Here is a 144,179-nt window from a genome sequence, read left to right as displayed (position 1 = left end):
CCCACAGGCAGAATAAGTTTTATTATGTGCACCGAGGCATGTCTAAATGTGCACCACCAATAGGAACATGTTGCACACTGTACGTGGCTTGGAGTGCACTGCTCATGAGTTGAGCAGCACATAAATTTCTCCTGGGCAGCCCCCAAGCGCTCAGCTCAAAGGAACATTGGTTATGAGCCCCCAGACCAGCAGTCTAGCTCTTGTTCTACAGGTATGTTGTTCGGCCACTAATGTGGCTGAATTCCAGATACAGGTAAAATTAACACAACCTCATCACGCTCTCTAATGTTACTGCCCCTAAATTACTAGGAGATATTTACTTAAAAGATACTACAGGCAAAGTATTTTTACAAGCATGTGTGTGTACACAAAGATTATCCTAAAATCTTTTTACTGCAAGTCCAAAAAGAGATGATGTTTTAAGTTAATGAAATAATGATATCCAAAAGATATCAGAGAGGTAGCTGAGTTAGTCAGTATCTTCGAGAACAACAAGAAGTCCTGTAGAACCTCATAGACTAACAGATATTTTGGAGCATAAGCTTTCATGGGCAAAGACCTTTTTTGTCAGATGCATGAGTTGGGGGGTCCCAGTAAAGGGCAGGCCAGAGCTGACAAGGTCTGTTCAGTCAGGGTGGACATGGACCATTATCAGCAGTTAATGTGGAGTTGTGAACATCAAGAGAGGAGAAATCAAGTCAGTTCAATCGGGGGGGGGGGGGGGGGATGTGGCCCATTGTCAGTTACCAATGTGGAGGTGTGAACATCAAGAGCAGAGAAACTGCTTTTGTAATGGGCCAACCACTCCCAGTCTCTGTTCAGTCCTTGGTTGATGGAGTCAAATTTGCAAATGAATTGCACCTCTGAAATCTCTCCTTGCATTTTATTTTTGAACTTTTCTTTTTGCAGGACTGCTACTTTTAAAGTTGTTACTGAGTGTCCAGGGAGACCGACGTGTTCTCCTACAGGTTTTGTTTATTACTGTTCCTGGTGTCTGATTTGTGTCCATTTATTCTAGTTGACAAGCACTAAGATACAACTGCATTTGCTCCAATCCCTGAGACAGAGAAACATCTACAAGATCTTTGGCCAAGCTTCCCTGAAACTACAATACCCACCTAAGGAAGTGAAGAAACAGACTGACAGAGCCAGACATGTACCCAGAAGCCACCTGCTACAAAAACAGGCCTCACAAGGAAACCACTGGCCATCACATACAGCTCCCAGCTAAAGCCTCTCCAGTGCATCATCAGTGATCCGCAACCCATCCTAGATAACGATCCTTCACTCTCACAGACCTTGGGAGGCAGGCCTGTCCTTGCCTACAGACAGCTTGCCAACCTTGAACAAATTCTCACCAGCAACTATAAACCACACCACAGTAACTCTAAACCTGGAACCAACCCCTGCAACAAACCTCAGTGCCAACTCTACTCACACATCTACACCAGCGATATCACAGGACCTAACCACATCAACCACACCATCACGGGCTCTTTCACCTGCATGTCTACGAATATAATACATGCCATCATGTGCCAGCAATGCCCCACTGCAATTTACATTGGCCAAACTCGACAGTGTCTACATAACAGAATAAATGGACATGAATCAGACATCAGGGCTATGTCCACACTAGCCCCCCGTCTTTTGAAAGGGGTGTGCTAATGAGACACTTTGGGATATGCAGCACCTCATTAGCATAATGGCGATCATGGCACTTCAGAAGTGCCGCTTTCAATTGCACATGGCTCACCTACACAGGGTCCTTTTCGAAAGGACTCCACACACTTCGAAATCCCCTTAAATCCCAAATAGGAATTAGGGGATTTCAAGGTGTGCTGGATCCTTTCAAAAAGGACCCCCATGTAGATGAGCCCGCACGATCAAAAAACAGCACTTCCGAAGTGCTGCGGCTGCCATTATGCTAACGAGGAGCTGCATATTCATTGCAGTGCCTCATTAGCATCCCCCTTTCAAAAGAGCAGGGCTAGTGTAGCTATAGCCCAGGAACAGTAACGTACAAAAACCTGTGGGAGAACACTTCAATCTCCCTGGACATTCAGTAACAGCTTTAAAAGTATCAGTCCTACAACAAAAAAAAAATTCAAAAATAAAATGCAAAGAAATTTCAGAGCTGCAATTCATTTGCAAATTTGACTCCACCAACCAAGGATTGAACAGAGTGGTTGGCCCATTACAAAAGCTGTGTCTCTGCTCTGGATGTTCACAACTCCACATTAACTGCCGATAATGGGACATATCCACCCTGACTGAACAGACCTTGTCAGTTCTGGCCCTCCCCTTTCCTGAGATCCCTCCCCCCTCTTTAAATCCTCCTCTGAAACACCCGTCACTCACGCATCTCACAAAGTGGGTCTTTGCCCACGAAAGCTTGTGCTCCAAAATATCTGTTAATCTATAAGGTTCCACAGGACTTCTTGTTTCCAAAAGATACCATCATTTTATATTTTTTCTGCAAATAAAAGCAGTATTATTTCACTTTAAAAATAATTGTGAAGTATTTGTTTATGTCAGTCAACTGAATATAGTCTAAGTGATTGAAAGACTATTGGGCAGTCACAGCCTGTCAAATAATTAATAATACTTGCCACTTACAAAACCTGCTTGGCAGTTAACAATAATGTGTACATTACCAATAATGGTAAGTGAAGGTTTGAACTGCACTGATATACTTAGATTAGCTTACCAGGCTTCTGTTTCCACAAACCTCAGCAGCTCAGGTTCTCTAATGCATTTTTAACATGTCAATTAATACATTGTTTATAGACGGTGATGTCAGTTTCAGCTAATACACCAGAATTGTCACAGTTCCATGCAGAATGTGTAACATCTGTGTTAAAACTGTATGCTATCATATTTTAGAGATTAAAAAGAATTAGGAGAAAAATATGATGAGCAAACATCTAAAATTAATGGATATATTTCATTCATCTTTCACATATTTCATTGTCTAATACGCTATGATGCATTGCAGGGCACAGAAATATTTGTGAGCAGAGCAAGACCATTAAAACTTCCTAGCATTAAACAGCCTAAAATATTCAGTTTTGTGTGACCATATAAAATGGTTAAACAACATCATCAACATTCTTGATAAATAAGCATCCAATATACAACATACCTTGCATACATATATGCATTGTAATGTTAAACATTATTTTAAGCCCTTTTGGCAGTAAGGAAAGAAACAGTGTGGTTATATGATTAGGTTGTATCTTTATACTTTGGAAAACATACATTACCCAGTATTTTGCTAAATACCTTATCACGATCTCTTTTATGTTAAGACTTTATAAGCAAACCAATTATTTTCTGTTAAAGAGATGTTTCTCAAGAGTCCAAATACTGAGGACTTTATTTTTAAGGGAATGTCTTGTGTTGATACTGTTAAATATTTACCATGATGTTTTCAAAATAGAACCAAACTCATATTGAGACCCTATTCCATTTAGTTTAAACCAAGCCTGTCTCAAAAAGGAAAAAAAAAGCCAACATTACACAGATCAAGGCAATCTTTGTGCATTTTTCATTGGCAGATAAAATAAGAATAGAAAACTGTGGGTCATTTTGCAAATATTTGGTTTACATTCACAAGTTTAAGAAAGCAAAGCCTGTGGTCAAAACCTACTTATGTGTACAGCTGGTGGTATACTAGCTTTATGACTGCACACATGAACAAATGTATTATAATTCTTTCAACCTTCTGTGCATTCTGACAACACAGTGGGAACACTAACTCAATAGTCATGGATGAAACTGATAATCATAGATATAAGATGAACTTTAGCTATTATACATTTAATATTTTGCTGGTAAAATATTTGCTCCCAGTAGTTTTCTGCATGACTCGGGTCAAGTAAAATCTCTCTGTGCCTCAGTTTACGAAACAGGAATAACACTCATAGCATTATGGGTAAATTGTTGTTTAAATGCTTTGATCCTCTTGAATAAAGTGCAAAGTATGTGTTTCCATTGTAACTTTCACCACTGCTGGTTCAAAAGTCTTTATATTTAAACCCCCAATATTACATTAAAAAAAGTATGGCAAAGGTAATAAAGAGCAATCAGAATCAGACTGAGAAACCATCTTTTCTCCTGAATAAATATGAACTCTGATCTTTGCAACTTAAAGTATATCCTTCCAGTGAACATCAATTATACAGGCTGACAAGTTCTTCAGGATTCAGAACTCAGTTCCAACTGACTATATGTAAAAGGCATTAATATTACTTATTTCACAAGTCCTCCAACTCTGCAGGCAGCAATGCTCTAACTGAATGGCTCAAACCACTGGCAGCCCACAGCACTGCTTCTCTTACAATGGTCTGACAGATCATAGAATCCTAGGGCTGGAAGTGAACTTAGGAGGTCATCTAGACCAGCTGCCTGCCTAAAGCAGGATCAAACCTAACTAAATCATCCCAGCCAGGACTTTGTCAAGCAGGGACTTAAAAACCTCTAGGGATGGAGATTCCACCACCTCTCTATGTAATTCATTCCAGTGCTTCATTACCCCACCCTGGTGAAATAGTTTTTCCTAACATCCAAACTACACCTCTCCCACTGTAACTTCAGACCATTGCGCCTTGGTTCTGCCATCCGTCACTCCTGACAGCATCCTGTCTCCATCCTCTTTAGAGCCCCCCAAAAATTTAACATGCCCCAGAGTGTTCAAAAGGCCCCTTAAGGACTGAACTCACAACCCTGGATTTACAAGGACAATCCTGTAACCACTGAGCTATTACTGCTGCAACATGTGACTAACTGTAGCTCAGCCTTGGACTGACCATTTCAACAAGCATTTTAAAAACCTAAAACAAATTAAACTCACTAAAACAAGCTTCTTTGTGTGGCTGCTTCAGAACTGCAGTTCTGTCTTTGGCAGAAATTCAGCTGTGATTAAATCTGAGGATGCCACCAAAACCAGAGAGGTAACACCTGCAACAGAAAAATAAAGGGAAGCAGCCCATTGAAAAGCTCAAAGCATTCACCACTCACAGTAAACAGAACGCAGTGGTGTGGCGAACCTGGCTCGGGAGCTGCATGCAGTTCTTGGAGCGTTTAAACGCAGCTTCTCCATGAGCCACATGCAAGGAGCGCCATCTGCCTGCTCCATGCATGCACCCTGATGCTTAGTGGGAGAAGTGCATGGTGGCAGCAGCAGTAGTGGCCCCATCGGAGTCTCTGGTGAGTCACTGGCATTTAAACAGAACGGGTGGGCAGGGGGAGCTAGAGGAGCCTGGCTCTGGGGGGAGGGGGAAGGCACTTTAGAGTGGGGGGCGCTATGCTGAACATTGAAGGACGACTACCACAACTGTGGCAATCTTGGAATTCCTACTGGACACCACTGCATTGGGGCCTGCACAAGTTCTTCCATTCTGACGGAGAAAGCACAGCAGACACAACAGGACAGAATCAAGCAGCTACCACCATCACATTAGACAGTTTGTTATTTTGCTTCTTAAATACTACCCTATTTCTAATGTTACTTTTCCATTTACCAGCTATCGTTTGCCACAGAAAAAGTGTAGGGAGAGCATTGAGAAATACAATTTAAGGTAGTTCCCAAAAGGGTAGTTATATTAAATAGCCCATGATATTCAAAGAGTTAAACAAGAAGTTAAAAAAGCAACACAAGAATGAAGCTGATAATATACTATTGACCACCACAATTCCAGAATCCTGCAGACAGAAGTAAAATTAACAATAGCTCAGTGGGTTGAGCATTGGCCTGCTAAACCCAGGGTTATGAGTTTAATCTTCGTGGAGGCCATTTAGGGACTAGGGAAAACAGATGTCAGAGATGGTGCTTGGTCCTGCCAAGAGGGCAGGGGACTGGGCTAGATGACCTCCCAAGGTCCCTTCCAGTTCTAGGAGGGGTGGGTGTGTGTGTGTGTGTGTGTGTGTGTCACAGATCTCATACTGCAGATGTTGAGCAGATTAACCAGCATTATGTACCAGAGCAATTCATGGGGGAAAGGAGTCACCAAGGCGCCAAACGGACATGGGGCAGAGAGGCAGAAATCCTCTTTACCTCACACCATAGCATAACCATCTTCCTCAGTAACCAACAGACTTGGTGAGGGGGAAAACAGAAAATACACTTCCTTTCCAAAGAGCAGCGTAATAGCCAGGAGACTGAAGAAGCAATAAGATAGTTGAAGGAGCAGTAATATAGTAGACACCCCTTCCTCCAAAAGCCCTGTGGTACATGAGAGAGAGAGAGAGAGGGAACTTTTTCTATCTTTCAGCAGTCAGAGTTGAGCGAGGGAAGAGCTATAACTGCACACTCACTAGAAGAGACTCCCTCGAACAGCAGGAACCCCAAATAGGGATCTAGGGGCTGCACCCTTTATCTTCTGAGAAATGTGTATTCCTCATCAGGATGCTGCTCTTCCTTCTTTGCATAACTGATGCTGGGATGTCAGTCCACCACACATTGACAGGCGGTGGTTCATACACATCTCTTATGGTTAAAGTTTCTTTGTTGACCATTAATTTTAACTAAAAGGTAGATCACTTTTCATACTGTTATTCAATCTGGTACTAAAATATGTATGGTCTTTTTAATGTTAGAGCACTTATTTTGATCCACCTTTTGCTATTTGTAGAACTAAACCACTGATGCAGCATCAAAAAATAATAATAAGACAGACATCTATTAGATTTTTTAGTAGGAACATACACTTCTAAAATTATCCACTGGGTATTTTTAAACAAGTTCCTCACTAAATACTACAAATAGATTACCAGAATAAGACTCATCACACAAGGCAATTTCCACCTTCCCACCTGTAATACAGTAAGTAGCTGTATTAGTTTTGAAGTCCTTTTATACAATTTTGGCTGCTTCCACATTTTTGAAGAATAGTATTCTTTAATACAGACAAGCTTTTCTACTGAAGCATGATTTTCAAGAGCTAACAGCTTGCACATTCAAGAAACATCTCACCAGTGTGACAGTAAGCAAGGTTTCTTTTCCCAAAATGGGAGCCGTCAACATTAAAAACATTTTTCATGTTGCTCAGACACTGATGCACAGAGTAACTATGAAAACAAAAAGCAGTCAAGTAGCACTTTAAAGACTAGCAAAATAGTTTATTAGGTGACCTTTCGTGAGACAGACCCGCAGAAGCTCACCTAATAAACTATTTTGCTAGTCTTTAAAGTGCTACTTGACTGCTTTTTGTTTTCATAGTGTATAGACTAGCACGGCTCACTCTCTGTTACTAGAGTAACTATGGTTATGCATACACATATGAACATATACCTATAGACAGGTCACAGAGAAACTACTGCCAAGTATATTACACACATCTACAAATTAAGTAATCAATTGTAAATGCAAGTGCTAGACTTTGCGACTAGTGGCTTTATAGTCTTAGCTTTCAAAGTTTATGTTCTGGCTACTTTGTGATTTTCAGCTCCGGGGTTGCAGGCAAAGAGAGAAATAGCTTGACAAGCTTTGTAAACCTAAGAACATAAAACCCCCAGAATTCCAAATGGAGCATTTTCCATCGGCCATCATTTGGCAATCATACCTACAGTATTTGAAGCCTTGTCCTCAAACAGCCTGCAACGCCAAGTATTTACATCTATGCCGTGCAATTAGATCATCATGGATGAGTCCTTAAAGTAGGTTAATGCCTCTTCGGCTTGGGCGATTTGCCTTTCCAAAACCCTCCAGGCTCCATAGAGACAGCCAAGCTGGGCTGGTGGCACTAGACCGAACTCCCACCCAAAACGCAGGGGAAGAGAACTAACCGCCAAGCAAAGCGAAGGGCTAAGAAATAACAAGCCCCCCGGCGCCTCCCTTGAGGAGCCTAGAAACACTATGCTGCAAACCTCGCTCCTGACTAGAGACTGACCTAGTTAGCGACGCGGGTTATACTTTCTAGCAACCCACCGGCGGCTGCCGCACGAACGGAAAGCCCCGGCCCCGGGGAAGCAGCGCGGTTACAGCACACGGGACCGGCCAGCTAGCCGGCCGGAGGGCAGGGACCGGACCGGACCGGACCGCACCGCGCCGCTAGGCGCTGGAACCCGAGCAGCGCCCCGCCGGCAGCGCCACGAGCCAGGCACTCAAAGCCGGGCGCGCGCCGGGGCGGTGTTCCCAGCCCACCCCCGGCACAGGCCCGCCCGCAGGTCAGCTCCGCTCTCACCCTGCCCGCGCGCCGGGCTGCAGCTCCTCCAGCGCGCGCGGAGCTCAGCGGCAGCCCCATCAAGCGGCGCGTCCCACTTGCTCCGCGCTGGAGCGGCTACCGGCTATCGCCGGCGCATGCGTCGAGGCTGCCCCGAGGCGGGCGGGCGAGCGGCCACCCCACCCCCGCCCAGGTGAGACGGGCGTGGGCGCGCAAGTGCTCCCCGCAGGTGAACGGGCGCGAGGGCGCGCCCCGACTCAGTGGGACCTACCTGTGGAGAGGGTGTGGCTGCCCCGGCCCCTCGCGCGCTCACACGTGTGCCGTACCCCGCCCGTGGGCGCGCGCGGGAAGGGGCACCGGGGTGTCTGCAGCGACTTTGCGCTTGTGCACGTGGCGCCACTGGCCTAATCTATCGAGTTTTAGCGCCCTGCAAGTGGTGGCGTTTGCCCCCGAGGACAACTTCCCTAAGGCAGAGGAGCTGCGGGGCTGCCCTGCCTGCAGGCTCTCGGTGCAAGGGCACGCTGCAGCTGTCAGCTCCTTTCTCAAGGAGGCGGATGAAACTGGCGGGAATGGTCAGTTTCATGGTTGTGTTTAGAGTCCTCTAGGCCAGAAGCCGATCAGACTTCTCATAATTTTGCTGCCCTCGGTAACTGCAGCTGTTGGCCTGTAGCGCTTTAGAAGACGGATAAAGTAGTTTATCAGGCTATGAGGTTCCTGGGACAGACCGACTTCTTCAGACCGATAGGATTTCCAGTGCAGACTGACAGTTATATAGCACAGAGGTAAAAAAGAAGAGAGAGGCAAACTGACAACTCAGATACATGGAACTGAAGGGGTAGGGGAACGTCAAGAGATACCAATTGTCTTGCCTGTGATCATTACAAATACCAAAGGAAGGGAAACAGTCCTTGTAATCAAAACAAAAAAGCAGTAAAGTAGCACTTTAAAGACCAACAAAATAAGACCAACAAAACTAGCAGGGCTTTCTCTCTGTTACTATTCAACATGCAAGGCACTACATTTAGCCGTTTGGATTATTATTTTGTTAGTCTTTAAAGTGCTACTTTACTGCTTTTTTGTTTTGATAGTATATAGACTAGCAGGGCTTTCTCTCTTACTGTTCCATCCTTGTAACGTGCAAGGTAACTGCTATGTCTATTGAGACCAAGTGTTAATGTATCGAATTTGAGCATGAACTCCAGTTCACACATCTTCCTTTGTAATCTGCTGTTAAAGTCTCTTTGTTGTAGGACACATAGTCTCAGATCTTTAACAGAATGGTCCATGCCATTGAAATGCTCATTGACAGGTTTATGTATATGCAGATTCCTAATGTCTGCTCTGTGCCTATTCATTCTTTGCAAAGTGTTTGCCCAGTGTACGTAGTAGAGGGGCATTGCTGGTGTATGATGGCATATATAACATTGGTTGAGGTACAGGAGCAAGAGCTCCTGATCTTGTAATTAACTTGGTTAGATCCAGTGATGATATCTCCGGAATAAATATGTGGACAAAGTTGGCAGCAGGTTTGCTTCAAGGAAAAATTCCAAGATTAGTAATACTGCAGTATGGCCTGTGGTTGCTAGTGAGAATTTTCATTAGGAGGTTGTCTATAGGACAGAATAGGCCTCTCACCTATGGCCTTTCAGACTTTAGCATCCTGTTCTAGTATACAGTATGCTAGTATAGTATAGTTTTGTTAGACTACAGACTAACATGGCTACCGCTCTGTTACTCAAGTGAAAAAATGACAATTATGTGCCTAAATATACCAGTTAGTCTCTCTCAGGCCCTGACCATATTTCCTTAGAGCAAGTATTCAGACTCATTGGGCAATTCACACTTCTTGGAGCTTCTGTTTCGGACTGTCCATGGATTCAGGGAGGCATCAGGCACAGGTAAATAATATTTCAAGGGTTTTCTCTGTTTTGAATCCCTGAAGACTAAAAAAAAGAATGAGAGAGGGAGATTGACTTTTGCATCAGGTGACTCCAGCAGCTGTAGACTTAGTTACAGCCCTATAGGGCCTAGTCTTTGGGTTCGCCTAGGGTAGCATTGCTGAGATGCTCTGTTTTGCCTGGTAGTGGGAAACACTATCTCTTCTCCCTCCCTGTCCTTCTATAAACCAGAGAAGTTTTGGGTGGGTTTTAAAAAGAAAAAGCTATTGCTGATTTTATCCCATATATGTGGCTATTCCAGCTGGACTAATAAGGAAGACACCTGTTAGCTGGAGGCTGATATGAAAAATGGAGCCATTCATTAAGTACAGTGAGCATAGCTTAGTAGAAATCAAACAATTCAGAGGAAGAGAAAGGTGGGCTTCTCATCCAGGTGGGCCCCCTTAATTTTTCATATTAGATTCCAGCTATGATAGATTCAGTCTTCTATTTCATAAACCCTACAATTGCAGAGAGGAAAAGGGTGTGTGTGGTGTGCAGATATATGAGTTTAAATTCTTTTCCTTCCTGGCTCAAGTGAGAGTAGCTGGGAAATCTATATAGATCAGCCTCAGTTACCTACACACAAAGCAAGTCACAATTTGAATGGATTAGTTTTGCAGGGTCTCAGTCCTCCGTTGCAAACTCAAAGTACTGCCATAAAACTAACACAAAAAGAACATGAGTGGCTGATCTGCCAAAGCATCCAAAAACATCCATGGTAGTGGCAAAGAGTTTCTAAAGGTATAGCAAAGTGGCCCACATACAAGACAAATGATGCAGCAGATGCTTCAAAGATTACTCAAACAGAGGAAGAGGAAAATCTACATAGGAAATAATCCGTTGCAGTATATTTTTTCCTTGGTAGTTTGAGAGGTTACAGACCCAGTGCCTAACATTTCCACGCCAAAAAGCACTGGAACTCTGTCACAGAAATAAAAGAGCTCTGAAAAGACACAAATTGAAATACCACATTTCCTTTTCCCTCACCTTCTATTTTCAGATTGGTGGTGGTTTTTTTTTTTTTTTTCATTGCATTAGGTGTTCAGGAGCTCACTAGTTTCTGGCTTGAGAAAACTACTGTGAATTGTGCAAAATAATAAGGTTCTCCATTCCACTGTTAGAGAGAGAAAAGGTGGATGACAAGTCCCAGAAAACAGCAATTTTACAAGTATTTCATACAAGTCAGGGTGTTATAAATGACACCAAAGTGTTAGACTTTGAATACAAATTAAACAGCAAATATTTAGGCTACCTGCCTTGTGGAGAACATGATTTTAAATGATGGAGGAAGCATTGCAATGCTTACTCCATTTGTTTGCTACTCAGTAGAAAAGAAAAAACAATTCAACACTGATTGAATAACACCTCATCAGTCTGAGCTCTTGGAAAATTGTAATTCTAGTTCTAGAAAATCAAACTTTACACCATACCTTGTTTACAGCTCACTTTGTGAGAAGGATTGACAGGTTCACTTACAGTTTCTGGCAGGCCTTTTTCAAGATTTGGACTAATCTGCCCTTTTAAGTATGGAGTCTAAAGTCACTTCCTCTTCAAGAGCTTGAAGGGATGATCTAGATGGTGCTTGTTCCTGCCAAGAGGGCATGGAACCGGATGTGATGACCTCTCGAGGTCCCTTCTAGCACTAGTATTCTATGAAACCACAAAGTCTCATCTAAATATTTTAGACCAGGGGTGTCTAATAGGCAGCCCGCAGGCCTGAATCCAGCCCATTGAGCCTTTTTATCCAGCCTGCAGAGCCATCGGCAGTGCCATTTTTAAAAAGGCTGGCTGCCATGGGACTGGCTGCTGGAGCACAGGGCCTGCAGCAGAGCCCCAGCAGCTGCTGGCCCTGGGGCAAGAGCCCCAGCTGGGGTGCAGGGCCTGAGGCAGAGCTCCGGCAGCCAGAGCGTGGAGCCTCCCCAGCATGCAGATCTCCTGGGTAAATTAATCCTGAGTTTGAGGTGGGGGTTGGGGCTGGCAGTGGGGATAAGCCTGGGTGTGGGTGAGGGATGGTTTGGCATGCAGGGCGGGTCTAAGGCTGTGGGTAGATTGGGGCTGCAGAGGGTTTAAGGCTCAGGTGGGGGTAGTTTGGGGCTGCAGGGGGTTTAAGGCTCAGGCAGGAGGTAGTTTGCGGCTGCAAGGAGTTTAAAGATGGGGCAGCGGTGGTTTGGAGCTATGGGGGTCTAAGGCTGGTTTGGAGCTGCAGGGGAAGTTTAAGGCTGGGGCCGGAGGACTGTTTGGTGCTGTGAGATTTAAGGCTGGGGGCAAGGCTGCCAGGGGGTGGTTGAGGCTGCAGGGGGGTCTGAGCCTGGGGCCAGGGAAGGTGGTTTGGTGCTGCAAGGGGTTTAAGCTGTGGGGTTGGAGCTATTTTGTGTTTGGCCCCCAAAACATGTAAAAAATTGTGGCTTCTGATGAAAAAAGGTTAGACACCCTTGTTTTAGACAAACAATAACTGTGTTTTCTTAAATAAAATCTGTGTTCTGCAGACAGGGAGAGAGAGGTGGTATAAATTAAGACACAATTTCATCAGAATTTCTAGTCTCTGCTCATTCTTAATCCAGGTTGGGGCGTTCAGAACCTAATATAAACTACTGCTTCCAATGGTAACAGGTCAATAATTATAGACCAATAGTAAGAAAAATGCTAGAGAACTATCTTCACTACCTCACCATACAAAAGAGAAGAACTGATTTCATGGCAGAATGCAGAATTAGCTCTCTTGAAAAGGTGCATTCCACATGGCACTGGACTAATTTTAAGTTGAAAATGTCTAAAGTCTGGTTATTTGAGGGTCTTTCACCTTAAAAGAAATTAATTTCACCAACAGCTCTTCCAGGGACAAATATTTGCTGAAATATAGAATATTAGTTTCCAAACTGATTCACAGATCTTCCCTGGAAGATCAGTCATTCTTTTCATTTTCACATGTTAAATTACATTAAAAGGACCTAAAATGCATTATATATTTTCTCAACAATACTTTTCCATGTAAGCAATTGTTGTATGTATCATGTTATTAAATCTCCAAACTGATAGTAGATGGTCCCTAATAAGCATGAATGGGAGGAGGAGTAGTTCATGAGAAATTCTCAATGTCTGGAATGTTACCATATTCTTCAGAACAAATATATCTGTGTTTTGTAGAATCATCAGTCTAGAAATGGTAGATTAGGTGTCTAAATTAGGATCTCAAATTGGAGTAGTTTGTTTAAGACAGACCCAAGAAATGGCTTTGAGCTTTTATTTCACTTGTTTAATGCATATGAGTTATTCAGAGCCATACACAACTATCCACCTGCCATGACATCCCTCTATAGTAGGTTAATGGTCAAAATCCATTGAAGGATCAAGAGACTTGGCCTCTAGTCCTGACTATATTTCTTGCCTGCTGCTCATTGCACCTCTTTGTGATTCAGTTTTGCCATCTGAAAATAAGAATGAAAATCTCCTTTGTAAAGCACATTTAGTTCTACAGGTGAAACATGATGCTTTTTGATGCTAAAAACTAGGTCGTATTATTCCTGTGTTTGTCACTGATATCCCATTAATCTTAGTTCACAAATATTTTCCTGGGCTGCTGTCTCAATGCAATCTGGCCAAGGTGCTCTGCCAGTCCCATTTACAGGATGTACAAGCTTTAGGTTCCTGCTAACAGGATCCCTGGTCATTTGACTCAGCACAGACCAGAGCTTTGTGCTTTTCTGTTGACAGGTCTACTTCACCCTAGGACAGGCACAACTGCATGTAGGTTCATCCAAGTGGGCTCAAGTGTTTATTTTATCTCCCTGAAACAAAGGATTTGAAGTTGCTATGCCTGAACCACCTAGAATCTTACAGGCTTGGCTCCCACTTTATTCAATTTGGGTAGCAGGCAGAAGGCTTACACTGGGAATACATTTTATTATAAATTATAACAGTATAAAGTAGTCCTGAAAAATTTCTGATTGCCATCCTTTTTCATCATGCTGGAATAAGATGATCCACAGGAGACCATCTTCTCCAGGTTCTCTTCCCAGAACTGCTTGAGCTCCTACCAAGACTTTATTTCCTTGGAGTGATTAAATATTAGACTTCTGCTGAACTCTCTGGTCTCAGAAAGCAGGCAAAAGCTTTCTGCTTTTGAACTCCTAGCAAAGGTTTCTAGTATTTTTATTTACCCACATCTGAATATCTCTAGTTCTCTCTGGAAGGGTATACCTAACAAGCTGCCTAACTCTGCAGGGTGGCTTCTAGCCCTATGGATTAGACATTGTGGGACCAAGAAAACATCTTCCTGATTAACGTGCCTTGATTTTCTAGCTGTTGAAATACAACCCATTTTCCCATATTTCACTGGCAGAAAAATGTTGATGTTTCTATTACTCATTCACACTGTTATTTAGCTTCTTTCTCCACTAATTAATACCTTTGTTTCCGCCCCCCCCAAAGAAATGCTGCAGCTAAGAGTAGTAGTAGTAGGCATCCTTCAGTCTGCATAGACTATGGATCATGCCCTTTAAAGTTTCAATTGAGAACTTCATTTACAGCGTCTACTGTGACTATAAAGACCCACACGAGAGTGACAGTCCTTGCTGCATCTCTTGCAGATGTAGTGGGTGTCTGGCAAGTCCTTATTGTGCTTTCTGTGCACTCGCTTCTCCTCTGCTAGCTGTCTGATCTTCAACTCGCCCTTCTGAAGGCACTTGTGTAACCCCTGCCTCCATCTGCTGCGGTCGTCTGCTAGTTCTTCCCAGTTGTCCAGCTCGATGTCTACCTCTCTGAGGTCTCTCTTGCAGACATCTTTGTAATGCAACTGGGGGCGTCCGGGAGGTCTTTTGCCAGAGGCTAGCTCACCATACAGGATGTCTTTTGGAATCCTTCCATCGTTCATCTTGTGGACGTGGCCAAGCCAGCGGAGTCGACGCTGCCTGAGGAGGGTGTGCATGGTTGGGATTCCAGCTTGCTCGAGGACAGCAGTGTTGGTCACTCTGTCCTTCCATGATATTCCAAGGATGCGCCTGAGGCAGCACAAGTGGAAGACGTTCAGCCTCTTTTCCTGGCGGGCATATAGGGTCCAAGTCTCGCTGCCATAAAGGAGGGTGCTGAGGATGCAGGCTCTGTAGACTTGCATTTTGGTGTGAGTGTACAGCTTGTTGTTATTCCACACTCTCTTGCTGAGTCTGGACAGAGTTGTGGCCGCTTTTCCGATCCTCCTATTTAGCTCAGTGTCCAACGACAGGGTGTCAGTGATGGTGGACCCGAGATAAACGAACTCGTGGAGGACCTCTAACGTATAGTTGTCAATGCTGATTGATGGGGATTCAGCAACATCCTGACAGAGTGCATTCGTCTTCTTTAGGCTGATGGTAAGCCCAAAGTCCTTGTACGCTTTGGAGAACCGATCCAGCAGTTTTTGAAGCTGGTCTTCTGTGTGAGACACTACAGCAGCATCGTCTGCGAACAGCATGTCTCTGATGAGGACTTCTCACACCTTAGACTTAGCTTTCAGCCTTGCAAAGTTAAACAGTTTCCCATCAGATCTTGTGTGCAGCAAGATGCCCTCTGTTGAAGATCCAACAGCATGCTTCAGGAGGAGTGCGAAGAAGATCCCAAACAATGTCGGAGCAAGCACGCATCCTTGTTTGATGCCGCTCCTGATTCTGAAAGCATCCGATAATGCGCCATCATATTGGATGGTTCCTGTCATGTTTTCGTGGAACGACTGGATCATCTTGAGTAACCGTGGAGGACAGCCTATCTTGTGGAGCAGTTTGAACAGACCATCCCTGCTGACCAAGTCAAAAGCCTTGGTCAAGTTGATGAAGGCTATGTAGAGTGGCTTTCTCTGCTCCCTGCACTTCTCCTGCAGCTGTCTTAGAGAGAAGACCATGTCTACGGTAGACCTCTCTGTGCGGAATCCGCACTGCGATTCGGGGTACACCCTCTCAGCAATCTTCTGGAGTCTACCAAGGATGACGCGAGCGAACAGTTTACCAGTGACGCTTAGGAGGGAGATTCCACGGTAGGTGTTGCAGTCGCTTCTGTCTCCTTTGTTCTTATACAACGTTACAATGTTAGTGTCACGCATATCCTGTGGAACCTCACCCTCTTTCCAGCACAGGCACAGTAGCTCATGCAGGGGTTCCAGGAGTGTGTCCGCGGCACATTTGATTACCTCTGGTGGTATACCATCCTGACCAGGGGCCTCTCCTGCTGCAATGCTGTCGATGGCTGTCTTCAGTTCATCCACAGTCGGTTCTTGATCCGGTTCGTCCATTACTGGTAGGAGCTCGACGGCATCGAGGGCTGCGTCAACCACAACGTTCTCACGTGAGTACAGCTCGGAGTAGTGCTCAACCCAGCACTCCATCTGTTTGGCTTTGTCAGCGATGACTTCACCAGATTTGGATTTCAGAGGTGCCATCTTGTTCTGGGTGGGTCCTAATGCCTTCTTCATACCCTCGTACATTCCTCTGAGATTACCAAAGTCGGCACAGGTCTGGATGCTGCTGCATAGCTGGAGCCAGTGGTTGTTGGCACAGCGCCTGGCTGTCTGCTGTACTGTTCTTCTGGCCTCTCTAAGTGCTTGCTGAGTACTCTGGCTCGGTGAGTGTTTGTACTCCAGGAGTGCAGCACGCTTCTTTTCAATGACTGGAATCATCTCATCGGAGTTAGCTTCAAACCAGTTGTTCGTGTTTCTAGCTCTTCTTCCAAACACCGACAGGGCCGTGTTGTAAACTGTATCCCTCAGATGTTGCCATTTGGATGTCACATTGACGCCCCCAGGGCCGCTGCGCAGATTTTCCAGGAGGGTCTCTCTGAACTTTTCAGCTTTCTCTGAGTTTGCCGTCTTTCTGGCGTCAATGCGGGGCCTTCCAGCAGGTTTAGAGCGGTACAGCTTCTTGGGTCTCAGCTTGAGCTTGGAGCAAACTAGCGAGTGATCTGTATCACAGTCAGCACTATGATAGCTGCATGTCAGAAGGACGTTTTTGAGGTTATTACGCCTAGTGATGACCACATCTAGTTGATGCCAGTGCTTCGAGTGTGGGTGTCTCCAGGACACTCTGTGCTGTGGCTTCGTTTGGAAGAATGTGTTTGTGATGCACAGATTGTGGTACGCGCACAGTTCAAGGAGACGCTGTCCATTGTCATTAATTTTTCCCACACTGAAGTGTCCTAAGCAGGAAGGCCATGAGGCCCAATCAGCTCCAACTCTTGCATTGAAGTCACCCAAGATGTACAGTTGTTCACGAGCAGGTATTTGTGCTACAGCAGCACTAAGCACGTCGTAGAATTTGTCTTTTACTTCTGGTGTGGCGTACAGGGTTGGGGCATAAGCGCTGATCAGGTGGACGGGACCAGCGCAAGTTTGAAGCGTGATCCGAAGAAGTCTTTCTGATCCGCCCATGACTAAATCCACCATTTGTAGAAGGGTGTTTCTGACAGCAAAGACAACACCATGCTTTCTGGGTTCTTCTTGGGCTTTACCCTGCCAGAAAAAGGTGTAGTCCTTTTCCTTTAGAGATCCTGAATCTGCGAGTCGCGTCTCTTGCAGTGCAGCAATATCAACTCAGAGCCTCTTCAGTTCCTCGTTGATGACAGCGGTCTTTCGCGTGTCACTGATGGCCTGAAGATCTTCAGTCAAGCCGGTCAGCATGGTCCGCACATTCCAGCAAGCAAGCTTGAATTGTTGATGCTTCTCCTTTCTTGTTGATTTTCTTATTGGTTTGCCTGGTGCCCAAATTTCAGTCACTTGTCAGGTTCAGGAACCTTAAGCCTCATGCACCCAGTGAGGCAGGTGAACTGTGGCAGGACAGTACCCTATTGGCTGGGGGCTGCCCAGCTTGAGGCGGGCGGTGACTGTCCAGTGAGATGTGAGGATCCCTCCCACTGTCGAAGGCAACCCCTGGCGCTCGTTCTCTACGCCAATCGAGCAAGAGCTTATAACTGGTAACTGTTGCCTCCCGTGTTGATGCAACGCTGTTCAGCGATGCCGGAGTACCTCTCCGGGCGCGAGCCTGGGCATTTGTTATGGAGACTCTGGGCTGCCCAGACACCAGTGTCCCCCTCTCGGCTTTACTGATATAGTCCAAAGGAGAGAATAACCTCCACGTCTGGTACCAGCTCAGCTGCAGGAGTTGCCGGGACAGTGCCAGAAGTTGACACCGAACCGCCTTCGGACTCCACTCCGGATTTTCTGTCAGGGTTTACTCCCTTAGCCTTTCTCCTTCCCAGGATAACCCACAAGGCAGTGGGGTGTGGAGAATACATTCTACAGCTAAGAGGGAGTTATAAAACTCAAGGATCATCAAAATTGAGAAGACAAATGGATGGAGAGCAGAAGCAGAAATAGCATTGCTATTAACTATCAATGCCCCTCAACTCTAAGTGTTTCTAAGAGTTCACTTTGAAGTTTCCTCTTTTCCAGATCGAATTTGCTTAGATTCCATAATCTCATGTTCATTCCACTTTACAATTTGACAAGCTTCCTTATGTGTGTGCATGTGATTACACAAACATCAGGTGCTGGGGGGTTTGTTTTGTTTTGTTTTAATGTGGCAACCTATTTCGACTCATCTGTTAGAAATGGAAAAAATTCTTCAGTCTCTTTCTCACAGTTTTTCCCGCTTTTCACTGTAGAAGAAAGTTTGACTGAAATATTCTGACCACCATCACCTTAATCTATATATCTTAGTGATTAATATCTGCTATAGAGTGCTATAAAAAAACTTAAGAAACCACAGACTTTCCCTTGTGGAAGCAGTAGGGTTAAACTGATTAATTACATATGATCTATGATCTCCTGCATCTGAAACCATGCCTTCTTAATCAAACTGAGAATTTCCAGGTGTTTTACTACATCTCTTCCAAACAGTTTCCAAGTTTTCCCCACAAACAAATGCTAAATAGACTGGTGGCTAATTTTCTAATTTCTGTCTTTCATCTTTTTTAAATAATAAAGTTATTTTTGCTACATTTCAATCAACTAACATTTCTTCTGAATCTAGTAATTTTGTTTCAAATCTGTTGAAAATTCATTAATGTTACTTATGTCATTAACAGTCCCAGCCGTCTGTCAGCTAAATCAAGATTTTTGGATCCTTTAAGTGAATTTAATTTCTTCTAATCAGTTATATGATGTCTTTATTGTGTCTAGCTTTCCCTTTGCAGCCTCTGGGGAAACAATTTCTGATTTAATGTTAAAACAGGCAAAATAACTTATCTGTTATGCTATTTACTGAAAAATCTACCCTTATTGTGTTAGGCAGATATTATTTATTACATCTTATTTTCCTATTGCCTTTATATTTGAATGGCTACTTGTTACGAGATATATTCTTCAATTTGTTGTCTCTTTTTATTGCTCTAATTTTTTTTATTCATTCCTCAACCCTCCAATGTCCTTGTGCTTAAAAATAGGTTTAAATGTCCCATTTAGTTCTTTAACATCTCAAAGATCTCTCTCTCTAATGCCTTTGAGTCTGCTAACTAGAGCTGGATTAACTACTCACAGTAAAGAATTAATCTGATAAAATTCAATTCCTTTTCTATGTGTAAATTATCTACAATTTCTGTTTTAATAGTGTGTTCATTATTCAGACATTTTAGACAAATGGTTTACATTAATATACTTAGTCTTTGGACTTCTGGCAAATTATTCAATTTACTACCAGTATACTGTTTGTACTGGGTAATGGGCCACTGTATCCCCATACTATTGTTTCCATTTCTTCATTGGCTACATGCATGTTTGTGACTGGGTTTAGATTGCAATTTCTCTTGGGCCCAGAAAGGTATTATTACATTTTTATAAGAGAATCCTGATCTACCCCTCAATATGCATCTGCAGTATACATAATAATAAAAATAACACCCCAAAAATTGCCAAGATGATGAAGTGACCTCTTCCAACACAAGTATGTATTCACTGGGGCACTTTATGAGCTTTCCCATGAACAAGCAGTTGTTAGCATGAATGTTCCTGAAAAATAAATTTAAATAAGTTGAAAAGATGTTCCAAACAAATTCACTGCTTTTATAAAACAAAATATTCACAAGTCTATGCCACCTATGCCTTTTTCTGCTGCTATTCCTAACCTTATTATTCTACTTCCTCTGGGGTTGCTAAATTTATTTACCTTTATGCCTGAATTGTGTTCCATTAAAAGACTGAATAATATGAAGAAGCAGGAAAAAAAAAATGGTTATCACACAAATTTTTGCTCTACTGGTAAGCAAAAGGGAAATTAGAACAAGCCTTTCCTTTTCACTAGAACAGAAATTAGTCTCAATTTTTCCTAAAGAATGAGAATGTACAGATATTCAGAGGCTCATCCATTCTCCTGAGAAATCAGCTTTCCAGCCTTCTTTTTCAGTCCAAACACTGGAAGCACTTGAATTCCATAGTTTAAAGGAAAACTGGCTGTAGTAATAAATGGAAAAACTCTCCCCAAAAAAAGACTAGCCTTATCTCATTAGGCGGACACTGAGGAACAGGGTGATTCCTATACAGCTGTACTAGAAAACTACCAGGCAGAGACAGCACTTCACTAAAAATCGCAAAAACACCTGAAAGCTGGAAAACTGGTTGAACGACCATATGAAAATCTTTTGCTGTAATATCTAGGTAGGCTAGGGCAGTGGCATAATATTTGTGTCAGCTAATTTGAACATGGAAACTAACTCTTCTGCTGTTGAAGAAGAAGAATTCTGCACAGTCTCTTTCACTAACGGAAGTTGCTCCAATAAAAGATATTACCTCACCCATATTGTATCGCTGGTGTTCAGGGACCAGCACAGCAACACGACTGCAAACACTGAAGAATAAGAATAATTAGGATGTGTCTTGCTCTTCAGTGGCCTTGCAGTAGTGTCTGTTTCAAAGCATCAGGGATTTATGAAGGGATAAAACAAAGCACAGGCACTCCCCTGGCCATGTCTACACTGCAGCGATCTGCTGAGAGAAGTGTCTGTCAGAAGACATTTCACAACAAAACTTCTGCCAACAGATTGTGTCTACACACAAAAGCAGATCAAACGAGCATTCCAATCTGTTGACAGAAAGCAGCCAAACACCCCAGCCACCTTCTCAACAGAACAGGCCCCGTAGCCCCAGAAGACAGGGTCTCATGGATGCCAAGCCCTTTCGGGAGCCCTGGCCAGGCACGCCCTTAAAGGGACTCCATCCATCCACCCACCTAGGTTGAGGCTAGCTGTGAGGGACAGCAAAGCTACTGCAGGACTCCCACACATGCTGTGAGAGAGTTTGACTAGAGCAGCCCCTGGGCTCACACTGGACCCACTTCCACATGGTCAAGCTGCTGATCACCCTGATCGCAGCCACCCTCCACCTTCTCCAGTGTGACAGACCTGCCACTGGGATCAAAGCATGGCACCTCAGTGCCCCTTGGCCCTACCCGCTCCAGAGGGTTGTCTACCTCACAGGCCTGGACATGGTCATGGGCAGCTTCGCTGACCTGGGGTTCCTCAACTGCTTTGGAGCCATTGATGGGATACTCAGCCCCCTCCATGCCCCAGACCACAATCCGCCCACTACATAAACTGAAAGGGCTGTTACTCCATCGTGCTGCAGGTCCTGGGCTACCACCAGGGATGGTTCGTGGACATTTATATATAGTGGTTGGTGGGGTTGGCAAAAGACATGCGAGTGTTCTGCAACTCTGGCCTGTGGACACTGCCTACCCCACACCTGCCCTGGCTCATGAGGCCCTACGCCAACCACCTGGACTCCACACAGGAACTCTTCAATGCCTGCCTCAACCAGGCCCAGCTGCAGGCGGAGTGTGTCTTCGGCCATCTGAAGTCATGATTTAGGTGCCTCCTCACCCACCTGGAATTCAGGGAGCACAATGTCCCCCAAGTTATGAGGGTGTGCTGTGCCCACCACACCATTGTGGAAGTGAAAGGGGAGGCCTTCCTCCTGTGGTGGTGGTGGTGGGGTGTTGATGCCACACATGGCTACTGCTGCTTGCAGCTCCCATTTGCCAAGCCCACATGGATGGGGTGCAGATCCATGAGGATCTACGGGAGACCTTCCCTGGTGGGCCACAGTGACCCTCACCTGGGCACCCCCAGTGGGGAGGATGTGCCCACATCCCAACACCGTCCCCACCTGACCCCTGCCGCCCACTCCTCCCCAGTAATGAGAGATGTGGGGGTGGTGGAAACATAAACCATTTACTACCAAACAGGATAAACTTGCAAAATAAATGTTGGTAAGAAAAACTATTTACAAGCTGGAACATAACATATATACATTGAGGGGTGCTTGAAACAGGAGGGCATTCCAACTTGGAGGGGGCTTAAGATGGGGGGGCCTTCAGTCTTGGAAGGGGGTGGGGGGACCAGGACACCAGGGTGGAGCAGGACCCTTAGTGGCACCAGCCAGGAGATCCCCATCAGGGCTGGGATTTGGACCGGGAGCACAGGGAGGTATGGATGGGGAGGGAGCCTCAGCAGGAGAGGAGGAAGGGGAAGCCTTGGGGACGAGGGGCTGGCAGAGCAGGAAGAGCCTGGGGAACAGAGTGGCGACCATAGACATTAACCAGTGAGCAAAGTCCATGAAGCCTGGGGGGTATGTCAGGTAGGGGCAGGGAGGAAGTGGCAGTGGTGGATGCCTGGGCCAAATGGTCCTGCAAGATGCCAGTGATGGCAGCCAGGTGGGACAGCAGTTCGACCCAGGCCTGCATCTGCCATGTCCCGTCCTCCTGCAGCTGCTGCTCCAGAAGGTCATTCTGCCTCCTCATGGCAGCTGTGTAGGCCTGCACAGTGTTGTCCTCTTGGTGGCATTGGGCCCTCTGACTGAGGGCTCACTCTGGCAGTGGTGGTGTGCTGGTCCTCCTGGGTGCCATGCCCAGACTGTCAGCCTCTGGTCCCTGCAGAGTGCTGGCTGGCCCTCGCGAGGCTGGCTCAGCCCTCAGATGGTGCAGCTGTAAGGAAGAGAGGAGGGAGAGATGGTGAGTCATGGGGATGACAAGGGTCCTATCACTGCACTCCAGCTTTGAGGGCAGCTATTGCTTGAATCCAGCTGCAGTGCATGGGTGCGACAGCATAGGTGTCAGCAGCTCATCATCTTTCTGCTGCCATGCACTCAACTTCCTGCCATGGGGTTTCTGGGGCTCCCTACACCTTTAAATGTGGCCAGCGGCGGGGAGCAGATCTGTGATTGCAGTGGACAGAACGTCTCCCACCTCCAGCTGGCTGACACTATGGAGGACCTCTCCATCAACAAAAGAGGCCTCTAGCACATCCACACAGCTTTTTTGTTGACAGAATCTGTTGACACATGTATTTTGCCTCCTCTGGGAGAGGCAGAAGGTTGTCAGTGGAAGTGCTGAATTTTGTCAACACACTGTTGACAAAACACATTCTGCGTGTGGCTGTGCCACGAGTTTTGTTGATAAACCCCCTGTTTTGTTAGAAAAACTCACTAATGTAGACACAGGCCCTGAATGACAAACATCCAACTTATGAATGTTTGCGTGTACAAACAGAAGCTCACCTGCAGCCTCAGTGAAGCAGGAAAGACACAGGTGGTGGAGAGCAGTGCCAAGTGCTGGGAGGAGAACTCTGGATGAACAGGGGATGGTGGCACAGCCAAGGGCTGAAGTGAAGTGGCGCTTTGATAGGGGAACCGCTGCTTGTCTCCAACCTCTACTGTTCTGCTGGAGTCCTCCTGTCCACACTCATACCGCTTGCTGCCTCAAGGGGAGAGCAGCCAGGGTGTGGGCACTGGGCACAGAGCCTTCGGGGGGTGGGGAAGCTGTGATTACAGAAGATTACAGATAGTGGGACTAAAGCTTCATTCCTTGCATCTCCCAAACTTCTATCAGACCTAAGGGCTAATGGTTAAAACAGGAGACCTAGTGCTGGGAGATCTAATATCTAAAACACTTCCATCTTTGGTAAAGTCCTTTGAGATCTTTGAATGAGAATGGGAAGTATTGATAATTATTATTATGCTTTCAATGGGATTTTTGGGTGCACAAGGCCCAGAGGGTGTGAATCCGACTGTGGACCAGGCACTAAAAATACTGTGAATTAAGTCTGTCTTGTTAGTATCCATCACACAATGCAAATAGCCTACTGCACTGCTCTTAAGAGACTTCTTGCAATGAATATCTTCCCTTATGGACCTTCATGCCAGTATTTATACTGTTTCATTCCATTATTGTTAACGGAAAATTTTTATGAGCCTGGCAATCTGTTTTGCTAGATGCACAGTACCCAGCACATCCAAGTAGGGCAAAATGGATAAGGACCTGGAGCTCAGGCTGGAAATAAAATTGAACTGTAAATTGTATGAGACATTTCTAAATGGTGCAGTGGAATTGTCTTAATTAGCCTTACTTGTGCCCTGGCTTATTCCAAGACGGTGGGTTATAGCCCTTAAATATTCAGGGTTTGATCTGCTGTGAGCTTGATACCTAAGGGTTCCTAAGTATGGGATAAGGGAAGATATGGACCTCGAGGTTAAATGGTAATCCTACCAAGCACATGTGCAATCACTCACTTAGTCTGACTTGCATTTGTATATATCCAGGAATGATGAATTCTCAATTAACCTAAGGGCTCATCTACACACTATGTTTGATCAATGCCCTGCTGTAGACACCAATATATGTACATAAAAGATATTGGTATAGCTTATTTCAGTAAATTGTGCATGGAGAAGCCCCAAGACTGGCTTGTCAGGGGATCGTATGCTCACTCTTTGCTCCATGGAATGATGCCTAAGGCACGGGAAAAAAGGAGAACAAAGAAAACCACATTTTCTACCACATACATTTTAACACAGATGTTCAATGCTTAGCAGTCCTGAGAATGGCAGAAATTCAAACAGACATAAACAATAGTGTGATGTTTTCAAAACTGAACTAGAATTAATTATAAAAAACGAATAAAGCAGTCCTGTAGCACCTGAAAAGAGAAGTTACTCACCTGTAGTAACGATGGTTCTTCGAGATGCGTCCCCGTGGGTGCTCCACAATAGGTGTCGGGCTCGCCCGGCACCGCAGATCGGAACTCTTCCAGCAGTTTCTCCTGAATTGCGCATGCGCTGGTGCGCGCCACTCCCCATGCACCCCCAGCCACAGGCGCGATCCGGTCCCCACCAGTTCCTTGACCAACCGCTTCAAATGCTCCTGAAAAACACCAGACAGAGAGCCGAAGTGGGGAGGATGGGTGGGTGGTGGAGCACCCATGGGGACACATCTCGAAGAACCATCGTTACTACAGGTGAGTAACTTCTCTTTCTTCTTCGAGTGGTCCCCGTGGGTGCTCCACAATAGGTGACTACCCAGCAGTAACCCAAGTAAGGAGGTGGGTAATCGGTTCATGTGCAGCTTGCCCCCGAGAGGACTGCTGTTGACAGACAGTATCCTCTTCGAATACCCAAGGCAGGGCATAATGCTTGGCGAAGGTGTCATAGGATGACCAGGTCGCCGCTCTACAGATGTCTTTTAACGTGATGCCCTTGAAGAAGGCTGTTGATGCCGCCACCGCCCTGGTGGAGTGAGCCCTAGGCGGGGCCAGCAAAGGAGTCTTTCGAAGCTCGTAGCACCTTTTTATACAGGACACAATGTGCTTTGAGATTCTCTGTGAAGAGAGACCTTCTCCTTTTGACCTGGGAGCAAGAGAGAGACTAGAAGCCTGTCTGTTTTCCGGAAGGACTTAGTTCTGCCTATGTAGAAGGCCAACGCCCTCCTCACATCCAGGAGATGCAGGCGTGCCTCCTTGATGGAGCTGTGAGGCTTCGGGTAAAACGAGGGTAAAACTGTTGGTTCGTTCAGATGGAACTCCTAAGAAACTTTTGGAACAAAGGCTGGGTGCAACCTTAAGGTTACCGCCTCCTTTGAGAATACTGTGCAGGGCGGCATTGGCATCACTGCTGCGAGCTCGCTCACCCTGCGGGCTGACGTAATCGCAAGAAGGAAGGTTGTTTTCATCGTAAGGAGATGGAGGGGAACTGTGGCTAATGGTTAGAAAGGTGGACCCGATAGCATGCTGAGCACCAAGTCCAGACTCCACGATGGTGGAAGCAGTTTCCGAGGGGGGTACAGGTTTACCAGCCCCTTCAAGAACCTTGTGACGATAGGATGGGCGAATACAGTGGGCCCTTCCTCTGTATGCCGAAAGGCTGATGTAGCGGCGAGGTGGACCTTTAGTGAGGATAGAGAAAGCCCACCTCTTTTGAGGTCCAATAAGTATTCTAGTATTACAGATATAGGCACGTCAAGGGGAGCTAACTGCTTGGTGGAACACCAGGCTGTGAATCGAGTCCATTTCTGCTTGTAAGTCCTCCTGGTGGAGGTCCCTCGGCTACATTCCAGGACTTGTTGTACTCCCTCCGTACACATGCTCTCTAAGGAGCTGAGCCATGGATTAACCATGCTTGCAGACGCAGACCCTGAGGGTGCGGGTGCACTATGGACCCCTGAGCCTGCGTGAGTAAGTCCAGCGCCACCAGTAGAGGAAACGGTGGGTGCTCCGACATGCGCAGAAGCAAGGGAAACCATTGCTGCCGATCCCAAGTTGGGACTATGAGTATCATGCGAGCTCTGTCCCTTCTGGCTTTCTGCAGAACCTTGTGGATAAGCACTGTGGGGGGGGAAATGCGTAAAGTAGAGGGCCCCTCCATGAAATCATGAATGCGTCCCCCAGGGACCCCCATCCCACTCCTGCCCTGGAGCAGTATTGGGGACACTTCTTGTTGTACTGGGTGGCAAACAGATCGATCTGGGGAAACCCCCCCATGTACGAAAAATGAGCCGTAGCAGATGGGAGCGGATCTGCCATTTGTGCATGAGTGCGAAGCGCCTGCTTAGCTGATCTGCTTTCGCGTTATGAGCGCCCGGCAAGTACGAGGCTTTCAACGTTATGTTGTTGGCGATGCACCAGTTCCACAATCGGACTGCTTCCGCACATAGAGCATGGGATCGTGCTCCTCCTTGTTGATTGATGTAAAACATAGTGGAGGTATTGTCGGTATTGATCCCGACTACTTTGCTGTGCAGGTATTTCTGAAAATGTCTGCACGCATTGAACACTGCTCTGAGCTCCAGTATGTTTATGTGCAGTGTCTGTTCCGCAGGGGACCATAGACCTTGCGTCACCTTGTCGCCGATGTGCTCTCCCCATCCTATGCGGGAGGCGTCGGTAGTAAGAAAAATAGAAATTTGTGGTTGGTGAAAGGGCACCCCCACTAGCAGATTCTTGGGATTTTCCCACCATGCCAGGGATATGCGCACCTCTGTCGTGGATGACACCGCCCTGCGGACAGTATGGGATGCCGGTTTGTAAACGCTCGCCAGCCAATGCTGCAGGCTTCGCATGTGTAACCTGGCATTCTGTACCACAAACGTCGCTGCCGCCATGTGGCCCAACAGCTGTAGGCACGTTAAGACTGGCACCGTGGGGCTGTATGTGATGACCTGCACCAGCGCACTGATGGCGCGGAAGCGGGCATCGGGCGGGTATACTCTGGCTGTGAAAGAGTTTAGGCGTGCCCCTATGAACTCTATATCTTGTGTGGGTTCGGTCTTTGACTTTGCGAGGTTGATAACTAGGCCCAGCAAAGAAAACGTGTCTGCTGTGACGCGTATCATGCATAAGACCTCTGCCTTCGAGGCCCCCTTCAGCAGGCAGTCGTCCAGATATGGGAAAATAAACACCCCCTGTCTGTGCAGGTAGGCTGACAGCACTGCCAGGGTTTTGGTAAAGACTGGGAGCTGAAAAAAGGCTGAACGGAAGAACCCTGTACTGGAAGTGCTCCTTGCCGACCGTGAAGCGGAGGAAGCGTCTGTGTGCCGGGTGGATTGTTATAGGAAAGTAAGCATCTTGTAAGTCGAGGGCTGCAAACCAGTCTCCATCGTCCAGTGCCGTGAGTATAGAGGCAACTGTGATCATCCGAAAACGTTGCTTGCGCAAGCAATGGTTGAGGCCCCGAAGATCTAAGATGGGCCTCCAGCCTCCTGTTTTCTTCTCTGTTAGGAAGTAGCGTGAATAAAAACCTTTCCCCTGGAATTTTCCCAGCACTCTTTCCGCCGCCCCTATGAACATAAGGTGATCCACCTCCTGCTTGAGCCTTGCCTCGTGGGCAGCATCTCTGAGGTGAGGCCTGGCAGAAGGTTTCATCGGTGGGAGTGACTGGAAGGGGATCGTGTAAGCCGTGGCTATGATCTCCAGCACCCATTTGTCTGTGGTGATCTTTTGCCATTGGGAGTGGAACGGTCTGAGGCAATGATGGAACGAGATGAGAGTGGCATTGAGCGATGGTATTGATAGTGCAGCCCCCGACATACCCGTCAAACTTGTTGCCTTTGGGTCTGCCCCGAAGGTGTACGGCTTTGTTGAGAACGTCGCCTGGGAGTTCTGTACTGCTGCTGCTGTTGATGGCGCCCCTGGTCGAAGCCTCGTTGATATTGAGCATGCTGTGGTTGGTAAGTGTGGCGTCTTTGCTGAGGGTAAATTTTTTTTTTTTTCCTGTATGAGGGAGTATAAATGCCCAAGGTTCTAAGCGTGGCTCTTGAGTCCTTACTGGAATGGAGGACCAAGTCGGTGGAGTCTGCAAACAGCTTTTGTGTATCAAAGGGAAGATCCACGATCTTCGCCTGCAGGTCTCTGGGGCTACCAGACGTCTGGAGCCAGGATTCTCTACGCATGACCACTGCTGTAGCTGCTGAACGTGCCGCCGTGTCCGCCACGTCCAGGGCAATCTGTACTCCTGTCCGCGATTCTGCGTACCCCTCTTGAACAGTCGCCTTTAACACTGGCTTCTTGTCTTCCGGGAGTGAATCCATGAGGGGAGTAAGCCTGGAGTAATTATCAAAGTTGTGGTTTGCTAGGTGTACCGCATAATTTGCCATTCTCAATAGCAAGGTAGAGGAGGAATATACCTTCCTACCAAACAGCTCTAACTTCTTAGCATCTTTGTGTGATCCCCCCGATTTGTACTGAGAGGCTTTCGTCCTCTGCTGGGACGATTTGACCACCAAAGAATTTGGTTGTGGGTGACTAAAAAGGAACTCCATGCTCTTTGCCGGGACGAAATACTTCTTATCCACTCTCTTGTTCGTAGGCGGGATAGAGGCCGGAGTCTGCCATATGGTAGTGGCTGACTCCAGAATGGCTTCGTCCAGCGGAATAGCAATTTTGGATGAAGCCGGGGGTCTCAAATTTTTCAGGAGTTTGTGATGTTTCTCCTGCACCTCTGCCATTTGAATATCTTGCGTGAAAGCCACTCTGTTGAATAGTTCTTGAAATTGTTTAAGGTCATCTCGGGGGGGGAGACATCCCCGGGGACCATGGCCTCATCTGGGGAGGATGAGGAGGAACCACTGGGGTGAACCTCCCTCAAACTCTCAGGCTCCTGTGGTCGATGATACACTTGCTCGCTGGAGGATTGTGAAGGAAAGTCCCGGGGTTCTAAAACTAACTCCCCTTGAGACAACTGTGTTTCCGTCCCAGATCGAGAGTGTACACGGGGGTATTGAGCAGCGGGGGGGACCTGTCCGTGGATGTAGGCCTGCGGTGTCTGTGTTCAGCATGATGAGGACAACCATAGCAGCATGGGCAAGGGCCCGGGGTGACATTGGTTGGAGGAACAGAGAGGGAGGTTCTGGGTAAGCCGGTGGAATCACAGGCCTTCGGTGCGGCATGTGTATCACGGGGGGAGGGCTTGGTGCTAAAGGCAGCGCAGCCCTGTCTGGAGATGGGCTGCGGTGCCGGGTTTTTGCTTTAGCCTTGCCCTTCCCCTGCAGGGGATCTCAGCCCTGCTGTCGGCGCCGCGCTTCCCGCACTCGGCTGCAGTGCCGCGCGGGTAGTTTCCTCCAGCACCTGCAGGCTCCGTGCCTGGTGTCCCTGCGCCGTTGGTGCCGCGGGGGCCAGTGCCACCGATTCCGGCGCTTGCCTCTCTGGCGCTCTCGGCGCCCTGCGTGCTGGCTGTTGTGTAATCGGAGGCTCAGCCTCTGCCACGTGCGCTGCCGCGCCGCCACTTCCCTGAGCTCGCAGTTGGGGGCTCTGCGTGCCGCTCGTCCTGCTCGCTGAACTCGCCGGCAAGGATCAAGCCCTTCCTCTTATGCAACCCAGAGGGCCCTTCTGGGTGAGGCTTCTACGGCAACTTCCGCTGGAGAGCCTTATGAAACAAGAGCATTTTAAGCCTCATCTCTCTGTCTTTCCTGGCCCTGGCTGTGAGCTTAGCACAGTGAGAACACTTCTGGGTAACGTGTGATTCCCCCAAGCAGCGGATGCATTCACTATGCCCATCGGAGGCTGGCATAGCTTCGCGGCATGACTCTCACTTTTTAAAACCTGAGGAGGCCATCGCGGTGAGTCCTTTACTGTTAATAGGGTACTTAGCATGTAATCAGGGCCTTTTCGCCCCAAATAGCGATCACCGGCCTGCGGGGCAGCGGGTGGCCTTAGTGGCCTTCTCGTCCGCTCCTCTCTCCTTCACTCCTCTCTGTTTCTTTTTTTTTTTTGCTGATATTCTCTTTGTCCTTGTTTTCTTTTCCTTTTTTTTTTTTTTTTTTTTTTAAAGAAAAACAACAAATTACACGAAAAACAGCTATCTTATCTGACTCTGGCCTTAGCCTGAGCGGATTCCGTCTGCAGCCAATGGCAGCTGAGAAGGAACTGGCAGGGACCTGATTGCGCACGTGGCCAGGGGCGCGTGGGGAGCAGCACACGCCGGCGCATGCGCGATCCAGGAGAAACTGCTGAAAGAATTCCGATCTGCAGCGCCGGGAGAGCCTGACACCTATTGTGGAGCACCCATGGGGACCACTCAAAGAAGATTAACAATGTTATTTATTAGGTGATGAGCTTTCGTGGGACAGACATACTGCTGGAGAAGTAGTCTCCAGAAGTGGGTCTGTCCCAAAAAAGCATATCACCTAATAAATAATATTGTTAATCTTTAAGGTGCTACAGGACTGCCTTTTTTTTTTTTTGGTGAAGATACAGAGTAAACACAGCTACCTCTCTGAGGCTAGCATTAATTATGTTTCTTAACCTTTCTATGTTGCAGCTATTTCCATTTCATCTAATAAAACAGCCCAGTGACAATTTACATCATTTCAATACAATTCCGAAGTGTGTTTTCTGGAGAGAGATTATAATGCATTCAGTGAATGCTATTGTTAAAGATCTTTGGTTGTCTATTATTTAAAGGTGGGTGCTCTCCTTGTGTCTTTCAAAAACACAAAGGAAACCAGAATACTGCTCAATAAGGATATTTCTACACGGCAGCCTAATTTCAAAATAAGCTATTCCAGAAGAGCTATTTTGAGATAACACAGCTACACACAAAATGCATTTGGAAAAAGCCCTCAGCTCTTTCGAAATACAGCATCTACCCCCATAGATCCTTTTTTGAAACAGAGCAATTAGATATACTATGACTTATTTTGAAATAGGCTCTATTCCCTCAATACAGCCATTTTGGAATAATTTGAAATAGGCACTATTCCTTGTGGAATGAGGCTTACCTATTTCGAAATAAGCTAACTGTTGCATTGTGGAGATACTAAAAAAGTTATTTTGAAATAAGGGCTGTTATTTCAAAACAACTTTGCTGTTTAGACATTTGTTCCCACTCAGTAGGACTAGGATTTGTCCCTAAGCGTCGATGGGACTAGTAGATGAATTCAGGATACAGCAAGGTTTTGTCTATGTACATTAGTCCTGCTTTAACTATACATACCAGCAGTTATGTAGCACTTTAAAGCCTAACAAAATAATTTATTAGAAGATGAGCTTTCATGGGACAGATCCACTTCTAATAAATTCACCTAATAATTTATTTTGTTAGTCTTCAAAGTGCTACATGACTGCTGATTTTTGTTAGAATACAGACTAACACAGCTCTCTCTCTGTTACTGCTTTAACTATGTTTAAAATGGTATTAGCTCTTTAGTGTCAGTGGATTTATATCAGTACAAAGGTGCTTTACACTAAAATAGCTGTTTCCATATATAGGGCAATAAGCTGTAATTTTATAAGGTACCATTAGCTGGACATATGTGTGTCCACACTATGAGCTGTGAGTATAACTACTGACAAAAAAACCTCACTTCTAAGTGAAAAGAAGTTATAGCGGTACAAAAACTGGTTTGTAGACCTGGCCTAAAGCTGGGGTGACTGCATCATGAGGGTGGTGTCCATGAGAGAGTCAGGCTGAGTCTTATGAACCAGATCATCTGGGGCATGATAACTGGACGCATGAGAGAAGTTTGTAACATAGAGAACATAGAGAACTAAGAACACTGCACTATATGCAGCATGAAAATAAATTGAAGAGCAAGTTTTATAGACACCTGATTCTCTTCAGTTTCACTAGTTTTACTTACACCTGCATAAACTCACTAAGTTTAGTAATTTCTGATGTATACCAGTGAGAGAAGTTCTCGGACATTATATTATGCAGTATCAGAGAGGGAGCTATGCTAGTCTATCAAAACAAAAAAGAAGTCAAGTAGCACTTTAAAGACTAACAAAATAATTTATTAGGTGAGCTTTTGTGGGACAGACCCACTTCTTCAGACCATAGCCATACCATAACAGATACAATATTTAAGGCAGAGAGAACCAAAAACAGTAATCAAGGAGGACAAATTAGAAAAAAAATGATCAAGGTGAGCAAATCAGAGAGTAGAGGGGTAGAAGGCGGGGGGAAGGTCAAGAATTAGATTAAGCCAAGTATGCAAATGAGCCCCTATAGTGACTCAGAAAATTCCCATCCCAGTTCAAACCACGTGTTAATGTGCCAAATTTGAATATAAAAGACAGCTCGGCTGTCTCCCTTTCAATAGTGGTGCGAAAGTTTTTCTGCAGTAACACGCAAACTATTAAGTCACTAACAGAATGGCCCACCCCATTAAAATGTTGACTAACTGGTTTGTGGATCTGGAGTGTTTTGATGTCTGTTTTGTGTCCATTAACTCTTTGTCTAAGGGAGTTAGAAGTCTGCCCAATGTACAAAGCATCTGGGCATTGTTAGCACATGATGGCATATATGATGTTAGTTGAGGAACACGAGAATGTGCCCGTGATTCTGTGAATAACCTGGTTAGGTCCAGGGATACTACTTCCAGAAAAGATATGTGGACAAAGCTGGCAGCGGGCTTTGTTGCAAGGAAAGGTTCCAGGACTGATATTCCTGGGATATAGACTGTGGCTGTTGGTGAGGATCCTCATAAGGTTGGGAGGTTGTCTGTAGGAGAGAACAGGACTATCACCTAGGGCCTTCTGGAGTGTGGCATCCTGATTAAGGATAGGTTGTAGGTCTTTAATAATTTGTTGCAGTGGTTTGAGTTGGGGGCTGTAAGTGATGACCAGTGGTGTTCTGTTCTTGGCTTTTTTGGGCCGATCTTGGAGTAGTTGGTCTCTGGGCATTCATCTGGCCCTATCAATTTGTTTTTTTTATTTCTCCTGGTGGGTAGTTCAGGTTCATGAATATTTGGTAAATATCTTGTAGTTTTTGGTCTCTGTCTGTTGGATCAGAGCAAATGCGATTGTACCTAAGGGCTTAACTGTAAACAATGGATCTAGTTATGTGTGCAGGAGGGAAGCTAGAAGTGTGTAGGTAAGTATAGTGATCAGTGGGTTTCTGGTAGAGTGTGGTACTGACCAGGCCATCCTTGATTCATACTGTAGTGTCCAGGAAGTGTATCTCTCACGTGGAGTAGTCGAGGCGTAAGTTGATGGTGGAGTGCAGATTGTTAAAGTCTCTGTGGAATTCTTCTAGAATCTCTATAGCATGGGTCCAAATCATAAAGATGTCATCAATATATCAAGTAGAGGAGGGGCAATAGGGGACAAGAGCTGAGGAATCATTGTTCCAGGTCAGCCATAAATATATTAGCATATTGTGGGGCCATCACTACACTGACTACAGCGAGCATCTATGCAACACGCTCTGTAAGAAAGTGAGGAATCACTTGATCAAAATCCTTAACAATAAACAAAAGATGGTCAGAAATGAACTCTCTGAACTTGAAATTACCATCAACAAACAGGCATCCATGCAAGAACCCACAGCACGAGGCTTTACCTGTGCTAGAAAAGAAATTTATAAAACACCCTTCCACTTTCTACAAAAAAGAAAAGAGAATAAATTTTCTACATTACTTCATACCTCAGGATACTTCAACCACAATAGTGACAGCTCAACTAACAATATTGTTAACCTTTCCAGCTACCAACTCAGCCTAGCAGAAGAGTCTCTCCTATCCCAGGGTCTTTCCTTCTGCCCTACTTCCTCCACGAACTTAATACAATTCTGTGGTGACCTTGAAGTCTTCTTTCGCCATCTCCGTCTAAAGGAATTTTTCTAGCACACATATGAACAACAGTCTGACTCTCTCGACCCCATCTACCAACAACAAAAGAAGAACTCTATGTGGACTCCCCCTGAAGGTTGTAGTGAAAGTCTGGATTTCTATGTACAATGCTTCCGCAACTGTGCTCAGGTTGACATTATACACAAACAATGCCAAATGAGACACAATCTCAACTATGCTGAACGCAATTGTCCACAGTCTCAAAAATAACCCAGACATTATAATCAAGCCAGCTGATAAAGGGGATGCTGTTGTCATCCTGAATAAGTCAGACTATGAACAGGAGGCATCCAGACAACTCTCCAACACCACATTTTACAGACCTCTCTCCACTGATCCCACTTTGGAATTCCAAAGGAAATGACAACAACTACTTAAGAAACTCCCTGTTGGTACTCGGGACCTTATTCACTCAGACACACCATCTGAGCCCTAGCCTGGATTATTCTATTTACTTCCCAAAATCCACAAACCTGGAAACCCCAGACACCTTATCCTTTGAAAGGGAGACAGCCAAGCTGTTTTTTATATTCAAATTCGGCACATTAACACATGGTTTGAACCAGGATGGGAATTTTCTGAGTCACTATAACCCAAGTATGCAAATGAGCCCCTAATCTAATTCTTTCCCCCAGCCCTTCTACCCCTCTTCTCTCTGATTTGCTTACCTTAGCCGTTTCTACACAGGCCACTTTCTTCGAAAGTGGCATGGTAATAAATGGCCCAAAATATGCTAATGAGGCATGGATGCAAATTCCCCACACCTCATAAGCATACAGTCACGTGATTTGGAGTCCGGAAGACCATTCTTGCAGACTCCAAAACGCCCTTTAGGAGTGTGGTTCCCGGGGGGGGTCTTCCAGAACGAAGTCCTTCTTCCAGAGGCCCCTTCTTTGGGAAGAAGGGCTTCCTTTCAGAAGCTCCCCGGGGGCTGCTCTTCTCAATGGCATTTTGGCTTCTGGAATAAGGGTCTTCCAGACTCCAAATCACATGACTGTATGCTAATGAGGCACAGGGAATTTGCCTCCGCACTTCATTAGCATATTTCGGGCTGTGTATTACCATGCCACTTTCAAAGAAAGTGGTCTGTGTAGAAACGGCCCTTGATCATTTTTTTCTGATTTGTCCTCGATTACTGTGTTTGGTTCTCTGTGCCTTAAATATTGAGTCTGTTCTGGGCTGGCTATGGTCTGAAGAAGTGGGTCTGTTCCACGAAAGCTCACCTAATAAACTATTTTGTTAGTCTTTAAAGTGCTACTTGACTGCTTTTTTGTTTTGATATTATACAGTCTGTCTGTCTGTCTTTCAGTGCTATGTTTGTTCAAAAATGCCTCTTAAACCATAAGGACTACAACCACAAAATTTGGTATACAGCTTCTCTTCTTATTCTACCTTAAACCAAGGTTGGGGTTTAGTTGTGCCTGGAAATTGGGAAATGCCTGAAATCCCAGGCTACCCTAGAACATGGAAATGGCAGAGCACCAACAGGATGGACAACATAATACAGACTCACCAAAGTGCAGCAAGCACAGGAACAGTGATTCTGCAGATTGACCACTGCGAGCAGCTGCAGCAGCAAAACTGTGGCCATGTGGGGCCCCAAACCCTGCCCCCACTGCTACTGTGCTGGGCTCTTTTCTGGGGAAAAAAATCTGTGGTCCCACCCTCTGACCCCCACTTGTGCTGAGCTGGGGCTGGAAAAGAGCTGTGGCCCCAGGCCTAGCTGTGGCCCCCCAGTGCTGCTGTCCCAGTTTTGGCTCTGACCTCCCCACCCTCCCAAACCCACTGCTGCTGGGCTGGGGGAAAAAACCACGGCCCCAGCCCTGTTTCTCCCTTCATGCCCATTCCTTCTGGCTACTGTGTCAAGGCCCAGGAAAAGAGCCCTGGCCCTGGCTCTGCCTGCCCCGCCCCGTTCATGCTGAAAGGGTGAAGCCTCCCCCCCACCGCAAGCCAGGAGCCCAGCCCTAGCCTCCCCTGGAGTGTGGGAAGATACCTCTCTCTCTTCCCACCCAGAAGCTACGGTTGGGGCTGCAAAAGCCAGCACAATTCAAACCTCTCTCCTGGAGACATTGGGGTCGGACCTCCATGAAGAGATGCCATGGCTGGGCAGTGCAGCCCTGCGCCGCCCCCCACTGAATATGGACCAGCTCCACTTTTGCCACTGTGACTGTCCCTGAGGTGCCCCCTGCTCTGTGACTCCCCAGACCATCCCCTCTGAACTGGAATTAATTTACAAGTTTGATACATATCTCCATGGACTCAAAGATCTCAATTATTTTACACGTTACAAGGACAATGTCCCCACCTTCGCCATTCGCAGGGATGGCAGACATCCCACTTAACTTAATTGACACTTCCCAGAGTTTTTTTCTTTTCTCTATTTTTTTCTCTTCCCCTCCTTCCTCTCCCCACCTTCTTTCTAAATTTTATATTTAGCTGATTCCTCAGTTTTCTCTCAGTTCTGCTCCAGATCTGACGAAGTGGGTCTTTCCCATGAAAGCTTATTATCTAATAAATAATACTGTTAATAAACAATGCTGTTAGTCTTTAAGGTGCTACAGGACTGCTTGCTTTGGTTAATAAGAGCTATGTAATCTTTGAGTCAGGTCTCAGACTATCATCTTTTTTCCTTCATTTTCCATAAATACAATCATTTGGCTAAACCATATATATTTTTCTTGTATTTTCCAAACAGGAGAAAAAAAAACAAACAAACCCTTACTTCACTTAAATACTGAGGCTCCACAAAGTCAATTTGTTATTGTGTGTACACACACACACACACACACACACACACACACACACCCCCCTCTGCGTACAGGTTGAACCTCTCTAGTATGGCACTGTTGGGACCTGACCGGTGCCAGACGAGAGAATTTGATGGACTTCGGGAGGTCAGTAGTGTCTAGCTGCATTACCAACATTTCTACAGCTTACTGGGCTCTTAGAAGCCATTTAGAAGTAAATTACAGCACAGAACACTGTGAGCCAGGACTGGTGGCTGCAAACAAACTTTATGGGACTGCAGGAAACTTGGCCACACCCATGTAAGTGGTCACCCAAGTGGCTAAATCATGCCGGACTATGGAAGTTGCTGGACAAGAGAGTTCTGGATTAGAGAGATTCAACCTGTATTACTCTGATCAGATTTTAATATTAACTAAGGGCATTGAGTTAGAGTGGGGGGAGGGAGAGGAAATTGGGTTATATACATTGGGTGTGCTGTGAAATTATAGTGAGTGCTGAAGTGTGCCACAAAGGTTGCTGAGCACTGGACTAGAAGACCACTGCATTACTATTTGCACAGATAAGATTAAAAATTATGCCAGCACTTCAATTTTAGAGCTCGTTTTCCTAAGCTTGTTTTATAACTTGGTCAGGAAAGTACATTTTGAATGCAAGTGTGCAAGCTAAGGCTCTCCAAGCAAATTTTTTATGCTTTCATTCAGTTTTCGTGTAATTAATGTAGTTTATTTCATTTTTGTAACTAAGGCCGGTGAAAGACACAACTTAAGCACACACCTGAGGATTTAATCAAAAATTCCAACATATGATGGCACTTTAGGAAAATAGTAATTGCCACCAAAATGGTTCAAGAGGAACCAAACACCTTCTGGTGTGATCACAGAGAAAAAAAGCAAGTATCACATAGAAGAGCTGTAACATGAGCACCACGGAGAGGCACACTGCACCCAGGAGAATTTTACCAAAAATGACAAAAGCAAGAAGAGAGTATGAGGCTCTGAAGCAGCGGGGAGGAAGCCAGAACTGGTGCTCATGCTAACATGCAGCCAATTTTCCGCTTTCCCCAGGAGAGTGGAGTAGGTGCATGTATGGGGATTCCTAGCTTGGGGGTACTCACGTGTGGACAAAAAAGCTGTGGGAGCCAGAAGGAATGCTATCTTTGTGACACCCCAGCCCTTCTGCTGCCCTGGACTACTGCTGAGCCTTCCTTGGGATCAGGGCACTCTGCGTGGGAGGTAGAGAGGCCAGAAGCCCTTGGGTGCCACATGCATAATTAGTGGGGAATCAACTGGGATGTTACCACCACCTGAAACTGAGTTCAGTTTGAGTAAAGCCTCATGAGCTATGGAACAAGTCCGTCTCATGGGCTATGGTTACACTACAGCACTCTGTCAACACAAAAGTCATTGTCAGAAGAGATTTCCTGAAAAAGCTTCTGTTGAAACAGTGTGGCCACACACAAAAGCCAAACAGCCAGATCACAAGTCTGATGATTCCTTTCCCCTGCCCACCCCATCCCCAGGCCTAAACCCCTCACAGCCCCCTTCTATCCTCCCTCCTGCCCCCAGCCTTAACTCCTCACAGCTCCAAACCACCCCCAGCCCCCAGGCTTAAGCCCTTGCAGCTCCAAACTGCCCCTCCTACCCCCCAGACTTAACCTCTTGGAGCCCCAACCCCCGCCCAACCCAGGATTAACTTACCTTACCCAGAAGCTCCACATGCTGCCGCCCTCCACTGCTCATTTGTGGGGTGGCTGTCTCCTCTTCACCACAGCTGTGCAGCTCCCCCCCAATCCTCCTACTCCCCCAATGTACAGCATGGCAGAGTCAGCTCCCAGCACCCTGCCACACTGAAATAATGGACTCAATTTAATTGATTTAACAGCTGGATCCCTCCTGCTGGCAGTTAAACCAATTAAATTGACTCCTAGTCTTTCAGCTTAGCAGGCTGAAAGCCAGAGGCATGAGCAGTGGCAGCAGTGGGAGCTGCAAATGGCTCCTTAAAGAGCCACATACGGCTTGGAGCTGGCCAGCCAGTTTACAAAATGGTGGCGCTGCCAGTTCCACAAGCCAGAGGCATAGGAAAAATGATGCTGGAACACCATGCCGGTGCATTCCTCCAGAAAAAAAAAAAGCCCTGATTTGGCCCACTACTTTTCTTATGGGGTTATGGATAGATGTCCCGGAGTTAAACACAAACAATATCCCTCAGATTCCAGGCTGCTTAAATTATATAGTATTCTCTTATTTGGTGCAGTAAAATACAAGCCAGTTTATGATCCCATAGGAAGAGATTAGCTCAGGGCCTATTTTATGAAAAAAATGTAAATATACCCAATGAGAAATACCTGCTGTCTATTGCAAGGAAAGGGGTGAGAAAAAATCCCAGAGCTAGCCCATCACTATGCCATCTGCTCTGATTGAAAGGCAGCACCTGGAACAGGATGTGCTATTCAAAGTGTGGACAGAAAAAAGTTTGCCTCCATGATGCAGGAGCAGGCCATGAGTGAGACTGCATCTGCATCATCACTCATCATCATCTAAGCTCTCATTTCCCCTGCTACTTCAAGGAGGGTGCAAATGGTGGGGATGTTGGGTCTACAATACACTGCAAAGTGTGCTGGCAGGGTGACAGCACTGTTTTCTCTCCCAGCTGTACAGTGGCTTTGTAGAGCCTGTTTCTTCTCCCCACACTTCTACTCAAGGTTTGAGTAGCTCACTCAAGAAAGTAAGATTGCATCTTGGGCCCTCAGAAAGCCCTGGGCCATTATGCCACAGTTTGGCCCTCTATGAGCACAATATTTTACTCTGATTTTTATTCTGCCTCTTGGTATGAAACAAAACTGTTTCTCAAATAGTTTTAAGGGATGGTTTAGAAACAAAGGAGCTGGAGAAAGTGAGGAGATACTTATGGAGCCAATTTATTTAATTTATTTTTTACTCCCACAGTGTTCGGAATTTTTTTTAAAAATCCATCTGAATTTAAAGTCCTTGAATTAACCCCTTGAAAACCAAATACCTATGTTTCCAATCTCTTAATCCTTTTAATTCAAGTTCTCAGTAGTTTAGATTTCATTCAGTGTCTTTTGGGGGATTATTATAATGCTCATTCCTATTTCTACCATACATGCATTTTATCATCCAATACCAATTTAATTGTAATTAAGATACAAGATCCTTCAAAAAATGTATCAGTACAAACTGTTGTGAATCTGGATAATATAATTTTGTGGACTTTGTCAAAGGCTTTTTGAAAGTCCCTCACAAAAGGCTGTTAGGAAACTAGTCATAGTATGAGAGCAAAAGTACTGTTGTAGATCAGAAACAGAGGCAGAAAAACAGAGTAGGAATATAGGCTCAATTTTCAGCTTGGCAAAGGGTTAACTGGGATGTTCCCAGGCTGAATCTATATTAGTCCAGTACTTATTAACAGATTATTAATGATCTGGAAAAGGGTGAAGCATGAAGTGCAAACATTTGTAGATAATTAAATCATTTAGGTTACCAAAACCTGAAAATCAGAAAAGATTGGGAGGAAATTTCAAATCAACTAACTGAGTTAACAGGCAACACAAAGATATAAAATTCACTATTAACAAGTGCAATGGAATGCTCATTTGGAGAAATAATATAAACCCTTGAGACACACTGCAGGGCTTTAAATTCATGGTAAGCACGGCAGAAAAAGACATATCATTGTGGACAGCTCAGTGTAAACTTCTGCTCACTATTCCATGACAGCCAAAAAAGTAAACGAATTATGAAGAAGGGAAGAGAGAATACAGAAAATATTATGCTAGCCTACAAATCAATGGTATGCCACTAACTGAAAAATTGTGTAGGTTCTTGTTATCATACATCTTAAAAAAATACAGTAGAAATCAAAAAGCCAGAGAGAGGGATGGGATGGGGGTGGGCAATAAAATTTATTAGAGGTATGGAAAGATTTTTCTCTGATGTGGAATTGAAAAGAATGCAATAGTTTAGAGACGAGATGAATAAGGAGGAACATGACGGGTGTAAGCAACAATGAATGGTATAAAGCAAGCATTCCTGTTGATCCTCTTTCATAATACAAGGAGACGTCAAATAAAATTGAAAGGCAACACATTTAATACTGATCTTTATTTTTTAAAAAATCCTCGCTGTGCAGTTTATACCATAATTGTCTACAAGATTTCTTGCACCTTCTTCCAAATGTTTGGCTTTTAAAAACTGATTATTTAAAGCTACTGTGGCTTTAAGAACAGAAACAGAAGAGGATGTATTTGCCAGAAACATGAGACGAGACAGATTTAAAAATCAAGACCCAGGTTAAAGCGTAAATTAAATGCGTCATCCAGACTGATAATTTCACAGATTGGTGAGTATCATCTTCCAGTTGACCTTGAAAGCTACCCTTTTTCAATTGGACTGCAACTTACAGGACATTCAAATGTTTGTTCTTTGTATTATATTTTCCATATAAACTACAGTAACAGCAATTATGGAAAAAAGCCTTTCCAGAAATAGAGTGAAGGTTTTTTTCATTACGTATGCAGCAAAAAAGAAGTAGACCTCAAGTTATGGGTTTTCTGCTCTATACGCCAAAAATAAGCCATTAACTCCCAGTGACCAAAGAACAATGGACCACACAGTGCGGCATCAGCATACCAATGGTCTCATCATGATTTGTATTTTCAATTAATGTTAATTCTAAATTATTCCTGGACAGCAAGTTACAATTGCACAACAAAAACATCAGACTATAAAACCAAAACACTGTGGTGCTAATGAACATTTCTCACCATGTTGATATGTTATTCCACCTTTATAATATATTTCCCATTAACATTTACAAAATGGATAATTTTCCATTTCCATGGTACATGTATTATACCATAAAATACATCACAAAATGCATTGTCTTATCTTCCATGTACATATTTGATTTACAACTTGTTATCCCAATGTAGGAATGTAATGACTATTGTACTGCCCGAGTGATGGGAGAAAAAGTTGTGTTTGAGATATTGTGCTCAGATGGTGATGAGCATCACAGAAAAGCTTGTACATAAATGAAATATTTTAATATTGTAAAAAAATCTGTTCCAATAAAGTATCTGTAAGCTCTCTAGCATCCAGCCCTAAATGATCAGATACAAAGAGAATGACAACTGAAGATTATATGTATACATAAGAAATTAAATTGAAAAAACAGAAACAAGATCTACACTGGAAAACACAAGGACAAAATGAATCTTTGATGTAAACTTGGCCCCATGTTTTTAGGCCTTCATTTGTGCAAGGAAAGTGGCAGTTAATCTCACTAAATTAATCTCACTAAACTTAAGATACGGCAGTCTAAAATATTTAAACTAATTTAGGTGTTTTTATACAGATAGCTTGATTAGGTTAAAGCAGGTTAGTTAAACCAGTGTAACATTAGAATAGAAACAAGACCCTCACTAGAGGAAGTAGGTGTTATATAAAGTCTCCACTGAGTCCTGTACAATGCAGATGCTAAGATCTGTAACTTTCAGTCATTGCTGGTTTTATGTCCTGTAACTTTCTATAAGCTTTATTTTGCAGTGGCTAGTTCTATATTAAGTTTTATAAATTAGTAAGTAATTATTTATAGATACTTTAAGTCTGTAAGATACCCTGGCTATTTCTCCTTTGTAAAAGAAATTGCTTTCGCTGACCTCAGCTTTCCTTTGTGTGAGTGAGGAAAGAATGAAGGTGGGTATGTGTGCAATGGAATCAGTCCCTGAAGCCAGCCCATCTGGATGAATAGCTGTCAGCAGCACCTTGATGGCCAGAGAATAATAGGAGCTGAGCCCAGCAAAAGAACCCACTCAAGAAAGAGAAAGAAGACCCATCAAGAGAAGATCAAAGTCCCATCTGCTGTTAGCTGATGACTCAGTCATATAACGTTCTGGGGCAGTGGGACAGGACAAGAGCTATGGATTAAAACAAACAAAAAGATGGGTGGTTCTTACCATCACCACTCTATAGGAGAGCTTTCATGAGACAGACCCACTTCTTCAGACCACAGCCAGACCAGAACAGACTCAATATTTAAGGCACAGAGAACCAAAAACAGTAAGCAAGGAGGACAAATCAGAAAAAGATAATCAAGGTGAGCAAATCAGAGAGTGGAGGGGTTTGGGGGAAGGTCAAGAATTAGATTGAGCCAAGTATGCAGACGAGCCCCTATAGTGACTCAGAAAGTTCCCATCACAATTTAAACCATGTGTTAATGTACCAAATTTGAATATAAAAGCCAGCTCAGATGTTTCTCTTTCCAAAATGGAGCGATAATTTCTCTTCAGTAACACACATACCTTTAGGTCATTGACAGAATGCCCCATTCCATTAAAATGTTGACAAACTGGTTTGTGGATCTGGAGTGTTTTGATGTCTGTTTTGTGCCCATTGACCCTTTGTCTAAGGGAGTTAGAAGTCTGTCCAATATACAAAGCACCTGGGCATTGTTGGCACATGATGGCATATATGATGTTAGTAGAGGAACATAAGAAAGTGCCTGTGATTCTGTGAGTAACCCGGTTAGGTCCAGTGATGGTATTTCCAGACAAGATATGTGGACAAAGCTGGCAGCGGGCTTTGTTGCAAGGAAAGGTTCCAGGACTGGTATTCCTGGGGTATAGACTGTGGCTGTTAGTGAGGATCCTCATGAGGTTGGGAGGTTGTCTGTAGGAGAGAACAGGCATGTCACCCAGGGCCTCCTGGAGTGTAGCATCCTGATTAAGGATAGGTTGTAGGTCTTTAATAATTCGTTGCAGTGGTCTGAATTGGGGCTGTAGGTGTTGAGCAGTGGTGTTCTGTTCTTGGCTTTTTTGGGCCGTTCTTGGAGTAGCTGGTCTCTGGGTATTCATCTGGCCCTGTTGATTCGTTTTTTTACTTCTCCTGGTGGGTAATTCAGGTTTATGAAGATTTGGTAAAGTTCTTGTAGTTTTTGGTCTCTGTCAGTTGGATCAGAGCAAATGCGATTGTACCCAAGAGCCTGACTGTAAACAATGGATCTAGTCACGTGTGCAGGATGGAAACTAGAAGGGTGTAGATAAGTATAGCAATCAGTAGGTTTTCGGTATTTGTTTTGATAGTGTATAGCCTAGCACAGCTTCCTCTTTGTTACCACTCTATAGGAGTTGGTCTCAGCTGGATGGGAAGGATGGAGGCCTTGGACCCCTCCCTCTCTCCCCAGGATGGATGGTACTGACTGCTTCTGAGTACTGCACAAGACAGCAAACCGACAAGGGTGTCGCACAATCAGCTCGCTGCCCTGGATTCACGACTGCAACCAGACACACTGGACCTGCTATGCCTTGGCTTCCTCTGCTGTCCCTATGCAACCCTTCACCTGTGTGAGTTCACCTGTGCAAGTGTGTGAGTGCAAGAGGGCGTGGATGTGTACTTGAAAGCTGTGTCACCTTTCTTCCTTTAATCCACTAGTGGCATTTAATTAAAATAACCCTGGGATGGTCTTTAGTGGAAATTAAAGAAGGTGGGTGGCAGCCAGGCTGCTGCATGAATCCAGCTCCTGGCTACCCTCCAACTGGGGAAAGTCGGGCGGTAGCTGCACAGATGCATGGGTCTGGCTCCCGCTTCCCCCCGCTTTGGGGGAAGTTGGGCAGGAGCTGTGCTGCTGTGCAGGTCCAGTTCCTGGCTTCCCCCAGCTGGGGGAAATCAGGTGGCAGCCACCTGCATTAGTAAAAAAAGAAGTGTAATATGGGGCAATTAGCCACTTTTGCAAAATGAATCGGGATGCCAGGATGGCACCTGAAATACAGGGCTGTGCTGCCCAAAGTGGGACAGATGGTCACCCTATCTACTGGGCTAGTAGACAGGAGGGGCTACATAGGGGAAGCATAAAACCAGACTATTTTATAGAAGTCACCATATATTCCAATTAACACATATGGAAATTAAAGCAGAAAATCCAAAGCCTGCTATACCATCATTAACTTGGCTCTTCCTTCTTGTAAACTAAGGGCCCAATCCTGCAGTTTGTTTCAGGAGGCCAGAGCTCTATGTTCATTGGAATGCCACCAATTCGAACAATGTTCTATGGGGTGTGCTCACAGTGAACAAAGTACAGGACTGGGGCCACTATCTAGTTCAACTGCTACTCCTCCCCACTTCTGCTCCACAGTGCTCTGCTGACAGGCGCCCCATGTGATCCACATCTCAGACAACGATGATGACTGCCCTGCATCCCCACAATAATTTCAAGCACTGGTGATACTCCACAGTTCTTACACTGGGTGATAACATAAGCTGTGACTTTACAACAAGTTATTTATAATAGGTGAAACACCACTGCTTCATATGCTACCCAGCAGGTCTTGCAAACAAAACAACTATTTATTTCCATAGACACCGTGAAACTCTTTCCTTTCCATGTAAGTGAACTGTAAAGAACACATTTCTTAAATTTCTGCTTCCACATCCCTTACACTTGGAAATGAGACTTTGGAAATACAGCTCTGGCCTGCATGGAGACAAGACCAACCCTATAAAAACTATTCATTGCATTAATGTGAGGCCTTTTTTGTTGTTGTTGTTGTTTGTTCACTAACAGGCCCAGTCACAACAGGTGGAACACAGGAGATTGAAACTGTTCCACACATCTTCTCATGACCTGCCCTTGATGAGCCAATTAGTGACCTGGACTCTGTGAGGCAGTTGGTCAGCAGCTATTGGGGCCATGTGTTTTTTAAATATGTGCATGGCCAAGGAGAAGCTAAAAGTAGCACTGTGAATTAGAAGTGGTGCTGATCCACCAGAAAACAGAGGAACTGTCTGTGTCCTTGAAAGATGGAAATAAGAAAAATCTGAGAGTCAGGCAGTAGTCTCCTGGAGCTACGGAGGGAATGATAAAGGTCAGTGAAGCCATGTAGAACTTTTGGGATCAGAAAATAGCAGGTATAGAATCTGTTCTCCCTCATTTCCTGAGGGACATCCCCTACTGTCCCCAGTTGCAGGAGGCTGTCTACCTCCTGAAGGAGGAAGGTCCCTGAACAAGGATGGAGATGACGGATGATTTGAAGAGGGGATGGCAGAGAACTGGAGGGTGTAGCCCAATGACTCAATTTCTGGTGCCCAAGATAACAAGCAACCAGGCTGAACAATACAGAGATGGCTGAGGAAAGGATGAGGGGGTTCTGAGAAGTTGACTGGGGCATTGCTTTCAAACACACCCTGAAAAACACATGCTGCTGGATTCTGTGGTGTTTTGCCAGGCCAGGTTGCACTGATGAACAGGAGGAGAAAGGTAACAGTACTAAAACTAGTGTTCCCATTCTTTCTCCTTATAGACGCCTCTAAAGATTGCCAAAGCCTTGGCTGCTCCTCATCTTCTGAGGTGTATGCAATCCCAGCGAACAGTGGTTTGGCTTGAGTAGCGTTCAATTTGTGCCGCCTTACATCTATTTGTTCTGCAAAGAGTTCAATCCCATAAAATGGTAGATCCCAGATAAAGGACTGCATCTCCTGGGACAGGATTGTGGTCTGAAGCCAAAAACTGCCCCTTATCACCATTGCTGAGTCAACCACCCTGGCTGCCGAGCTGGCCACATCTCAGGACATTTGAAGGGAACACTGAACTGCTGTTGTACCCTCCTCAACAAGGATCTGGAATACTTGGGCCATAGCCTGGAGCATGGTGTCTTTAAACTTGTGGAGATAGGCCCATAAGTTAAAGTTGTTTCTCTCCAAAAGCACATAAAGGTTTGCAACTCTGAACTAGACACTGGTCACATAGTACATTTCTCTCCCAAACAGGTCCCATCTCTTGGCCTCTTTGTTTTTGGTGGTGGAACTAGATTGTTCATCTTTCTTGGCTGCAGAAACAACCAGCGAGCCTGGGAGGGGGAGGGGAAGGGGAAGGGTAGGTTGTGAGTGTACAAGTATTTGAAATCTCTGGCTGGGATGAAATACCTCTTTCAGCCCTCCTGGAAGTAGGCTTTGGCAGTCGTTAGCATTCCTTCACGAACCAGGACTGCTACATGGGTGGAGTGGATGGAGAGACTACGTTCAACAAAGCATCTGATTGCTTTGCCAGCTCTTCCACTTCTAGGCCTAAGTTTCTGGCCACCTTTTGGGGCAGGGTTTGATGCTTCTTAAAGTTGTCTCTTGGGCTAGCATGAGAGGGCTCCACCACAGCCTCCTTTGGAGAGGATGAGCATGATTAGGCCACCAGAGGAGGCCCCGGATCATCATCCCCTCTGGGTGAGGAGGGTTGGGTGCACACCTGCCCTTATACTCCAGCATCCACTTGCACAATGTGCACCACGCCCAGTGCTTTGTTACTGTCCGTTGCTTGTCCTGTGTGGTGACTGACAATTGACGTGCAGGGGGTCTCAATATAAACAGCATGATCCAGGCATTCTAGTAAGGCCATTGTGTTGGCCTCTGTCCCTGCTGCAAGGATGGCAAACACATTCTCAGGAACCCAGTCATAATGATGCTGTCTCAGCGAGGGGCTGAATTCCCACTCCTTGCCACATGAATCCAATGTTTCCTCTGTTCTTTCCCATACATGTGCAGAATAAATTTATGTGCAGATGTATGTGCACTACCAGTAGACAAATATGCACAACCAAAAGACACATATCCAACTATGGATGCTCTGCTAATCAGCTAGGCATATGCAAATCTCTCCTGGGTGGCCACACATGCACACAGCTTACAGGAAATGCTGGAGGAATCCTCTTTCAGTGACCCTGGTGGGGCTGTTGACAACTGATTCTCTCAGCTAACTATAGCTGTGTGGGAATGTTGCCTTCAGTAGGGAGACTGGTACCAGGAGTTGGGACCTGGCATCCCTGGGGTCTAGGTGTTGGTGATCATTAGCATGGAAAGGGTTGGCATGAAGATGGCTGGTGCTGACCCATGCTTTCCTCTGAGCAAATCTCAACAAGGAGGCTCTATGGCAGCAAACCAGCAACTTGGGCTGCTACAAAGACAAGAGATGCAGCAACAAAGAGCTCTGCCTCAACTCTGGAGAACTGTGGTGTGCATTCACTTGCTGGGAGGTTCTCCTGGGTGGCCTGCCTTCAGAGGCAGCCTTTGCTGGGGCCATTGCTGCCTGCTCTCTTGGTTCCTGGCACTGGGAAAATGCTGACTGCCCAAAGTCTGAGTCTTTTACTACTCCCCAGAATCCACTGGAACATTAGAAGGTCCCTTAGGGCATATGCACCCCCATGGCTCTGGCATGAAATCAGATTGTGACCGTCTATGATCTCCAGGACTTCTGCGGTGGCTAGTGTGGCTGACCCCAGGGCCATCCCAGCAGCTTTCTCTCAGGCGGCTGCTCAGGTGGCCACAGGAACAGCTACACTCGCTGCTATGGCAGAGGCTTCAGTGCAAGTTGCACTGGCTGCTGCTTGGGCGGTCCTGAACAAATGGCTCCAGGTCTGACCAAACAACGAGCCCCAGGTGGTCATAGCAGCCACTGCTCAGCAGTTCCTGGAAGCTTATGGTCAGGGGTAATTACAGTATGGACTGTAAATTTTTGTTCATTGTCCATGACTTTTATTAAAAACACGTGACTAAATTGTAGCCTTATTCATGGCCTATATGTACCTACCTGGAGAGAAGATTTTTGATAATAGGGGGCTCTATAATTTAGTGGAGAAAGTCATAATCAGATCCAAGGGTAGGAAGCTGAAGTGAAACTAATTTAGATGAAAAGTGAGGCACAATTTAAGTTACCATAATTAACCACTGGAACAACTTACTGAAGGATCTGAGTGTTACATTCTCTCTGTTGCCTGAAGTCTTTAAAACAAAACTGGATGTCTTTTTAGAAAAGATGTTCTAAGCTCAGCCAGAAGTTACGGAATTGGTGTAGGAATCACTTGATAAAATATTATATTGTAACAGCTATGCATTGGTTTCTTTTGTGTTTAAACAATAATATCCTTCCAACTGTGAAACAAAGGTTGATTTGAACAGCAAGACTGATATTCTGCTTAAAGCTGCAAATAATGCAATTCCATAGCTAGGGAAATAAAAACAACCATCTTTTGATTCATGGCCAGCAACAAAATGGTGACAAAGAGCTGACGCATCAGATATGCTCCAGCTCTCTTGTGTAACAACTGCATTTCTCCACAAATTGGGAACGCATTTTTGTTTAATAAAAGCAGCTTATTTATTTTAAAAAGAGAGAAATGATTAATGAAAAACAATGCCATAAAAAGAAACTGGAGCAAAACTGGGTCTTCTTTAAAACAAACAAAACAAAACAAACATTTTTTGCAAAGGAGACTGTAAAATATTCACATTTATGCTGAACAGTAATGAATTTCTCTGTGTAAAAACCGTCGTCGTTTCAGATACAGTGTATGTAATCACGATAGCTAATGTTGCTCTAGCAAATTATTTTGCAGACAGTAAAGTATTTTTATTAAATAGTAAAAGCAATCAAAATTATAGCAATACCACAGTTTAGGCTGTCACTACTTGATTAATATGCCAGGTATTCCTTTAAAGAATAATTTTGTTTTATGTATTAGTCTTTATTCAAGTACTTTTTTCAAGGTTATATAAACTGACACTCTATGTAAAAATAAGGATTTCTAATGTGAATTTTAGCAGGGCCTTAATGTAGTGGAGTATGAGTTACTGCAAAATTTGGAAAAATATGTTGTAAAAATGGTTATTCACCATTTTAACTTGTTTTTTGAGCTATCTTGCTCATATTTATTCAAGTTAGGGGATTCACAAACTAAACCTGGGATAAGGGTTGGGACTCAACACGCGGCTGACTAAAGAACAGAGATCCTGAAGACTGTATCCCATCTAGATTGCTGCACAACAGCATAGTGAGACGTGACTGTGCAGAAGACCACCTCACAGCTCGACAGATTTCCTGGAGAAGCACATAGTCCAGGAAGCATGTTGAAGAGGCCTGAGCACACAGTGTGCCGTGACAGGCAGCTGGGAGACTTTAATGAGGTCACAGCACACCTGTATACAGGAGGTAATCCAGGAACAGACAAGCTGTGACAAAAACTGGAGTCCCTTCATGCACTCGGCAACGGCCACAAAGAGCTTCTAGGTCTTATGGAAGGGCTTGGTCTGGTCAACACAGAAGGCAAGCACCTGCCTTACATTGAGAGAGTGCAGCTGCTGCTTCCAAAGGGAGCTATGAGGTTTGGGGTAGAAGACAGGCAGGAAGATATCCCAGCTAGTAGAAGTGCCAGGTGAAAGCAGAGTTTGACTGTGTCCTTGTAGAACACTACGTACGGAGGCTCAGACATGAAAGCCCAGAGGCTAGATACCATTCTGGTCAAGGTGATAGCCACCAGGAAGGCTACTTTCCAGGAGAGGTAGAGTTGCAAGAGGTTCAAAGTGGGGTCCCCTAAGCACCCGGAGCACCAGGTTAAGGTTCCAGGATGAGAGAGACATGTGGACCAGTGCGTTAACAGTCCATGCCCTTGAGGAAACAACCCACCATATGGTGTGCAAAAAGAGTGTGCCCGCCCTTCCCAGGATGAAAGGCCAAGATGACCACCAGGTGAACTTTCAGAGAGGAAGAAGCAAGGTCTTGCTGCTTCAGGGAAATGAAATAGTCAAGCACTTTGTGGTACAGAGGAGACACAGGAGGAAAGTTATGCTGACTGCACCAGCAGGAGAAGTGTGCCCACTTGGGCACGTAGGGCTGTCACACAGATTGCTTGCAGGTGCTATGGAGGACCCACTACACTGGCTCTAAGCAAGCCTGCTTGGCAACATTCAACCACGAAGCCACCAAGCCATGAAATGAAAGGATCAGATGTCTAACTGGCAAAGGCAGCTGTGGTTTTGCTTGATGAGATCCAGAACAGGAGAAGCTGAATGGGTGGAAGCACAAAGAGCTCCATCACCATGTGCTGGCAAGTCCATGATGGGGCTATGAAGATTTTTGTCCTCCCCGTCCCTGCGAAGCACCTTGAGGAGCACCATGTGCACAATGGAAGCTGAGAAAAGGTGTAGAGGAGCCCCAAGGTTCATGGGAGGAGGAATCCATCTACTATGGAGCCTGGCTGAGGCCCCCTGAAGGAGAATGCAAGGCACTAGCAGTTGCTCCATGACACGAAGAGGTGCAGCCAGGGCAAGACCCAATTTCTGAAGACTGAATGGAGGAAGACCACTTGTGGGAACGGAATCGCTGACTGAGATAGTTCACCAGCTGGTTCGGGACCCCGGGAGATGGGATGCTTCCAGGTAAATGGAGTGGACTATGCAGAGCTCCCACAGATGTAGAACTTTGGCGCAGAGCAGGGAGGAGTAACCCCTGCTCCCCTGCTAGTTGATGTAATACATGTCTGTGGCACTGTCTATCAGAACTGCCACACAGCAGCCACAGACATGAGGTGGAAATGCCAGACATCTGAGGTGAATGGCCCAGAGCTCATGAATGTTGATGTGGAGAGACAACTCCTCTGCAGTCCACATCACCTGAGTGGTCAGACATCCAAGATGGGCTCAGCAAACCAAAACAAACCTGTCCGAGTCTAGGTACTACGGTAGATTTAGGGCAGCGGTGGACAAAGTATCCAAAAAGTTAATTAAATAAAAGTACTGCTACTTTGAAAAAACATAGAATTAAGTAAAAGTGTAATGGCATTCCATGTTAATTGTACTCAAGTATCCAGAAGTAAAAAGTAGCCATCCTATTATGATTAACCATCCCACAGTTATTGATGATGATGATCCGAGTTATCGTAGGGAACCATTATTTTTCACACACATACATATATGTATACACTTACGTAAAATGTGCATGTATACATATAAGATATATATGTGTGTGTGTCAGTATCAGAGAATCATAGAACACTAGAAATGGGAGGAACATCAAGAGGACAAGCATCATCTGTCAACACTGTTAGATATTTATTCAATGTGTTCTTAAATATCTCCAATGATAGAGATTCCACAATCACCCTAAGCAATTTTGTCAGTATTCAAATCACACTGACAAGAAATTTTTTCTAATGTCCAACCCAAATTTTCTTTGCTCACAATGCCCATTGCTGCTTGTCCTATCATCAGAGACTAAGGAGAATAATTTTTCTTCCTCCTTGCAATACCATTTTAGGTACTTGAAAGCTGATGTGTCCTCTCAGCCATCTTTTCTAAACTAAACTAAAACCACATCTTTTAGTTCTCCCTCATAGGTCATATTTTCTACACCTTTAAGCATTTTAGCTGCTCTTTTCTGGACCTTCCGCAATTTCTCCACATCTTTCCTAAAATGTGGTGCTCAGAACTGGACACAGCACTCCAGCTGAGGTTAATTAGTGCAGGATAAAGTGGAAGAATTACTTCTTGCGTCTTGCTCTCTACATTCCTGTTAGTGCATCTGCAAAACTGTTGTGTACTCTCTATGCCATTATCCAAATCATTGATGAAGATATTGAACTGGCCCCAAACGGACCCTGATGGAACCCCACTTGTTATTCTCTTCCAGCATCACTGTGATTTGTTCTGTGAAGTTATCCAACCATTTATTCAACCACATATATTTGTGTGTATTACATACTATAAATACACACATACACAGTAGTCCCTCAATTTACATGAGGGTTCTGTTCCCATGCACTCACGCACCTTGAATTCTGCATAAGTTGGGGGCGTGTTTTTCCCCCAGCGGAACACACATCTGCAGCTGGGGAAGCAGCAGGAGCACCTGGAGCTCCTTTTGAAAGGCAAGTCCTAGGGTGAGGTGGCAGCTGGGCCATGGGAGGAGGGCAAGGGGCTTAAGCCTGGGGTGAGTTGGGATGCGGGGTGCGGGGGGGTGTTGAGCTAGAGCCATGCGCAGAGGTGGGGATGAATTGGAGCCCTGCTTGGGTGGTGACCTGGGCCACAGAGGATTTGAACTGGGGCCAAGGGGGCTGAGCAAGAGCCGCACAAGTCATTTGAACTGGGCTGGTGGGAGTTGAGCCAGAACTGCGTGAGGGGTGGTGAGTCTGAGCCAGAGCAGGGCGAGGGAGTGGGGGGTGAGCAGGGCTGGGGGGGTTGAGCCGGAGTGAGGGGGGGGAATGGGATTTTGAGTTGCGCTTAACTCACATTAATGCAAGTTAAGTGTAACTCCAAATCGCGCATTGAGGGTTTACTGTACTATACATTTATATTTCAAATCTGGAATTTAAGTACAGTCTCAGCCTTTGTTTATAAAGTTTAAGAGTGACCACGTTAAATATGAGTCAGATTACAAAATTACCAGGAGGTGTGCTGGGCCTGGGGCTGCTTCAGCCTAAATGGAGCACTCCCACCCATAGTGCGCTCAGGACTGCCACGGATGAGGATTGATCTGGCCTAGCTGGAGCGCCCCTCCCTGCAGCATGCCAGTGCCAGCTATGGACAGGGGCTGCTGTGGACAGGCTGGGAGCACTCCTGAACCAGGCTGCTGTGGATAGGTGTTACTCTGGGTGCACTGGACTGTCTTCCACATGCAGTGGTGCTGCAGGCAGGACACTCCAGCCAGACCAGAAAAGCACCAGTCCCCAGTGTGATGCAAGCAGGGGAACCCCACCTGTCCCCCACCCATTTAATCAGTTAATTGGTTAAACTTAGCATTTAACTGGTTAACCAATTAAATGGGATTTTACTTCACTATTCTGGGTGGGAGGTGGGGTGCTGGAGCATGCTGGGAGTGGAAGCCTGGCGAGTAGGGAGGCACAGGAGCAGACTGATGGATGTCTGGAAATTGGGAGGATGTGGGTGGGGTGTCTGCCTGGCAGAAGGGTGCAGGAACAAGGGAGAAGCAAGAGTGAACTTGGAGTGGGAATTTGGCAGGAGTGGAGTGCAGGAACTGATGGGCTGGGAGATATGGGAGCTGGGTGGCAGGACCGACACAGGAGAGGGATCAGGGGGCTGGCATGCGCTGGGGGGACCTGCACAGCTCCACACTCCCTGCCACTCCCAGGTACCCCTCTCTGCTGCTCCTATTGGCCAAAATCTGCCCAATATTTGCAGGGGGGAAACCTTCCTATGAGCAGTTTCCAGCACCACCTTCCCCAGCTGGCGGGCGGGTGATCAGCAGGGCACAGTGCCATACTTCCTCTCTCCCATGTGTGGAGGAGACCCACAAGACTTGAGATTCCACACCCATGTGTAGCTACTCTTTTTGAATGAAAACATGTTGATGTAGCTTTGAAAAGGCTTCTTCGTTGGCCAAGTCCTTATGCTCATTGAGGTTTGTTTTTTTTTTTAAATCATCACTGCATGATCATTGAATGCTTTGCACATGTGCTTTAGCCAATCAGATTGCTGGCTCATGCAAATGTGTACGTTAGGAAAGCAGTGAGTAACTAAATCCTTCTGGTGGGCCTGGAGCATGTGGAAGTCCAGCGTCAGGGCCTCCACCACAAAGCACTTGCTATCGCCTCATCTGCCGAGGAGCTGGAAGATGCCATTGGAGGTGCCAGCAGCGTCAGATCCTCTGGCTGATGAGACAGAGTACAAGGTGCTGCCTCCAGAGGAGTAGGATAATAAGACCCTGGATGGGGGCGGCTAACTCTAGCCTCAGGAACTCCTGAAGTAGCCGATGTATGCGACAGAGCACGAGGCAGAGTGCCTTCTGCATTGTGGCACGCCTGTGGCATCCAGAACAGCCACTGGTAAGGAGGCCAGTGAGAGGCACCCAAGGCCAGAGGGGTCAGATACTACAGAGCTCTCTTGGAATGAAGCAGGACAGGCTGAATGGGAAGGTCATGGAGGAGCTAACCCAGCTGGAGGCACTGGAGGAGCACAGCCAGCATCAAGCTTGGAGCACACAAGCAGTGAGGAGAGCGAGAGGAGCTGAGGTGGTGCTGAGCACTCAATTAGTGCAACAGAGCGGTACCACAACGAGGCAGGACAAGAAGCCGACCGGCATCAGGAGAGGGACCGGTGCCAGGAATGAGATCAGCACCCAGAATGGCATCAGGAGTGGGACTGGTACTGTCTCTACCTGTGTCAAGAATGAGATCAGCACAAGGAGTGGGAATGCTGAGAAGTCAAAGCCTTGCACACTGCAGAGGGTAGACACCAAGACCCTGATCTGCAAAGGTCCTGATGATTGGAGCTGGACTGGAGCAGGGAACAGGACTGAGTTCCAGACTGGTAGCAATGTTGGGACATAAAAATCATAGAATAATAGAGCTGGAAGAGACCTAAAAAAGGCCATCGAGTCCAGCCCCCTGCTCTAAGTAGGACCAACCCATCAGATCAGCCCAGCCAGGGCTTTGTTGAGCCGAGACTTAAAACACCTCCAGGGATGGAGACTCCACTATTTCCCTGGGTAGACCATTCCAATGCTTCACCACCCTCCTAGTGAAAAAGTTTTTCCTAATGTTCAACCTGGACCTTTCCAACTGAAACTTGAGACCATTGTTCCGTGTTCTGCCATCCGTGACCACTGTGAACAGCCTCTTTGCAGCCTCCCTTCAGTAAGCTGAAGGCTGTTATCAAGTGCCCCCTCAGTCTTCTCTTCTGCAGACTAAACAGACCCAATTCCCTCAAACTTTCTTCGTGAGTCATATGCTCCAGACCCCTAATTATTTTGGTCGCCCTCTGCTGGACCCTCTCCAGTGTATCCACATCCTTCCTAAAATTGGGGGCCCAGAACTGGACACAGCACTCCAGATGCGGCCTCATCAAAGCTGAATAAAGAGAAGAGGAATAATCACTTATCTGGATCTACTGGCAATGCTCCTCTTGATGCAACCTAATATGCCATTAGCTACAACGGCACACTGTTGACTCATGTCCATCTTCTTGTCCACGACAACTCCCAGGTCCTTTTCTGCAAAAGTACTACTGAACCAGTCAGACCCCAGCCTGGAACAATGCTTGGATTCTTCTGGCCCAAGTGCAGGACTCTGCACTTGCCCTTATTGAATCTCATCAGATTTCTTGCAGCCCAGTCTTCCAATTTGTCTAAGTCACTCTGGACCCTGTCCTTACCCTCCAGTGTATCTACCTCTCCCCCTAGCTTAGTGTCCGCAGGACAAGGTTGAGATGAATGGATTTCAGGGCCCAAAGTCAAACACTCAGGAGATGGAAGTGGGCCTGGAGAGGCAACGTATCGATTGGTGTGGGAGAAAGAGTGCGCCAAGGAGCCAGAATCAGATTTACCCACGACAGAGGCCCTGGAGTGAGAACAGGAGATCAAAGTGGGATGGAGACTGAAGCCATGAGTCAGACCGATGCCACGAGTCAGACTACCACCATCACAAACAGCTGTGCTGGGACTCTGAGTGGTCAGATGCTGGTGCCTGAACAGGTGTGTCTGGAAGAGCAGGCTTATCTCTGGAGACTCACCAAGGGTAGGAGCCTCAGCATTCACTGGGGTAGCTCATCACCTTGACAAGTCCATATGCTGCCCAGTATATATCAGGCATAAATGAAGGACCAGCTGGCACCAGATCATGCGAGTCCAAGAGGATGGGGCTCGATGAACTGGGTCATCAGGAGCTTGGGCTCCAGAAGCGTTTGGTGCTTTCTGCACTGATGGGGCCAATGCTGACAACTTAAGTGTCTTCAAAGTACACTCCAGAGAGTGGTATCGGTGCCATGCCAGAGGCTTTGGGTGAGTCTAATCCTTTTTCGGGGCTGAGCCCAGAGCCAAATACTGTGTAGAGGAAGGAGGTGCAGAGTCTTGCCACAGAAGATGAAGTGCTGACTCCATGAGGAGCTGTTGGAGCAGAAAGTCATACTCCATATGAATCCGGGGCTTGAGACCCCTGCAGATATGGCAATTACATGTTTGACGAGTTTCACCCAAACAATGAAGGCAGGAATCATGAGGGTCACTAGTCACTTACTTGCTTAAAGCCCCTTTTCCTTCCCTTAACCCCCATAGGTTAAATGGCAAAAGGAGACACCTTCGCTACCCAAACACTACTTAATACTGACTAAGACAATGGTTATGCTAACTACAATTATTTACAATTTATTTACACAAGATGACTGTGGCATAGCAACAGGTAGCTAAGCCATAAAAACACCCTCATGGAGGGTAAGAAAGAAACTGAGGGGGTGCCAGGTTGGCTAGGTCACATATAAGTTCCACAGAGGCACCACTCCAGGGGGCTCCCCAACCAACCCAAATGGTAATTACTAGGGGGAAAAAAAGCTTCTGACAGCCATGCATACATGCATGTGCATAAACCTAACTCAAATAGATATGAGCAAGCACTCAAAGACAAAATAAGCATATACAACACAACTATAATGAAAAGGTCATTATGACTCAGCACACTGTGGAACAATATTAAAAAAACAACAATGACAACCACCAGCTGGAATTCTTCTGTTACAAGCATTCTTTCAAAATTAACTTTTTCACTGAGATTATAAATTCGAGGCATAACAGGCAATAAAATGGAAAGATGTGAGACTGAATGCTGAAAAAAATGGAAATTTTCATATTCACAGCAACTTGCATTTTAGCTCATTCCGTAAAAAAGTTCAGGGAGACAAGTCAGTCATATGTAGCAGCAAAGGCAAGCAATAGAGCAGACTCCACTCTTACTTTTGTAAAACTCTCCTACCTGCACTATTTCTTTATATACCTTATACCAAAAGGACCCTCAGTTTCTTTATGTACTACTCATTACACAACATTTATGAGGTTATTTTGATTTCTCAGATGATAAAAATATATTTGCCTAATTACCTGAGTTATTTTGGGTCTTTTGGATTTGTACTACCTGTTGCTGCAAGTACTTTGTTTGGCTGGATATTACATTTTGTGAGATTAATTGGGAGTGGAGGATAGCCTTATTAAGCAAGGTAGGACAGTTTGGTCCAGGAATCTAAAATCTTCCAGAAATAAAAATGTTAAGGACAGAAAATAAATTTCTAGAACTTTGAACTATGATGTTTAGTAATGAAATGTTTTAAGTCTTAAGAAAAAAATCAAATATATCAGATTACTCAGAGGCCTCTGCTCACATCTGTCTCAGAATTTAAGTGAGAATCTAAATTAAAGAACATTCACTATGGGTCTCTGGAAATGAATGTAGTTTACACTGCCTGTGCTGATATAAGACGACTGAAGACAGAGGATAAATTACATAGAAGCCTTACTACTTAGGTCTGAAGTTCATCAAGAAGATGCATCATTGAAACAGGTAGACATCAGTTATTGTTCCAGTTGACTGTTTTTTGAACTCTAATCATAAAGTAACATTTTACAGTATATCAGATCAGCTCATTGAAAGTGTTTGTTATTATACTGAATGGTAATATGCAATTTTACTTGACACTCCTTAATTTGTTGAGTTTATTTTCAGTTTAAGACCATAAAACCATAAGGAGGGTTTTATTTATAAAGGAATATGAAATTTCTCATCTGTGTACAATAATCTGCTCTACTTAACTACTAAAACTAAAAAGTACTATTTTCAGATACTACAACTGAAACACAGTATTTACAGCATCAAAATCTAAGTTGATTAAAAACAAGATCTTGCTGAAATGAATATTTTATTCACAAAATATAAGCAAGTTTCTGCTTCTCTCTCTCTCTCTCTCTCGCAAATGGAAACACTCTTCCAAGGAAGATTTTTAACAGAAGGGTTCTTTCAAATACGGTGATTATAACACGAGGAGGTACAGAAAATCTTAAATCATCCAATGAACTTTACAAACTGCACTTTGTACAAAATCTCTTTTTTTCTAAAGAAAGTTCAGTAACAGATTTAAAAATACACATTTTTAGCTGCACAGAAAAAAATTTATTTCAAATTCAGTGGTGGTATCTTATTTTCGCCTATGTGGAGAGTTGTTCCTTCGTCGGTCCTCATTTTTCCTGGATTCTCTAGATTGGTCAGAATATCGGCTATACCTCTCTGGGCACTTCTCTGCACCATTCCGATATCGATTCTCCTGCTCCTCATCTTCTTTGGGACTTGAATTATTATGGTTTCTTTCTCTAGATTTTGACCTCTCTTTTCTCCTACCATGATATACATTGTCTTTTGACCAGTGTTTCTCCTTTTCATCATCTGAAAAAGAAGTTCTTCTCTCTGCTTTCTTCTTTTTGGAATTAGTGTGTTTGTTTTCTAAATCCGTATTTCTTTCATGATACCTGTCTCTTCCACTCCGATAACTGTTCCTGTCAGTGGCATCATCTCTGTCATAGGGATATTTAGGTAAATCACCTCTCCTGTTTGGATCTCTCAAATTTCTGTCAGCATTTCTTTCCGAATTTCTCTCATCATATGTCTCTTCCTGCTGTCTTCTTTCCATTTTCTTTTCCAGTAGTTTTTTTTTACTCCCTTGTTTTTTTCTGGCAACTTTTTCCACTGCTTTATTTTTCCTTTTTATCTTCTTCCTTTTCGCTCTAGCAGCATCTGAAATTATAGCACACATGAGTTAACTATTTTAAAATCTATTAGTGTTACTGATTATACATAATGAGAACAGTAGATAGAAATTTAATAACATGTTTTGACAAAATTTTGTATTCTTAAATACCTGTGTTGCCACAGAGTTCAAAATAATAAGTTTAAGAGCTTAATATTCCTTTTCCCCCATGAGAATCTCTCCAGAACATGCTCTGTGAATCTACTCCACTTCTGTTAATTGAAGAGAAGGGGCTTATTTAAGTGTAGTCTAACACTGTTTTTTAATGTAAATAATAAAGAAAGCTTAAGGGAAAAAATTGTTAAACTGCTTATCATTCCCAAGATTTCGCCACAGCCCCGACCAGCACCGCACCTGCAGATCCTCCACCCATCATCCCTCCCTGAAGAGCACAGCACAAGGGGGTTATGGTAAATAAACATTTATCAACAATTGCATGATATTTGCAACATGGTTTGGAGGCGGGTGGGGAGGCACCTAACCGGGAGGTGGGGCTGGGGAGCCCTGAACCTGGAGGGGAGCAGAGGGCTCATTCCAGGGCCGGGATGGTGGGCTGTGAGCCCTGTTGGCCCCAGGATCCCCTGCATCCCTGGGTGCAGGGTTCCCTGGTGTGGCAGGGAGCAACAGCAGGTAAGGGCAGTGAGGGGCTCAGCCGGGGGGGGCAGGAGCAGGCTTGGCACGGTGGCCACTGGGGCTGGGGGGAGGTGGGCAACATTGGTTGCATGCTCCTGGTGTGATGTGCCAATGCCTCCAAGATGTTCAGCATCCTCTCCCACGCCACCCTCTATCACTTCAGCTCAGCCTCCATGAGCTGCAGGTGCTGCTCAGCCACCTCAGCCTGGCAAAGGCTGGCTAGGTCCTCCTTGGCTCAGTAAGGAGTCCTCCAGCTGCGGCCCCAACGGTGTGGGGTGTGAGGTGGGGTGGGGCCTGGACGCCCTCGACATCCGCCAGTGGACTTCTGGGGACCAGGGATGGTGCTGGGCTCTCCCTGCCCATGGATAGTTCAGCTGTATGGAGAGGGTGATGGCATGTCGATAACGTACTATGGCATGGGCGGTTTGGCTGTGGGCGCCGCATACATACTGGAGGGTCCCTCAGCAATGTCTGGGGAAGCCCGGCTCCTGGTCGCTCAGCTGGATGAGCAGGAGGTGGTGTCGATCGACCACTTGGTGGTCACAATGGCCTTCTGGTTCCCTGATCTGGGCTGCTCCTCTGACTCTGTCTGTGGCTCGTCCACCCATGTGTCCAAGACTGCCAGGGGAGCAGGGGTAGAGGCAAGTAGCTGGGGCTGCCCTGGAGCAGCTGGCCAGATCCTGGTCCTGGGCGTAGCCCTGCTGCAGTTCCTTCACTTTACTGCGTACCTGTTCTGCAGTATGCTCAGGGTGGCCCCTTGTGAGGGGGCCTCAGGCAAGGTGGGCGAATGCAGCAGCATTTTGCTGCTTGATGCCCATCTCGTGGAGGTCCTGCAGCTCCCGCTCTGTCTCAAAGGGGGGGGCCTTTTTTTTTTTTCTCCTCCCCAGAACACTGCAAGGGCTCGGGAGGGGGGCTGGGACTCACGTGTGGAATGCGTGCTGGCCATTGTACCCTCCTGCTGCTCCCAGGTGTTGCTCAGAGTGTGCAGCTGGAGCTTGTGCTGGGGCTGCTCCTGCCACAGGGTTCCTGAGTTTGTGCTGCTTTACAGTGGCCAGAAACAGGGACCATAGAACCCTGCTGCTGATGGCTGGAGTGGCCCCATGCTCCAGATGACAGGTGCCATAGCGCACCCCTCTGTCGAAAAAGTGGGATGTAGAGCATCTACACATGTACTCTTTCGATCTAGTTTTTTGAAAGGGGACAATCTTCCTGATATGGGATCGGAGTTCTGATTTCGATGTGTGCGCTCTGTTCTTTCAAAAGAAGGCATTGCATGTGCAGACTCTCTTCCCGTTCTTTCAAAAGAGGGCCACATATTTTGATGTTTTGTAGACGTGTAGACACACCTAAGGTGTGTTACTGACAGCACCGAGGCAATATGAAGGTAGCAAGGAAGACTGGAAACTTATTTTCATGCTTTCAAGATTCTGAGTTACTATGTCTTGACGCATTCTTAACAGTCACTAGGCAAAGTTTTTGGTAGTAGTAGTAGTAGGCATCCTTCAGTCTATGTAGACTATAGATCGTGCCCTTCGTGTAGTAGTAGGCAATAATCAGGTGATTAATCAAAGGACTGCCGGAGTCCGCATGGTTGCAGGACTTGGTGCCCCAGCCAGCTCCCAACTACATGGCTGCCAGGGTGCTCTAAATATTGCTCACCCCAGATGGGTTTTTAGTTTTGCTATGATTACTTAAGGACAACAATGACAACACAGCTAAAAATGTAAATTTTGTTGCCAACTTGGGGTAGTTTTTCCTCTGCATCCCACTGAAAAAAAATAGGTATCTTTGTTTTACATTTATGTCACAGGGAAGTTTCAAATAACATCTAGATTTCCACAGAAACTAGTATCCATTTCCATTGTGGAACAAGTTTTATTTTCCCAACCTGCCAATATCCTTTAGTAAAGAGCCTATTTAAAAAAATAGAATACCTATCTCATAGGACTGAAAGGGTATTAGTGTTGATATTTAGTATTAAAGGGAATGAACAGACATGGAAGTGTTTTCCAAAAATCACTGTTAGAGTCATTATGTTGATTGGACACTAAAGGAGGCACTTAAAGGACGACCTGCAACAACCTTACATCAGGTGAATATCCCCCATAAGTGAAAAACAAACTTTGTTTCTATTTACTCTAAGCATTGCAATGTCACACTGGGCAGCTTTGTCTCTGCTTAATCACTTACTGAAAGCATCACAGCTAATACTTATTATTTTAGATCAAATTTCTTGAATTTTACATCAGCTGACCAATCTTCCATGTAAAGGCAGAGGTTGCTGGTGTCTCTTTACTGAGATGTTTAAAACCAGTCACTTCAGTCAGATTGTACGTTTATTTTTAAGTAGTTTATTTCAAATTATTATAGCTCTCATGGAATGTGAAAAATAAAGCAGAGGCTTTGTACAGTAGTGTAACGGATTATTTGACTATGAGCAAGTTTAGTGCTCCATTAGACAAGAGTCCTAGCTGAACTGGCAGGATAGACATTGGGTGACACAGTAAGAGAAGAAGTTCAGTATGGCTGCACCTACACAAGCAAGTTCATTCAAAAGATTTTTTGAAATGGTGCTCTTTCGAAAGATCCCACAGAGCATCTATGCACAACAAGTGTTCTTTCAAAAGTAAGTCAAAAAAATGTGGCGCTTCTTTAGAAATCACTCTTCCTTTCCCGTTTCAGGAAGAGCGCCCCCTTTCAAAAGCTTCTTTCGAAAGCAAACGTGTGTAGAGGCTCTGCAAGGCCCATTCCACGCCCCCAAAAGAGCAGCCCAAATGGAGCCTGATTTTTGATCCCTGGCCTGCTCTGTCAAAAGAGGGGGGGCTGCGTGGATGCTCTCTTTTGAAAGAGCAGATAGCTCTTTTTAGCCACTTTTTTGTGTGTGGACACACTTTTTCAAAAGAGGATCTTTTGGAAGAGATCTTCTGGAAAAAGCTTCTTTCAAAAGATCTCTGTAGTGTAGACGAAGCCTATATGTTATGTGCAAAATGTCTCCTTTGTCCGTTCAGCATATTCTGCTGAAGAAATTTTCAATTGTTCTTAAAGTTTACCCTGGAAATTTACCTGAAGACCAAGAATAACCTTTCCACAATAAGTATTTTAAAATCTAGTTCACTTCCTTTCTATTGTAAAAAGCATGGAATTTCATTAGTTCCTGGCTCAGTGCCCATCACATATGCAGAGTATCCACCAGCACAAGGAATCACAAATTCTTAGATTCTTGCTAAGGAACAGATTTGTGCTTGGGAACATTTATGCGCTAGGTCTAATCACAAGACCATTACTAAGACAACTGACAAGTACATTCTTTTAGGAATTGCTGTTTAGAATACTACTAGGAGGTCCTCATCATAGTCTATGGAAAGATGTGAAAACATGAAGAATCTAGTTGTCACCAACAACCAGCCTTTGCTTTTTAGCAAGGCTGTGAAGTTTAAACCACTAGGAAATACAAAATGACAAAAAAATAAATCCAATTATCTCACAAAAATTAAAATGTATTTTTTGACATATTGCTGCTTCTAGCATACATAAATCAAAGCACACTGAAGAGATCATCAAAATGCATGTATTAATCTGTTCTGAATGGAAAAAGGACAAAGTCTTAGAAGAAAGTGTTGTTTTACCAGAACACCCACACTGACAGACTGCAGAATCAGTTGGTCTGTCAGAAAGAACTTACCTCTTTGTGCTATCAAGCAGTCAGCTTAACTACAGCTGTCTTATGGCGGAAGCCATCTGGCTCTTTGCTGAACTGACACCTCTCTGACCCGGTTAAACTGTGCCTGCCACTAGTGCTTTGTTGTCATTAGTGCAAGAGCTTTACAGTGATACGCAAACAAGTCAGACTTTGTAAAGTAAACATGCAACTGAAAACAAATGCATTTGTAATGCATAAGTAATTAATTCTGCTTGTGCACTTGTTTTATTAACCATATTTTTCACTACTAAAATCATACTAAATCAAATTATCTTTGAATCAGCAAGCTTCCTAACTACAGAAGTTCATGCTGTGCTATCATCTGCTCTCTCAGCATGCTATGTAAGACTAAGTGCTCTAAAGTAAATTTGCAGATATATTTTAGGTTATCAATATTTTTTATGCTTCATGTCAAGCAGATTTTAAATCGGCAAGACAATCTTTTAAAAATATTATTTATCATGCATGAAATTCTTGCATAACAAATTATCAGCAGAAGTCTGATCTTTCCAGTCCCTTGGAAATTCTTCAGGAGTCTTGTTTATTGCAACAGCACACCATATTGCTTCTGAGGAATGGGAAGTGGATTCAGAAATCTCAAACTGCAACAAGCTAAATGAATTGCAAAGAACTGAGCAATTCTTTGTTTGACGCATAAAATACCACAACTGAGAAGGGAGCAAAAGTGACAGAACAAGAGGAGCCACTAGACAGGCCTGACCAGTGTTGTATGAGAGAAGATGATGGACCGTGGAAGGTCAATATTTTCTAGCAGCTTTACCAATATTTCCACTGCTCACTGGGCTCTCAGAAGACATTCAGAAGTAAACTAGAGCTAAACAACAATACAAAATGTTGAGAGCCAGGACTAATGGCTGTAAACAAACTTTATGGAACCACAAGAAATTCGGCCACACACCGTAAGTGGTCGTCCGGCTAACTAAAATCACGCTGGACTACGGATGTTGCCAGATGACAGAGGTTCAACTTGTAGTAGTAGTAGCAACAATAATCATAAAAATAGAAATCAGGTGTGTTAACCTTTACAGTTAAATGACAATCTTGCCAAAAGGATGCTGGTAACAGGCCATTATTTATAAACAAATACTAGGAAGACACATTAAATTGGAATATTCACTTTATGCTATGGATGCATACATTTAAGTAAATAGCCTCCAATGTTATATGCTCCTCAAAAATATGTCTTTCAGTCTCTGGGAACAAGACTCAACATTTATAACTTCTACAATTAAAATTACTACGGATTGGAAGTGGTTATTTTCATCTAAGATTTCCAGAATTTTATCAGAATAACTGACAGGAATTTTTAGAACACAAATTTAGCAATAAATATTTACATACCAACTATAACCATTTCCTTATGGCAAGTATATCAGTGCACTCAGTAAAAAGAGAAGGAGATAAAAGATAGATGTTATTTAATACCTGAGTCACTGCTATGGCCACTACTAGAAGAGTCACTGTCAGTAGATGACCCTGAGCTACTACTGCTGCTGTCAGAATCAGAATCTGAGGAGGAATCAGACTCTGAGGAAGATGACGAGCTATCTGATGACTCAACATCTTGTTTCTGTGTCATGATCATCTTTGGCGCATTTTTCAGATGTTCCCGTAATTCGTCCCTAATTAGCCGCAAAAAACAAACAATCGATCAATCTCACCTCTTATATATAAATCAAGCAATATCAAATCTGGATTAAGACAAAAAAAATAAAGATTTCTTACGTTAGTCCTCCAAGACCAATAGAAGTGAAAAAATTGATGGCAAATCGAGTGTTTCTTGGGTTGTCCCGAGGCAATAATCCTTCAAAGAATGGCTGCAGAGTTCTGACAAAAACAAATATTTAAGTTAAACCTCAAACAGCATGCTATTTTATTTTTACATGCATTTGTTGAAAAATGCATTTTTACAGGAATCCCAGAGGGCAAAACCAGGTTTTGTTCACCCACTGCTTTCTGTGGACACTCCAAGGGATGAAAAAAATAACGCTTTTGAGAGTTAGGCAAAGCAAGCGTTCCGTAAGTAAAATTTTAAAAATTCTTCATAAACCTGTGGTGATTTATATACAGAGTGTTTCTTTGTCAGACTACGACTAATGGCCTGATTCTGTAGCAACTTTCCATGTATGCATTCCAATGAATTGGGCCATACAGTAGATAAAAGTCTGGGATTCGATGAGTTCTGAGTGTCAGTATAATTTACCATCATACAGGAGAATAGCTCCTGAAAAGGAGTAAACCTCATATCCTCAAGAGATAAGCTGAACAACTACATGGAAGCATGTTTTGCAAGTACTTGAGCCACATGCAAGAGAATGTTTTCATTTTGTTGTGCTTAAAATTAAGCAGTTAATTTTATAAAATTAATATTTTTGAGGTCTCCTGAAGGCTCTGCCAAAAATAGGATAACCTATCCCATGACCTTCAGGAATGAGTCTAATGTACACAAGTAAGTATGTTTCACCTGCGGAACCTACTATTCAAGCTGAAACAGCAGTGAAAGTCTAGAAAACACAGACCCTGATCCTGCAAATGTATATGCATGTTTAACTTTACACACTATGACTAGCCACACTGACATCAATGTGCACGCGCACATACACCTTTGCAGAATCAGAACCATAATTTATTTATTTTTGTTTAATTAATTTTCATTTCAAGTGGAGCATATATGCACTCTTACATAATCAAAACATTCAAAGGACAACAGGTAAAATTTCATCTTACTCATCCTTTAATCTTGCATTAAGATTGGGAAGTCCCATATATTCACTAAGTTCTTGGAAGAATATTTTAACAAAAATTCTACTGGATGATGTAGTAGTTTCTTCACTCAATACTATACATTCAAGGACCTGAAAATATTAAGAAAAGCCACAGTTTAAATACATACATTCAGTTCTATTTTTACTTTTAGAAGATGACGCTTATCCTTTGGCCTACATATAGAAGTAGCATCATTCACTTCAACACTGTAGCAATGTAGCTTACAAGAATGTCAAATTAAAACAACACAGATATTTTTTAAATGAGTCTTAGTAGTTTAAATCTCAGACTTTAAAAATTTAGATTTAAAAGTGTATCCCTGACACCAAATATGATGCATTGTAATTTATTTCTGAGCACTAAAGACTAGGCACTGAAAAAAGAAGCAGGGACAAAAGACCTTTTCTACTTACACTCCACGGAAGTGAATCTGTGTACAGAAGATGAGCAAACATTTTGGCTACATTTCTCAATTTGTTTGTTTCTAAACGGTGGATGGTATCATACTGTTCTTTGAAAATAGCTTCAAAAGATTCCATGTATTCTTTTCTTAACATGCAGAAACGCTGAAATAAGATTGTAGAGTTTAAACAACTAGATTAAATAAAACAGAACTTTAAACAAAAATGCATTTAGAACTAGACATTTATATACAAGTCTTTCCTTTGAACTGAATGTAAAGATCAATTTATTACCTTCAGCAGTTTCTCAGAAAAAAACCTAATCTTGCATTAAGAAACCACTACTGACATGTTACTAGATAAAGTAATTTGTTTTACCTCACATCTCATTTCTAGTATTCTCACCTAATGGGACCATTAATACATCTATTCTCCAACTGTGAGTTGGAACCTCAACATCGGTCACAACTTTAGAATGGGATCACCAGAGCTGACTTAGACTTCCTGGGGTCCAGGGTCAAAAGGCTTCAGCTTTGGCTGCCTCATCTGAAGTTGTGGGACTCAGGTTTAGGTGCCCCATTCAGGGATCACAAAGTAGCTTTTGTTATTAGAGGAGGTTGCAGTGCAATGACATTTGAGAACTCCTGCCTTAATATACCACCAGAGGACATAATACTTTCATTAGGTAATTGCAAATTTATTTGAAACTTGAGAAGTAAAGGAAACAATGTCAGGACCGATGGGCTTTCAGCTGCCCTTCATGCTCTGGGCTGTAGGTCCCAGCAGCTATGATGCTTCGAGAGCAAGTTTGCCATAGGCTGCTAATGGGGACCAACCAGATAATTTTTGGTTCATTCTCCCAACAGCTCTGTGAGACACGAATTATTATTAAACCTATTTCACAGATGGGGCAATTAAGGCCGCAAGAGAGACAGGCCTCACAAAAGTGTTGCAAACCTGTGTCTGAAAAACAGGCCTTGGTGAACTCTGTTTTGCTGCCAGTGTGCTTTGAAAGCTACGCTCAATCTTGGTGTGCCATTTATGGACTTCTGCTTAAGTTGAACCAATGAAACGCTGGAAAGAGAATTCACCTCCAGATGCCTCAACTTCTGTTCTAAGCACTAGGCAGGGGGCATGGAATTTCATAATGGGTGCACAGTGCAATCAGCCACCCCTCTGCAGCCTCTGCTGGCTACCCTCATTGCCCCTGCCATTACCAAAGGAGCGTGACGCACAATTTATGGAAGACCGACACTCACTTCCGGGGCACTGGACAAGCTGCAAGAGGGACCCTGCTAATTGCAGGGAGAAAAAGTGGTGCCCAACATAAAAAAGTTTGCTGACCCCTGCTGTACTGTATGCTCCTAAACTGACCCCCTTTGGGTCGCCAGTTAAGTTCTGGTATTCATTGCCAATAGATGGGACTGATCTTGGAGTCCACGAGGACTCAGAAGAGGGTTAAGTATTCACATGGACTGCATTACAAATTATTGTGTGCACTGTTCTTAAAATAGGGGTTACAAAAAGTACGGTTTGACATCATTTATTAAGGACATATATTGATTCTGTAATCAAACTGGAAAAAATGGCTCTTCTCTTTATTTCGGTTGCAGACTCCTGGTCTAGACTGTCCCTGATAGATGTCTATCTAACCTGCTCTAACATCTCCAGTGATGGAGATTCCACAACCTCCCTAGGCAATTTATTCCAATGTTTAACCACTCTGACGGTTAGGAATCTTATCTTAATGCCTAACCTAAATCTCCCTTGATTCAGTTTAAGCCCATTGCTTCTTGTCCTCTCCTCAGAGGCCAAAGAGAACAATTTTTCTCCCTCCTATTTGTAACATCTTTTAGGTACTTGAAAACCGCTATCATGTTCCCCCCCTCAGTCTTCTTTTTCCTAAACTAAACTAAGCCCAATTCTTTTGGTCTTCCCCCACAGCTCATGTTCTCTAGAACTTCAGTCATTTTTGTTGCTCTTCTCTGGACCTTCTCCAATTTCTTCACATCTTGCTTGAAATGTGGTGCCCATAACTGGACACAATACTCCAACTGAGGCCTAATCAGTACAACAAAATCAATACTTCAAGAGCTGCAATGTACACGAATATGAGAGTCCTTAATAAATTATGTCAAAACCATACTTTTTGTAATCCCTATTTTAAGAACAGTGCACACACAGTAATTTGTAATGCAATCCACGTAAATAGTTAACCCTTGTCTGAGTCCTAGTATTCCAAGATCAGTCCTATCTAGTGGCAATGAATACCAGAAATTAATTGGTGACCCAAAGGGGGTCAATTTAAGAGCACACAGTATAGGAGGGGTCAGCACATTTTTTAAGACTTCTCATGTCTTGCTCAGAACACTCCCGTGAATGCACCCCAGAATAATGGTTGCTTTTTTTTTTTTTTTGGCAACAGCATCACATTGCTGACTCATATTTAGCTTGCAATTCACTATGACCCCTAGAACAACAAAAAGCCCTGTGGCACCTTACAGACTAACAGATACTTTGGAGCATAAGACCCACTTCATCAGATGCATGAGTGGGGGGGGAGGGAGGGGGTTCAGAGTAGTATTTAAAGAGGGCTTTGTGACTTTGTCCTCACCCGCAACTATTTCAGATTTGAGGACAATTTATACCTTCAAATCAGTGGCACTGCTATGGGCACCCACATGGCCCCACAGTATGCCAAAATTCTTATGGCTGACCTGGAAAAATGCTTCCTCAGTTCTCGGCCCCTAGTGCCCCTCCTCTACCTGCACTATATTGATGACATCTTCATCATCTGGATCCACAGAAAGGAAGCTCTTGAAGAGTTCCACTGTGATTTCAACAGTTTCCACGCCACCATCAACCTTAGCCTGGAGCAGTCCACACAAGAGATCCACCTTCCTGGACACTACCGTGCAGAGAAGCATAGCGGCCTGTGGGTTTTCAGTGTAGGGTGGTATTTATGTGGCCATTGCTTATCTACACACCTCCAGCTTCCATCCAGAGCACACTACATGATCCATTGTATACAGCCAGGCACTAAGGTACAACCGTATTTGCACCGATCCGTCAAACAGTGACAAACATCTATAAGACCTTTACCAAGCTTTCCTGAAACTACAATACCCACCTAAGGAAGTGAAGAAACAGATTGACAGAGCCAGACAGGTAACCCACAAGCCACCTGCTACAAGACAGGCCTTGCGAGGAAAACAAAAGAACACCACTGGCCATCACATACAGCCCCCCAGCTAAAGCCTCTCCAGCTCATTATTAGTGACGTGCAACCCATCCTGGACAATGATCCTTCACTCTCACGGACCTTGGGAGGCAGGCCTGTCCTTGCCTACAGACAGCCTGCCAACCTTCAATTCTCACCAGCAACTATAGACCACAACACAGTCACTCTAAACCTGGAACCAATCACTGCAACAAACCTCGCTACCAACTCTGCTCACATACCTACACAAGCGATATCATCGCAGGATCCAATAACAATCATACCACCAGGGGCTCCTTTACCTGCACATCTACTAATCTATGTCATCATGTGCCAGCAATACTCCACTGAAATTTACATTGGCCAAACTGGGCAGTCTCTATATAAAAGAATAAATGGACACAAATCAGACATCAGGAATGGTAACATACATAAAGCTGTGGGAGAACACTTCAATCTCTCCCTGGACACTCAGTAACAGATTTAAACGTAGCAGTCCTATAACAAAAACATTTCAAAAATAAAATGGAGAGAGAAATCTTTGAGCTGCAATTCATTTGCAAATTTGACTCCATCAACCAAGGATTAAACAGAGACTGGGAGTGGTTGACCCATTATAAAATCAGTTTCTCTGCTATGGAAGTTCACACCTTCATATTAGAAACTGACAAAGGGCCACATCCCCCCGACTGATCTGACTTGTTTTTTCTCCTCTCTTGATGTATACTACTGATAATGGGCCATTTCCACCCTGATTGAATAGACCTTGTCAGCTCTGGCCCTCCCTTTTACTGGGACCCCCCACTTTAAATACTCTTCTGAATCCTGCCCACCCGCCGTAACTCATACATCTGACGAAGAGGGTCTTTGCCCATGAAAGCTTATGCTCCAAAATATCTGTTAGTCTATAAGGTGCCACAGGACTTGTTGCTCTTGAAGATACAGACTAACATGGCTACCTCTCTGATACTTATGACCCCTAGATCTCTCTCTGGAGTACTCCTTGCTAGTCAGTCGAGTCTCACTCTGTATACACAAAACTAATTATTCCTTCCTAAGTGGAGTAGTTTGCATTTGTCCTTACTAAGCTTCATCTTGTTTACCTCAGACCATTTCTCCAGTATGTCTAGATCATTTTTGAAGTATGACCCTATCCTCCAAAGTAGTTGCAATCCCTCCCATCTTGGTATCATCTGCAAACTAAGCATTCTCTATGCCAATATCTAAATCGTCGATGAAGATATTGAACAGAACTGGTCCCAAAACAGACTCCTCAGGAACCCTACTTCTTATGACCTTCCTGCATGATTGTGACTACTCTCTCAGAATGGTTATCCAGTCAGTTATGCACCCACCTTGATAGTAGCCACATCTAAATTTTATTTGCCCAATTTATTGATAAGAAGATCATACAAGACTGTATCAAAATGCCTTACTAAAGTCTAGGTGCCACATCCACCACTTCCCCTTTATGAGCAAGGCTTGTTATCCTAGCAAAGAAAGCTATCAGATTGGTTTGGCATGATTTGTTCCTTACAAATGCATACTGGCTGTTAGCTATCGCCTTATTTTCATCCAGATGTCTGCAGATGAATTCCTTAATTACTTGCACCATTATCTTTCCTGGCACAGAAGTTAAACTGATTGGTCTGTAATTTCCTGGGTTTCTCCTATTCCCCTTTTTATAGATGGGCGCTATATTTGCCCTTTTCTTGTCTTCTGGAATCTCAGACTTTCAGGACTTTTCAAAGATGACTGTTAAAGGCTCAGATACCTCCTCTATCAGCTCCTTGAGTATTCTAGGATGCATTCAATCAGGACCTGTGGTGATTTGCAGACATTAACTTTTTAAAGTAATTTTTAACTTGTTCTTTTCTTAATTTTGTCTTCTAAACCTACCCTGTTCCCACTAGCATTCACTATGTCAGGCACTCCTTCATCAGACTTCTTGGAGAAGACCAAAACAAAGAAGTCATTAAGTACCTCTGCCATTTCTAAATTTTTTGATATTGTTTCTCCCTTCTCACCGAGCAGTGGATCTACCCTGTCCTCCTTTCCATAATAATCCTGGATATGGTAATATTTTCCAGTGGCAATGTGTAATAAAGTACTGTAAATTTAATTTAAACATCCTGGATTATTATGGAACTAAGCCTTATACTTTACCAACAACAGGTTATAAGATAATTGTTAGTACTAGCTAATAACAGAAAATGGAAATATGCTTGTGCACAGTACATCAGCAGTAACATTTTCTGAAACTTGAATATCTAGACAGTAATGAAACTTCTGTAATTGTATGTAACATTTTAAGGACATCAAAATTTTATTTATGTAAAACTTTATCAAAGTCACCTATAATGAGATTATAGGTGGAGAAAAGGAAAACTGCTATTTAATAAGTAATAGTAACAAAAGTTGTAACTAATTTTATACAGACATAGACAAGAAGAAAACTAGATTTCTTTATTTTAGAGATAGAATGGTGCAAGAATGAACCAAGTCATCCTAAAAGCTAAATAAACCGACTCAGCAACTTTAATGTAGTACAAAAACAACGGAGAATGGCAACTCCTGCAATAAATTTGTAACAAAGCACACTGCACTAATACAGTGCTGTCACTGTTAGTGATATGCATTAGCCATTGGACCATTCCTTTACAAGATGGTAACAAAAACACCAGGGAAAATGTGTGCTCTCATGCTGTGCTCGCTGTGAATACTCATTACCATTAATGGATAATCCAGTCACTTCAGCTCATATAACCAACTTCAGAACAAAAAAGCCACACACAATTAGGACTTATATCAGATGCTTATATGGAAACATTTAGTGCCATATTACACTAATTATATGTTAGTTGCTGTAAAATTTTAAGTCTGAAAATAGAACTTACCCCTGCCAGTAAACCAAAGAATTTCTCGTATGTCCTTTGTTGAGCACAGCAGTCAAGGATCATGTTGCAGAGTTCTTTCTGTTTTAAGGTAACACAAAAATTCCTCAACACACACCTCTATAGTAGTAGAGATCTACCCCATAAATGCCAAAATATTAAAGACGGATTTTTGCATGGATGCCATCTTTGAAACAAGAACTCTTCTCTAAGAATGTGGAAGTGGGCAATTTTAGTAGCTTTCTGCATTTCTATTATTTTGGATGGTATTTGGAGTTGGAGAAGTTTCAGATAGAGAAAGTTAATAGCCATCTGCCCAGACCTGCAGGGAAGTTATAACCCTGTAGCTTTACTAAAGAACTGTCATCACAAAGTCAACTTTATAATTTAACAGCAAGATTAGGAAAAAAAAAAAAAGGCGGTAAAAAAGGAAATTACTTCTAAAGCACTGATACCTTCATTCAATGAGAAAAGGGTCACAGAAAATGAACGATGAAGTCAAAAGTGTGAAGTTCTCTGAGTAATGGCAATTGAGAATGATCAGTGGTCTCAAGGCTACATAAAGCTACACTACATAAAGCTTTGATCCCGCAGACTTATGCATGTGCTTAACTTTACATCTGTGAGTAGGAACTTTTTTAGGACTATTCATGTGTCCACAGGTAAGCATGTGTGAACTGATACATTTACACTGCAGAGACTACACTGGCATAGTTATGCTGACATAACCTCATAACCGAGATGCTACCTAACAAAAGGAGTTTCTCTGGTAGTGTAAGAAGCCCATCTCTACACATCATGTTAGCTACACTTGCAGAAGCACTGTTGTATTCATGCAGCTAGATTTATGTCAAAAGGGGAAGAGGGTCATACCAGCACAGCTATGTTAGCCAGGCTGCCCTGACTGATGCTGATATAATTTCAAATTTAGATCGTGCCAAAAACCTCTGCAGGATTGTGACCTAAAATCATTCACTAATTTACATTCATGTCTACTCTGAACTACTGCAGTCTAAACAAACAAATGCCTAAAATTATTTTTGTGTAAGAATGGAAGGACTGCACGATGTTAGGTATCAAGTTGAGGTTTTAGTAAAGCCCAATAGAAACTTAAGAAAAAAAAAAACTAACTTCCACCCCCAACATTAAAGCAGGCTAAGTGTATGTTTGCTTTTGTTTTAAGTTTCTTTGCCATGCCAGAAACTCAAGTTTAAGATCGGGCTAGTTTCATTAAAGTTGAAAAGACAACACACAAAAGAACATATGCTTCTCTAATTCTTCTGTTTGTCAAAATAAGATTTTTAAAATGACACTTTATTGGACAGTTCACGCTTTGCATTTTTATGAAGCATACTATCCTGCGGCGTAGAGAATTTTCTGGCATCACTTATGATAATGATGAAGGAGTTCTTGAAAAATTTTATATGAAAATTATTTAAAATAATGGATTAACAAGAGTAAATTACTTCACAGGTAAAATCAGTCTGATACATACATTTTTGATACCTGAACTTCCTTCACCCCAAATCCTAAATTTCTGTATAATTTAAATTAATGTACACTTGTAAAAGTTATATAAAAAGAATAAGGATCAATCACGAATTTGTCACAGGCCCTAACAAGGGGAGTGCTTCATTGCACTGCCAGGCTATGAGATTATGTTTTCACTAGAGAGCTTGCAGCTGGACAGCTCTAAGATCTCTGTGGTAACTCCTGTCAACATAATTAGTCCATTGCCAATGAGCGGCAGTAGCTCTGCCACAGACATATAGCTGTCCATTCCAATGCTTATGCCAGCAGGATCTGGTTCTTTCACACCCATAAGCGACAAAGTATATTGACAAAAGAGGCTGTGTAGACATAGCCTGAGTCACAATCTGCTTTTCCAGTTTCCCCCTGTTCCACTGGGGAAGGCACACTTGGTGCAGAAGAGAGATGAAGGAAATGGGATACAGCTTCTTTCCCCTTTGCACCACTACCTCGGTAGCTGTCATACAGGCATATGGGGGCAACTTACACTCCTAACTCCTTTGCACAGGTCCACAATCTGCCTCTGTGGCAGCAACTTAAAACCATTTAAAAAGAATTAAGACAAAAGAAGCAAACATTTTCATATAAATGGACAGTCTATTAACAGCACTGAACTTTATTCAATGTAATTAACATTATTTGTCCACTATATCAAGTTCATTAACATAAAACAATTTATGACAATAGTTCCCAAATACACTGTGTTTTAAAATTCCAAATTTGTTGATTTTTGCAGATGTCTGATTTATGTCTTGTTATGAAGGATCTGGTTAGCAGTTTAGATCACATCATAGTTTTTTAATAAGATCACTTGTCAGACTTTATAAATCACAAAAAAGAGACTGGACACTAAAAAGTAAAAATTGGATGGTCAGTATCCCTCTTTACCAATTAATTTAAATATGTTTGCTTCTTTAGACTAATTAGAAATCAAGGAAAAAAGAACAAATACATTTATAGTCACATTCTGAAAACTGAAGTCGCAACAGAATTTCCCCAAACAAATAGAGAGTAAATATATTTAATTATCACTGAAATGTTAAAACACAGAAGTCTGAACACATGTATGCTTTACATTTGGTATGCCTTATATTAAATCAGTAATAATATACTCCCATTTGACCATTATGAAATCCTACAAGAAACATTTTCACCTATTATATAGGTGAACCAAGCAACAAAACAAACAAAATTATATTAAAGGAGGCATCTATTTTTTGTTAAACAGGAGAAAAACAAAGTAACATTCAGCAAGTATTATATGAAAGATAAATGTACAAATCCGGTTAAGGCTATTCTTTTCAATATAGTCACATGGTGTTAGTTTGATATATTAAAATGCATATTAAACTTTTTTATATTACCCTCCTGTTTTACAGTAATGCTGTAATCAGTTTTCAAACAATAAAATAGGGCAAAGTGCTGATGCCATTGCTAATGAAGTCAACCCAACTTGCAAAACCAATTACTCTTCCCTCATATTAAATGCAATTACAACATTGATATCCCTTGTGGTTTATAATAATTAAATATTTTAACATTTTAATTAAATATTACAATGATTTCTAGGAGAGTATCTTGAATAACCATATGCATGAAATAGATTTATCCACAAAGACATTCTTGCTAGCGTTATCAAAACAAGTTGAGGTTAGGTCTAGAGTAACTGTCTTCTAGATTAAAAATTAACAAACTTTGAAATGATTTAATTAATTTTTAGAGAGATGTGACAAGTTCACATAGCAATTTTAACTTCAATTATAGCTTTAAAGGTTACGTCAACAGTTTCTTTGCTCATAACAATACTTCTGATAATGCCTATGTCACCAGCAGTCTGCATTTTAAATCCATCATTTGCTTTAAAAAAAAAGATAGTGAATTTTAAAGACAATTTATATACCATATAGCTCAAAGATTTTTACACACTAATGCACAAATAGCATACAAAAGTGGCTAACTTAGGGTGACCAGAGAGCAAACGTGAAACATCTCGATGGGGGCAGTGGGGCAGCAATGGGCACATCATCATCAATAAGCAGGCACATATGTAAGACAAAGATGTAACTATTGGGACTGTCAGATAAAATCTTGACAGCCAGTCACCTTAGCAGTATGAAGCTCTTTATTTTGCAAGAGAAAAAGCGTGTCAAGTTAATTATAACAATGCCCAATAAACACCACTCAGTGTCGGCTTCCGAACAGGCAGACAGCTGAGGTCCACTCTCCCTGTCAGGATCACAGCCAGCCATACAAAGTTCACACCCAGTTTCACATAACTTTGCCCCAAAAAGCATAAGGCCAGATTCTGCTCTAAGTTACACCAGTGTCAACCCACTGAAGTTACTTAGGATTCACACACTGTAACTGGGATCAGAATCCAGCTCTGAGCAGCTAGGGAGTGTCCTAGGCAGCCATGGAATGAGACAGCACTTTAACCACAGCTCAGAGACATATCAACGCCTAGCACAGCCCTTTCCTGCTTCCTGAGCTATGGAGAGATTTGCAAAACCCCTCCAACTCCAGCAACTTATTATTTGTTTCAAAGCAAATGACTCTCTGAAGTTGAGAAATTCCCTGGTGAGGGAATAAAGAGGGACATATTGCTATGCAATAGAGAGAGACTGACAGACCCATACCTAAAAAACATGCATTTATGTTGTGTCTAATGTGCTTCTCCTTTGACATATACACTGCTTTTCCACATAACTTTTCAAACAGCCAAATGACAGGAGCTATAATAGAACTTGTGATGGCTGCGGAGTTCCAGATTTGGAGTTAGGAAATTTAGAGATAATATACTTAGGTTTACACTTTCTCAAGTACTTTTTCAAACAACAAGCACTCCTGTAGCACCTTAAAGGGTTTGTTAGTAAATCTGTTAGTCATTATGGTGCTACAGCACTGCTTGTTACTTCTGAAGCTATAGAGTAACATGGCCAATCAGAGCAACAGAAGAGTGGGTCCGGAAGAGATGGGGAGAAAAGCCTCTCTAGGGAGCACCTCTCCATGCTCCCATTCCCCCAGGAAGAGGGAGGGAGCAGCAGCAGTGACGTGTGGAGGTTAGGGTCCCCCATTGCCCAGATTTCACTTTTTTTTTCGCTTCTCAACTTTGTGGCCCCGACTGATTTCTCTGTGGGTCAGTGGGCCTCAACCCAAAAAAGTTTCCCCACCCCTGACTCAGAGCTTCAGAAAGGGAAATACATAACCACATCCCCCAGTGTCTGAAGTCCCCTATTTATCTGCAAATAACCTTAATAAGAAAAATATAGTAAAAAGTCAAAATTCACTGTAATTATAATACTTCTTGACAGTTCCCAAAAGGGTGTCAACTGTTCCCTTTGGCAAGACAAAAGATGTCTACATCATATTGACTTCACCTGCACTATTGTTGCATTGATAAAAAAATGAACTTCTTGAGCCTCTGGATCATATTTTGTTTTAAATAAAAAACTGTCAATCAACAGACAAGTGAGCACTATCCTATGTATCTGAATTGTGATTTTGTTCCTCTTTTATGCATTGATATTCAATCTCACCATTGACTAAATACTTGTGTTAGAAATGACATGGCTATTTCGATCCTGAAGACTGCTTCAGGAACTGGTTTAAGTTATAGTAAAACAGCAATTTCCTTTTCAGAAAACATGGCAGTCAAATGGATTTTATATGTACTTCAGGTTGAACCTCTCTAATTCGGCACTTTCTAATTCGGCAACATCCATGGTCCAGTGCAATTTTAATTAGCTGAACGCCCACTTACCAAGGCAAAGTTTCCGGGGGTCCCATAAAGTTTGTATGTAGCTATCAATCCTAGCTTTCAGTTTTCTTTGCTGTTATTTAGCTTTAATTTACCCCTAAACATCTAAGAGCCCAGTAAGCAGTGGACACATTGGTCATGCTGCTAGACAATACCGACCTCCTGTAGTTTGGCAAATTCTCTCTTTCGGCACATATCAAGTCCTGAGGGTGCCGGACTAGAGAAGTTTAATCTGTATCTTCAAACAAATGATCCACAAGCTTACACCAAAACAGCTATACTTGGAGATAATTGTAGCATATAGCACAAATTGTTCAAGTCAGTCTGTGAAAGTAGCACAAACCTTTTTTAAGGCATCCCCATAAAAACAAAGTGCAATTCTAACTTTTGAAGCAGATTTGGTCAATTTCTAGCTGAACAGAAAGTCAAAAGGTATCCATAAATGTACAAAAATCTTCCTTCAGAGACATTTTTCTAGCCTCTAAATTGAAGCTGTTCTATCGTAGTAGTTTTGTCATCTGTGGCAAATAGCATGACTTCCATTTTATTAATAACGTGATTCCATTGTAAGTGCATATACCATGTAAATATTAATTTTGTCAAAATGCTAATGATCATATTATATACCTGCCCTTGCCCCATCCTCAAGAAACAGAAATGGAATGAAAAGCAAGGCTTACGGTTTGGCTGTCAGGAAAGTCCATCTTTAGCAATTTGTGAGCACATTCTTCAAAGTCTAAGCTGCAAAGACAAAAAAACAGTTTTGTATTCCCCTTGCAGTATAAATTACACTAAAAACATTTACAGAACTATGTTGATATCAGTGGTGTTAAGCATACAAACCAAAGTGTTTATGTTTTACAAAAGTATTATATAAGTCAACTTGTTACTATTAAAAATATCCTAGCAAATGCTAAGTTTCAACTCCTTCCAAACATAAGGGTGATTGAGGAAATAAGTATGGTGACAAATGAAACAATAGGAGAAAAGCAGTCTAAATCAAGACCATGATGGCATTTCAAAGACAACTGAATAAATTCTCTTTCCACCACACTTAAATTGTTCATCAAAAGCATCAAGTCTTTAATGCCTTTCCTTAAAAACTTCTCAAGGTTAAACAAAAATATTTTTAAACAGCATTCTGTTATTTAACAATTTTATATCTGGAAGTGAAGTCAAAGCCAATAAACCTGCAGACAGACTAAAAACAAGATAACTCCATTTATGAGTCACTGATATTACATCATACTAAATGAAAACAAACAAAATCCAATAACAAATATTAGTATGAACTCACTCCTGTAAAATATGAGTAAGTAACCTCTGTACCCATGACCATATACTCTTCTGAAGTTGCTATCTTGATCGCTACAATCTCCATTTTCACTTAAAAAATTCTGTTACGTTATGCTGTTATGGTGGTAGATGTTGTGAGGAAATTCTAAAAACATCAACACAGACCAGGTCTATACTAAAGGGGAAGGTCAAACTAAGATACACAACTCTAGCTACATTAAATATGTTGTTGGGAGGCAAGATACTTTAATTCGAGCTTCTGTGCCATCTCTACTGCAGGAGGTTGTTAAGAGCAAATGCTCCCCTCAACTATTTCTCACAAGGGGCAGGAGAACCAGCACTGATGAGGGCACCCTGAGAGTTTGATTTAGTGAACCCCATCAGGTGTGCTACATCAAACTCTGGGAGATAAACCTTGGCAGGGTTGATATTCCCTGGAGTAAAGATATGCCCAACATAAAACCTAGATAAGAGAGAGTCACAGAGATAGCCATCGCTATAGAAGAGGCAACTGAGCAGACTGTTCCAGAAGAAAAGATCAATAAGAAGTGGATTACCCAGAAGACACTCAAGTTGGTTCAAGAGAAAAGAGCACTGAAGATCAGAAGAGATGTTTCTGAGATGGCAGAACAGCAATGTAGGATGAAATGCAATGAGGTAAGGAAAGCAGCCAGAAAGGATAAGGAGAAATGGTTAGAGGAGCAATGTGAAGATATTGAGAGGTATTATGGTGAATGTAAGACCAGGGAGGTATATAAGACTATTAGGAATATTAATAGGAAATGCCAATCGAGGCAGATGGCAATCAAAGATGAGAATGAAGAAGTGCTCATTAATCAGGAAAAGACTGGTGCAATATCTTGTCCATCGCTGCACAAATCTACACAAAACACAGTTGGACCCGAGTGTCTCAGAGAGACTGATTGAATAACTGAAAGAGATATCTCCCCCGAGCACTGAGAGTGAGACCAATATTTTGAAAGAGGAAGTAGAAAAAGCAGTGAAATGACTAAAGAACAACAAGAGCCCTGGAAATGATAAGATCATGGGAGAGATGATCAAATACGGCGGAGAAAGCATGATTAGGAAATACACCGACTACATAATATAGCATGGAAAGAAGGGAAGGCACCTAAGAAATGGACAAGATCTGTGCTTGTGACAATACCCAAAAAAGGAAGTACACTGGAGATCAAAAACTACAGAACGATTGCCCTAACGAGTCATCTAGGTAAGGTGCTGATGATGATACTGACTGAGAGATTAAGACTGCACATAGAAGAACATATAGCAGATGAGCAAGCAGGGTTCAGAAAAGATAAAAGTACCATACAGCAGATATTGGCACTAAGTCTGATAGCAGAGAAAGCTCGACGAAAGAACAAAAACATAGAATCATGGAACACTAGGACTGGAAGGGACCTCGAGAGGCCATCGAGTCCAGCTCCCTGCCCCAATGGCAGGACCACTTGCTTCATTGATTTTCAAAAGGCATTTGACAGTATAGATCAGAAAGTGACTTAAGCAGTGTTGGAGTCATACGGAGTGGATAGCAGACTGATACGGTTGTTGAAAGATATCAGTGATAATGCGGAGGCAGCGGTGAGAACACGCGGGGAGTTGGGAAGTTGGTTTAAAGCAAATAGAGGTACAACACAAGGAGATCCAATATTGCCAAGTATCTTCATTGCACATCTGGAAAGACCAATGGACAAGATCAAGGAAGGAGGTAGAAGGGATATCTGTGCACGGGAAAAGCATTAACAACTTGAGGTTCGCGGATGATATAGTTATAATTGAGGAAGATGAGGAGAAGCTAGAGAAAACAGCATGGGTGTTAAACTAAGAAGGGAAGTGGTACGGACTGATTATGAACATCGATAAAACAAAACCAATGGTATTTGGAGATAAGGAAATAGGAAGGAAGATAGGTGTTGATGATATTGAACTAGAAAATGTAGAGAAGTTCACATATCTGGGGAGCAACATAACGTATGATCTAGACTGTAAGAAGGAAATAGCGACCAGAATAGCGAAAGAAAGAGCAAGTTTGAAGGTGATGGATAATATCTGGAAAAGCAAAGCAATTAACTTAAGAACAAAGCTGGGCATCTCAAAAATGTGTGTATTCAGCAGCATGTTGTATGGATGTGAGACATGGGTGATAACAAAAGATTTGAAAAGAAGAATATTGGCATTCGAAAGGAGTTGTTATAGAAAGATTCTAAGAATAGGATGGATGCAGAAGGTCACCAATGAGGAATTATATAGGAAGATACAGCCAAAAGAGAATCTGCTACAGAAGGTTATAAAACGGAAGCTGCAACTATTTGGACATATTTGCAGAATGAACGACGAACGAAAAATCAAGACCCTAGTATTCAGTGTAATGGATGGTTTGAATAAGAGAGAAGGACCCCCCCCACCCCACTCCCGCCAACCCCGGGAGAATGGATAGATGATGTAGTAGACTGGTGTGGAGCTAGTCTACAGAAACTAAGCCACTCTGCGCTGGATAGGGAAAGATGGAAGGAAATAGTGAGAGAGGCATCAGACACCAGCAGGAGCTGAGCCCATGGTTATTGATGATGATGCTACATCTACACTACAATAAGTTGATGTATGTTACAGTCACCACATTAGTTATGGCCATGGCTTATGTCCACCCTACCCTCTTTCTGACAGTGATATGCATCCTCAGGAGGGGAAAAAGTGACAATGTGGGAGACAAAAGCCAAGCCTCTCAACTCCACACAGCTCCCTGCTGGGAGTCCAGCTGCCTCTCCTCCCCTGGGCCTTCTTGTCTTCCTGTGCCCAGATGGGAGTTGGGGAGAGGGGGAGGGAGTCACTCATGGCCTTCTTGCCTCTGATGGGGAGACCAACAATCTACCAGACTTCAAGTGCTGCACTCCCAACAGGAAGCTGGAATCCCAGGAGGCATCAGGAGAATCCAGGCAATAGCTCAAGTCAAGAGTCTGGGTGCCAGCCCAGCTTGGTGACAAGACCAGGCAGAAGTGTAGCGCCAGAACCAGCTATGTTGTCAATTTTGCAGCTTTGCAGACTTTTGTCAAAGTGTGTATAGTAGACAAGGCCTGAGAAGAGTCTGAAGTCATCTTGATACAACAGCTCTGAAAGGTATGAACTTTCTCCATTCATCCCCATAAGGTGTTAAGTTAGTTGCTCAGCAATAAATTAAATATGAACATTTACGTATTTCACTCCTTGAGTATAAAAGAAGAGAGAGATTACACCTCTGTACAATTTACTGAGAGTGATCACTCATTTTGGTACCACAAGAGGCAAGCATCTGGTAAATATTAACACTTATTTTTTAACCCTCACGAAAAAAAACCAAGACTAAGGAGTCTAACAGAGCTCATGGCACATTCAAGAAACAACGAATGGGAGTCAAGCAACACACTACCATATTTTGCATAACTACACAATTAGCTGTCACATGGTAAGCTTATTTTGTGCTTAGGATCTGGAAAAGTACTATTTTCCTTTACCCCCATCTGCCCTAACTGTACCAGTGCTCCACAAAACACAAGCATGATCTAGTGTAACATTTTAGAAGTATTCAACCTAATGTACTATATCGTCTCTTAATAACTTAGGTTGAGCTAATAAAATCAGTATTCCTTCTGTTTAGGGAAACCACACTCACTGACGCACATATGATGGATTACTATAAACATCTACTTGCATAAATCCAGGGCACTACACTCTCCTTTACACACTATGGGCTTTTGAGCAAACCACCTGCTGTAACTCCCCCCTGCCCTTTCCTCCCACCTCCTACCAGAATTTATATATATTTCTCACTAGCCATATATGGGGCACAAGTTGTATTCTGGGTGATGTGGGCTTATGGTATGTGTGGGTCATCCCCATGGAGTACACAGTGTAGTGTGGCATAGAGGAAGGCAACCCGCACACTCTGCAGCAGTCCCCCACTAACGTAATATAAAATGCATACCCACCTTCACCCCAACGCAAAAATCTGTCCCCAGAAACTTTCTTTAAACTTCTTTGCAAGCATTTGCTTAATAAATTTGTCTATCTTGTCTAAATCAATAACATAAGAATGGATATTCTCATTCATCTAGCCAAAAATCCTGTCTTCCAACAACGGCCGATAGCCATGCTTCAGAGATAGTAAACAGATCATGATTACTTTGAGAAATGCACCCTGTCATCCAGTCTCAGCTTCTGACAGTAGGTGTTTAGTAACATCCAGAGCATTGGACTGCACTCCCGATCATCCTGGCTAGCAGCTAAGGATGGACCTATCCTCCTTGAACTTCTCATTCTTTTTTGAGCCCAATTATACTCTTGGCGGTCACAATTCCCCATGACTACAAGTTCCACAGGCTGACTCTTGTGTGACATAGCACTTCCTTATGTTTGCTTTAAAAATGCTGCCTGTTTTATTATAGTGGGTGCTCTCTGCTTAGTGATGTCTGAACAAGTAAACTCCACTTCCTTATTCACTTTCTCCACAACCATTCATGATTTTATAGACTGCTGTCTAGAGTGGTCTCTTCTCAAAGCTGAAAGGCAGCAGCCTTTCTAATCCCTCCCCCACATGGATGTTTTCCCATATCATTTTGTTGTTCCATACCATCTGAATCATTTTCGTTGCCTTCCTCTCTACTTTTTTCAGTTCTAGTATCTGGTTTTGAGATGGGATGACCAGAGCTGCAGGTGCTATTCAAAGTGTGGGCATAAAATGGATTTACATAGTGAAGTTATATATTTTTATCTTATTACCTATGCATTTCTTCATCATTCTCGACACTTAAGCTTCCCCCCGCCACTAACTACTGCTGCCCACTAACCAGAAAAATACCCATGTTAAAAATAAGCCTTCCCAGGTGGGGTCCTCAAAGCCCCTGGCTGCCCTCAACATCATGCATTATAATTTCATACCACTCCTTACTTTCAGTCTCCTCAGAGACAAAAGCAGTGTGCTGCTTTTACAGCTCTGTCATGTACAAAGAATTTAGTTTAGAACCAGAAATTAGAGCCCCCATTCAGCAGACTTCCTTGCCTCTGGACCCCTTAAAACATCTCTTCAGTTTGTTCATAAGACTGTAAGGTAACAACAAAGCTATTAAACAACTCTTTATGCAATAGAGTCAATATAAATGGATTAATTTTTACAGAAGACCACACTTTTCAGCATAAATTATATTGAACTTTACCTTGACTGAATAGCAAGATAAATTGTACGACGAAAGGAGACTAAGTTAATTTCTGTTTTGTCGTGGATAGTCACTTTTTGTCCTTGAAAAGAAATAAATTGGATATTTAGAAATTGAAACACACACTCTAAGAAAGTAGATATGTGCACATTCAGAAAGTCTTCAACCCACTACCTAAAACTGTGTATAAATACGTCTAGTGACGTATGTCTAGTAACATTTGTTAGGTACTGTAAACTTTTACAAAACCTCAGCATCTAACATGATGTGGGATAACAACTTAAAAAAAAAATCAAATTCACAAGTTATTCACAATTTTCAATGACATATGCATTAAGGTTCTGATTTTGCAAAGAGCAGAACCTTATGCCTGTGCAGAATACCATTACCTTTGTGGGCAGGCATCTGCTTATGACCTGGGGCTAAGTTCTCCTTTTGCATGTAGGCTGACATTTAGCCATCTTAAAACTGGAAAGAAAGGTTACTCACCGTAGTAAGGGTGGTTCTTCGAGATGTGTCCCCGTGGGTGCTCCACATTAGGTGTCGGGCTCGCCCGGCGCCGCAGATCGGATCTTCCAAGCAGTTTCTGCCGGACCGCGCATGCGCCAGTGCGCACCGCTCCCTTGCGCGCTCCTGGCCACGTGCGCGATCCGGTCCCCGCCAATTCCTTGACCAACCGCCTCGGATGCTCCTGCAAAACACTAAACAGAGATCCGAAGCGGGGAGGATGGGCGGGTAGTAGAGCACCCACGGGGACACATCTCGAAGAACCACCGTTATTACGGTGAGTAACCTTTCTTTCTTCTTCAAGCGTCCCCGTGGGTGCTCCACATTAGGTGACTACCCAGCAGTAACCCAAGATAGGAGATGGGTAACTGGATCATGTACAGCTTGTCCCCAAGAGGACCGCTGTCGAGAGCTGGGTATCCTCTTGGAACACCCTGTGAAGGGCGCAGTGCTTGGCGAAGGTGTCATAGGATGACCAGGTCACCGCTCTGCAAATGTCCTTTAGTGCAACGCCCTTGAAAAAGGCTGTTGATGCCGCCACCGCCCTAGTGGAGTGAGCCCTGGGCGGGGCCAGTAAAGAAGTCTTCTTGAGTTCGTAGCACATTTTTATGCAGGATACGATGTGCTTCGAGATTCTCTGCGAAGAGAGACCTTCTCCTTTCGATTTGGGAGCGAGAGAGACCAGGAGTCTATCCGTTTTCCGGATGGGCTTGGTCCTGTCTATATAGAAGGCCAGCGCCCTCCCCACGTCCAGGAGGTGTAGGCGCGCCTCTTCGTTAGAGTTATGAGGCTTTGGGTAAAACGAGGGTAAAACAATAGGTTCGTTAATATGAAACTCAGAAGAAAACTGAGGAAAAAAGGCTGGATGCAGCCGTAGAGTCACCGCCTCCTTGGAAAAGACAGTGCAGGGTAGCGTTGCCATAACTGCCGCAAGCTCGCTCACCCTGCGAGCTGACGTGATTGCGAGAAGGAAGGTCGTCTTTATCGTAAGGAGGCGGAGGGAAACCATGGCTAAAGGCTCGAATGGTGGTCCCGTTAGCGCATTAAGCACCAGGTCCAAGTTCCACGAAGGTGGAAGCGGTTTCCGAGGGGGGTATAGGTTTACCAACCCTTTGAGGAACCTGGTAACCATGGGATGGGCGAACACCGTGTGCCCTTCCTCTTCGTGTCTGAACGCCAAAATGGCGGCAAGGTGGACCTTTAACGAGGATAGTGAGAGTCCTCCTCTCTTGAGGTCCAGTAAATACTCTAATATTACAGGTATAGGCACCGAAAGGGGGGCTAGCTGTTTGGTAGAACACCATGCCGTGAAGCGAGTCCATTTCTGCTTGTAGGTCTTCCTGGTGGAAGTCCTCCTGCTACTTTCTAGGACTTGTTGCACTTCCTCCGTACATGTGCTCTCTAGGGAGCTGAGCCATGAATTAACCACGCTTGTAGTCGCAGGCCTTGGGGGTGCGGATGCACTATGGACCCCTGGGCTTGCAGGAGCAGATCCAGCGCCACCGGAAGGGGCATCGGTGGATGGTCCGACATGCGCAGGAGTAGGGGGAACCATTGCTGTCGATCCCACGTTGGGACTATCAGGATCATTCAGGCTCCTTCCCTCCTGGCTTTCTGCAAGACTTTGTGGATCAGCACTGTGGGAGGAAAAGCGTAAAGCAGGGGGCCCCTCCAGGAGATCGCGAATGCATCCCCCAGGGACCCCCGTCCCAGTCCTGCCCTGGAGCAGAATCGTGGGCATTTCTTGTTGTGTTGAGTGGCAAACAGGTCTATCTGGGGAAAGCCGCATGCATGAAAAATCGGTCGTAGCAGATCGGGACGGATCTGCCACTCATGCGTGAGTGTGAAACGCCTGCTCAGCTGGTCTGCCTTCACATTGTGAGTGCCTGGTAAGTATGAGGCTTTCAAGGTTATATTGTTGGCGATGCACCAGTTCCACAACCGGACTGCTTCCGCACATAAGGCACGGGACCGAGCTCCTCCTTGCCGATTTATATAAAACATGGTGGAGGTATTGTCTGTGCTGATCCCGACTACTTTGCCTTGTATATGGTCTCGAAAGTGTCTGCAGGCATTGAACACTGCTCTAAGCTCCAGTATATTTATGTGCAGTGACTGTTCCGTGGAGGACCACAGTCCTTGCGTCACCTCTTTGCCCATGTATGCTCCCCACCCTATGTGGGAGGCATCTGTAGTAAGAAAAACCGATATTTGTGGTTGGTGGAAGGGTACCCCTGTTAGCATGTTCTTGGGGTTTACCCACCATTGCAGGGATTTGCGCACCTCTGTCGTGGGCGACACCACCCTGTGAACGTTGTGTGCTGCCGGTTTGTATACGCTCACCAGCCAGTGCTGCATGCTGCGCATGTGTAACCTGGCGTTCTGTACTATGAACGTCGCTGCTGCCATGTGGCCCAGCAGCTGTAAGCACGTCAGAACCGGCACCGTAGGGCTGAAGGTGATGACTTGCACGAGGGAGATGATGGCCCGAAAGCGTGTCTCTGGTAGATACACTCTCGCTGTAATAGAATTTATGCGTGCCCCTATGAACTCTATGTCCTGTGTGGGGGTCTATCTTTGATTTTGCCAGATTGATAACCAGGCCGAGCGAAGAGAATGTGCCTGCTGCGACGCGTATCATGCGTAGTACCTATTCCTTCGAGGCCCCTTTGAGTAGGCAGTCGTCCAGATACGGAAATATAAATACCCTCTGTCTGTGCAGGTAGGCTGATGCCACTGCCAAGGTCTTGGTGAAGACTCTGGGGGCCGAGGAGAGGCCAAATGGTAGGACGTTGTATTGAAAATGTTCTTTGCCTACCATGAACCGGAGGAATCGTCGGTGAGCCAGACGGACCGTTATGTGAAAATACGCGTCTTGTAAGTCGAGGGCTGCGAACCAATCTCCATCGTCCAGTGCCGTAAGGATGGAGGCGATTGTGATCATCCAAAAGCGTTGCTTGCGCAGGTACCGGTTGAGGCCTCGAAGATCTAAGATAGGCCTCCAGCCTCCTGTCTTTTTCTCCGTGAGGAAGTACCTCGAGTAGAACCCTTTCCCTTGCAGTTGCTCCGGCACTCTTTCCACTGCCCCTATGAGCATGAGATGGTCTACCTCCTGCTTGAGCCTCGCTACGTGGGAGGCCTCCTGGAGGTGGGGCCTGGGTGGAGGTAGTGGCAGTGGGAGCGACTGGAAGGGGATGGTGTACCCTGTGGCTATGATCTCCAGCACCCATTTGTCTGTGGTGATCCTTTGCCACTGGTCGTAGAATGGTCGGAGGTGATGGTGGAATAACCGCTTCGGATGACCTTGTGCGATGGTAGTGATGGCGCAGCCCTGGATCTGTGTGTCAAACTTGTGGCCTTTGGCCCTGCCCCGAGGATGCACGGCTCTGTTGGGAACGTCGCCTGGGAGTTCTGTACTGCTGGTGCTGTTGATGTTGCCCTTGCTCGTAACCCCCGTGGTACTGGGGACGCTGTGGCTGGTACTGGTACCGTCTTTGTTGAGGGTAGTACTTTTTCTTTCTGTATGGAGGGGTGTAAATCCCCAGGGTCCTAAGCGTGGCTCTTGAATCTTTACTGGAATGAAGGACCGGGTCAGTTGATTCAGCAAACAGCTTCTGCATGTCGAAGGGAAGATCGACGATCTTTGCCTGCAGATCCCTCGGTATACCCGAAGTCTGGAGCCAGGACTCCCTTCGCATCACCACTGCCGTAGCTGTGGAGCATGCTGCTGTGTCCGCAACATCCAAGGCGATCTGAACTCCCGTCCTCGAGGCCGCGTAGCCTTCTTGCACGATGGCCTTGACCACCGGTTTCTTGTCCTCTGCAAGTGAGTCCATGAGGGAGGTTAACCTAGTGTAGTTGTCAAAATTGTGGTTCGCTAGACGTGCTGCGTAATTTGCCATTCGCAACAGTAGTGTGGAGGAGGAGTAGACCTTTCTGCCGAACAGCTCTAGCTTCTTGGCATCTTTGTCTGTTCCCCCTGTCTTGAATTGAGATGTCTTTGATCTTTGTTGTGACGACTCTACCACCAAGGAATTTGGTTGTGGGTGGCTGAACAGGAACTCCATGCCCTTCGCCGGCACGAAGTATTTCTTGTCCGCTCTCTTGTGGACAGGCAGAATAGTCGCAGGGATCTGCCATATCGTAGTGGCGGACTCCAAGATTGCTTCGTCAAGCGGTATTGCTATTTTGGAGGAGGCCGGAGGTCTCAGATTTTTGAGGAGCTTATGGTGTTTCTCTTGCACCTCTGCTATCTGGATGCCTTGCGTGAAGGCCACCCTTTTAAACAGCTCTTGAAACTGTTTGAGATCGTCCGGAGGATGGACGTCCCCCGGGGCCGTAGCCTCGTCCGGGGAGGAGAGCGAGGAACCACTAGGATACGCCTCTCTGGACCCTTCCAGTTCTTGTTGGCGATGGTACGTCCACTCGCTGGAAGCTTGCGAGGGAAAATCTCGGGGTTCCATAACCAGTTCCCCCTGAGATACTTGAGTCTCTGTCCCCATTCGCGATTGCCCTTGGGGATACGGGACCGTCTGTGGGAATCTTTCCCTGGTAGAATGCCGGTGGCCGCGTGATAGGGACGACCATGGCAGCATGGGCACTGTTCTTGGGAAGGTGACCTGGACCACTCCCTTGGTGCGTACCCCCTGCGTCTGGGGGAGCGAGATCGTTGAGAGACATGGGACACTGGAGAGAGCGACTTGTGATAGTACTCCAGAGGCTCAAACCCCAAGAAGGGTGAGGGTGGTCCCAGCCAGGGCGAGGCTGGTTGTAAAAATGGAGACGGGGGCTCCGGGTAGGCTGGGGGGACCCCTGCCTTCTAGTTGGAGTCCGCAGCATGAGTGGAGGGCTGAGAGAAAGCAACTCTGTAGCCCTGTCTGGAGAGGGGCTCCGGTGCCTTGTTTTCTGTGCAGCTTTCCCCCTCCCCTGAGGGGGTGGCTCCGCCCCCTGACGTGCAGGGGATCTCGGCCCCGTCTGCGCCATGCTCGGCACGCTCTTGGGCGGTGCCGCGCGGGTGGTGTCCTCCGGTGCCTGCAGGCTGCGTGCCTGCACGCTCTGCACCGCCGGTTCCCCGGGGGTCGGTGCTGCTGCCTGCAGTGCCGGCGGTACCGGCGCTTGGTTAGCCGCCGCGCTGCCTGCGGTGCGGGGCGGCTGTTTGATCATCGGAGGCTGAGCCGCCTCCACGTGGCTCTCCATGCCGCTGCCGATCAGCTGTTGCTGCGGCTGGGGGCTGTGTGCTCCTCCCGTCCTGCTCACTGTTGCTGCCGGCAGACATCGGGTTAGGGAGACTTTTCTCCGTTTTTGCGCTGATGGGGTGAGGGAGAAAACTTTCCTTTTATGGGCCCCGGACGGTCCCTCCTGCTGCGGCTGCTCCGGCATGTCTGGCTGGAGGGCCTTGTCGAATAGCAGCATTTTAAGCTGCATCTCCCTGTCCTTCCTTGCTCTGGCTGTTAATTTTGCACAGAAGGAGCATTTCTGCGTGACATGGGACTCCCCAAGGCACCTTATACAGTGACTGTGCCAATCAGACGCTGGCATTGCCTCTCGGCAAGACTCACATTTCTTGAATCCTGAAGAGGACATTGTTGGTGAGTCTTTTAGTTGTTAATGGGGTACTTAGCACCTTCTCTGTGCTGTTTTCCCCCTCTCAGATAGCCTGCCGCGGCAGGAGGGCTAATGGCCCTAGGCTCCTGGCCTCCGGTGCTCCGCTTGTTACTAGGACCGGACTGAATTCCGTCCCGCTTGTTGTTTCTTGTTATTTTCAAAAAAAAAAAAAACCAAAAAAACAACTGGCTAACTTAACAATAGACTAAGAACTTGAAAACTTTAAAGAAAACAGCTAAAAACCATTGAATACGCTAACTTGGCCGTAGCCTAGTCGGATTCCGTCTGCAGCCGACGGCGGTTAAGAGGAACTGGCGGGGACCGGATCGCGCACGTGGCCAGGAGCGTGCAAAGGAGCAGCATGCACCGGCGCATGCGCGGTGCGGCAGCAACTGCTTGGAAGATCCGATCTGCGGCGCCGGGCGAGCCCAACACCTAATGTGGAGCACCCACGGGGACACTCGAAGAAGAACAGGAATTACAAAATTCTAGACTGACTTGAAACATTTTCTTCACAGTTTAATAAAAAATAAAACTTCGTACACAATTATGGCTGTTCAGCTCCAGGGCTGGCTCCTAAGGACATAAACAGGAATCTTTCCATTAATGATGGCTGGATCTGGCCCATAGTGGCCCACCAAAGGACATTTGATGTCATGCACCAGAACAGAATTAAACTGACTAAAATATTTAAACAGCTGCTCTGCAGGAAATTAACATCCTACTTCATATGGGAGTTTTCAAATAAGCAGCACAAGTGACAACCAGCTTCTGTGAATCACCAACTTTTTCCTCAGCCTGCTACACAAGTAAATTTCTGAGTTTATTTTTCTCTACAGTAGTGAAAAAACTGATTCCCACTACTCTAAAGCAGAGTAGAACTTTTCCTTCTAGTTTTTGCTAACCTAGAAAAGTGAACATTCAAACTTATTCTCATCCATCTCAGTAATTATATAAGCCTTTCTACAAAGTGCAGACACCTGTATCACTTTTTCTTTGGGGGCAAATAACTCGTAACAGTAGTCCATACAATATATTATACTGCCTTGAAACGCCTTTAAAAAAAAAATCAGCTGAAAGGTAATTGCAAACTTGGGCCACATCTACAGCCCAGGTCACCAGCTCCGCTACCAGCGGAGCTACGCTAGGCAGGTTTCTGGAACTCATGTGGCTAACTAGTTTAACTGTGTGAGATTTCACTCCCGGCAGAGTGGTCTGCCGGCAGGAAAGAGGTCACGTAGCTGTGCCTCTGATGTCTAACTGCGCGCCCCCTACCCCCGTCCCTTATGCCTGGAGGCCTCTCTCCTGCCAGCAGACCCCTCTGCCAAGGGCAAAATGTTGTGTGGTTATGCTAATTAGCCACATGGGTATGCAAATGAAAACCATTTGCAATATTTGGAAACTTGCTTAGCATAGCTCTGCCGGCAGTGGAGCTGATGACCCAGGCCATGTAGATGTGGCCTTGGATTTTGAAACTGACCTCACAGAGAGAACAGTTCTGAACTATTCTTAACTCCTTTAGAAAAATTATAATTTTTCTCTCCCCTTTCTCCCCTGTTTTGCATTTATAGGGTTCTTTTGGGCATGCAACCAACACCAACATACAAAACCACAAATTCCTCCCTACTCCCATTTCTTTTTCACTGGCCCCTTGCCTTCTTCCTCCCACCTCTTCAGTTTTAGTCCCTGCTGTTAATTGGTAAAACACTCTCTTGCAGGGTCAGTGGATGGACAAAAGTGAAACTGAATATATGAAAAATGCTGTCAAAGTCAACAAATTGAAAAAAGAAGAATAAGCACATTTAACCTTGTAACAGTAAAATACATTTAAAACAAATGTAATTTTTAAGTTGACTGCACACTTTGTCAATTTCTTCAGACAGTAAATCACACTGTTATTGTATCTTCCTGATCTATCACAAAAGAGATTGATAGCAAATATATTTAATCACACTCCTACCTTCATCCTCTTCACCCTCTTCTTCATCCTCTTCACTGCTTCCAGCATCTTGATCTGTTTCTGAGTCACTATCACCTTCATCAAGAATTTCTAGAAGCAAAATTTCAAAGTATAACTGGGGTGCACTATATACCTAGTGACACAGAGATGATGCCACAAACACTTGGGAGTATATCTAGTTCTAAAGGATGGAAAGCCTGAAAAAGCTGGATCATGAAGATATGCTGCAACCAGAATTCAGCAGAAGGAAAGTACCCTGACAGAGAGCATAAAAAACATGGGACTCCTGAGGGCCTAGACACCATATAGTAACAGGCATATTAAAATATATGGCAGATAAACAACTAAAAAGATCCCCCACAAAATTAGAGGCGCCAAACTCAATTCAGGCATAACAACAACAACAACAACAACAACAATAAATTGTGAAGAGGGAAAGTGGTTGGTACTGTTCTAAAAATCCATTTTAAAAACATTCCTTTCACAGAACAGTTTGGCATAAGAAAATGATGGAATGCTCTGTGTTGAAACTCAACTCTGGGTCAGACGAAAAAAAAAATCACTGCGACAAAGGCTCAGGAAGTAAAAGAAATGTACTAGGTGCTCTCACATACGTCAATCCCGGTTCTTGGGGAGAAAAAACCTCCTTGGATTTACTTATCAATATTACTTTTAAAATATTTAATATCTGAAAGCAGGATTGTTATTTTGAAACAAAGAAGCCACTGTGGAAACACAAAGTGAAAAAATCTTCATGATGTGTGTACAAACGTATTACTATATAGATCTTTGTGGTATAAAGTACAGATTACAATGGTGTAATTACAATTGTGTAAGTAACCGACAATATTTTTGGTGCACTATAACAAAAAAGTAGTATATATATCTATTGTGCACATGTGCAGTTTACATTATTTAAGAAAATTCAGCTAAAACTAAAACCGACCTTTACTTCAACAATATTGCTGGCAATCTTTTCCACCAGTATCTATAAACTCAAGAGAATGCTATCATATGCTTCCTGGTTTTATATCCCATTTGATTTCTTAAGTTTACCTCATTTACATACCCTTTTTAAGGGTTTTGTACTTCTCTTCATTTTCCATGAAGTCAGGATCCATTTTGAAAACATCTTTAAAATAAAAGAAAACCTTATTTAAACCAAGAAGAAATATTGTATGATTCATCTTAAATTTCTTGAAACTGTAAAGTTAAAATTTTGCTTCTCACTTACTAAGAACATCTTCTGGGTTATACTCATCTTCTAAAGGTAGCATATGAGTAAACTGATCCTCTTCTTCTACTAGGTCTAGTCCCTCTGGAATGATTGGGTGATCCTTGAATCCATCCTTACGTACAGCAAACATAACTTCTATCATGTACTGAACACGCACATCAATTTTAGATTCGTGAAGAATGTGGCGAAGGCGATCAAAGATTGCTTTAGAGTAAAGAGAAAAACTAATTCTAATCTGAAGTGATCAGATAGTAATAAAAAAAGACTACATATTTAAGGGAAAATATACCAACTAAATATACTCACCATTAATACCTCTAGGAGAAACTTCTGTTAATTTGAGTCCACATTCCTTTAGAAATCCAATTGCTACTTCAATACTATCATCTGTTGGTCTTTCAAGAAGTAATGTGAGCATTTCCAAACATAAAACTTCATGAGCCTAGAGAGGGGGAAAAAGGTGTGGGAGGAGGCTATAAAAGCAGAAACCTCTCACTTTCAAAATTACAATCTATTTTATTTCACTAGTGTTATTTCACTAGCTTTTTGTGACCTACATCTTGTTTCAGTGAGGGAAGCCATTTTCACATAAACTAAAGTCACCATTTTAGACAGGAGTTCTGAGTCTCATATTTGCATCTTCTTTGTCCTGGACTCCACTCTACTAATCAAACATGACTGATTTCCTTCAATCAATCAATGTAAGAAAAGCTTTGCCATCACGAAGGGTATGGAACACATTTTGCAAGACCATCACTGTCAAACATAATTTAGAAAAATAAAGCTTGTGTCCCTTTCATGCTCCTCCCGCTTATGTTTACTGCTAAAGCTTATTCAGGAAGGGAGAAAAGGAAACAACCCCTAGAGGCCGATCTGTTTTGGGGTAGAAATAAAGTTCATTCTGATCGAAATAGCCCATTGTTGGTGATGAATATTTTAGGTAATGATCCTGCAACTACATTTGTATAAACTGACTCCTATACCTGTACAAATCTCCAATGCAAACCCTTTGGCTCTTTTTAGGCACCAGGAGCTGCTTGCGTAAGTCTTAAGTGCACAGCTAGACCCTAGGGGATCTCTCCCCAAGCAAATATTATGCCTTTGTGCTCTTAATTCCCGTTGTTTATAAAAAGTAATAAATTAAGCAGATTGCTCAAAGATTGCTGTAAGTGTAACCTGTAGTACATACAACACGTGAAACCATACTAAATACAAAATAACATACCACATTCTGATTGATCAGATGTGCAACAAACTTTGAAGCTGTCAGACAAAGTTGCTGAAAAATAAAGAACATTTAAACATACTTCAATTTCTCTTTACATACAGAAAGAACTCTAAAATAAAAACCAGACCCTGTAAACACTGTATCTGTTTCCATCACAGTATTAAATTAATCAGGGAAGTACTATAGCCTGTGCTACACAGGAGGTCAGACTAGATGATCACAATGACACAGTCTAGCCCTGCAGTCTGTGATTCTGTGAAGTACTGCTGCAGGATTCTGAAGCATTTATTTTAAGATTACACTTTAGAATAAATGCTACTGTTGCTGCATTACTGAAGTTAAAAAGATCTTCAATCTTTAAGCTGCAGAGCATAAGATGTTCTTTTCATACAAAGTTCATCATGATGTACTACCACTACTACTAAAACAATTAATATAGAGCATTATGCCAGTTGAAACTTTCATTATTGACAACTTGGTAACAGGATAACACACAAGTGAGATCACTGGTTACAGTGTGGTACTGTTTAAGTTCCTACACAAGCTTTTCTTACATACCTTATCATTTCTGCGATATCCTTTGCGAAAATTTAGAATTAGCCTCTTGAGAATCAGTTCTCCAATATTTGGAAACTTTGAATTGATAATTGCTACAAGTGCTGCATAAACATGTGTAAAGATTGGAGAGGCACTTTGTGCTTGCAAAATTGATCTAGACAGCAATCCCCTGTAAGTAAAAATTCACATACAAGTGTAAATGTCAATCATGAAAAGACAAAGTGGTTTCACACACCATATACACTGCAACAGTAGCACAATCCACATATGAGATATTTAAAAGTCGCTCCAAACAGTGGTTATTTTCATACTAAAACCACCATGCCAACTATGCAAAAAAATTAATTCTAAATCTGTTATCAGGATTACAATTAAGATTTTAAAATCAGTCTGCTCTGAGAAGCAGAATAGTTTTGAAAAAAAAATTAAGTTTTCTAGTTCTCTCTTTCTGAACCATTAACTTTCTCTTAATATATACCTAAATTACAAAAGCCATTCACTTGCAGTTAGGCCACTTTAAAAATAGGCAAATGTAAATACAGAACATAATGGTTACTGTATTTCAAGCCCTCAACTGTTGATTAAACTAATTTAAATTTCTTACCCATTAGTCAAATCATATTTCCACTATGTACTAAACAACTTTTTACTAAAGATCAGCAGTTTATTTACACTTCCAACCGGTTTAAAAAATAAAATTAAAAAATAAGTAAAATGAAGATTAAAGGTGAAATCTTTTCAGAAGTCCCTTTTGATGACATTCTGGGGAGGAAAAAGAAAAAAACATTTCAAAAAGAAAAAGCTCAGCTTTTAATTTCAACTTTTTTTAGAAAATAACATATTGAGAAGCAAGAAACTTTAACAACAGTATTAAAAAGTGAAAGATGAAACATGGTTTGGGAAAATTGGGGGGGGGGGGAAATCTATAATTAAAAAAAATATAAACAATTATCCCAAATACAAACTTTAGCTACCAACATGATCCGTGGTAGGTTCATGATGTAATTGAAAAAGTAGGAGAGTACACACATAAAATTAGATGAGAATTACTTAATCATTTCCTTTTATCTCACCATACATTCTTTCCTTATTTTACATGCTGTAATGGTGAATATTCAAAAAGTCACAGAGAGAAAGCCCTGCTAGTCTATCTACTATCAAAACAAATAAGCAGTAAAGTAGTACTTTAAAGACTAACAAAATAATGTATTAGGTGATGAGCTTTCGTGGGACAGACCCACTTCTTCAGACCATAGCCACACCAGAACAGACTCAATGTTTAAGGCATAGAGAACCAAAAATAGTAATCAAGGTTGACAAACCTCAAAAAAATTATCAAGGTGCGCAAATCAGAGAGCAGAGGGGCAGGTGTGTGCGTGTGTGTCAAGAATTAGATTAAGCCAAGTATGCAAAAGAGCCCTCATAGTGTTCAGTTGCTCCTCTACTTTCTAATTACAGTAAATAGGAAAAGTGTGAAAACAGCACCTTTGTAGCTTAAGAATTCATCTGGTCTTGCTCCGTACTCTACTAATTTAATATTTGTTACAGAATAATCACCACCACTGCAACTTATTACAATAAAAACCAAAATGACTTTTTCAATAATGAGTACTCTCAAAAGCAAATGACTCAGGAACAGAAATCTGATTCCCATGCAATATCACACCTTCCCTTCCCTTCCTCCCTCCCCCGAAAAAACCCAACACACACAAACCACGAATCTCCAACCCAGTGTAAAACAAATAAAGAAAACAATGTTTCAGCAAGACCATGACAGTCTTCAAACTGTAATGCTATGAACTTTCCCCAGATGCACCAGACAACTGTTATACACCATAACTATGATTTGGAGAGACAGCTGGGGATAGAAACATTGCTTTTGAGAACCTAAACAGTGAAAAGGGGAGGAGATAATCAAAAGGTGGTTATTTAACTGTTTTCATAACCAACACAGGCTGCTCCTGGTAACAACTTGGCTCAGTTGTTAACTGGCAGATTTAGATTGAAAAAAAATGCAACTCATTAATTGAATACTGTTGTTGTGAGTCAGGATTTAAGTGCAGTGGCAGTGTTACGAGGAACCTAGCAAGATGCCTGCCCCGACCAGTCTTCCTCAATTTCAGGGATTCCAACTTCACCCAATTCAATAAATGGCTCAATTAATGTTTTGAGATGAATCTAAACAACTAAGTAAGGCACCGTATTCCTTACCACTTAACTAATTATGTCATATATATAGCTATAACAGCACAGGCACATCATCAGGTAAACATATTTACCACACGCAGCACATTAGTAGCATATGTTACTCAACAGAATATATTAGTGTCACGATTCATATATGCTGGACTCTAATAAGAGAGTTAATTTCTCTCACATGACATATGGTGAGTAAAATACAATCTGTTTCCACCCAAAGAATGCAACATCATTTTCAGGCTAAAATTATGCATGTCAACTTTTATCCTAAATCTGCAGTTTTGTTGGAGCTTTGTTGCTCTCAGAATAGTAGACAGATATTTGTTCTGGAATCGGTCTAAATTATAAACCACCAAAGAGCAGGAGTATTTGATTCAATCTAAATTAAAATATCTCTGGCATGTTAGAATTATCATGATATTATCAAATTTAAATATTTACATAAAACTGGGCTACATGTACCAAATTTTCATTTTAACATCTCCTCCAGGTAGAAATGGCTGAGCATTATCTAATTTAACCTTTTTTTCCCCTACTGGAAAATGTCAGTTCAGCAAAACTGAAACATTACAGCGGAAAGGGGAGAATTTGCTGATTTTATTAATACTGTGTCCAAAAAGCGTGAAATTATCTAATTGGAATAGAATGTTCACATTCTTAGTTTCAAAATGACTGTTTAGAAATTTATTAAACCAATACTAAGTTTTAAAGCTGAAAGCAAAATTAAACATTTTGGCAGAACCCAGAAAAGATTTTTTTTTCCCCTGAAATTTCACATTACGGGAAATTTCAAAAAATATGTTTTTATTCCAATTCAGAAGGAAAACAAAGGTCAAAATTAAAGAAGTTTGCATGAAACTGAAATTCTGGTTGCCACACAGTTTTAGTTCCAGAAGATTAATAAAGTGGGAGAAGACTGCATTTTATTCTTCTAGCAACCTTATGTGGCTCAGAAACAGAAGAGTTCTTATTAGTATATTCATCCCTCGCTATACAAGCGCAATTGCTTCCCAAATTTCTGCTCGTAGGGGAAAACTCATTAAGAGCAACACTGAATTCCCATTAAAATACATATAAAAGTCACCAATTCGTTCCAAGTGCTTGGAACTTGACATAAACCAGTTGAGTTTAGGTACTTTTCTGATGTATTTGAATAGTTTGGCACTACAAATAGGATGCAGAGTATGTATATAGAGCAGGGATTCCCAACCTGTGGGTCAAAACCGAAACATGCGTCCCATTAGATGTGTCAAAAGTCACCAGCTGGGCAGTTCCCAGTTGCATGTGGCTTTTAAAGAAGCCATTTGCAGTTTCGTAACACTGCTACCTCAGGCAGATATCTATCAATAGAGATTATAAAAAAAGCAGCTATGTAGCACTTTAAAAACTAACAGAAAGAGAAGTTACTCACCATAGTAACGGTGGTTCTTCCAGATGTGTCCCCATGGGTGCTCCACAATAGGTGTCGGACTCACCCGGTGCCGCAGATCGGAAATCTTCCAGCAGTTTCTCCTGGATCGCGCATGCGCTGGCGCGCGCTGCCCCCCTACACACCCCCAGCCGTGTGCACGATCCGGTCCCCGCCAGTTCCTTGACCAACCGCCTCGGATGCTCCTGAAAAACACTAGACAGAGATCCAAAGCCGGGAGGATGGGCAGGCGGTGGAGCACCCACGGGGACATATCTCGAAGAACCACCATTACTACGGTGAGTAACTTCTCTTTCTTCTTCGAGTGTCCCCGTGGGTGCTCCACAATAGGTGACTACCCAGCAGTAACCCAAATAAGGAGGTGGGTAATCGGTTTATGTGCAGCTTGCCCCCGAGAGGACTGCTGTCGACAGACGGGTATCCTCTTAGAATACCCGAGGCAGGGCATAATGCTTGGCGAAGGTGTCATAGAATGACCAGGTCGCCGCTCTACATACGTCTGTTAACACGATGCCCCTGAAGAAGGCTGTTGACGCCGCCACCGCCCTAGTGGAGTGAGCCCTGGGCGGGGCCAGCAAAGGAGTCTTTCGAAGTTTGAAGCACATTTTTATACAGGACACAATGTGCTTTGAGATTCTCCGGGAAGAGAGACCTTCTCCTTTTGACCCGGGAGCAAGAGAGACTAGAAGCCTGTCCGTTTTCTGGAAGGACTTAGTTCTGTCTGTGTAGAAGGCCAACGCCCTCCTCACATCTAGGAGATGCAGGCGTGCCTCCTTGCCGGAGCTGTGAGGCTTCAGGTAAAACGAGGGTAAAACTACTGGCTCGTTAAGATTGGACTCCGAAGAGACTTTTGGAACAAAGGCTGGGCGCAGCCTTAAGGTTACCGCCTCCTTTGAGAATACTGTGCAGTACGGCATTGCCATCACTGCTGCGAGCTCGCTCACCCTGCGGGCTGACGTACTTGCAAGGAGGAAGGTTGTTTTTATTGTAAGGAGACGTATGGGAACTGTGGTTAATGGGTCAAAAAGGTGGACCCGATAGCGTGCTGAGCACCAAGTCCAAATTCCACGATAGTGGAAGCGGTTTCCGAGGGGGGGTACAGGTTTACCAGCCCCTTCAAGAACCTGGTAACGATAGGATGGGCGAATACCGTGGGCCCTTCCTCTGTATGCCGAAAGGCTGATGTAGCGGCGAGGTGGACCTTTAGCGAGGATACAGAAAGCCCGCCTCTCTTGAGGTCCAATAAGTATTCTAGTATTACAGATATAGGCACGTCAAGGGGAGCTAACTGCTTGGCGGAACACCAGGCTGTGAATCGAGTCCATTTCTGCTTGTAAGTCCTCCTGGTGGAGGTCCTTCGGCTACATTCCAGGACTTGTTGTGCTCCCTCTGTACATGTGCTCTTTAAGGAGCTGAGCCATGGATTAGCCATGCTTGTAGGTGCAGATCCTGAGGGTGCGGGTGCACTATAGACCCTTGAGCCCGCGTGAGTAAGTCCGGCGCCACTGGTAGAGGGAGCAGTGGGCGGTCCGACATGCGCAGAAGCAAGGGAAACCACTGCTGCCGATCCCAAGCGGGACTATGAGTATCATGCGAGCTCTCTCCTTTCTGGCTTTGTGCAAGACCTTGCGGATAAGCGCTGCAGGGGAAACGCGTAAAGTAGGGAGCCCTTCCATGAAAACATGACCAGGGACCCCTGCCCGACTCCTGCCCTGGAGCAGTACTGGGGACACGTTTTTTTTTTTTTTTGTTGTTGTACTGGGTGGCAAACAGATCGATCTGGGGAAAACTCCCATGTACGAAAAATGCGCTGTAGCAGATCGGAGTGGATCTGCCATTCGTGCGTGATTGCGACGCGCCTGCTCAGCTGATCTGCATTCACGTTGTGAGCGCCCGGCAAGTACGAGGCTTTCAACGTTATGTTATTGGCAATGCACCGATTCCACAATCGGAGTGCTTCCGCACATAGGGCATGGGATTGTGCTCCTCCTTGTCGATTGATGTAGAAACATAGTGGAGGTATTGTCGGTACTGAATCCCGACTACTTTGCCATGTAAGTAATCTCGAAAATGTTTGCAGGCATTGAACGCTGCTCTGAGCTCCAGTATGGATATGTGCAGTGTCTGTTCCGCAGGGGACCGTAGCCCTTGTGTTACCTTGTTGCCGATGTGCACTCCCCATCCCATGTGGGAGGCGTCGGTAGTAAGAAAAATAGAAATTTGTGGTTGGTGAAAAGGCACCCCCACTAGAAGATTCTCGGGGTTTTCCCACCACGCCAGGGATCTGTGCACCTCTGTTGTGGGCGATACCACCCTGTGGACAGTGTGGGATGCCGGTTTGTAAACGCTCGCCAGCCAATGCTACAGGCTTGACATGTGCAACCTGGCATTCTGTACCACAAATGTCGCTGCCGCCATGTGGCCCAGCAGCCGTAGGCACGTTAAGACCGGCACCGTGGGGCTGTATGTAATGACTTGCACCAGCGAACTGAATGCGCAGAAGCGGGCGTCGGGTAGGTACACCCTTGCTGTGATAGAGTTTATGCATGCCCCTATGAACTCTATATGTCGTGTGGGTTCGGACTTTGACTTTGCGAGGTTGATGACTAGGCCCAGCGAAGAAACGTGTCCGTTGTGACGCATATCATGCGTGAGACCTCTGCCTTCGAGGTCCCTTTCAGCAGGCAGTTGCCCAGATATGGGAAAAATAAACACCCCCTGTCTGTGCAGGTAGGCTGACACCACTGCCAGGGTTTTGGTAAAGACTCTGGGGGCCGAGGAGAGGCCAAACAGAAGAACCCTGTGCTGGAAGCGCTCTTGGCCGACTGTGAAGCGGAGGAAGCGTCTGTGTGCTGGATGGAGTGTTATATGAAAGTAAGCACCTCGTAAGTCGAGTGCTGCAACCCAGTCTCCATCGTCCAGTGCCGTGAGTATCAAGGCAACTGTGATCATCCAAAACCGTTGCTTGCACAAGTAACGGTTGAGGCCCCGAAGATCTAAGATGGGCCTCCAGTGTCCTGTTTTCTTCCCTGGCAGGAAGTAGTGTGAATAAAAACCTTCCCCTGGAATTATTCCAGCACTCTTTCCACCGCCCTTATGAACATAAGGTGAGTCACCTTGTGCTTGAGCCTCGCCTAGTGGCAGCATCCCTGAGGTGAGGCGTGGTGGGAGGCTTCGTCGCTGGAAGCGACTGGAAGGGGATCGCGTAACCCATGGCTATGATCTCCAGCACCCATATATCTGTGGTGATCTTTTGCCATTGGGAGTGGAACGGTCTGAGGCGATGATGGAACATGAGATGAGAGTGGCATTGAGCGAGGGTATTGAGAGTGCAGCCCCCGACATACCCATCAAACTTGTTGCCTTTGGGCCTGACCCGAGGTCGTACAGCTTTGTTGAGAACGTCGCCTAGGAGTTCTGTACTGTTGCCGCTATTGATAGTGCCCTTGGCCGTAGCCCCGTTGATATTGAGCACGCTGTGGTTGTAAGTGTAGCGTCTTTGCTGAGGATAAAATTTTTCCCTCCTGTATGGGGGAGTATAAATGCCCGAGGTTCTAAGCGTAGCTCTTGAGTCCTTACTGGAGTGAGGGACTGAGTCGGTTGAGTCTGCGAACAGCTTTTGTGCATCAAAGGGAAGGTCCACGATCTTTGCCTGTAGGTCCCTCAAGATACCTGACGTCTGGGGCCAGGATTCTCTACGCGTGACCACTGCTGTAGCCATTGAATGTGTTGCTGTGTCCGCCACGTCCACGGCAATCTGGACTCCCGTCCGTGATGCTGCATAGCCCTCTTGAACAATCGCCTTTAACACTGGCTTTTTATCTTCCGGAAGCGGATCCATGAGGGGAGTAAGCCCAGAGTAATTATTAAAATTATGGTTTGCTAGGTGTGCCCATAATTTGTCATTCTCAATAGCAGGATAGGAAAGGAATATACCTTCCTGCCAAACAGCTCTAGCTTCTTAGCATCTTTGTCCGATCCCCCAATTTGTACTGAGAAGCCTTTGAGCTCTGCTGGGACGACCCGACCACCAAAGAATTTGGTTGTGGGTGACTGAAGAGGAACTCCATGCCCTTTGCCGGGACGAAGTATTTCTTATCTGCGCTCTTGGTCGTAGGCGGAACAGAGGCCGGAGTCTGCCATATAGTAGTGGCTGACTCCAGAATGGCTTCGTCCAGCGGAATAGCAATTTTGGATGAAGCCGGGGGTCTCAAATTTTTCAGGAGTTTGTGATGTTTCTCCTGCACTTCTGCCATTTGAATGCCTTGCGTGAAAGCCACCCTTTTAAACAGCTCCTGAAACTGTTTAAGGTCATCCGGGGGAGAGACATCCCCGGGGGCCATGGTCTCATCTGGGGAGGATGAGGAAGAACCACTAAGGTAAACCTCCGTCGAACCCTCGGGTTCCTGTGGTCGATGATACACTTGCTCGCTGGAGGATTGTGAAGGAAAGTCTCGGGGTTCTAAAATTAACTCCCCTTGAGACAACTGTGTTTCCGTCCCCGATCGGGAGTGCCCACGGGGGCATTGAGAGGCCAGGGGGGGGACCTGCCCCTGGGTGTAGGCCTGTGGTTTGTCTGTGTCCAGCATGATAAGGATGACCATGGCAGCATGGGCAAGGGTCCGGGGATAGAGACCTGGACCACTCACGGGGTGTGTGCCCCTGATGTCCGGGAGAGCGAGACCTCCGCGATGACACAGAGAGAGGTGAAACTGGCTTGTGATAGTACTCCAGGGGATCCAATCCCAGAGGTGGCCCAAGCCATGGTGACATTGGTTGGAGGAACGGAGAAGGAGGTTTTTTTTTTTTTTCTTTTTCTTTTTTCCGGATGGGCCGGTGGAGACACAGGCCTTCGGTGCGGTGTGTGTATCACAGGGGGAGGGCTTGGTGCTAACAGCAGCGCAGCCCTGTCCAGAGATGGACTGCGGTGCCGGGTTTTTGATGTTGCCTTGCCCCTCCGTTGAGGGGCCGGCACCGCCCCCTCCCGTGCCAGGGATCTAGGCGCTGCGCGTGCCGGCTGTTGTATAACCGGAGGCTCAGCCTCTGCCACGTGCGCTGCCGCGCTGCCGCTTGCCTGAGTATGCGGCTGGTGGCTGTGTGCTCCGCTCATCCTGCTCGCTGCAAACGCACGGCAAGGATCGAGCCAGGGAGAGTTTCCTCCGTTTCTGCACTGAGGGGGTCAGAGAGAAACTACCCTCCTCTTATGCAACCCAGAGGGCCCTTCTGGGTGAGGCTTCTCTGGCAAGTCTGGCTGGAGAGCCTTATCAACATGAGCATTTTACGCCTCATCGCTCTGTCCTTCCTGGCCCTGGCTGTGAGCTTAGCACAGTGAGAACGTGTCTGGGTAGCCTGTAAGTCCCCCAGGCATTGGATGCCTTCGCTATGCCCCACGGAGGCCAGCATAACTTCACGGCATGACTCCCGCTTTGTAAAACCTGAAGAGGCCATTGCGGCGAGTCCTTTATTGTTAATAGGGTACTTAGCACTTAATCTGTGCCTTTCCACCCCGATAGTGATCACCGGCCTGCAGCAGCGGGCGACCTAAATGGCCTTCACGTCCGCTCTTCTCTTCTCCCCTCCTCTCTTTTTTCTTTTTTTTTGCTGATATTCTCTTTGTCTTTGCTTTCTCTCTTTTTTTTTTTTGTTTAATAACCGAAAACAACAAATTACACATGGAAAAAAAACACTAAGTAATCTGACTCTGGCCTTAGCCTGAGCGGATTCCATCTGCAGCCGATGGCGGTTGAGAAGGAACTGGCGGGGACTGGATCGTGCACACGGCCAGGGGCATACAGGGGGGGCGGTGCGCGCCGGCGCATGCGCAATCCAGGAGAAACTGCTGGAAGATTTCCGATCTGCGGCGCCGGGCGAGCCTGACACCTATTGTGGAGCACCCACGGGGACACTTGAAGAAGAAGAATTTATTACATGATGAGCTTTTGTGGGACAGGAGGGCTGGGGGAGCCACTCAGCCTAGCAGCCCCAGTGAAGAGGCTGCGGGGGAAGGAGGAGGAATGTCTAAGGCTGCGGCCATTTAGGGATGCGGGGGTGGGGGTAAGCCTGGGGGCTGTCTGTGGCTGCTGGGGAGGTGTAAGCCTGGGGCTGGTGTGGAGCTGCTGGGGGAGTCTAAGGATGAAGGCAGTTTGGGGCTGCTGCGGGCAGGGTGTCTAAGGCTGGGGGTAGTTTGAGGCTGCTGGGGGCGGAATCTAAGGCGGGGGGGGGGCAGTTTGGGACCGGGGGGTGGGGGGAAGGTTGGTTTAAAACCTGGCCAAGGGTGAGGTCTGTGAGGCAGGCAGCGGGGACTAATACAGTAAATTCTCAAGGTTACCCAGGGGTTGTTCCTGTAACCCCTGCCTAGCTCGAATTTTCCTGCAAGGGGAGGGGAGCCAGGAACCACCAGGGCTGGTCAGTTTCCTGGCTCCCGGAGTGGCAGGAGCTGGGAACCAGGGGCAGGCTGGTTCCAGTCTCCACATGGCATGTGGGATCCGGAAACTGATCTGCTCATGGTTGGTCAGTTTCACATTCCCGCCAGCGCAGGGTAGGGAACCATGCTAAGAGCCTTCTCCATCTCTACCCCCAGGCACAGGGCTGTCAGACAGCTGCATGTCTGAGGGAATGGAGGGAGAAGGCTCCAGCTAGAGAGCTGTAGGTCTCCCCTCCCCTCCGGCCAGGGACCCTGCAGCTGGAGCACAGCCAGCTGTGGGGCTGCGGGTCTCCCCGCCCCTCTGACCAGGGACCCCATGGCTGGCTCATATAAGCCGGGGAAGTTCACTCATTTAGTGAGCAAAGGTAGGTGTGTCCCCCCTCTTGTTTTAGCGACTACTCATAAGTATTCGTTAAAGGAGGAATGAATGTATTTACTCATTCTTGGTAGCATGCGGGACATTGAACCATAAAGTTTTAAAGATTCCTTTACCTATATTACTTTATTACAAATGGAATATAAAACGGATTTGCCCTCCAAAATCACAGAATCCTTGGGCTGGAAGGGACCTCGGGAGGTCACCGAGCCCAGCCATTTTGAAATCTCATATACATACCCTCATGGAGCTCTCCTCCACTCAGCTGAGCCCAAAGGCTCTGTCTCCACAATGAGAGGTTTTCAAAATAATTTATGCAATTTGCTCTACATAAATTTAGTAAATTATTTCAGAGGTTTTCAAAATAATTTACGCAATTTGCTCTACATAAATTTAGTAAATTATTTCAAATAGCTTATTCCAAACTTGGTGCTGTTCAGAATAAGGTGCCATTCCAAACATTCTGTTACTCTTCATAGGACAAGAGGTACCAGAACCGGAATAGCATGCCCGAAATAACAGCCAGTGAAAAGCCGAGGTGCTGCTATTTCAGGATACCTTTGTATCCTGAAATTAGACCTTCCGTGTAGCTGGATTGGCTGACTTTCAACAGAGCTGACTTGGCATAAATATTTATGTTAAAATAGACTCAAACAACATAATCATAATAGTTAACAGGGGAAAACCCCCCATCCCCCGCCTTTCCAACAGTGCATTCACCTTTAAAAACGTGTGGGGTAAATTTAGGCAATTTAAAAACGTGTGGGGGACTGGTAAATTTAGGCATGGCAATTTAGTTAATGAGATAAAGTCAAAGATTGCTGTTCTCATAGCTAAAATTTTTGCATGCCAGTTAATAAGAACAGACCATTAATCATTCTTAATCACGAGCCCAGAACTCCCAGAGAAGAGATAATTATAATTATTTCAGTAACAGGTAACTCATGTTTAACAAATAATCACTTTCTGTAAGAAACATAGTTTTTCCAAAGATGTAAAATTCATAGAGAATGACACAATAAAAATGATTCTACTACAGACTGTCAAAGACTTCATTGTCACCTTCTTCTAGAAATGATACTTGGGAGCTAATTATTTCTTGTTTTTAAGATTCTTTGCAATAGATTGATCCCTTCCCCCATAACATTAAAAATTAGCATACTTCATCAAGTGTTAGTACTTGAATGTATGGAAACATCCCTCTCCTCCAAGTGTACATCTACATCGAGATAAAATTTACAGCCTCATGAAACCAAGATTTCTGACCGAACCTAGCTGCAGATTTTTATTTCTGTGTAGATGTAGCCTAACAGCACCCACATTGTTACAGTATGCCAAGGGCAACAACAAGATATGTATTTCTTGGTATTTCTAAAATTATTTGTTATAGATATAAAATAATGTCCTTTGCTCACAGCAGATGATGTTGATCTTGGTTTTTCTGCTCTTTTCTTGCCTATCTTAGAAGAAAACCAAAAGCTTTTTTAATTCTCATATTTAAAACAAAGATAACAGCTCTATTTTTCTGATTTAGCTGTTCTGATATCTATGTATTGTGACAAAGTCCCTTGCAAACCCCTGTGGGTCCCTGCACTTCCTGGCGGTTTTCTCTATTGTGCTTCAGAGACTCATGGAGACCCCTTATCTGCCCAGGCCTTTCCAGAGGCAGGGGTCTCTGCTTAGCGAGCCATCCTTATCATAGGCAAGTCCAACTGGGGACAGAATAAAGCCAATCCCCATGCAGGCCTGCGCCTGGGCTAGTGGAATAGCCCTCAGGGAAGGGTTGGGGGGAGTCCAGACCCACCCTCTACCCTGGACTCCGGCCCAGGGTCCCTACATGATCAGGTGGCTGCTGGCAGGGCCTTCTCCCCTGCCCCAATGTAGCAACCTACTCCTGGTCCACTTCTCCCACCGCTTCCCTGTTTTACCTCTTGCTCTTGCTGTGCACCTTCCAAAACCTTCTCCCCTGCAACCAGCTAGAGGGAACCTTTTATAGGGAGTGCAGGGCCCTAGCTGACCAATGAGGGCCGATACCTAATAAGGCCCCAGCTGCCTGTCCTAATTGGGCCTATTCAGGGAACAAGAATGCACTAGCCCACCAGCCGGCATATGTTCCTCCTAGAAGGCTCCTGCAGCTACCAGGCAGCAGTCTGCCACAGTATATTTATTAATTTTAAAACTGCCGACTGTAATTTAGTATCTAATGTTCACATCCATCTGCAATAACTACTGAATGAGATTTATAATATAAAACTGAGATTAACATAATTTTTCTCCTTCTCAAAGGCTGTGTCTATACTATAAAAATAACTTCGAAAGAACCAACTTCGAAGTAGAGTGTCTACATACAACCCTGCTTCGAAGTAGGGCACCACTCCATTCCTAGGACTGAAGTAAGGACTTTGAGGTTGGGCGCTCTACTTCAAAGTAAGGGAAAACGTGTGTAGACTCTCTGCTCGGTACTTGGATGTGGTGCCTAACTTTGAAGTTAACGTCGAAGTTAGTTCCTAGTGTAGACGCACCCAAAATGTTTTGAGGACTTATTTTTCTAGACCAAGCACCATAGGTTTGCAACCTTATGTAAACTCTTCAAGTTAATGGTTGTTTGGAAATAAGATGTAAAGGAAGATAAGAGGAAAAAACTGCGTAGCACTCATACAAAATAACTTTACACGTTGCAGAATACAAGCAACAGGAATCAAAAGTATCTGTTCAAAGTATCAAACACAGTTCTAAGTGGAAAACATAGGCCATTTCATAAGAGACACTATAAACAGAAAACCTAAAGAATTATTTATTATGAAACAATCATTTGACACTTACCTTCCTCGGACAATATTTTCTTGAAGAAGTTCATGGATGATATTTTCAATATTAGAAACATTCACCTTATTGACAAGACCATTGATTGACTTCTTCAAGGCTTCCCAACTCATCCTTTGATATGCTAGGCTATTACAAAAATTACATTGCATTACTAATACAGACATTTCTAGGGACTCTATAAATACACTTTAATGTAACAAAAATGGTCAATTAGTTTGTGGTCAATAAAAGCCACAAGGTGCAGTACTTACAATAGATTTTATTTCCTTTTCCAATTTTGGTTTTATGATTACAGTGACACTAACTCATTACTACTACACCAACTTGATTTACAAAATCTCTCTCTATACCCAGTAAAAACTGTACAGTTAATGCTGAATTATGATTTTCTATAGAGAAGAAAAAAAATCCCTTAATAGTAAGAACAGGAAATAAACAATATTCAGGAATGTTTAACAGTATTATACTGAAATATTATCGTTCAAAAAATTGCCAGAACACAAGTTAAGGTTTATCTGCAATATTCAATGACAGATTTCTGAATTAATTCCTAGAAAATTCTGAGTAGGCACTAATTTTGTTTAGGAAAAAAGACATTTGATTTTGGCACACTTATAGTTCCTATGCAAATTACTCTATAAAAAAGAATAATCTCAGAAAAGATTTGTATCCTTTTCCATATGATCATGATCCTTATTTATGAACATGCGATTAACATTTAGTGAGTGTACATATGGATTCCTCCCTCAGTCTTAAAGTGACTAAAAATTTCCAGTATAGTTGTTTTTATAAATGAACAGAAACCTTTTTTAAAAACAAAATTGGAAAATATATTTAATGCTACTATTTTTTGCTGTGTACCCCATTCCCAGAGCAGTGCTGCTGTCAAGCTGACAGGGGCACTGCTCTGGGAAAGCTAGGGGGGCTAAAAACCCATTGTCCCCACCCCAGCATCAGCCGCCCCCACCACAGCCCCAACTCAGACCCGGTGCACTACAACCCCACACAGGGCTCAGGCTCCAGCCCCTGGCACGTCACACAGGGCGCTGGTGCCAGGCCCCCTGCATACCACCCACGCGGACCCTGCTCCAACCTCTGCAGACCCGGCTCAGCTCCACTCTCTCGCCCTCCCTGCAGCCCTAACCCACCCCCCGGTCCCCTGCCGCCCCAACTTACCTGAAATTTGGGATACGCAAGGGTTGTGTTCCATGCAACCCTTGCATATCCTGAGCAACTACTGTAGATAATATCAGTCTCTCTGCTGGGGTCTGAACAATGTTCATGTTTGATCAGCCAAAGACATTTTGCACTTATTTTATAAAACCCTACTATGCCAGTAAATGCTGTCAACTGTGACTTTTCTTTAACTCTGACTTACCTGTTTTTATCAGTAATTTGCTCCTGCATCATCCGGAGCTTTGCTGGAGGAATGTATGCACCACCTGTGCGGGTAAGGATTGGATCCAGCTCTTCCTTTCTTTTCTTTGAAGGGGGATCATCATGAGCAAGTGAGCTCCGGGGTACTGATCTTTCTGGAGTTTTTCTATCAGGTGAAGGAATTTTTTTCTGCTTTCTTTGATCAGATTCCCTCTCCCCCACCTTCTCTTGGGGAGTCGCTCTTCCCCACCTTCTGTGAGAGAAAAGTTTGAAAAGTAAACATGTTAAAGAATTCTCGTCTTATGGAGATGCAGGCTAAACAGCTTGTCAAGAATTCAAACCAAAGTCAGTGTAGTACTTTCACTTTTAATCAAAATATTTAAGTATCGAAAATATTAAGCAGAATAAACACTATTTTTCCATTTTAAAATACTTCAATACTTGCCTGCCTTCCACAGTTTTGTCATCATGCCCCTTTCCCGAATATTCTTGATCAGATTTGCTATGATCAGAGTAACCTCTGTCTCTTGGGGACCGAGACCTCTCATTTTCTGCATACCTAGTCCAATCCCAAAACAAAGTATAGTTTTGAGTATAGTTTTATTAAACTTTTTGTTTATATGAACCGTAGTCTCCAGGAATTTATTTTTCAGTCATAGGTTGCACACATCCCAATCACGGATGTAAAATACATTTAGCACTTGTCTACCCTTGCTCCCAACTTCGAAGGGGGAAAGTTAATCAGGGCGATGGGAGATGACCAATGAAGAGCTGTGGTGAATATGCAGAACTTCATTAGCCTAATTCTTCCCCACGGCAACTTCTAAGTGTTAAACTTTGAAGTCACAGAATCATGGAACAATAGAGCTGGCAGAGACCTAAAAAAGCCACCAAGTCCAGCCCCCCTACCCTAGGCAGGACCAAACCCATCAGATCAGCCCAGCAAGGGCTTTGTCAAGGCAAGACTTAAATGCCTCCAGGGATGAAGACTACACTACTTCTCTGGGTAGACCATTCCAATGCTTCACCACCCTCCTAGTGAAAAAGTTTTTCCTAACGTTCAACCTGGACCTTCCTAACCACAGCTTGAGACCATTGTTCCATGTTCTGCCATCCGTGACCACTGTGAACAGCCTCTCTCCAGCCTCTTTGCAACCTCCCTTCAGTGAGTTGAAGGTTTTTATCAAGTCCCCCCTCAGTCTTTTCTGCAGACTAATCAGCCCCAATTCCCTCAACCTTTCTTCTTAAGTCATATGCTCCAGACCCCTAATTATGTTGGTCGCCCTCCGTAGGACCCTCTCCAGTGTATCCACATCCTTCCTATAATTGGGGGCCCAGAACTGGACAAAATACTCCACATGCGGCCTCACCAAAGCCGAATAATAGAAATAATCACTGCTCTGGATCTACTGGCAACCCTCCTCTTGATGCAACTTAATATGCCATTAGCCTTCTTGGCTACAATGGCACATTGACGACTCATATCCAGCTTCTCATCCACTACAACTCCCAGATCCTTCTCTGCAAAACTACTACCGAGCCAGTCGGACCCCAGCCTGTAACAATGCTTGGGATTCTTCTGGCCCAAGCGCAGGACTCTGTACTTGTCCTTATTGAATCTCATCAGATTGCTTGCAGCCCAGTCTTCCAATTTCTCTAAGTCAGTCTGGACGCCGTCCCTACCCTCCAGCATATCTACTTCTCCCCCTAGCTTAGGGTCATCTGCAAACCTGCGGAGGGTGCAATCCAACCCCTCATCCAGGTCATTGATAAATATGTTGAACAGAACAGGCCCAGAATCAAACCTTGGGGCACTCCACTAGAAACCGATTGCCATCCTTCTAGCCAGCTTTCTATCCATCTTACCATCCATTTATCCAATCCACATTCCTTTAACCCGCTGACAAGAATATTGTGGGAGACTGTCTCAAAAGCTTTGCTAAAGTCAAGATAAATCACATCCATTGATTTTCCCCTATCCACAGAACCAGTTATCTCATCATAGAAACTAATCAGATATCAGTAGGCATGACTTGCCCTTCATGAATCCATACTGACTATTCCTGATCACTTTCCCCTCCTCCAAGTGCCTCAAAATGACTTCCTTGAGGAGCCCTTCCATGATTTTCCCAGGGACTGATGTAAGAGTGACCAGCCTGTAGTTTCCTGGATCATCCTTCTCCCCTTTTTTAAAGATGGGCACTACATTTGCCTTTTTCCAGTCATCCAGGATCTCTCCTGATCTCCATGACTTTTCATAGATAATGGCCACGGTCTTGTCGATGACATACACCAACTTCCTCTGAACCCTCAGATGAATTAGGTCCAGGCCCATGGATTTATGTACCTTTAGCTTTTTTAGATAGCTCCTTACCTGTTCTTTCCCCACCAAAGGCTGTCCACCTTTATCCCACAATGCATCACTTATCACATTAATCTGGGAGCCGTCTTTGTCCGTGAAGAAAGCATTAAGTACTTCAGCTTTCCCTACATCATCTGTCACTGAGTTACCTCCCTCATCCAGTTGGGGCCCCACACCCTCTCTGATCATTTTCTTCTTGCTAACATGTCTGTAGAAACTTTTCTTGTTAACCTTCACATTCCTCGCGAGTCGCAATTCCAGTTGTGCTTTCGCCTTCCTGATAACTGCCCTACATTCTTGAGCTATACATTTATATCCCTCCCTAGACATCCGTCCAAGTTTCTACTTTTTGTGCCTAAGTTTTCCAAGGATTTTCCCAGTAAGCCAGTCTGGTCTCCTACCATATTTACTTCTCTTGCTGCTCACCAGCACAATTTCTTTCTGCACCTTCAATAGGGCTTCCTTAAAATATTGCCAGTTTTCCTGGACTCCTTTTCCCTTCACGGTAGCATCCCAAGGGATTCTGTCCCCCAGGTTCCTGAAGGAGTCAAAGTCTGCTTTTCTGAAGTCTAAGGTGTGTAATTTACTGCTCTCTTTCCTTCCTTTGGTCAGGATCCTGAAGTCTACCATCTCATGATCACTGCTTCCCAGGCTGTCACCCACCTCTACCTTCCCCGTTAGTTCCTCCCTGTTTGTAAGCAGCAAGTCGAGCGGCGCATGACCTCTGGTCGGGTCCTTCAGCACTTGTACCAAGAAGTGATCCCCAACATTCTCCAGCAATTTCCTGGACTGCTTGTGTACTGCTGTATTGGTCTCCCAACAGATGTCAGGGTAATTAAAGTCCCCCCGATAATGAGAGCCTGCGATCTGGAAACCTTTCTCAGTTGTCCAAAAAAAGCCTCATCTACCTCATCATCCTGATTTGGTGGCCTGCAGCAGACACCAACCACCACATCTCCTGTGCTGCCTACACCACTAAGCTTGATCCACAGATTCTCAACAGGCTTTTCTCCCTCACAGTTTTGGTCACCATTCCCCAGCAAACCTAGTTTAGTTTAAAGCTCTCCTCACTAAGTTTGCAAGCCTACTTGCGAAAATGCTCCTTCCTCTCTTGGTTTGGTGGACCCCATCTCTTCGAATAATCCTCGTGCCTGAAAGAGCATCCCATGATCGAAGAATTCAAAGCCCTCTCTCCAACACTACCTGCGTAACCATGCATTTGCTTCCTCAATTCGACAGTTCCTACCTATCCCTTTCCCTTTGACTTCAAAGTGCCCATGCTACTTCAAAGTCCCTTTACTCCTCAAAATAGGAGTCAAGAGACTTCGAAGAGTCAAACTTGGAAGTGCTGGCATGCATGTCGCCGTGGGCGCTTTGAAGAGCCCACGTTACTTCGAAGTTGCCACGGGGGAGAATTAGCCTAATGAAGTACTGCATATGCGCTGCAGCACTTCATTGGTCATCTCCCGTTGCCCTGATTACCATGCCCCCTTCGAAGATGGGGGCAAGGGTAGACAAGCCCTTAGTTAACCATTTAAATGTTAAGTTTAACCAGTTAACTAACTGAAAGGAATGGGGGGGCTGCAGAGGAGTGACTCCAACCTCCACCACATAACCATAACTACTAAGCCCCATCCATTCAGAGTGAGACTTACTGGTTAACCATTCACATCCCTAACACCAATGTTTTTAAAACTGGCAGGCCTTATTTTTGTACTAGTGAACTGAGACTACTAACGTGATTCAAGACAGAAATATGCACACTGTCAAGATCACACAGGCCTGGTGATAAACAAAAATTAATCTGATAGGTGTGTGACCTTTAAAAACATTATCAAGAAAAATTAGCACTCAGTTAAAAATATTAATTAAATTAAATATTGAATATATTGAGCACTATACAAGTGACAAGATATTGCATGGAATTTATCCAACCATTCATTTTATGTGCCACCTTTTTTATCTGTGTAGCACTAAGTACATCATATATAGGCATATAAGAAACTTATTTTATATTTTAGTACCACAATATGTCACTGTAAGTGAAACGGAAATTAAAATAACATTTCCCTGAAAGAATCATTTAATGCAGTATGTATAATATCACAAGAAATGACACTTACTTCAGAATATACTATGAAGCAGGGTCATGAATATGCAGTGCCTCATAAGCATAATGGCAGCCACGCATGCATCCAAACTGGTGGTTTTGAAATGCATGCTGCTTATGTAGCCATGGGCCTTTCAAAATTGCCCCTGATTTCGAAAGCCCCCTCTTCCCATCTGGTTTCCCTTTCTGTCCCCAATTGACATCTGCAGCCTTGCTACGAAGTGACAATTGTGGATAATTGTGACAATTGCAGTTAACAGCAATGGTGGAATGCAAGGAGACTTAAATCCTATTTCCTATTTCCATTTTAAAACTCTCCAGAATTAGAAATGACTATTGAAAAGTTTTAAAATCTTCAATTAAAAACATATTCTAGTATTGCTGTCCCATATTCGATGCCTGAAATTAAATTTTTCACGTTCTTTTATTAACACAAGTGAAAAACATGGAACAAAAATGCATACGTTTGTACTTATCTAATTCATTCTCAAATATTACATCCTTAAGTACAATTAAAGGCAATTAAATCTCTTAAAATTAAAATTGTTTACCTGTCTTCAGGAGAGGAACTTCTCCGGTGAGAGCTGTGGCTTTCTTTTCTTTCATAACTGGAGCCATGCTTTTAAACAAAGTATTAAATTACTTTATAGATCTTTATAAGAGTACATTTACTAAACATATCAATCTTTTTATATCAAGAATTATTTTATGTCCTACTCCCACTCTGAAATTCTTATGCCAGCTCCACTCCTTATACTTTGAACAGTGTCTACTGTAGCCACGGTTTAATAAACCTCTCACTCCTGCTTTTTCTTCCAAATTCCATGTTATAAATTGACTTTTTCTACAAACTACATACTTTCTCTCCTCAATTTCTGTGCAGTTACCTCATCTATCCTATCTGTCCAAAAAACAAAAACAAAAACAAAAAAAAGTCATGTAGCACTTTAAAGACTAACAAAATAATTTATTAGGTGATGAGCTGTCATGGGACAGACCCACTTTTTCAGATCTGGACATTCTGATGAAAGTAAACTGACAATGAGAATTTAACAGAAAAAAAACCAGAAATAAAATGAAAACTGACAAATCAGCTACATAAGACAGAAGCAGGGGGGAGGGGTGAAGAAAATTAATTACTGCAAGTAATATATGGAGATACACATTTCACAGAACTGGAAGGGACCTTGGGAGGTCACTGAGTCCAGCCCCCTACTCTTTTGGCAGGGCCAAGTACCATCTTTTTTTTTTTAAAATCTGTTTACCCCAGATCCCTAAACGGCTCCTTTGAGGATTGAACTCACAACCCTGGGTTTTACAGGCCAATGCTCAAACCACTGAACTATCCCATCCCCAAGAGACATTTAGAAATATATGGAGATATACCTATCTTGTAGAGCTGGAACAGACATTCAGAGGTCATCAAATCCAGTCTCCTACGCTCACAGCAGGACCTTTCACCCCGACACGTTTTCCCATTTCATCTGTTTGCCCCAGATCCCTAAATGGCACCCTCAAGGACTAAGCTCATAACCCTGGGATTAGCAGGCCAATGCTCAAACCACTGAGCTATCCCTCCTGCCTAAAGTATCTGTTAAGTGACTTGCTTGAGATCACTATGGATATCAAAGATGAGGAAACTGTCCTATAACATGTAAAGTAATTGCTATCTCTATTGAGACCTAAAAGCAAAGAGTCCAGATCGAAAGAAGTGGGTCAGTCCCACAAAAGCTCATCACCTAATAAAATATTTTTATTAGCCTTAAAAGTACTTTTTTGTTTTCCCAGACTAGAAACATCAATCTTGGAATTGTGGAGATGCCCACAGCAATACTGGGTGACACCGCTTACCCTCTGTTCCCTTGGCTCACACAGTCATACACAGGCACCCTGGACTGCAGCAAGGAGCACTTTAACTGCAGGCTGAGCAAATGCAGAATGACACTGGAATGTGCCTTTGGCCACTTAAAAGACAGATTCAGGTGCCTTCTGACCAGTTTGGACCTCAGCAAAGAGCTGTGCATTTTATTTAATTTATTTATTTATTTATTAATGAAGCTGTTTTATGTAGCCTATCAGTGACTTTAAAAAAGAATCACCGGCAATCAGGAAATCTAGGTACACAGCAGGCAAGAGGCCAAGTTTTGGCATTCTGTCTCGGAAAGGTTGCCGACCCCTGCTATAGGGGGAATACAAGATGAACCTCTATAATCCAGAACTCTCTCATACAGCAATGTCTTTAATCTAGCACGATTTTAGTTAGCCAGACAACCACGTATCATGGGTGTGACTGAGTGGGCCCATAAAGTTTGCTTACAGCCACCAGTCTTCGCTGTAAGTGTTGCATGCCGTTATTTAGCTGTAATTTGCCTTAAATGTCTTGTAAGAGCCCAATAAGCAGTGAAAGTGTTGGTAATGTGCTAGACAAATATGGACCTTCTACAGTCTGGCAAATTTTCTCATTCAGCACTGGTCAAGTCCCAAGGGTGCCAGACAAGAGAGGTTCAACATGTATTAACACATACAAGAATGAAGACTGAAATATCCTCCGACTCAGGGCCCAACTGCGCTGACTCATGCTATTTTAGTAAGGAAGACTTCGATTTTTTAAGCTGCCATTGTGTGTGCCAGGATCTCAGTTTACTTTTAAAAACGCACATTTTTGCTCATAGGAGGTGTCTACATGGGAACAAATCTTCGTAATAGCCATTTCGAAGATTACTAATGAGGCGCTAAATTGAATATTCAGTGCTTTATTAGCATTAGGACGCTTCTGGCCGTGCTGCTTTCGAAAGTGCGTGGCTCCACGGGGGTCTTTTTCAAAAAAGACCCCTGTGGAGCTGTGCCAAGCCGCGCGCTTTCAAAAGTGGCACGGCCAGAAGCGTCCTAACGCTAATGAATATTAGCTAATGAATGTTAACTGAATATTCAATTCAGCACCTCATTAGTAATCTTCGAAATGGCCATTAGCGTGGCTATTTCGAAGATTTGTGCCCGTGTAGACACACCTATAGTGTTGAAAGATGCCCCCTATTTCATTCTACAGAAATACTGGCAGTGGTACAAAATGGCCCAGCTGCACCTATGCAGTTAATTTACAATGGGATTTGCACTGAAAAAAAATCTCAGCACAGACAGTCTTAATATATCAGTGCAATGTCTACATAAGTTTGCAGGTAATCTGAAACAAAGGCTGGGAGATACATCAACTACAACAAGTATCGGAGGGGTAGCCGTGTTAGTCTGGATCTGTAACAGCAACAAAGGGTCCTGTGGCACCTTATAGACTAAGAGAAAAGTTAGCAGTAGCATCTGATGAAGTGAGTCTGTGCTCACGAAAGCTCATGCTCAAAACTTTTCTGTTAGTCTATAAGGTGCCACAGGACCCTTCGTTGCTGTTACAACTACAACGAGTATATCCATATGTGTTGACTCAAAAAAAAAGTTTCAGTGATAAAAATGTAACTATTTTGCTGGTGATTAAAGGAAAACAAAGCAAAGGCAGGATCACATCATGAACCTCTACAGTTTACAAAGAGCACCACTTTTTCTCATTCCAGTCTAATTCATAGAGCCTAAGTCTTTGGGGAGGCAAGCTCAGTAGACTATCCATCATCATATTTCAAACAGCTTCAGGATTTATTGAGAGTTACATATGACTTTTTTTCATACACGGAAGACTGTTCAACTCCCCTTCCGCACCACCACCACCACCACTTCCTGTACAACACCTTCTCCTAGCCCTAAAACTGGTCTTTCCTGACTCAGGTTCAAACTCATTAAGAGAGTTGCACAAAGATGTTTGCATTGATGCTTGTGCCGCCCTTGTTCTGAAGATAAAAGAAAGATTTGAGTCTCCTGCAGCTTCAGGCAAACGATAAACATAACATGTATTTCAGTGTACAGTAGAACCCTGAGATATGCACATTTAAGTTGCATGAATCTCAAGTTAATGCGACTCTACATAGTGGGGAGCTGGCACCTGGCTCCAGGCTGCCCGCCCCACAAGTGAGCTAGGAAACTGGCCAGAGCAGAAGCCCTGGTCAGTTTCCTGGCTCCTGTGAGTGGCAGGTTGCTGGGTTTCCCCACTCCTGTCCATTTGGCAGCCTCCCTGCTCCTGTCAGGGGGCGATAGTCAGGCTGCTGCCCTTGACAAGAGCGGTTTCCCTGTTCCTGTCAGGGAAAGTGAGAGTCAGGCTGCTGCCCTTGACAAGAGCGGTTTCCCTGTTCCTGTCCGTGGCAGCAGCTGAGAGTCAGGCTCTGGCTGCTGCCACTAACAACAGAGGAGAAACTGACCAGCGCAGCAGCCCAGATCTGTTTCCTCTGAGCAGCAGGGAGTTGAGAGCCAGGCTCTGGCTCCCCAGCACTCACAGGAGGTCAAGGACTCACCAAGGCAGCAGCACTTGCCAGTTTCCCCACTCCTGTGAGTGGCAGGGAGCTGGAGACTGGCTCCTAGCTCCATGCTGTTTACAGGAAACAGGATGCACTAGTCAGTTTCCTGGCTCCCCTGAGTTATGCAAAATTTGACTTAGCAGGGGTTGTGAAGGAATGTAACCTAGTGTAGTCATGATTATGTGAAGACCAGAAGATAAAACTCTAAATTGAGCACTTACACGTAAACTTAAACTACAGCTTAATTTCTGAAAATTCTAACCACTTATTAACATCTCATGCAAGAAGTACTCCTAGGTTATGTCCATATTCGGAAGCAAAAAGCAAATTAGGGAGATCTATTTTGTTTTAGGAAGAAGGGTTCTTTCGAAAACTAGGTTTGTTTTCAAAGGAACCCCATTTACATGTCTGTTTTTGTTTTCGGAAAAGCAATTTCTGGTAGCGAGATTGCACTAGATTATGCAAATGAAGCGTGAGATTTGTAAATCAGCACTTCATTTGCATTTTCATTCTCCCTCATTTGCACTCTACCTCTGAAAGCGGAATGCAGTGTAAACATAACCCTACAGACAGGAAATAAGAAATATCCCATTATTTCTGGAAATATGTAGTCTTTTAGCTAAACAGGAGTAAGTATGTTAACTGGATCAATGTTCTTATCATAGAATCATAGAACAATAGAGCTGGAAGAGACTTAAAAAAAAGCCATCGAGTCCAGCCCCCTGCTCTAAGCAGGACCAAACCCATCAGATCAGCCTAGCCAGGGCTTCGAGGTGAGACAAACACCTCCAGGGATGAAGACTCCACTACTTCCCTGGGTAGACCATTCCAATGCTTCACCACCCTCCTAGTGAAAAAGTTTTTCCTAATGTTCAACCTAGACCTTTCCAACAGCAACTTGAGACCATTGTTCCATGTTCTACCATCCATGACCACTGTGAACAGCCTCACTCCAGCCTCCCTTCAGTAAGTTGAAGGCTTTTATAAAGTCCCCCCCCTCAGTCTTCTCTTCTGCAGACTAAACAGTCCCAATTTCCTCAACCTTTCTTCCTAAGTCATATGCACCAGACCCCTAATTATTCTGGTCGCCCTCCGCTGGACCCTCTCCAGTGTATCCACATCCTTCCTATAATTGGGGGCCCAGAACTGGACACAGTACTCTAGATGCGGCCTCACCAAAGCCGAATAATAGAAATAATCACTGCTCTGGATCTACTGGCAACCCTCCTCTTGATGCAACCCAACATGCCATTAGCTTTCTTGGCTACAATGGCACACTGTTGACTCATGTCCAGCTTCTCGTCCACTACAGCTCCCAGATCCTTCTCTGCAAAACTACTACCGAGCCAGTCGGACCCCAGCCTGTAACAATGCTTGGGATTCTTCTGGCCCAAGCGCAGGACTCTGCACTTGCCCTTATTGAACCTCATCAGATTTCTTGCAGCCCAGTCTTCCAATTTCTCTAAGTCAGTCTGGACGCTGTCCCTACCCTCCAGCGTATCTACCTCTCCCCCTAGCTTAGTGTCATCCGCAAACTTGCTGAGGGTGCAATCCAATCCCCCATGCAGGTCATTGATAAATATGTTGAACAGAACAGGACCCAGAACCGAACCGTGGGACACTCCACTAGAAACCAAACACCATCCCGACATCAAGCCATTGATCACTACCCTCTGGGCCTGACCTTCCAGCCAGCTTTCTATCCACCTTACCGTCCATTTATCCAATCCACATCCTGTAACTTGCCAACAAGAATATTGTGGGAGACCGTTTCAAAAGCTTTGCTAAAGTCCAGATAAATCACATCCATTGATTTTCCCCATCCACAGAGCCAGTTATCTCATCGTAAAAACTAATCAGATTGGTCAGGCATGACTTGCCCTTCAGGAATCCATGCTGACTATTCCTGATCACTCTCCCCTCCTCCAAGTGCCTCAAAATGACTTCCTTGAGGAGCCCCTCCATGATTTTTCCAGAGACTGATGTAAGACTGACCGGCCTATAGTTCCCTGGATCATCCTTCCTCCCTTCTTCTATTTTACTCTATGATGGGGGGATATTTGTATACATTGCATGTGGAAGAAATTCCACGAAAAACAAACTCCATACTGATAGTAGCATAAAGCCAATATTCTCGAAGAAAGCCTGTATTTTCACAAAGAAGTTTTCCCTTGATGCGATAGTCCTAATAGTACTGAACCTGTCCATTCCAAAAAAAAAACCAACAAGAAGTCCTGTGGCACCTCATGGACTAACAGATTTTTGGAGCATCAGCTTTCGTGGGCAAAGACCCACTTTGTCAGATGCAATGGATACAGAGTAACACAGTGGATACAGACTGAGATGACTACCCCTCTGATACCCGTGCATCCTGAAACATAGAATATTCATTTTCTGAAAGGGCAGGACCCTTCATTGTAAGAAATAAGGCTCTCAGAATTATGGTATTTGAAATACCATACTTGTAATCTTGATTACCCGATAGTAAGATGACTAATTAATACCTATCATTATAATCCAGAAAAAGATGCAAGCAATTTGCTGTGTCTTTCTTTACCATTCATTTCCCCCCTCGTCGGACTTCTACTTCTGTTTTCATCCTCCCATTTGAACATTATTACTAGTATTCCATCTTTTGTTTCCTCCATAATCCTCCCTTATTCCACCACTCACTCAGGCTTTCTACTGAACGCTCTCCATTTTTCATACTCTTCTCTTTGTCCTTTTCATATTGTTGCTAAGAATATCTGTTAAATGTTGGCCAACAGATAACATTTGCTGATTTAAATAATACTGCTTGATCTTAATTACGATATCTTTATTCTCTCCCCAGTATATGTTATTACTCCTAATGAACCCAGGGGCATATGTGCTTACATAAACAGAAATAGCTCTCTACATACTAAACTCACATACCTTAAAAAAAAAACACCCACCAAACACTGACTTACGTCTCCCAAGAAACTTAATTTTACAATACTTACATTTATTTGTGCCACTCTACTCTTCATTTTTACTCTCTCTCACTTAAAGTTACAAACTCGTAGAAATGATGATTGTGTACTCAACTCAAATGTTGAGGGTCTGACATGAAAAATTTTTCACCTACAAAAAATACAAAAGATAAACAAGACATTCCATTATTGATTAGCCAATATTTACAGTTAAAATAAAGCCTACCAAAATTCTTTTACATAAAATAAATATTATTGTATCAGAACATAAACACTTCAGTCTTCTGAATTCACTATTTTCTGACTGCCTGATACTGAAATCAGGTGCACTTGTGTAAGAAAAAATTCTAATTAAAAACTAGTTTTTAAATAATCAAGAGGCTCAAAGATTGCAAATCCATTCTGAAGTAAGGACAGTATTAATTTCCATTCTGTGAACTGGATATTCACCATAAACCTGCTTCAGGCTATCAATCCAGTAAACTTATTGATTATACTGTTCAGTAAGACATTCTCTTGAACTCTCGTCTGGGAAAGGAAGGTTTAAACCAGCGGTCAGCAACCTATCTGAGGCTATATATACACACACACTACAATATAAATTAGATTTAATAAAATTTGATTTTATAACACGGGTTTTATATATTCGATTTCAATTATCCTCACCTCCCCACAAAGCCGAGTTACTGCTGCCACATTGAATTGCCAAACCAACTGTTGCAGCAGTGCATTGTGGGAACCTATCCCACAGTTTCCTCACCCCTAAAGCATTCTGGGTTTTTTCGCTGGTGCAGTATGGGGAAAAAAAGGTCCGCAAGCAGTTGCGGGTATGTGATGTCATTTGCTTACACTGCATTCCCCTCACTCGGGAAAGCGAACGCCTTTTTTTTTTTTTTTTTTTTTTTTTAAGAAGGGAGTCCCAGGCAAAAGAAAACCAAATAAGCTGGGTTCAGAGGGTGACTGAGCCATGTAAACTGGCTGCTCTGCTGTTTTTTCCCTGTAGAAAGAACACCTTTAGGTACGACTTTTGCCTGATCAGCCAACTAGCATACCAGGCAGGGGACTGTCATACCCACGTGCCAGAATGACTGTGCCCGAGAATCACTCAGGTGTTTGTGCCAGATCAACTGCCCCACTTCCTCCCAGCCACTTTTCCCAACCCTTGAAATCAGAAACTGTTTCCCTCCCTGAAAACATTACAAGAACAGATTACTGCTTGTGATATTCCCCCACCTCCATCCCCTCCCCGCCAGCTGAAAACTAACCACCAAAGGAATTTTCACATCATTTTTCCAAAGCCTGCCCTGAGCCAGGCTGCTTTCTGGACAGCAACCCAGTGATGATAGATACCATCAAAGCGAGCTAATTCTGGTCTAATCTGCCTGAAGTACGGTAGGATAACAACAAAATTGAGGAAAGGGTAGGATAAACTGCAAACCATAACAAATCAAGCTAACTCCCTCAGGCGGGGGGAAAAGCCTGAAGCTCCCCATGCCCATGAATGGAAAAACGACAATTTGTGGTGCACTGAATTAGAAAGGATTTTTGGCTTTCCACTTCACTACACAGATGGGTCCAACATGGGACATGGAGCTTGTCAGAAGCTACTTGGGAGAGCTATGCCCTGTGATCATCCAGGTGACTGTGCCATCTCAACTGGCCCCCAAGCTACTCCTTCCCCACCCAAACCACCCCTGCCTGGGCAGAATGGTACGACTCCTATGTAATTGAGCCAAATAGCACGCCAGGCAAGGGACTGTCATGCTGCCCTAGGATCACCCAGGTGACTATGACTGTGCCACCTCAACTGGCCCCACACCCACTCCCCCAGCTTTATACCACCCCTGCCTGGCCAGAATGGTATGAACTTCTACAAGAAACATCCTCTCTGAAAATATCAAAGGAATGGGTTACTGCTACCCCCACCCCCAACATTCAATGAGGAATGTCATGGGGGAAATTGGTTGAAGGGACAGTCGACAGACTCTTCAGCAGCTTTCTCTGGTAGGACGGCCAGCCCCAAACACCTGGGTCCCGTTAGCATGTAGGGTCCTAAACTGGGGGATGTGAAGAAATTCCAGGGGCACATGCAAGGCAACCCAGCCCCCCCGTCAATCCCCCCAACCAAAGAAAGAGCCTGCCCTGGCATTATCTCCTGCAAAAACAGAGGTAGCGCTGGCTTCCTAGGGCATCGGGGTGGTGAAGTCCAGCAGCTGCATGCCAGAGCTGGCATCTCAGGAGGTGCACACACTGCTTCACCTCCCCAAACAGCCAGCATGTTTCCTGAAAAGCTGGGTATGTTGCCCACTGGCGACTTGCTTATGCCTGCTGCCTTCCTGCACAGGGGACGAGGGGGGAGTGGGAGTCCCAGGGTTGCGCCAGCTCCAACTGCACAGGTAGCACGTGCCCTGCTCCTCACTTCCTACAGCAGAGGCATGCCACACAGTTCTAAGCAATGATGTCCTGAGACCTAGTTGTCTTGAGCAACACTTGACGAAGAATTACAGTGCTTTGACAGACAAACAAAGAGCTTTGTGCTGCTAAACTTCAAAATTTGAAATACATGAAGCTGGACACTACTGGAGCTTTTCATCAAGCATCGGCCAAAGCGGTAGAAGAATATTATGAGCTGTCATTGCTAAAGCCAAGAAAGCACACATAATTGGAGAAACTACTGTGAAGCCTTGCTTGTTGAAAGCAGCTGATACTTTGCTTGGGGTTAAAAGCAAGAAAAAGCTTTCCGACAATTCCATGAAATCACTGATGACCTGACAAAAGCTCTTAAACTTCAAGCTATGGAGACAGTGTTGGCTTCTCCTTTTTATGCAATTCAGTGTGCCAATATCACTGATGTAGCACAATGCTGTCAGTTGCTTGTCTCTGTTGGATTCATTAGAACTGTGAAAGAAGAAGAACTGCTTTTCTCGAATGAACTGATGACCAAACATCAAAGGCTTCTGATGCTATGAAAACGATTACTGACTTTTTTGAAGAAAATAGTCTTTCGTTCGGAAAAATGATTGGTGTATGCACAGGTGGTGCTTGGCTCTCGCTCTCGACATAGGTGAAAGAAAAAAAATCCAGCCGTAACAACAACTCACTGCATCACACACAGAGAAATGTTGGCTGCTAAAACTTTCCAGATGACCTACGTGACTTGTTGAATTTGGCCATCAAAGTTGTCAATTTTGTGAAGAAAAGCTGTTTAAATACGAGGCTTTTTGCAGCTCTTGCTTGGATTTGAGAGCAGATTATGAAACTCTTGTTTCACCTGGAGATACGATGGCTTTCCAAAGGCAATATGCTTTTGAGATGATTCGAGCTGAAAGACGAAGCGGAAATCTTCCTCAAGCAACAGAAAAAACATTATATTGTAAGTTTACAGACCAAACATTTCAACTTTCCCAGGCATACCTCATGGAGCTTTCTGACTCTTTGAACAACCTCAATTTGAAGCTTCAAGGAAACAACGCTGTAAATATTATAATGCACCACAATGCCATCAAAGCACATACGGAAAAATATCCAGCTTTGGAAATATAAAAGACAAGCTCAGATGCCTAACTTTTCCTCTTTTCTGACATTTTCACTCACTGAAAGTGAAGGTTTCCAAGAACTTTGTAAAGAGGTTGTGAAAAACAAAATTGTGTTTCATCTGGACTGCCTTGCTGAAGAATTCACCCGCTATTTTCCAGACAACTTTTCTGGCAACCCCATTCAGAAATTAGTATGCAATCCATTCAACATTGATGTTGACTCACTGCCAGAAGTACTGCAAGAACAAGCACTTGAATTACATATTATTCAAGCATGAAAGATAATTTTGAAAACTCAGGTTTGGAGGAATGGTGGATAAACTACTTCCCAATGTACTCGAACATTGGAGAAGTGCTACATATTATTCTTCCATTTTCGTTAGTGTACCTCTGTAACAAAGCTTTTCAAGTTTACTCACGTTAAAAATGAAAAAGAAATTGACTGGATGTCAAAAACAATTAGTGTTGCGCACTTTCATCTTTCAAACCTAGGATTTCCCAACTTGTGGGGAAAATGCAGCATCATCCTTCATGTTAAATTTGTTTTGTTTCTGCTATTTGTAATGCTAAAGTATATTTTTATTAACTTTTTGGGCCAAGAAAAACTATTTGTACCTATTTTTAATTTTAAATAAAATGTTTATGCTTTTTTTGTGTTTATTTTAAATTTTTAATTATGAATTGAATTTTTTGTTAAAAGGGATGGTGGATGATGGTAGAGAAGAGGTGGGGGTGTGTGTGAGGATCTCTCAAAAATTAACAAGGAGGCATTATGCCCAAAAGTTTGGGAACCACTACTTTCGTGGCTTTTGCTAGCGGGGATGGCCGCCCCGAATATCCTAGGACTGTGGGGTCCAGGCCCCCGACATTCAGTGAGATATGTCATTGGGGAAATTGGTTGAAGGGCCAATTGACAGTCTCTTCAGCAGCTTTCTCTGGTAGGAGGGCCAGCCCCAAATGCCTGGGACTGTGCCACCCCCCAACCCCCACCCCCCACACATTCAGTGAGGGGCATCAAACATGGGGGAAATGGGTTTAAGAGCCAGTTGAGATGTTCTCCCTGGCAACAGGCCAGCCCCAAAAATCTTCATCTTTGGGGGGGGAGAATTTGCCCCCCCAGCAACAGGCAGCCCCCAAAAATCTTTGCCACAGATGCGGGGAGACAACAGCCAGTCTTCAAAAATCTTTGCTGCCGGGGGAAGACTTGGTCTGATAACAGGCAGCCTCCAAAAATCTTTGCTGTGGGGAGAGGTTGGGGGACACTTCCCTCTGTTGACAGCCAGTCCCTGAAAATCTGTGCTATGGGATGAGAGAAAGACTTCCCCTCTCCCCGCTGACAGATGGCGCCCCAAAATAATTCCCATCTTTGGAGCCTTCACAGTACACATGCCAGGACATGCTGCTGTCTGGAATCATGATCAGCCCTGCACCGCAGGCATGTGCTTTTATTGGTTCAGAGGCTAGCCACATGATGTGGTTGGGGGGTGGCTAGCCCTCTGAATGCATGGCGCCTGTGGGAGAGGAGGGAAGGGGGCTGACTGACCCTGTACAAATACGAACAGCAGAAAAGAAGTTTCTTGGCCTCTCATACAATCATGACCCCCACAGACTAGCCACCACATGGTATGGTGGGCTAGCACCAACACTGAAAAAAAATCTCAGCCTCTCCTGCTACATCTCATGCAGGGAAGAAGCCACCACCCCACGTTGGAGCTATTTTTTCATGGACAGATGTGATTGCTGTGCTGATAATAAAGAAATGAATTCAAAATGGGCCCAGGTGCCCACTTCAATTTCCCAGGTTTCCTGGTGACAAATTCAAAGTTGCAGGCTTCCTGCCACCTACTTCCTGCACACCAAGACAGCAGTGATGATGTAAGCGTCCAGAGTGGGAAACTGTGGGGCACTGTGGAATACATATGGGACACCTCTAGAGGCCAATAAAGTCAGTCTAAAAGAATGGCATTCCCACACTAGCATTAATTTGACCTTTTTAAATTTGAATTGACGCTACGGTGACTCTCTTCATGGGTGTAGTATTGAGCATGGGCATAATATTGAGCTTAGCACTCCCTAAAATTGACCTAATGGCATTCACAGTAGACACAGTGACATTGTAAAAATCGATTTAACCACCTTAAAATTGAGTTTATGATGTAGTGTAGACTGATGAACTAGCCTCAGATGGAGGCCAAAATTTGACCTTTTGACCTCTATGTATGGTCTGAGTTTTGGCGATACTTTTTAAGGTCACTAATGATTCTCCATCCAACAGCTTCATTAATAAATTACGATGCAAAGCTTTACCATTTAGCTGTGGCTGGTGGCAGGGAAAGCCCTACCATACACAAGTATGGGTAGCATGTGCCGCAAGAAAGCAAGCTGAGGGAGCGGAACTGGGCAACCCTGGGGAAGCAGGACCTCCAAACACCTCTCTGGAATTAGCCACTTGCCAGAAGAATGGTGGCAGTGATTGGTAAGATAGCAAGACAGGGCAGAACAAGAAAGCAAGAGGGCTCACCCCCTATCCCAGAGAGAGGGCAGACAGACTAAAAAAAAATCCCTGCTCCAGGGCAGATGGCAAAGGGGGCAGGGGTCGGGGGGCTCAATCCCTTTCCAGGGGAATGTGGGGGGGCAGATGGACAACAGGGGGCACAAAGGGCTCAATTCCTGCCCCTGCGGGAGCAGATGGCAAGCATAGCGGAGCAGAAGGGCTCAGCACCTGTCCTTGGGGTAGGGAGGGCAGATGGCAGAGGTGGGGGCGGAGGGGTCAGTCCCCTTTCTCAGAGGAGAGGATGACAGATGTCGGGAGAACAGATTCTTCCCCACCTTACCAGGCAGCTCACCTTCCACACTTTCCACAGTGGGTCCAGCGCCTAGGGCTCTGGCCCTGCACTGCTGGAGCTCTGAACCCATACTACAGAGGGGCCCCATGGCAGGGGTTCCACTACCCGCCCCATGCACCCGCCCCCTCCCCTGCTGCATGGGGGACATGACGGGCAGGGCTGAGCTCCCACCAGCGTGCCACTCAAAACTGGCTCGCGTGCTGAAAGGCACACTTGCCGGAGGTTGATGACTCCTGGTTTAACCTCAACATAAAATCCACAGTGGCAATGCTGAAAAGCTGCACAAGGCTGAAAAGTGTGTCAGTTGCTTTTCATCTCAGGATTTCAATTACAAGATGACACCTGTCAGGCTACAAGAAATTACTCACAGCAGTATCACTTTTTGAAAAACCCAAGGAGAAAAACTGAATGTTAAAGCAAGAAGAAAAATCACTCTCATTGCCTTTTATCTTTCCTAATTTCATGATTAAATAACCTTCATCCTACATAAAGTTTAAGACTAGCAACTGGGAAAAAAACCCATGTTAAAAAATACAGGAGGGCAGAACATCCATAATTTACCACACACAACACATACTGAATTCAGACAGGTTAAGTATATTTGTATGTTCTGAGTAATGTTTTTCTTATTTAAGAGAATTTTGATAAATGTTACTCTCGCATCCCTGATTTTAGCAATACAAGCACAAACAGCTGTGTTGCAAGCACAGATACAGCTCTCAAAACCTGAAACTGGGCTGCTATGGAAGTGAGCAATGACTAGGGGTGCAGGAGAAGGAACTATCTTTTCCCCCACAAATACACTTACCTTTTGAACTTAGGAGGGATTTTTTAAGTACTCTGAAAAAGGAACTACATCTTAAAAAAAATACTGATACCTTATCAAGATCATAATCCACAGTCCATTTAAATAAACAGAAACACTTCCATTGATTTCAAATGGCTTTAAATCACACCTTAAAGGAGTTCACTTAAAGATGCTTGAACCAGAATTTCCCTATAGTAAGTCTGTTATTCCCTTTAAAAATTAATCTTAGCTACAGATGAAGTGCACTTAAGTGTTGGATAGATATTGCAAAAATTATGACCAGGAGGTAGAAAAATTGGTTTGATAATATTTGGGCACTACTATGTGATAAGAGCCAAATTATACACTCCCCTTATTTTTTCACAGGGACTGAAAGGCACTGTTCTTTGCAAGGCCTTTAGAAGCCCATAAGAATTCCTGCAGCACATAAACTTCCACTATATAAAATCTTGGGGTTGTGACACACTTCTAAGCACAGAGTGGCCCAGCGACCCGGGAAGCCTGACAACAACCAGCAAGCTCCTAAGTCTCTATTGTTCCTGCAGCTTTATCTGCTCAGATAAGGGCTACACCACGCACGTAGGGACTGAAGGGTTTTCCCTTTGGTGTCACGAATCCACGTCCCAGAGAGCGGACAGCCAGTTGGGGAGAAGTACCTCTCCCTGCCCCGGGCCGAGCCCCAAGTCCCACCGCGGACACTTCGGGGCCGTGAGCTGCAAACGGCGAGAAGCCAGTTCCGCGGAGATCGGCGCTGCGGCAGGGGGAGGGCGGCCCTGGAGACCGGCTCGCGAGGAGCCGGACTAGCAGGCGCCACCGCATTAACACGGGCGGGCCTTGCGATGACAGCGAGCTGGGGGAGGCGGGGAAGGGAAGGGGACCAGATCTGCACAGAGGCCATGCGGCTCCGGGGAACGAGTAAAAGCCACCCCCGCAGCTCGAACCAAGGCAGCCCTCAGCTGACCCCGCGCCGGGCCCCGGTGCCCTAGGCGCAAGGTGACGGGAAGAAGCAGCAGCCTCCCAGCGGAGAGAGGGAAGTTCCTCGGTGGTCGGAACTTACCTCAGCCTCCCGCACGCCGCCATGCTACCGGAAGTGATATTACTTCCGGCGAGACGGGGGTTTCCTGCCGGAAGTGGTGCCGGGCCTCGTTAGTGTCGATAACGGTAACGCTGTTTATTTGGTATTTAATGGAGGTAGTAACAGAGGACAACAAATACAGGAAATAATCTACCCTCCACAGGCCCCGAAGTAGGCGGACTTCCTCCGACGTCAGCAACATGGCGGCCCAGCAGCCTCTAATGGCCGAAACGACCGCTCCCAGCATGCAATGCGGCGGAGGGGTTGCGACCCGGGAATTACCTGTGCAGCCCCACCTCCCTGTGTGTCTCCGGCGGCCTCCAGTGCCGAATCCCGGCCGAGCAGTGCGGGGAGCCGGCCCGGGGGGTGGTGCACTGACTTCGGCCTGGGTCTCTGCTCATTCGCCACTGAACCCAGAGCGGCAGGTTGGCGGCAGCATCGGTGGGGCTCAGCGTCCCAGCCCCTCCCCCATTCAGCCCGGCCCGGCCCCGCCTCGCGCGCCCACAGCGCTCCGGGACGCGGGGAGGGAGCTTGTGTCACAGGCTTCCTGGCGCCGAGGTGCTTGGAGTGTTTCCAGGGCAGATTGACGTTTTGACTAGATGCTCGTCGGGGTGTTTTAGTTTCCTAGTGCTACTGGTGCATCTCCTTCCACAGAGATGCTCCGCCCTTCTGTTTTCCTCGCGGGGCTTTTACTCCCGCTGTTTAAGCAACCCTTTTCTGTTTCTCACTGCTTCTCTTACGGGGTGTTCAGCCATGGGGGCGCTTAGCTGGGTCTCGTACATATTAATTCAGGGCTCGCACACACACGTTTCACCTCTATTCTGGTATCCTTGGAAAGTGTCTATCCAGCTTGCAGGGATTTCGCATTTGACACTACTTACCTTTTTATTTCTGTTTAACTAATGTAATTCACCTTTCTGAAATGAAATGGCAGCACCGTAAGCAACTGGGGTATTTTTCCCCGCAAAAGGAAATTTAATTAATTCACTATTTTCAACCTATATTTACCTTCTAGACTAGAGCCTGTGTTCCACTTAGGACTAAAGCAAGAAGGGGGTCTCCTTTGAGTGTTGAAGGACTAGCTGTTCCAAGAACCAAATATTTAAGGTGTCAAATTTTATCTTTGCAGTGCATCCTGAGGTCATATGTACCCAGTAAAAGCAAGTTCAGTATGTTCACACTAATTGATGATCTGCACTGGGGAGTTGGAGTGTGGGCACAGAAGGAGTAGTTACCCTGATTCCTGGTGATCCAAAAGAGCCTGGGGCTCCCAGCTGCTGCTGCTACTGTGGCAGGGGTGGTAGCCTGAGCCCGGGGCCTCTAAATCACTGGTGGAGTGCTGCGCTGTGTGCAGAGTGCAGCTCTGAAGGGTGCTGGGGAAGGGGTCCACTGCACTTTTGGGCAGTTTAGAGGGCTGACTGCTCTTTCTACCTGAGGGCCCCTGCTCCCTACTTTGCCCAGGGGCTGTCAGCACCCCGGTCCAGTGTTAAAGGGTTACAAATCAAAAAAACAGTTCATTCAGTAACAAGGAATAAAGATTTTTATAGCTTTCCACAACTCAATTCGTCTGGAAGGAAGACAGGTGGAACTTAGCACTGACCAGGAACCCTGCATACAATTCAAAATGGTTAAAACTTTAAAGTGTCAGCAGATGGTTTACCTCCATGCAGTACAATTCTGTTAGAATTCATGAAGAGTAGAAAAATATTTTTTCATTATTTGTCTTCAAAGTGAACCCAGGAAAAGAATAATTCTAGACATTTTTCTGTATATTGAATGTGGTTTCCCACCCACCCCCAAGTCATAGTTTGCTGCTACTACCCTTGGGCCAGCCTTGCCTGGAGGCACTGCAGTTCACTAGCACAACAATTGGAGGGATAGCCATGTTAGTCTGGATCTGTAACAGCAACAAAGGGTCCTGTGGCACCTTATAGAGTGACGAAAGCTCATTCTCAAAACTTTTCTGTTAGTCTGTAAGGTGCCACAGGACCCTTCGTCGCTGGCACAACAATGTGAAGGTCACCCTCTGCTGCAGAACTAAGGGGATACAGAAGATTACGTTGCATTCTGGGGCCTGTTACAGTATTAGTTGAGTGCTTCTGAAGGCATGCTGAATCAAACAGTGATGACAGCTGTCTCCAGGGAGAAGCTAATGCTGATTAATGTGACCATTCACATCATAAATGCTGTGTTGTATTTTTAAGGTGAGACCACATCAGATGACATAGGATAGGCAATAGTCTTTTAACAGTTATTCTATATGTAATTACATCATGAATCGGGTAGTTAGCATAAGTGAGTAAAATAAATGATTAACATGAGTGAAGTGAACAGTAAATTGGTTGAAGGGAGGCCCTGAGCCAGTGTCCTGGTGGATTATGGACTTGTTTACCACTTTGAGAGCAAAATTGTGTGTGCTGAGAAAAGCAAAATTACACAAAGGAAGGCAAGTTCCCAGATAAAAAGTTAACAAGGAAGAAACAAACACCAAGGACACTCAGTTGTTCATTGCTCATGGCTGAGGCAAGCAGAATTGGGGTGATGTAAAGCAGGATGTTCCAAAATTGGTCACGAACAAACCCACACCTAGCTTGAGGGATATGATCAATGAACTGAGCAGCAACCCAGCTGGAGTGAGGGGTACAACCAATGAACTGAACATCACTGCCTCCTACCAAGAACATAAATGACAATTCGCCACACAAATCATAGTCCATCAATTTGGCATAATGGGGTGATGTGCAAGTTGGACTCTCACCTCAATCAACTAACCAGCATTACCTGGGGACTGGCCAGCCTCAGAGGGTGAGTGAGTATGTGTGAATGAGTTCATGAGTGTATATGTAGTTAAATGGGTTAAGAATTAGGCTGTTAAATTTGGCTAAAATTAGACCATTAACCATTCAAGCTACACATTACTTTTGATTTGCTTTCTAATTGTTAACTATTAATTTAAACATGTTTTTAGACTGCTGTCTTAAATACGTGCAATAAAATAATTTTTTACTGTGAAATTCATTGTTCTCTGAGTTCCTGTGGAACTGCTGCCAGCCTGATCAACTGTGCAGCAGCACTATATCGTGACAATTAATAATAAGCATGGTCAAGTATTTTCAGTACGTGAGTTTGCTACCCACTAGCTGTAGGTGTGTCAGTATGAGCCTATTCTGCTGTGCATTTATTTGAGGTGGCTCACCTCTGCCCCAGGGTTATGGTGCCAGGCTGTCTTTAGGACTAAGAGGGGAACCATCTGCTTAGTGTCCCCACCAGCCCCTGTCAGGTTGGATAGGAGGCAGCAGTCTGAGGAGGTCTATGCAACAGCTGATCCTTATAGAGTCAGGCTCCCATTGCTGAACATGAATTCACAATCCCATGATACCCGAAAGATCTATAAAGAGAGCGGCCCCTGGAAAAGCTAACAGACCTATGAAACAGGCTCAGCAGCATAGGCAGAAGTTAGAGGATGTAAGTCACATGGCCTATTCCCTAATCACCAGTCTCAGTAAACTCCCACCAGGATCAGTATTTCCTTTCTTTTTCCCTAGGGTTAGACTTATTGCACATTGCGCATCAACAATCAAAACCAATCGATATTTCCTGACCCTTAGTCATCTCTATGGCCTCTGCTCCAGAAGACTTAATTAGCACTCCTCCCTACATGGCAGTACCCCTCACCAGAATTTTTCACCTGTGTGCTAGGATGCCTGCTTTCATATCCACCCCTTACCCAGTACTTTCTGTGCCACTCTCTTTGTGCCTTCTGACAATATCCCATGAGGCTTGGCTTTGAGTCACAGTCTATCATGTGACCCCAGGACTTACTCTCGTCACGTGGGGAGTTAGGCTGAGGTTGGAGCAAGATGCTACCTAAAGACCTTTTGACCTTGCCGTAAGAGATGAGCACTGCCCCGCTATTTTCAGTAAAGGCCCTCCTCTAAACTTAAACTGCAGATTATGTCATCATGCTTAGCAATATTTATATCAGAGAAAATCATTATGTGGGATGGAGGATTGTGGGAAGGTGATATTAAAATAGTGGTTGGTGGTATAAAAAGAGGTCATGACTTTGAAAAGTTTGGAAACCAATGTCCTAGCTATGCTTTTCTGCAGTTACATCAGTCCTGAATTTGGTCCCAAGAATCTATGGGAATGGTACCTGCTTAACTGGGTAGGATCTATCCCAAAGCCTAGAATTCCACTGGCTTTAAAACAATCTGTTGAAAGAGGTCAGATGAAAACAAGATTTTGGGAGATGTCCCAGAAGGACCTGAAAAAATGGAGAATTTAGTCTAATTCTCCCTTAAAATTAATTGTGCATCTAGAACAAGAATGTGTGTGGGGTGGGAGGATAGGGTGGGGGTGGAGGAGAGTAGCCTACAATTCCATTACTTAAATTTAGATAATTAGTTAAGCATGAATACAACTAAGCAAATTTCCAGTACTGTACTTATGATTATGTTAAATTCAATATACACATCATGCTTTAAATGCCTATTGAACAGTAGTAGCCTCTTTAGGAAACCTGATGACCATTCACAGGGATTTTTTCCAAAATTTACCAGTGATGTAAATTGACATAATGCTGTTGAAGTCAATGGAGCTACTTCAATTTAGATTAGCAGGGAATCTGGCTCACAGAACATAAAGGTTTACTGGGATTATGAAAGATAAATAAATCATGTTACTCACCACTTAGGTAAAAAGTGCTTTGTAAGGTCTTAAAATGCTTACATCTCATTTTAAAGTTTGTGGAATAATGAAAATATTCAGTGATTGGTAGGCACAGCACAACAGGGTCAGCAAAGTATTAATTCAGCAAAAGAACCAGATGGTTCTTGCCGGGACATCTGCAGTTCTGAGCTGCTCAGTAGGAACCAGAGAAGCAAGATCTTTGTGACAGCCCAGCTGATTCTGCAGTTTGCTAGCATAAAGGATGTGCGTACATGCACTTGCACATATGCAGTAGCATGGGCTATGCATTGGGAAGGATGCAGAGGACAAAATGATAGGAATGTTGGAAAAATTAACTACTTGTCCTTTTTAAGAGATGAAAAGCAGCTCTAAATTGGAGTAATTTTGATGATTTTCATGTACTTTTGCTTTGTATTATGCTTATTCACAGCTGAACATTATTCCTTTTTTGACATCTCATTTAAATTGTTATTCACAATAATTTCAGTTTATCTGACAAGTGTCAAAAGGGATAGCCATGTTAGCCCATATCTGCAAAAACAATGAGAAGTCCTGTGGCACCTTATAGTCTAACAGATATACTGGAGTATAAGCGTTCATGGGCAAAGATGCACTTCATCACTACATCTGACAATGGGGGTCTTTGCCCACAAAAGCTTATGCTCCAATATATCTATTCATTTGCTTGAATGCACTGTATTTACAGCACAATATACTAGATTGCCCAAAGAGCTTTTTTGGGGGAGTATCTCTTTGTGATTCTTCTGCAGTAGCATCTGCCCTTCTCCTCTATTGGTGTTCAGGGAGTGGAATAGGGCAACAGACAGAGAGAGAGAGAGAACCATCTCCCACAATGTATGGATATGCAAACACAAATTTTGGCAGGAAGAAATATGGCTAGGGCTCTATTCTCTTTCAATTACTCCATCCCTAGCAGCTCTGCAGATGCAGTGAGACTCAAATCAATACTTTCTGTTCTTGGCCCTCTCAGGCACTGCAGTCTCGTATATATTAGAGTAGCTTCTGGCTCTAATATACTTTGTATTCCGTGTATTAAAAACTTTCCATGCAGGAAGTTGCTTTACCTATTCCTTAGGGGACAGAGATTTAAGATGGATGGTGTAAACTGGTGGCTGCCTCACTTACTCAGGAAAGAACCAGTTCACCTAGGTCCATTTCAGGCTTTGCCTTAGAACCCAATTTATTGTTCAAACATAAAAATTCATGAACGAAGCAATTGCTTTGCCCATCATGGACTGCAGTCCCCAGAGCCTCTTTGCCTGTACACCTCCTGCTGCGCCATATAAGATACACATAGTTCTCAGTTTTTTCTTGACTGTTTACCCCATCACAATTAACATGACCTAAGTAAGGACAATTAGACTCACACTGCACACTTTGCTCTTTTTATATGGAGACCACAAGTGTTGAGTACACTTCAATTTTCTATCCACGCCAAAAATCTAGATCTCAAGTATATTTAGACAAATTTTAAACATGCATCACAAAGACTTAACATGTTTACATCTCATTTTAAAGTTTGTGAAATAATGAAAAATGATAACCTATTGACTTTGTAAAGCAGTTAAAACTGAAAACCAGAGACATTTCAGAGCCAAAGAACCATTTCAGAGCACAAGACCTACAAGGATAGGCTGAGGGATTTGGGCTTCTTTAGTTTACAGAAGAGAAGACTTAGGGGTGATTTAATAGCAGCCTTCAACTTCCTGAAGGGGAGCGCTAAAGAGGAGGATAAGAAACTGTTCTCAGTGAAGTCAGATGGCAGAACAAGGAGTAATGGTCTGAAGTTAGGTATTAGGAAAATCTACTTCACCAGGAGGGTGGTGAAGCATTGGAATGCATTGCCTAGAGGGGTGGTGGATTTTCCATCTCTTGAGGTTTTTAAGTCCTGGCTTGACAAGGTCCTGGCTGGGATGACTTAGTGGGGGTTGATCCTGCTTGAAGCAGAGGGCTGGACTAGATGACCTCCTGAGGTCCCTTGCAGGCCTATGATTCCGTGATGTAACAAAACAAGCACATTGAAAGAAACAACTTGCAAGTAAAAATGTACAACTTTTTGGCAACATAACCCATGAGAAAATTATAACAGGGAAAATAATGCTACATGACCAAAGTTTGGGAACTGGCTCCTGAACTATGACAGGGAATATACATTTTCTTTCCAAATGTCCAGAAATAAAAATGCTGATGCTAAGATAGAATGGTAAAAGGGAGGTACAGCAACAGGACAATAAATGTTCAAGTTGGTGAAGAAGGATATGTGTAGAGTTGTGGACTATAGAAATCAAATGCAATGATGCAAGTTTTTGAAATGACATGACTAATGATGTGGTACAGAAAGTAAGTTAGAAAATACAAGGCAGAGGTACAGTAGACCCCCAACTTACACAGAGGTTGCATTCATGTGCAACCCCACATAAGTCAAATTTCATGTTACTTGGTGGAGCCAGGAAACTGACCAGCACAGCAGTGCTGGACAGTTTCCTGTCTCTTGTGAGCAGTGCAGAGCGGAGGCCAGGCTCCAGCTCCCCACCATTCACAAAAGCGGGAAAACTGACCAGTGTTGATGTCCAGCTGTGTTTACTCCTGTCAGTGGTGGTATCCAAGAGTCAGGCAGCAGATGATCAGTTTCTCCACTTCTGTGAGTGGTGAGGAGCTGGCACCTGGCTCCCGGCTCCCTGCCACTCACAAGAGTTGGGAAACTGACCAGCACTATTGCACTGGTCATTTTCCTGGCTCCCCAAGTGGCAGGTAGCCCAGAGCCAGCTCCCCATCACTCAGTGCTGCGTTAAGCTGAGATTCACCCCATTGGAGTGCTCATATCTCAGGGTTCCACTGTACTAAATACATAGTGTAATCAAAGTAATGAAGGGAGAAAAATAAAATGAGGGAATTTCAAAATAGTTCATGTAGTTTGAGTTTAAAACATAGAATGTTGAAGTTAAAATGCTTTTAAAATAGGGATTAAAAATTAAGGACTCTTTCAGAAAAGAAAATCCTGGTGAAGTCTCTCTGAATCCAAAGAGTGGTGCAGTATGAAAGCGATTCTGTAATATTTATGGTGTTATGGTAGCAATGACATTTCTTACAATCAGATGATTTCTAATGGGTCTTGTAATTCTTTTTAAACAAGGTATTCTTAAAAGCTTTTCAAAAGTTTGAGTATTTTGTGATAAACTGATCACTGTTGTTAAATATTCCAGTAACAATCTCACGATAATTTCAGTACAGGTTGAACCTCTCTAATCTAGAAATCTCTTGGCTGACAAACTCCCTTAATCCAGCATGATTTTAGTTAACTGGATAACCACTTATCATGGGTATGGCCAAGTTTCCTTGTGGTCCCATAAAGTTTGTTTACAGCCACCAGTTCTGGCTCTCAGTGTTCTGCGATGTTATTTAGCTCTAATTTACCCCTAAATGTTTTTAATAGCCCAGTAAGCAGTGGAAGTGTTGGTAACTTGCTAGAAAATATTGAGTTTTGCAAGGGAGTCCTCCAGGTGAAGGAGGAACAAATACGAGAGGGTTGGGTAAGTTTGTTGTCTGAAGTGTGTGTTTATGTTGTTGCAGTGTGCTTGCTGCCTGCCTGAAAGAAGCCATGTGGTCGGTCTGTTTGTTTGTTTGGAGGACTGCCCCTAAGTGACCAGAGAAGCTAATGAACAGGAGCAGCTAACAGAGGAGTTTAGAGGGGGGGTAATAACTCCATTAACCATGGATTAAACAGAGGCTGGGAGTGGCTCGTAGTTTACAAAGGCAGTTTCTCTGCTTTAGGTGCTCATAGCTCCCGGTTAGACTCTGACAAAAGCTCACATCCCCCTGTCTAATCTGACTTGTTTTTTTCCTCTTTTGATAAGTACTGTTGATACTGGGCCATTTCCACCTTGCTGAATAGACCTTGTCAGCTCTGGCCCTCCCTCTTATTGCGACCCCACTCTTTAAATACCCCTCTGAAACCACCCCCTCACTCATGCATCCTGATGAAGCAGATCTTTGCCCACAAAAGCTTATGCTCCAAAATATCTGTTAGTCTATAAGGTGCCACAAGATTTCTTGTTGTTCTCGAAGCTACAGACTAACACAGCTACCTCTCTGATATGAGATGCTAAAGGAGCACTCGTGGACAATAATGCCATTGCAGAGAAACTAAATGATTTTTTTGCATCAGTCTTCACAGCTGAGGATGTGAGGGAGATTCCCAAACCTGAACAATTCTTTTCAGGCAACAAATCTGATGAACTGTCTCAAACAGAGGTGTCATTAGAGGAGGTAGGGAAGCAAATTGATAAAATAAACAGTAATAAGTCACCAGGGCCAGATGATATTCATCCAAGAATTATGAAGGAACTCAAAAGTGAAATTGCAGAACTACTAACTGTAGTTGTAACCTGTTATTTAAATCAGTATCTGTTCCAGATGACTGGAGGATAGCTAATGTGACGCCAATCTTTAAAAAGGGCTCCAGAAGTGATCCTGGCAACTACAGGCCAGTCAGTCTGACCAGGCAAACTGGTTGAAACTCTAGTAAAGAACAGAATTGTCAGACACATTGATGAACATAATTTGTTGGGGAAGAGTCAACATGGCTTTTGTAAAGGGAAGTCGTGCCTCACCAATCTATTACAATTTTTTGAATGGGTCAACAAGCATGTGGACGGGGGGATCCTGTGAATGTAGTGTACTTAGATTTTCAGAAAGCATTTGACAAGGTCCCCCACCAAAGGCTTTTAAGCAAAGTTAACTGCCATGGGATAAGAGGGAAGGTCCTCTCTTGGACTGGTAACTGGCTAAAAGATCGAAACAATGGGTAGGAATAAATGGTCGGTTTTCAGAATGGAGAGAGGTAAATAGTGGCGTCCCCCAGGGTCTGTGCTGGGACCAGTTCTATTCAACATGTTCATAAATGATCCAGAAAACGGGATAAACAGTGGGGTGACAAAAGTTGCAGATGATGCAAAACTACTCCAAATAGTTAAGTTCCAAGCAGACTGTGAAGAGCTACAAAAGGATCTTAATAAAATGGGTGATTGGGCAACAAAATGGCAGATGAAATTCAATGTTGATAAATGCAAAGTAATGCACTTTGGAAAATATAATCCCAGCTATATATATAAAATGATGAAAACAAAAAAGCAGTAAAGTAGCACTTTAAAGACTAACAAAATAATTTATTAGGCGAGCTTTCGTGGGACAGACCCACTTCTTCAGACCAACAATGATGGGGTCTGACTTAGCTGTTACCACTCAAGAAAGAGACCTTGGAGTCATTGTGGATAGTTCTCTGAAGACATCCACTAAGTGTGCAGCAGCAGTCAAAAAGCTAACAAAATGTTGGGAATGATTATGAAAGGAATAGGAAATGTCATATTACCTTTATATAAATCCATGGTACATCCACATCTGGAATACTGTGTAGAGAGCTGGTTGTCCTGTCACAAAAAAGATATATTGGAATTGGAAAAGATTCAGAAAAAGGTAACAAGAATGATTAGGGGTATGGAGCGTGTGCCACATGAGGAGAGATTAATGAAACTGGGACTTTTTAGTTTGGGAAAAAAGGCGATTAAGGGGGGATATGATAGAGGTATATAAAATCACAACTGGTGTGGAGAAAATAGATAAGGAATTGTTATTTACTCCTTTTCACAACAAAAGAACTAGGGGTCACCAAATGAAATTAATAGGCAGCAGGTTTAAAACAAACAATAGGAAATATTTTTTTCACACAACGCACAGTTAACCTGTGGAACTCCTTGCCAGAGAATGTCGTGAAGGCCAAGACGATTGTAAAGTTTAAAAAAGATCTAGATAAATTCATGGGGGATGGATCCATCAATGGCTATTAGCCAGGATGGGCATGGATGGTGTCCCTAACCTCTGTTTCCAAGAGGCTGGAAATGGGCAACAGGGAATTGATCACTTGATGCTTACCTGTTCTGTTCATTCCCTCTGGGGCAGCTGGCATTGGCCACTGTTGGAAGACAGGATCCTGGGCTTGATTGGTCTATGGTCTGACCCAATGTGGCTGTTCTTATGTTCTTCTGCAATTTTCTTGTCTGGCACCAGTTAGGTCCCGAGTATACTAGACGAGGGATGTTCAACCTGCACATGAATTTACTTTCTTCATTGATTCATTAGCTCTGCAGTTGATGCATAATCCTGAAAGTCACTAGAAAGCAGTCCACTGATTTAGGTCCATTCTGGGCATGCTGTGGGGCCTTTGTTTTCTGAGGATGTTAGTGAAATAGAGGATAGGTTAGTTCAATGCTTATCTTTCCTTGGAGATTTTGCTTTGTTCTTAGATAATCACATTTTTAAAGGGTCTGATTTGCAAATGTTAACATGAGATAATTATGTCACATTAAGCTGGGGTTGAATCAACCAGCCAGTGCTGCATCATGTCACGTAAACTGCAGTAACTGACAATGTGACATAACCAAGTGTTTTGCAATGCAACTGTAAATCCCACCAACCCCATTTTTATGCACATCCATAACATCTTTTATATTACTGTTTGTTGGTTCAAAGTTTGGGCAGCATTTTAATAATGCTTACCCACAGATAGAACCAAACTACAAAATTAATGTATACATTTTGAACCTCCCTCCTCCCCAAAGTTTGAGGAGTATTTGGATTCAGGATATTTTGGATTGACTCTGGAGGACTGTATTAAAATAGAATAATTATACTCTGTCCCGAGGCATGGTACTATAAACATAGAATTAAATATAGTTCATGCCCCAAAGATATTAAAAATTAAGGCCCAGAATCTATCAATTCATTGTGCACAAACGGATTCATGCTCGTGTATGGAACTCCACTATCCTTAGTGGTGCTTAGTGCAGGAACAAATATTTGCATGCCCAGTATGATTTTCAGGATTAAGGCCTTAGAAGACAAAATACATAAGAAGGATATGGGGGAAGGGGAAGAGATGCAACATAAAACGTGGTTTGAAGGGCATGATCTGCATATATCTTGTTAACGCCACAACGTTCGTTGTCATTTTTCAGTCTTCATCTAGTTTTAGCATTTATATTATAATGTAGCCTGTTCTATATCACTGTACATAAACCTCTTTTATGGTTCTGATAGTAACAAGAGATGGATTTAATGTGCCTGTTGGTCCCCTGTTAATCAAAACAAATGCAAACTCTCCATCTAAAACTTAATCCAATCCTAAAGTTCAGGACTATGAAAATCTTACAGCCAACTGAAACGTCTTTAATGGAATTTCTCTTGATTTACACTGATGTGACTTGTTTCTTAATAAAAATGCATTGATTAAAAAAAGTCTAGATAAACATACTAGCTGTCAATAAGATGCAGCAGTAATATGCCGAGTGTATTACATTATTACTGCATTCTTTGTAGTCTAGTGATGTTAAATATTTTAACAAATCTATTTTCCTTCTTAATGCAATTAGTGAAAAAAGTATCTTTGATGGGGCACACTAAGATATATGGACTAATTTCTTCAGTAACTGATTCCCTTATTATCTTCGCCCTTCAAAGAAGAGCTGTGTGGAGTAAAGTCAATAGGAGCAGTGAAGATGACCTTGAATTATTCTTCTCTCCTCCCGTTTGACTTTCAGTGAAAGACTTTAACTATAATGAAATATTATTTAATTGCAGTGCTACCAAAGAAAGTCTGTCCTACTCAGAGCAGATCACAGAACTGACTTTGGTCCCTGCTCAAGTTCAATTTTAATACAATAGCCTATTGACCTATTAACTGACAACTATACAATTATAACTGGAAATAGTAAAGTTGCACGAAGGGATTATGCCTAATTCTGGCCCCCATTACAAACAAGTTCTTCAGTGTTTTCCTGCAGATTAGCAACCAAATTGTATATTAAGTCACACACATTTAAAAGGATCTTTCAACTTTCATTGCTGGAATAATCAAAGATTTTATCAGAAGGTCAACTGAGAACTCATTATCATGATTCAGACATCATCAGAAGCCAGTTTATGTCACTGGTACATATATTGAGACATCAAACTTCATAAGCAAAACTACAGGCCACCTTTTATTCTGTTCCATGACTCATAAAAATGTCCCTATTTTGATTCGCACACAAAGAGCAAAAGAAAAACATATTTGCATAATGCTCCTTCTGAAGTTATAATACTTTTACCAAGGTATTTCTTTCATTCATAAAGAATGACAAACCAAAACCACACAGGGTAAGAGTTGGGGCTGCTTACTGACTACATCAGCCTCCTACTAACCAGCCCTTTACAAAAAATTTTAACCAGGATTGTCCAGTAAGGGAGCTGCAGCTTGCCTCAAGCTTAAAATAAAAATCACTAAAGTGGTGAAATGCATAGCTATCCTTCATTGATATTATATTATCTCTGTCTTCTGGTGTAGATATTCTTTCATTAGTTGGTTTTGCATGCCAAACTAAGTAGTATGTTTACTTTTGGTCTCATGTTGGTGGCTTGGTTATGACAATCTTGTGGCCCACTGAGATGAAACTGGGCCACTCATGTGGCCCATTTGCTAGCTTCAGTTGTCCATTCCTGATGTATAGGCATATATTGGAGGAGTCTTTGTGGAGCCTTTATTCGGTATTTCCTTGGAGGAAGCAAATATCTGTACACTTGGAATTGCAATGGAACTCAATCTTTGGCACTCACTTGAACAAAAATTTCATGCTTAAACATTGTGGGACCATTGTTTAG

At 44.0% G+C, this 144,179-nt stretch overlaps 1 protein-coding gene and 1 pseudogene across 2 annotated transcripts; one reads left to right on the top strand and one right to left on the bottom strand.

The window, feature by feature from the left end:
* Nucleotides 1-57,381: 57,381 nt before the first annotated feature.
* Nucleotides 57,382-130,870, bottom strand: CWC22 (CWC22 spliceosome associated protein). 2 transcript variants are annotated; one of them, XM_075000839.1, is made up of 20 exons: nt 130,758-130,870; nt 122,541-122,661; nt 115,717-115,784; nt 111,139-111,252; nt 110,695-110,946; nt 109,314-109,442; nt 96,063-96,231; nt 95,502-95,555; nt 94,583-94,718; nt 94,274-94,480; nt 94,109-94,171; nt 93,040-93,129; nt 84,969-85,050; nt 79,146-79,206; nt 73,182-73,259; nt 67,077-67,229; nt 66,625-66,752; nt 65,623-65,724; nt 65,323-65,519; nt 57,382-59,530 (listed from the first exon to the last, which is right to left on the bottom strand). In XM_075000839.1, the coding sequence occupies exons 2-20, from the start codon at nt 122,565-122,567 to the stop codon at nt 58,938-58,940; spliced, it is 2,703 nt and encodes a 900-aa protein (XP_074856940.1). In that variant the 5' UTR covers nt 122,568-122,661; nt 130,758-130,870; the 3' UTR covers nt 57,382-58,937. The 2 variants fall into 2 exon arrangements, with proteins under 2 accessions (XP_074856940.1, XP_074856941.1); XM_075000840.1 differs by lacking the exon at nt 130,758-130,870 and adding an exon at nt 129,701-129,949.
* LOC142016740 (protein FAM200C-like) lies at nt 125,306-126,053 on the top strand (annotated as a pseudogene).
* Nucleotides 130,871-144,179: the final 13,309 nt, after the last annotated feature.

This window comes from Carettochelys insculpta, chromosome 8, assembly GCF_033958435.1.
Source record: "Carettochelys insculpta isolate YL-2023 chromosome 8, ASM3395843v1, whole genome shotgun sequence".
Lineage (NCBI taxonomy): Eukaryota > Metazoa > Chordata > Testudines > Carettochelyidae > Carettochelys > Carettochelys insculpta.
The sequence above is the reverse complement of the archived record's forward strand: the minus strand, read 5'-3'. Positions and strand labels throughout refer to the sequence as shown.

Excerpts from the sequence above, each read along its gene's own strand:
- CWC22 (XM_075000839.1), bottom strand. The coding sequence starts at position 122,567 with ATGAAGAGTAGAGTGGCACAAATAAAT. Across the intron at positions 85,051-93,039 it reads AGAGGGTGAAGAGGATGAAG|GACAAAAAGTGACTATCCAC; the intron begins GTAGGAGTGTGA and ends TTTCTTTTCAAG. Across the intron at positions 65,725-66,624 it reads AATGCAAGATTAAAGGATGA|AACTCTGCAGCCATTCTTTG; the intron begins GTAAGATGAAAT and ends TGTTTTTGTCAG.